Source organism: Schistocerca americana, chromosome 2, assembly GCF_021461395.2.
Source record: "Schistocerca americana isolate TAMUIC-IGC-003095 chromosome 2, iqSchAmer2.1, whole genome shotgun sequence".
Classification (NCBI taxonomy): domain Eukaryota; kingdom Metazoa; phylum Arthropoda; class Insecta; order Orthoptera; family Acrididae; genus Schistocerca; species Schistocerca americana.
In genome coordinates, this window is record NC_060120.1 from 403,122,245 (window position 1) to 403,266,423 (window position 144,179).

Sequence of the window (144,179 nt, forward strand, 5' to 3'; positions counted from 1 at the left end):
GGTCCCCTACGGCACTGAGTCGGATCCTACGGTCTTGGCGTGCATCCGTGCGTCGCTGCGGTCCGGTCCCAGGTCGACGGGCACGTGCACCTTCCGCCGACCACTGGCGACAACATCGATGTACTGTGGAGACCTCACGCCCCACGTGTTGAGCAATTCGGCGGTACGTCCACCCGGCCTCCCGCATGCCCACTATACGCCCTCGATCAAAGTCCGTCAACTGCACATACGGTTCACGTCCACGCTGTCGCGGCATGCTACCAGTGTTAAAGACTGCGATGGAGCTCCGTATGCCACGGCAAACTGGCTGACACTGACGGCGGCGGTGCACAAATGCTGCGCAGCTAGCGCCATTCGACGGCCATCACCGCGGTTCCTGGTGTGTCCGCCGTGCCGTGCGTGTGATCATTGCCTGTACAGCCCTCTCGCAGTGTCCGGAGCAAGTATGGTGGGTCTGACACACCGGTGTCAATGTGTTCTTTTTTCCATTTCCAGCAGTGTAGATGTTGGCGCGCCTTCTTCTCGACACGGTCACCTGGCGAAAAGGGCTCTTCATGTGCGCCAGTTAATGCTTCCCGTCCGCGACACTGTGTCAGAAACTATCATCCCAAGTTGAGCGCAATTACATGCTGCCAAACGCCGAAAGCGCGGCAACTCGCGGGAGCGTCACACAACACACCTGCTCAACCGCAATACTCCAGCCAGACTCTCTCTGCCCGCGCTCCCCGCGTCCGAGTTCACACTACCAAAGATCCTAAACACTTTGGTTCTCCACACGACCTATATATATATATATATATATGTAAAATAAAACAATTACAATATATAAGTGCACAGAAATGTCATATATTCAGGTAACAAAATAAGGAAAAAATTTATTGTACAATAGATGGAAATAGGAGGATAAGCATTTCCGGCGTTACATGGTGACTTGAAGAGCGAATCTTTCAGCTTCATGCACCCATTGTCTGTCACACGCAAGCAATTGATCTTCCCTATTAGAGCCACGATTTAAGTCCCAATTTTTCAGGCCTTCCAACCTTCCTGTCACCCCATCATTGAAATATTTCACTTTATCTAGTGCACTAACTTCGAATATATTTAGTCATACAAAAACATTCTTGGGCAATCATTCCCATACGCAGTGGTTGAAACTTTCATTTGTGTTCTGAGTGCCCCCATGAAGACATTTACGAAGCAAAACAGCGTCACTCGGGTCTCTAGAAATTGGTTTTACCTCATTCATAACAGGTTCAGGAAGAGAATGCTTATAATGGTATATTTGATCACTCTGTTTTGCTCTTCGGTAACTACACCAAGAATCTGCTCCTTTTGGGCAAAATTCGTGAACAGGTCGGTCATCTGCGAACAACTTATGAAAGTAGGTGGCTCATACAGCTATCCTCGTTGCTGTAACATCATTCCGAGGGGCAGTTCGTCTCTTGGCCAGTCAATAATAACTCTGAAGAAGGTCTATATCAGTTTCCGTCAATCTGCCTCGACCAGACAGAGATTTTGCATCAGTTAGCATTTCTCTTCGTAGCTTCCTCAATCTAGCACCCATCCCATTTTTCACATTTCCACAACACTCCAGGTTTGTTACCAAGGTATCACCATAAATATTGAACTCATTAATTTTATTGAAAGCTTGGAGTCGCTATCGCCTATGTACTTCGTATATCTAACGTTTAGACGGGCACCGACCTCTGAAATATTTTTAGAGTTCCATCACACTCTAATACTTCCACTGTAACCATCACAGTTCTTAGAAAACTGATGTTCAATATGTCCTTCAGTTTTACCATGGCAGGTGTGCCAGTGCTTAGGTAAGCACTCAACATCAACAAATTTTCCATCCTCTTGAGAAGTAGCACCTGCAACCCCATTCAAGGAATTATGTCCTAGACGTAGCCATGTCCCATCGAGTGCAACAGCACTGATCTTGGTTCCACTAATATTTACAGTTTCTTCTACAGTATGGTTCATAGATGCTTTAGACACAACCGTCAAGGCACCTAAATATGCATATGGTGGAACAGCGACAGTGTGGTGTACTACTGGCTGCTTCCCCGAGGTATAACCGTCATTGTTGACATTTGTTGTGAACAACTGAGACAACCTTCAGTCCAAGAACAACGACCAGTAAGACTGCGTGAGGTGCGCACTCCACGACAAGGCTCGCCAGCATTTTGCTACACTTACAACACTATACAAGAGTTGGGCTGGTAAGTCACTCTGCATCCGCTTTATTCGCCTCATACTGCGCCCTCAGATTTTCACCTTTTCGACTGTCTGTCGAATAATCTTCAAGGAGCTCCGGATGAAAATACACTGTGAACATGGCTCGACGAGTTGTTCGCCTCAATACTGATTTCTACGGTCTCGGAATTGGAAAGTTGCAGCAGCATTGGCAGATTGTTGTAAATAGCGAAGGAGAATATATTTGAGCCGTGGCTGGCTAATGCTTTGCGTTGGATTAAACTTTGGTTGCTATTCTGTGTTTAGTCTCCCTCGGTTATCGCGATTATGCTGTAGTCCTCTCTTTCCGCGGGTGGCAGCAGCGATGTGTATCGATATCCTCAAATGGCTCTGAGCACTATGGGACTTAACATCTGAGGTCATCAGTCCCCTAGAACTTAGAACTACTTAAACCTAACTAACCTAAGAACATGACACACAGCCATGCCCGAGGCAGGATTCGATATTCTCACCTTGGACTATCTTTGGCCTGGTGCTTATAGTTTCCGGCTGGACTGTGTGTGGGCAGATGGTCGGTGGGCGTGCAACAGTGAGGAAATCTCCACGGCGCTTAGTTTGGCCAGGCCCGCTGGCGGCTTCTATACAGTGTCGGAGTGTGTGGTGCTGTCCCGATTGCTACGAGATTCGTGGCTCACCGATCCTGGACATGAAAGTTGAGTTTTAACTTAATCTACCGATAAGTCACAACTGTCCACATTGTGTCGTTTGGGGTTCGTTGTCAGCTGTTGGGAATATTCCCGTGAGCAACAACTTGTGTTTTCAAGTTGGCAAATTTTAGCCACTATCCGGTGGAGTTGAACTGTACTTGGTTATTTCAAATGAAGTGTACCATCGGAATCTTCTGCATTGTGGGCGTTAACGTTCTGGTTACCTGCCCTGGCTGTTCACGTAAATTCAGGCAGTGTATTTTCCTCATCGTGTTGTTGCTGTCCGGCACGGTGTGTAGTTTGACATCTCAATATATAAATGGTTGTGGGCGCCAATACCTTCTGCGTTGTTGCATTTAATTCCCTGTTGTGTGCTGGTCGGATGAAGTGGAGGTTATCTTCACAGTGGGTCCGTTGACTGCCTGTAGGTTAAGTTGTCGTCGGATCGACAATAGTTGGGCCGACTGCCTGTCTTACTTAAGCGAGCGTTTGTGTTTGAATCCCATGCCGACCCTCGAACTTCTCACCGCCCTTGGGTGTACTACCTTATCTACACCACTGGCCACTAAAATTGCTACACCACGACGATGACTTGCTGCAGACGCGAAATTTAACCGACAGGAAGAAGATGCGGTGATACGCAAATGATTAGCTTTTCAGAGCATTCTCACAAGGTTGGCGCCGGTGGCGACACCTATAACGTGCTGACATTGGGAAAGTTTCCAACCGATTTCTCATACACAAACATCAATTGACCAGCGTTGCCTGGTGAAACGTTGTTGTGATGCTTCGTGTAAGGAGGAAAAATGCGTACCATCACGTTTCCGACTTTAATAAAGGTCGTATTGTAACCCATCGCGATTGCGGTTTATCGTATCGCGACATTACTGCTCCCGTTCATCGAAATCCAATGACTGTTAGCAGAATATGCAATCGGTGGGTTCAGGAGGGTAATGTGGAACGCCGTGATGGATCCCAACGGCCTCGTATCACCAGCAGTCGAGATGACAGGCAACTTATCCGCATGGGTGTAACGGATCGTGCAGCCCCGTCTCGATCCCTGAGCCAACAGATGGGGACGTCTAAAAGACAACAACCATCTGCACGAACAGTTCGACGACGCTTGCAGAAGCATGGACTATCAGCTCGGAGACCATGGCTGCGGTTACCCTTGACGCTGTATCACAGATAGGAGCGCCTGCAATGATGTACTCAACGACGAACCTGGGTGCACGAATGGAAAAACGTCATTTTTTCGGATGAATCCAGGTTCTGTTTACAGCATCATGATGGTAGCATCTGTGTTTGGCGACATCGGGGTGAACGCACATTGGAAGCGTGTATTCGTCATCGCCATACTGGCGTATCACTCGGCGTGATGGTATGTGGTGCCAGTGGTTACACGTCTCGGTCGCCTCTTATTCGCATTGACGGCACATTGAACAGTGCACGTAACATGTCAGATGTGTTACGACCCGTGGCTCTACCCTTCATTCGATTCCTGCGAAACCCTACATTTCAGTAGGATAATGCACGACCGCATGCTGCAGGTCCTGTACGGACCTTTCTGGATACAGAAAATGTTCGACTGATGCCCTGGCCAGAACATTCTCCAGATCTCTCACCAATTTAAAACGTATGGACAATGGTGGCCGAGCAACTGGCTCGTCACAATACGCCAGTCACTACTCTTGATGAACTGTGGTATCGTGTTGAAGCTGCATGGGCAGCTGTACCTGTACACGCCATCCAAGCTCTGGTTGACTCAATGCCCAGGCGAATCAAGGCCGTTATTACGGCCATAGGTGGTTGTTCTGGGTACTGATTTCTCAGGATCTACGCACCCAAATTGCGTGAAAATGTAATCACATGTCAGTTCTAGTATAATATATTTGTCCAATGTATACCCGTTTATCATCTGCATTTCTTCTTGGTGTAGCAATTTTAATGGCCAGTAGTGTAGTTTGTTCATGTTGTTTGTACTTGTATGTCTTCTAGCCGATTTTTAGATTAAGGATGTTTTGCCTTTAAGGCAGCAGATGGTTTGTGTCTTCAGCCTAATTTAAGAACTGTTTTACGTAAAGCCTTTGTCATTTTTTTAAAAATTAATGTTATTGAGCCTTAAGTGTTGCGCCTTCAACCGATTTTGAATTTAAGTTGTTTTCTCTTAAAGTGCCTGACTCTTTAGGTCTTACGCCTAATTAAGGGGCTGTTTTAAGATAAGGCTTTGCCTTTTTAATTTTTTGATTTTGGTTGAGCTTTACATTATTGCCTTTCAGCAGTTTTTAAAATAAAGTGGTCCTGCCCGTAGGGCAAGAGATTGTACGGCGCATTCAGCCACTAATTAAGTTCCAAAACAAAAGCAGTGTTTTTTTTCTAAATTTTCTTAGCTCTTGTAATGTTTGATTAAATAGAAGGTTCTATGATCGAGTGTAACTGGCAGTCGCTTATTTTGGCCCTTTTCCACAACTTAAACTATCTGTCCTGTCCTGCTGGTTTACCAGGGCGTCTCAATATTATTGGGTGAAGCCTCTGCTATGCTTATCTGTTGTGTTTATTAAGCTTATTAGAAAACGCTACTAACATTATTTAAAACTTCCGGGCTGAATTGCCGTGGTCAATATATAAAACTGCTTCTCCTTCCTGACGTTTCTTTGCCTACTGCGGGCAACATCTTCTGAGGTGAGTCGGCGACTGGCTGCTAGGCGCTGGAAGTCCCGCTTATATACAGCGCTTAGATGGCGCCACACTCATCACGTGCTTTCGACTTTAAAACTATATTTGGCTAGTGCCATCTCTCTCGAATATAGGTAATCGATAGTCACTTTGTTGGTACAGAGTCGACCGCCATACCTTGTCTAGTTTTAATCCTTTTTCTTTTTTACTAAAATTATTTTCGTTCTTGTAGATCTCTATAGTTTCTCTATACATGCAGGTATAATAATGTGAGGTCCTAGCTATCACGTTTGTCTCACTAAATTTTATTTCATGATCACCGTCTTTGAAAACGTGTTCCGCTACACCAGACTTGTCAATTTGTCCCGATCTACAGTTCCTTTTGTGCTCCGTTAGGCGGGTATTAACACTCCTTTTAGTTGTTCCAATATAAACCATGCCACAGCTACACGGAATTTTATACACACCAGGGGTAGCTAAGGGGTGTCGTTCGTCTTTAACCGATCTTAAACTTCCACTAATTTTCTTGGTAGGTCGAAAGATTGTCTCCACCTGTAACTTGGCCAAAACTTTCCCAGTACGGTCCGAGATGTTATGAATAAATGGAAGAAAAACTTTTCCAGCCAACGGTTGTTGTTGTCGTGTATTTTCGGACAAAAAAAAATGGTTCAAATGACTCTGAGCACTAGGGGACTCAATGGCTGTGGTCATAAGTCCCCTAGAACTTAGAACTACTTAAACCTAACTCACCTAAGGACATCACACATATCCATGCCCGAGGCAGGATTCGAACCTGCGACCGTGGCGGTCATGCGGTTCCAGACTGTAGCGCCTTTAACCGCTCGGCCACTCCGGCCAGCAATTTTTTCGGACACTATTCTTCTAGGTGGAGTGCCCGATCTGTTTCGTTGTCAGCGTACCCATTTCTCTTGAAAGCCGTTCGCATGGTATATAGGAAAGACACACACACCCCGATCGTTACCTACATAAGGATTCGAATCATCATCCTAGGCAGAAGAGAGGAGTCATAAAAATTTTAGTGGACAGGGGAAATAACATCTGTGAGCCAATTTATATGCAAGATGAATTAAGCCATTTGCGAACGGCTTTCAAGAAAAATGGGTACACTGACAACGAAATAGATCGAGTACTCCACCCTAGAAGAAAAGTGTCCGAAAATACACGACGACAGCAACCGTCGGCTGGAAAAGTTTTTCTTCCATTTATTCACAACATCACAGACCGTACTGGGAAAGTTTTGTCCAAGTTTCAGGTGGAGACAATCTTTCGACCTACCAAGAAAATTAGTGAAAGTTCAAGATCGGTTAAAGACGCACGACACCCCTTAGCTACCCCAGGTGTGTATAAAATTTCGTGTAGCTGTGGCATGGTTTATATTGGAACAACTAAAATGAGTGTTAATACCCGCCTAACGAAACACAAAAGGAACTGTAGATTGGGACAAATTGACAAATCAGGTGTAGCGGAACACGTTTTCAAAGACGGTGATCACGAAATAAAATTTAGTGAGACAAACGTGATAGCTAGGACCTTACATTATTATACCTGCATGTATAGAGAAACTATAGAGATCTACAAGCACGAAAATAATTTTAATAAAAAAGAAGAAGGATTAAAACTAGACAAGGTATGGCGGTCGACTCTGTACCAACGAAGTGACTATCGATTACCTATAATCGAGAGAGATGGCACTAGCCAGAGATAGTTTTAAAGTCGAAAGCACGTGATGAGTGTGGAGCCATCTAAACGCTGTATATAAGCGGGACTTCCAGCGCCTAGCAGCCAGTCGCCGACTCACCTCAGAAGATGTTGCCCGCAGTAGGCAACGAAACGTCAGGAAGGAGAAGCAGTTTTATATATTGACCACGGTAATTCAGCCCGGAAGGTTTAGTTAATGAAGATGCCGGCCGGGAAAGCTTACATGTTATAATTAAACGATACTAAGTTATGCAACAACCGGATAGTATATTCACTGGGGGATCTGTGCTGTCCTTCTCCCGAATGAGAACAGAAATGCCTCTATCAGTGTGCAGACTTGATCTCAGACAGAGAAGCAACGAGAGCCGGAGGTGTCCCGTAATAGACACAGGGCAGGCGCGATGCCACGGAGCGTGGACGCGCTTGCGCGCCCCCCCCCCCCCCCCCCCCCCGCCGCCCCCAAGAAGCCGGCAGGGCGACATCCTCGCAGCAGACAACAACAGTCGGAGCGCAGACTTGCGCGACTTCAAAGAAGGCTGATTTAATCTGGGTTCTCATTCTGCGTGCGCCGCACAGCCTTTGCCCCTCGGAGGCAGGTCGCCGGCGAACACTGGGCGCCTTTGAATCTGCTGGCAGCGCAGCCTGGCGCAATCGCCGTCGCCTGCCCGCCACACCCCACTGCGCCACGAATGCTGCTGCTGATTGTTAACTTGATGCTCGCGGAGCTGCCCATAGGCGCCCGGCGCGCGCACGCCAACACACACATTTTTGTCGTCTCTCCCGCCCCCTTCTTTGTTGGCACAAATAATTAGCATATTTCTGGTTCAGGAGCGAGAACTCTACGAAGGCTGTTTTTCCTTTGCTGCAGAAATCTTTTTCCTCGGTTCGCTGATCTCATCGTCTCTCAATTTGCTCTCTCTTATTTCACTTTTCTGCGGTGAAATTCACACATGGCTGCGCAGTGACGACGGAGGAGTGAAACATGGTTTCAAGAAACTAGGACCAAAACGATAGGTACATTTTAATGTTTGTATTCCGGGAGTAAGGAGGGATTTTAGTGTGCGCACTCGTGTTTCAGTCCATGCATCAATCGGTGTCGCATTAGTTGCTCGATCACAAATACCGAAATTTCCAGAGCCGTAGTTACAAATTAGCGACAGATCTAAAATAAAGTAGCATTCACGTTATTGTCTACGAAAATAATTTGAAATATGGCTACCCTCAATTAGTAGAAAGCTCCCATCCACAACTGAAATGTTAAAAAGTGAGACAGGAAGAGCTATCTCCTAGCAAACAGATTTCAGAGCACCTGAGTGATCAACAGGAACATTTTATCTCCAGTCCTAACAACGTTGAGTATCAGTGGAGGAATTTCAAGATATAACTTGTATGAGCCGGTCGAAATTCTGAGGGATGCAGAAGACACGATGTGGTTCAACAGGCATGTTAGATAACTGCTGCGAAAGCAAAGAGAGCTTCACTGCAAACTTTATCACATCCCAAGCCAAGCAGACAAACAAAAGCCAAATGAAGCCAAAATTAGCGTAAGAAGAGCCATGCGTGATGCTTTAGACAGAAAATTATGGTCTGATGTTAAATCAGCAAACCGATTGAAGCTATATATCCAGACACTCTGTGACCGCAAAGGAACTGATGTGGAAGACGGCACAAAAGAGGCCGAAATACAAAATGCCTATTTCCAAAATTGTTTCACGGCGGAAAATCGCACTATAGTGCCTCTTTTAAATCGTCGCACGAACGACAAAATGAGTTATATCGATTTACGTGACCACAGGATTAAACAGCTAAAATAGCTCTACAGATGCCTAACGGGATAGCGGTAAGACTCTGCATAGATACAAAGAAGAGCAGCACGTTTCCTTGGGGATTCATTTAGTATGCACGAAAGCGTCACATAGTCGATCAAATAACTTCAGTGGCAGACGCTACAGGAGAGGCATTTTGCATCCAAATGTGGTTTATTTTTCGACCTCCAAGAGCGTACGTTTGCTGGAAGAATCAACAAATTAGTTGTTACCTTCTACGTAATCTCGCTAAAAGAACATGAGTAAAAAAAAAAAAAAATATAGAGGTTCGAGGCCATAAGGTGGATTACCGGACCCCAGCCTGATTACAAAGATTCACGTATTAATCGAACGTTCTTTCGTAATCTACACTTCCTGAGGATTCTACTCTTACACTCCAATGAATCTCACTCTGGCATTAAGCTTATCTGCTAAGAGTTGTACGTGATCATTTCACATGGAACAGTTCTATACTCATACTCTTAGATATTTAATTGATATGACTTTCTTGCTTTTGCTACCGCCTTTATCCCGCATTGTGCGCAGGGTCGGCAGGGTTAAGTATGGATTTGGCATGGTGAAGTTAAGGGGTGGCCGGATGCCCTTCCTGCCGCCACCCCACAACCTCAGGGACGGAATTAGTGTACCCCAGCTGTCTGCGTCTGGTGTAAATCGTGGAATAATGTGAACGTGTTTCAGATGTCTGTGAGGCATGTAACTGCGGCGGGACGTGGGGACCAACCCGGTATTCACCTAGTAGGATCTGGAAAACTGCTTAAAAAAGCACATCCAGGCTGGCCAGCACACCAGCCGTTCTCGTTAATCCGCCGGGCGGATTCGATCTGGGGCCGGAGCGCCTACCCGAGTCTAGGATGCAGCACGTTAGCGCTCTCGGCTACCCTGGCACGTATTTAATGGGTATGACTATTTCCAGTTATTTTTCTGGTTCAAAAAATGGTTCAAATGGCTCTGAGAACTATGGGACTCAACTGCTGAGGTCATTAGTCCCCTAGAACGTAGAACTGCTTAAACCTAACTAACCTAAGGACAGCACAAACATCCATGCCCGAGGCAGGATTCGAACCTGCGACCGTAGCGGTCTTGCGGTTCCAGACTGCAGCGCCTTTAACCGCACGGCCACTTCGGCCGGTTATTTTTCTGGGGTCGTGTGATTATTCAATAATTGGTCTTTCTCTCTATTTGTCAGCAGTATTCTTCGTGTATGTTCAGGGTCAACCACTTGATTATCTGCAAGTATTTCTGCATTTTGCTGCAATTTTCTAGCGTTGCGACATCTCAGTGTACAACGGCATCATCAGCAAAAAATCTCACAGAACTTGCGATGTTACCCTCTAGATCATTTATGTACAGCATTTTTCAAAGTTCTTGCGCCTAGCGTCAGTAGGCATAATTAGTTAGAGACAAGACGCTTTCCGGAGAAGCTAGGTGTCCTTCAAGTTTGGTTATACGCCTGCGGTGTGAGTTCACCCAATGATCTGCTCCCTGTGAAAAGCGGCAGGCGGGACAGTTATTGAATAACCTGTTTCGCTTTCTACTCTATTGCTTTGCTGGAGTGAGTTGTATGATGCACAGCTGGTTAGAAGACGCTATTAGTTCAATGAAACCCCGTCGTCAAAGGGCCAGAGTAGCGCCGCTGGGAAGCATCAGCGAACATAATGTCGGTGAGAAAAGTTCTTCCCCTCTATATAATCTATCACTCCTAGAAGTCTGTAGCAAAAACTGTGACACATCCAATTTGTTAAGAAAAGTTAAAGACCTTTAATACTCTCGTGAGGTTCTCCCGAAGTTACTTTTGCGTCCGAGGATTTCTCTCCCTTAAAATGATTCACTGAATTCTGTTTGCTAGAAAATCATCAAACATATTTGACACATATTGTGGTGTCACCGCCAGACACCACACTTGCTAGGTGGTAGATTAAATCGGCCGCGGTCCATTTAGTACATGTCGGACCCGCGTGTCGCCACTGTGTGATCGCAGACCTAGCGCCACCACAAGGCAGGTCTCGTGATACGAACAAGCATTCGCCCCAGTTGGACGGACGACCTAGCTAGCGACTAGATGTACGAAGCCTTTCTCTCTCATTAGCCGAGAGACAGAATAGCCTTCAGCTAAGTTAATGGCTACGAACTAGCAAGGCGCCATTAGCCTTACAGTGATTGTAATGAAAGTCTGTGTGTCGTCAAGAGCGATGTACCACAATGATTGATTAAAGATAAGTATTAATCCAGCTACGTACTTTTCTTCATAGCATTAATTACGTAGCCTGTTCCAGTACTTCACGCCCGTCTGCGTTAGTCTAGCGTGCATTTTCAGCCATCTCGACCTACAAGGTGTTGGCCCAGCTGCCGACACATCCATTATCTCTTCTCGGTACTCACCGAGTTTGGCCCTTAATGCTCAACATTTTTGTTCTCAGAAGTGAATGGTTCATGCTGACAGCAAATACAATTTGAAATTTGTTTTTTTCTGTTTTTTTTTTCTTTTTCTGTTCTGTCGCACTGCTGAGCGGAAATATCGCGAAAGGCTACTAAGACAGACGGCGACTGTTTAACTCATAGCAGTGACGGATTCTTCTAATTTAAATGATTATTAAGTAGAGAGAATCCTGTTGTATACCTGTCTGCGAGTATTCGTAGTGGAAGCGAACTGGTTAACATATATATCATTTGATCTGAAATATGTTTTCGGTGAAGTTAGCTCCATTGAAATCCTACTTCAGCAGTTCGTTTCTTTATAGCACTTCATTGTTTGAATAGAAGGAGGATTACTCCTTGGAAGAAAGGACAAAAAAGCGAGTAAAAATTGGTATTGCTGTCCTCACTGCCGTAGGTACAGTCGTGCTCAAAAGTATCCGAACGACCTGCATTGCATTTCGCCTGATTCGCATGCAACCCACATAACGCAGCTGTCTAGCTGGTCCTCTAAACGCTCCTTGGTACAGTCCTTTGAATATTGAAAATGGTTCCAACAAGTCACCACTAGAAAACACTGCTCTGTATCGCAATAACTCTAGATGTAAAGTAATACCACGATACTACAAATATCAGGAAACACCTTATCACAGATAAGACTGTCCTGAGGGCTTGTAAGCTCACATTTATTACAATAAATGACATACCTGAAATATTACCACTCTTATTATTACGTCAGATAAGTAATACACGTAGTAAGTTCGTCGTATTCACGATTTTCTCTTCAAAGTAACATACCGTACTTATTATTTAATACAAAATGAGATTAAAAATTTAAGTTATTGCCGAGCAGCTAGTTGAGAATTTGTACGAACTTTAATTGACAGGAGGAAACGTCTCGTTCTGCATATGGATTCAAACCCAGGTCATGTAGACTAAGCAATGATTTCGTGACTGACGGAAACTAACAGTCATTCCTGATTAGGCACACAGAGTGTGACATACCTCGATTTTAGACAGTATAAGTTAGCCAATATCAACTTTAAATTGCATAACGAAAACATTTTTAACGGACGCGAATACCTACCCAGCATCTATTGTCCCTGTTGACGAACTACGAGAGGTCTTAAATATTGCTTCTTCACAAGTAACTTACGTGAATTGCCGTGAGGTAAAGCTTTGTGTTGGACAGGGATTCGAACCCAGAACCTAACCGGATAGATATCGACGCACAATCAACTGTGACATATCGGATTTTCTCGGCAGTAGCTAGATGTTTTAACTGAAATGACGAGACGAAACATTAATTTTTTCTTCCCAGGACTCCAACCTGGCACATATCGCTGTTGTGTTCTAGAGAAAACGAACGTTAAATATGGGTATGTTGCACCAGCAGCGACATGTGAGCATGTTTGAACTAGAAATAATATGACGAAGAGTTCAGTGCTGACTGGGAATAGAGGTCCACACGTATCGTTGTTGACTACACACAAAGAAACGTCAGCTACCGAATTTTTATCCAGCTCGAAATAACATCTTTCAGTGATCTCGCAAATAGTTCAGTCTCACTAGGAGTCAAAAACGTCACATATCGTTAGAGTTGGCAACGAATGAAAATACATTAAAAATTAAAATTATTATCTACCGGCAGATAGGTGTTCTCATGCTAGACCTTGATAATACATAACGAAATCTTTAGCGCCGGGCCAGGATTCGAACCCATTCACGCACAATATGTGGAGATGTTGAGGAATCTGCAGTTTTGAACAAACAACAAATTGTAGCCGAACTGTATTGTCATGAATGGATCAATTTGCGCGTTAAGCACGGTCTGAGTTGCATTCCCTGTTCAAAACCAATTTAATCGACATACAGAAGCTCAGATGAAAGATGGAATAAATGTCCTGTGAGCCTACATAGCGTTTGTTTCGTCACTAGAAATAAATAACTAGTATAAGAACGGTTACTGGTGATAGAGTTTCTACATGGCGCCACTCCAGACTTTATTGTGGTTCAACCTAACGTCTACTTGGTAGAGAAGGAATTATTTTTAATGTTAATTTCAGACCACAATGCCATTATATCTTCTTCACTTGGTGTAGCCAGAAGAGAATGGAATCTGTCTCTCCATATCTAAAAATCACTGACAGAAGTTGGAATCGAGCCCACACCATAGATATACAAACATATCATAAGTCCAGCAGACCACCAAACCCTCTTCCCTTCGGCTCATTTATCTATCGTAACACCGTTGCGCCACACTGGTTGAGAATTCTGACACACAGGCTCCCTGTAGTAATTTGCAGCATTTACTTGGTTCACCGAATCACCATGAAATAGTTGCCTCCGCTACCCAGTGCATACATTCGACTTTATTTTGTAATGACCAAAATAAAATCACACAACTGCCACCTACATAGAACTGCTAACAGTGTAGAATACAGAAATTTAAATAGGAAGTGTTTCTTTCCACTTGAGCTACTCTATTGTGCTATCTCGTTCTTGAAAACGTCGAGCAGTGCAAATGTGGCATTTCATAAATAAAGTTTTGTATTCCTAGAAACACAAAATTTGCTTGTCAGGGGCGGAAAGAGGAGTTACCTACTGTGCGGTATTGTTAAGTTTTTCACCATTGCACTATGAGCCGAAAGTATTTTCGTGCGTTATTCTTATCGATGTTTTTACTGACTGCTTGTAGCTCTTTCACAGAAGGGATAAAAACGTTGCAGTCAGTGAGACTGGAACTGCGAACTGTAACAGACGCTTTTTCACAGGTCAGCACGGCACCACAGGGCTGTCGAAGAAGAACGCGTCTTAGTCTCCACTTACGAGTTCAGTACTTTCTAGAAATCGTTAACCGCTATTTTAAGGACGATATTAGTTGCGTTTTCCCCGTGCAACGACTTTCCTGGGCTTAAAACAGTAAATTTACAACCTTTTGTTACACCTCAAGCGATAATAACTTAGATTATTCAATGGAAATGACAGGTAAAATGAAGTGAACTTTGAGGCTTATTTCCATGCACACCAGAAAGTAACTCGTCGATCACAGAGTTGCCATACATACGTTGCCTTGTTGCCAAATCTCAGTTACATTACCAGCAGGAAGAAGACGAACCGATGTGATCCTACAGCGGGCTGGGAAGTGACCATAGCTGGTGTCTCCAAGTCGCGGCTGCCACGGCCTGGAATACGTAATGCGTCTGATTCGCAATTTTGTAACTAGGTTTAGGGACTAAAGCGTAGTTAATAATAATACTCAGAACTGACTGCAAACTAAGCATCATAAATTCTTTATTTACCATAATTGTTTTTATGTTTGTTACGTGAGTGTACTCAAAACTAAGAAACTCATTCACAGACGTTTTCATGCCTCGCCGATAGTCGAGCACAACAAACAAATAAAAATAATAATAGAATGTGTGTGTGTGTGTGTGTGTGTCTGTGTGATAGAGAGAGAGAGAGATAAAAATCAAAAAGAATGAGAGAGAGAGAGAGTAAAAAATTGTTCTAAAGAAATTGAATCATGGTATCTAAAGAAATCTTTCATTAAAATGAGACGTTCCACATCAATACGAAATATCGTATTCATGATCTATGAAACAAAAATTGATCTAATGTAATCTAATTTAATCTGGTCATATCATATTGATGATTAGCCATGAGGGGTCATGAATTACCGAAATTTTTGCCAATTTTTGTAATAAACCGGAACTTCAATCGAGACCCTTTCGTCCCTGTTAACTAACCACGAAAGAGGTCTGATATACCTCCTTCAGAAGTAACAAAGTGTGCATGCATTAAAAGATGATGTGCATGATGTGAAGTTCTGTAATAAAGATACGAACCCAACACGTAATCGGATTGTTAACTAAGTACAATCAAATGTTAAGTATCGGTTTTTCTTATCAGCTGCTAGGTGTTTGAATCTAAAATAAGGATACAAACTTTTGTGCCTAAGCGACAATCTAACTGCACACCTACCGTGCATCCACGAATATAGCTTAAATATCAGTTGCTTACTCACCAACGGTAAGATGTGTGCGTGTTTGACCAGAAATAACGACTCATATTGCGATTGTTGGCAACACATGAACAGACATCAAAAATGCACGTTAATTTTCACAAGCAGGCCGGTGTGCACGTGATAGGGCTTGAAATGAAACTATGAATAGTTTTGTATTGGATCAGGATTCGGGCCCACATACTTACCTTTGGAGGAGACCTAGAGAAGATTGCAGTCTTGGGAAAAGGAACGAAATGATTGAACTATACTGTTCCGAGAGATTCAGATCCTCGAAAGAGGAGATATGAATTCGAATCACAGTCCACCACCAAATTTTTCAACGTCCTTAGTTCAATCAAGTACAAGTAAAATAAGAGCCCTGTTCCTTTAAATGGCTATCGGTTCATCAAATAAAATAAAATTTTCTAATATAACTAAGTTTACTGGCGACTGTATTTCTGTTTACCATGAGTTCCGATATGTCATTTCCCAACATAAACCGGCTCTGGCCAGTTGGTAATGAAGGAACGTGACGTTTAATGCGGATTCTAGATTCTAACGTCTTTCTCTTGAGGTTACCAGAGGTAAGGTAAATCTGCTTGCGCCTCTTAAAAGTAAATGCCTGAACCCACGCATTGCACCATTGATAGTTCGTTCCACCAGACCACTGTGGCCACATTTCCCAGCCGCAAGAGTGTACTGTAACGGATTATGTGCTTATCTTACAAAATTAGTCACAGTGGAAAAAACGCGAGTCAATTAAATGGTTAAGTAGAAGCAAGCTTCGGACGCGGAGATTATGCTATTCTCATGTCAGCAGGATGTAAAGACTCTTCTAGGCGCCATAGGCTCGATGTGAAGCCATTTTGAAATTTTTACTAATTCAGCATATTTCTTAGTTCGAGAAACTCCACTGGGAAGTGTGAAGTTACCGGATAATTCGATTATTACCGTTATTATTACTATCATTTTCTTCGTACCGCTGCTGGAACACTGTACTTGAAGATCAGTTGATGCCTTTTGGTCACTATAGAAGTAGTTTCCCAAAAACAGGTTCTTTCCCTGTCTACGGAATCCTTTTCATGTTAAAATCAAACATCAGCAATTACTCGTAGATTACATTCAAACTAAAGTAATTGATGAAGACGTTACTTGATGACTAAAACGCGCTGCCTTTCTTCATTTACTTCTGCCTAGTAACGGCTACCGAGTACTGCTAAACCAAAAGGCAAGAGATCTTACTGCCTGCCGATATACGTCGCTGTCAGTTCTTCCATATGATTTGGCCGATGTGAACTGTTTCAAGTTGTGTATGACAGAGAATGTTTTGAAAATCAATTGTTTTCTTTTGCAATAAACAGAAAGATTTTAATTCTGAGCTATCCTAGTACTAAATTTTCTCAATATTAGTTCAAATTTATGAACATCAACAAAAGCAAAACGAAGATAATGGAATGTAGTCAAATTAAGTTGGGTGATGCTGAGGGAATTAGATTCGGATATGAGACACATAAAGTAGTAAAGGAGTTTTGCTATTTGGGGATCAAAATAACTGATGATGGTCGAAGTAGAGAGGATATAAAATGTAGACCGGCAATGGCAAGGAAAGCATTTCTGCGGAAGAGAAATTTGTTAACATCGATTATAGATTTAAGTGTCAGGAAGTCGTTTCTGAAAGTATTTGTATGGAGTGTAGCCATGTATGGAAGTGAAACATGGACGATAAATAGTTTGGACAAGAAGAGAATAGAAGCTTTCGAAATGTGGTGCTACAGAAGAATGCTGAACATTAGATGGGTAGATCTCATAACTAATGAGAAAGTATTCAATAGGATTGGGGAGAAGAGAAGTTTGTGACACAACTTGACTAGAAGAAGGGATCGGTTGGTAGGGCATATTCTGAGGCATAAAGGGATCACCAATTTGGTACTGGAGGGCAGCGTGGAGGGTAAAATAGTAGAGGGGGAATAAGAGATGACTACACTAAACCGATTCAGAAGGATGTAGGTTGCAGTAGGTACTGGGAGATGAAGGAGCTTGCACAGGATAGAGTAGCATGGAGAGCTGCATCAAACCAGTCTCATGCGACTCACTGATGCTAAATTCTAGCTCAGAGTGACACCAGATGAAGCAACCTAATGTAGCGAAGACTGTTTGCCAGTGCTCGTTCTCACCGGAAAATACGCAGTTCGCTCATTTGGCTAAATATGTACATTGTAACAGTAATTTCTGGATGTATGCAATGCCTATGGATTGTAGAATTTAGTGGTGCTCTCTCTTCCACTTCCGTATACAATATGACTGCCCTAAACGGACCCTTTATCGTTACAGGCCCTGGGCAGTGCTACATCATACTGACGACAGTAGTGTGCTTATACTGACAACCCGACTGTTCGTTTTACCTGATTTTGTAATCATTTAAATAAAACAACATGACCTTCCAGTGGGAGACATTTCGTCCCCCTTTTCCTTCTGTGAATGTTGTCAGTAAGCTATTTGCCTCCCAGACAGAGAAATGAGGCGGAGTTCGGCAGGTAAACGATTCACAAACCACGATTTAGTGCCGTTAAGACGATTTCTTTAAACATTGTCGTTGCTGAAGGAATTCAGTTTCGTCTTAAATCGTTTTAAGAAGCAACGTTCACAGACATCTCAAATAAGAAAAAGCTCATTATACAGGTACGAAGGTTGTAAAACAAAATTTCCCCAGTTTGTGTCAGAAGCTAGAAAATCTGAAAAGAGAAATGGTAAGGCTCAGCGTAGATATTGTGGGGGGTCAGCGAAGTGAAATGGAAGGAACAGCAGAGTTTCTGGTCAGATGAGTATAGGGTAATAACATCAGCAGAAAATGGTATAAAGGGGGTAGGATTCTTTATGAATAGGAAGGTAGGACAGAGAGAGAGTTACTGTGAACAGTTTAGTGATCAGGTTGTTCTCATCCGAATCGACAGAAGACCGACACCGACTACAACAGAGATATATGTCGACGTTGCAAGCAGAGGACGAAGAGCTAGAGAAAGTATAAGAGGATATTGAACCGGTAATTCAGTACGTAAAGAAACATAATAGCCTTAGGCGATTGGAATGCTGCTGTAGGGGAAGGAACAGAAGAACGGGTTACGCGAGAATCTACGCATGGTGGTAGAAACGAGAGAGTGGAAAGGCTAATTGAGATCTGCAGTAAGTATCAGTTACTAATAGCGAATACTCTGTTCAAGGATAGCAAGAGGAGGAGCTATACTTGGAAAATGCCGGGAGAGGGCGGAAGATTTCATTCAGATTACATCATGGTCAAACAGAGATTCCAAAATCAGATACTGGATTGTAACGCATATCCAGATGGATACTCAGATCCCAATTTAATAATGTTGAAGAATAGGTTGAAGTTTGTGAGACTTCTCAGGAAGAATCAGGTCGCAATCAAATGGGATGGTTAAATACTAAGGAATAATGAGATACCCTTGAAGTACTCTGAGGCTAGAGACACTGCGATAGTGAGTAACACAGTAGGCAGTAGAGTTGAAGAGGAACTGACATCTCTAAATAGGGCATTTACAAAACTCGGAAAAAACCGTAAGTACAAGGAAGGCAACTGCGAAGAAACCATGGATAACAGATGAAATACTTCAGTTTCAAAGAAAGAAGGTAGTACAAAAATTGTTCATGGGAATTCAGGAATACAAAGGTACAAGACAATTAGGAAAAACAGGAACTGCAGGGTAGTTAAGGAAAAACGGCTGCAAGAAAAATGCGAAGAAACTGAGAAAGGAAAGTTTTCGGAAAGACGGATTCCACACACAGAAGATCTCAAGGGGAATTTCACTTCTAAATGTATAGGCGAGAGCGGATAAGTGGAAGCAATAGATTAAGGCCTCTAAGGGCGGGGGGGGGGGGGGGGGGGGAGACGTACCTGTCGACATGATAGATGAAGAAACAGTAGTTGACAGGGAAGAGATAGGAGATCCAGTATTAGCATCTGAATTTGGAAGAGCTTTGCAAGTCTGAAGGTTAAATAATGCAGAAGGGATACATAACATTGCATCGGAATTTCTGAGATCATTTGGGATAGTTGCAACAAAAAGACTATTGGCGTTGGTGTACATAATATATGAGACGGCAATATACCACCAGACTTCGGGAAAAACGCAATTCCGAAGTCAGGAAGAGCCGAAAAGTGCAACAATAATAGCACATCCAACTTAACAGCCAAGTTGTCGACATGAATAATATACAGAAGAATGGAAAATAAAGCTGAGAATTTGTTAGATCACGATTAGTTTGGCTTTAGTAAAGGTAAAGACACGAGGCAGGCAGTTCTGACGTTGATGTTGATAATGGACGCAACACTGAAGAAAAATCGACACACGTTCATAGGATTTGTCAACCTGGAGAAAGCTTTTGACAATGTAAAATGGTGTAAAATTTTCGAAATTCTGGGAAAAGTAGGGGGAGGCTATAGAGAAAGGCGAGTAATATACAATATGTACAAGAACAAAGAGGGCAAGAAAATTAGAGGACCAAAAACGATGTGCTTGGACGAAAAAAAGGTGTAAGACAAGGACGTAGTCTTGCGCCCATACTGTTCAGTTTCTACATCGAGGAAGCAATAGGGGGTATAAATGAGAGGCTCAATGGTATGATTAAAATTCAGGGTGAAAGGGTATCAGTGATAGGGTTGGCTAATGCCGTTGCTGTCCTCAGTGAAAGTGAGGAATGAACAGTCTAATAAGAACAGAGAGGAACTTAACATTACAATTGATTATCACGATTTAGACGACATTAAGGAATTCTGCTGTATATACTGAAAAATAACCCATGACAGACGGAGCAAGGAGACATAAAAAGCAGTCTGCTAATATCAAGCATACATATTAACTTGAGAAAGAAATTTTTGAGAATGTGTGTTTGTAACACAGCATTGTATGGTACTGTGACCTGGACTGTATGAAAACCAGAACAGAAGAGAATAGCAACTTTGAAGGCTGAAAATTAGGTGGACGATAACGTACGGTGAGTTTCTCCGCGCAATCGGTGAGAAATGGTTTATACAGAAAACACTGTCCATAATTTTATTCAAAATGAATTCTGTAAGTTTGAGAAGGTATCATATGCCAAGAAAAATGCTTCACGGGTACACATATTTTTTCGTAGCTGAAACACCCAGTGTTCTGTTTTGAAACGTGGATCATTTTAACACCTGCAAGGGAATGATATTTCACTAGCATAATCAACGTTGATTTTTCTATACTATTCACATGGAAATGAATTTTATCTTTTGATTTAGGGGCCTGGAATTACATCCCAACTTGTTTAATTCAGTACATCCAGCTAACTGTTAAAGTTAGAAAAAATTCACTTAAGGTATTCTTGTCTACATCTACATCCACACAAATACTCCGCAAGTCACCGTACTCCACGATTTCCTTTCCTGTTCCATTTGCAAATAGAACAAGGGAAAAACGACTATCTATATATCTCTGTAAGAGCCCTAAATTCTCGTATCTTTCCTCGGTCGTCCTTAGGAGCTGTATATGTTAATCGCTCGGCAGTCACCTTCGGATGCCGGTTCTCTAAATTTTGGCGCTAGTGTTCCTCGAAAAGAACGTCGCCTTTCCTCCAGAAATTGCCATTTGAGCATCTCCGTAATACTTACGTGTTGTTCGAACTTACCGGCAGCAAATATAACAGGCCGACTCTGAACTTTTTCGATGTCTTCCTGTATCCGACCTGGTACGGATAGCAAACACTGGAGCAATACTCAAGATTAGACCGCACCAGCGTCCTAAACATTGTCTCCTTTACACATGAACAACACTTTCTCAAAATTCTCTCAATTAATCGATGTCTATCATTTGCCTTTCCTACCACAATCCTCACATGCTTGTTCCGTTCCACATCGCCTTGCAACGTTACCACCAGATATTTAAACCAATGACCGTGTCAAGCAGGGTGCTACTAATCCTGTATCAGAGCGTTACGGGTTTGTCTCTTCTTCACATCCGCATTGACTTACATTTTTCTACATTTAGTGGTAGGAAACGTTAGGCTGACAATTAACATTAAAAACCAGAACGAGAAAATAAACGGACTGAAAAAAAGCTGGCGGTTATGAGGAAAAATAACGATCAGAAAACTCCGTACATAAAAATGCTCGCCCATTTTGGAAACAGGAAATAAACCTTAAAAAAATTTAACTCAACTTCTTTCCGCCAGCAATGCTGCTTCTTTAGGAACCTTCATGTCTGATCATGTTAATTACAATTATCATACTGTTTTCTTTTCTGGATGTTTAGTGGCAGAATTAAAGTTGAACAGGATGTCTTATCAAAGATAATTTTTCTGTTATTTGGGTAAAGTGAACCCACGGTCAACGCTCAAACCCTTCAAAACAACCCTCAAATTAACTGAGAGAACCAACTCCTAATAGCCTAAATCTGACCAACATGGCATTTGCACACGCTACAGAGCAGTCTCGCCAACAAGACTGAAGAATTCATGACTCGTATAACCGCATGCAGCGCTGTACTGCACTCCATAGAGTCTGAGGAAGTATCAGCTCCTGATCTCCTGGAGAGGAAATTTTTCACCCTTCAAATGACATATTTTGTCCTCAAATGGTAAAATATCACTGTGATTAAGTTGTGCAACGAGGGAAGGGGGATGTCCCAGTTGCAATCTGGAACGGACATCGGGCAGCATTACGCATCCACGCTTGTTTTATTCTTCGGATTGGCGGCAGAATCCGTGCGCTGCTCTGCAACTCAAAGTCGTGAAAACTCCGTTTCACCAACGTTCTGCAAAGCTTAGCATTACTTTAGATCGCGAGACAGTGTCGAAACCAAATCCGCGTAAAGTAAAATATTTTATTTCCAGAGAACAGCCCACAACCAAATAAACCAAAGTAATACAGTGCACTTGCTGAACACGTAGTATGTTGCGTCTTGCTCGACAACGCTAAGCATGCAGCTTAGTGGAATCACAGACAATAATTTCTACAAATGCCTGACAATTTTGTAATGAATAGAAGATCTGTACTTCAGGCCACCCACACTATTTCAGCGGCAGGGAAAATCCTATAAATGCTACATGTATGTATTTGGGGAAACGGAAATATGTACGCATACCAACTGAAACTAGCACAGTATGTGGATCGAACCGATAGAATTACGTACCACAACGTTTCACAGATTTTGAACCAAGTATTTGATTAAGTAGAGGGGCATAAGTGAAGTAATAAGAGCTCAGTTTTCTTTTCTTTCTTTCTTTTTTCAATTGCTAATATGTTGTTACATAGAAGCTTAAAAGTTCAACAATGTTGTGAAAGATTTTATATTTTAGTGTAGTTAATATTTCTGAAGCTTTATACAAACAACATTCTGGTGAGGGCAGCCAGTCCGGAACCGCGCGACTGCTTCGGTCACAGGTTCGAATCCTGCCTCGGGGATGGATGTTTGTGATGTCCTTAGGTTAGTTAGGTTTAAGTAGTTCTACGTTCTAGGGGACTCATGACCTCAGATGTTAAGTCCCATAGTGCTCAGAGCCATTTGAACCATTTATGAGTATATGGGGTAAGAACTTGAAAATAGTACATCACCGAAATCAGCTGATTCTGTGAATAAGTGAATACTGTCATAACAAACCAGAAATTAGAAAATGGATGTCACTCAATAAATATATGGCTTCAGCACTCGATACACTTATACATTTATTGAATGACAGTTCTTTTTCTATTTTTGCTTTGTTATTATAAAATGGAACGTCGTGTGGCGAGGACCTCCCTGCGGGTAGACCTGGTCGCTTGGTGCAAGTCTTTTGAGGTGACGCGACTTCGGCGACTTGCACGTCGATGAGAGTGAAATGATGATGATGACGACACAAACACCCAGTCCCTGAGCGGAGAAAATCCCAAACGGGTCTCCCGGCATGACAAGGCGGCGAGCTGTCCACTCGGCTGCGGTGGCGGACTTGTTATGATAACATTCGTTTATTCACACAGTCAGCTGATTTCGGTGATGTACTCGATGTAATGAAGCCTTTCAGCACTAGATTGCAGGAGGGGGCAAAACGCATTTTGCACACGTCTGCAGATATCTATGACCGTATAAAAAGCTGTTTGTTAATTGTGACTGGTCAGAATTGTACAAATCCTCTCCTGCTCTGAGAAGTTGGCTAGTGTGCCTTCCGCCATACAACCGAGTGAGATTCCGCAGTGCTTATGACACGGCACGCGCGCACGGAAGTAGGACGGTTCAAGCCCTCGTCCGACAATCCAGAATTAGGTTTTCCCTGAGTTGCCTAAATCGCTCAAGGCAAATGCCGGGATGGTTCCTTTGAAAGGGCACGGCCGATTTCCTTCTCCGGCCGTTGGCAATCCTTGCTTGGGCTCCGTATCTAATGGCCGTTGTCGATCGGACGCTAAACACCAATCTTCCTTTATCCTTATGACATACACTTCTGCTCTGCTCAGCGCTTCTGGGGATCAAAAATGGTTCAAATGGCTCTGAGCACTATGCGACTTAACTTCTGAGGTCATCAGTCGCCTAGAACGTAGAACTAATTAAACCTAAGTAACCTAAGGACATCACACACATCCATGCCCGAGGCAGGATTCGAACCTGCGACCGTAGCGGTCACGCGGTTCCAGACTAAAGCGCCTTTAATCGCACGGCCACACCGGCCAGCTTCTGGGAATCACTGAAGGAGATTCCATAGATCTGAAAATGCCTTGTATAGATTAAAACCTGTCACCATTAACCTTAGCAGTACCAACGCATTTTTCACAATGTGCCTCACTGGGTGGCGATGGGAGGGGCGTAGTACTTTACGCTAACAGCTAAAAATAATTTTAAAAAGCAAAATTCGTTTCTTGTGGTCTGCTTATATAGACACACTACTCTTTTACGTTATGCTGCTGATGTATACGTAGGTCCAGAACTCGAAAATACTTTTCACCACACTCTTACCAATATCAACGCACTTTCAGTAATGTGTACAACAACGGGCGCTGAACGAGGGTCGCTTTATACCCACCCCAACAAAGTTTAAGATATGGAATTTTCGTTAATTATTGCTGAGTTTAGCCGACAACGTACTTCTTCAAGAACTACTGATGTGTGAGTAAGATAATGAAATTGAAGTGCAGAGAGTGCGACTGTTAATAGGACTTAAATTTTTGGGTCCAGGTTCACCACAAAATTTAAAACATTTACGAAATCTGGTAGAAAAATTCATTGAAAATAATTTTTTTCACAATTTTAAAAGTAAAAGTAGCTCATTACAATATTTATTAAAGTTGATAAAAAGTACTCCTTCTCCCCTTTGCTACAGCGAAGTTTACTATAACATCCTCTATTTGACGGTCAGAGATGACTATTTTTTACAATTGATTTTAGATCACTGGTTTTCCAATTACCTTATCATAATTCATCAATGAACATTAGCTCAGAAAGCATACTCGCGAGCTGTATAATATCAGTTGTACTTAAACGTCTGAACCTGGCTTACGTAATTCCGTAGAACCAGGTAACGTCTGCTTGCAACTTCCGATGTCGACAGTATTTTAAATAAATACCTCGCTTCACGAAAAAAAAAGCTTTACTCCGCCTACACGCCAAGCATCGCGAGCCGCGTTTAAACTTGAAAGAGCAAACGTTGCCAGTTCGTTCCACGGGAACGTTATTTAAACATACGGCATTTTAAAAGCTAAGCGGACTAAAGACTGTCAGAATTTTTTAGTACGAGAGGGATTCACGCCAATGAAATACTTATTGCTTTTTTTTCTCGTAGTCACGCAGGCCGGCCCTGGAGGAACGAAAACGGAGGAATTACGGGAGTCCCGCACAATAATGAAACGCGCCCGTCCCGGCCAAAGGGAGTGAGCGCCAGCGCCCGCGCGGCGGTAAATTCTTTTATTTATTCCATTAACAAGTAATCAGAGGAGCCGCGGGCTCTGCGAAAGAGTTATTACATGTTTACTTTCCGGCTTCGGCGGCGCTGCCGCTGTAGCGGTCGGGGCTTAACGCCGTCGCCACCTAAGCGGCTTAGCTGCCGCCCGGCGATGCCGGTGGGCGCGGCGTAGCGCGGCGCGGGGCGGCGCTGCAGCACCAGCCGCCCCGTGGGCGAGCCTCGCAGCTCACGGGCTGCGCCCGCCACATCAAAGCAGCCCGTGCCACGCAAGTTGCAGCTCCGTGCCGCGCTGCCCGGCTACATAGCCGCCTGCGGACCCTATCTCTCGTGTGAACCCTTCAGCTCAATCACCATCACACGATTATGCATGGAGCAGAAACTGACCACCTACTGCGGTTGACCTACGGGGTGGCGCACGAAAAACCGAATACTAGACTGCTAATTATCGCCCACCAGGCGTCACGTATTGTTTCGAAGCTGTTGCGACTACGTTTCTTATTGTCAGAACGAAAGCCGTTGCGACGTGGTTAAAATGCGTGAAGTAAATACACTCCTGGAAATTGAAATAAGAACACCGTGAATTCATTGTCCCAGGAAGGGGAAACTTTATTCACACATTCCTGGGGTCAGGTACATCACATGATCACACTGACAGAACCACAGGCACATAGACACAGGCAACAAAGCATGCACAATGTCGGCACTAGTACAGTGTATATCCACCTTTCGCAGCAATGCAGGCTGCTATTCTCCCATGGAGACGATCGTAGAGATGCTGGATGTAGTCCTGTGGAACGGCTTGCCATGCCATTTCCACCTGGCGCCTCAGTTGGACCAGCGTTCGTGCTGGACGTGCAGACCGCGTGAGACGACGCTTCATCCAGTCCCAAACATGCTCAATGGGGGACAGATCCGGAGATCTTGCTGGCCAGGGTAGTTGACTTACACCTTCTAGAGCACGTTGGGTGGCACGGGATACATGCGGATGTGCATTGTCCTGTTGGAACAGCAAGTTCCCTTGCCGGTCTAGGAATGGTAGAACGATGGGTTCGATGACGGTTTGGATGTACCGTGCACTATTCAGTGTCCCCTCGACGATCACCAGTGGTGTACGGCCAGTGTAGGAGATCGCTCCCCACACCATGATGCCGGGTGTTGGCCCTGTGTGCCTCGGTCGTATGCAGTCCTGATTGTGGCGCTCACCTGCACGGCGCCAAACACGCATACGACCATCATTGGCACCAAGGCAGAAGCGACTCTCATCGCTGAAGACGACACGTCTCCACTCGTCCCTCCATTCACGCCTGTCGCGACACCACTGGAGGCCACGATGTTGGGGCGTGAGCGGAAGACGGCCTAACGGTGTGCGGAACCGTAGCCCAGCTTCATGGAGACGGTTGCGAATGGTCCTCGCCGATACCCCAGGAGCAAAAGTGTCCCTAATTTGCTGGGAAGTGGCGGTGCGGTCCCCTACGGCACTGCGTAGGATCCTACGGTCTTGGCGTGTATCCGTGCGTCGCTGCGGTCCGGTCCCAGGTCGACGGGCACGTGCACCTTCCGCCGACCACTGGCGACAACATCGATGTACTGTGGAGACCTCACGCCCCACGTGTTGAGCAATTCGGCGGTACGTCCACCCGACCTCCCGCATGCCCACTATACGCACTCGCTCAAAGTCCGTCAACTGCACATACGGTTCACGTCCACGCTGTCGTGGCATGCTACCAGTGTTAAAGACTGCGATGGAGCTCCGTATGCCACGGCAAACTGGCTGACACTGACGGCGGCGGTGCACAAATGCTGCGCAGCTAGCGCCATTCGACGGCCAACACCGCGGTTCCTGGTGTGTCCGCTGCGCCGTGCGTGTGATCATTGCTTGTACAGCCCTCTCGCAGTGTCCGGAGCAAGTATGGTGGGTCTGACACACCGGTGTCAATGTGTTCTTTTTTCCATTTCCAGGAGTGTATCTCGGAGAGACTTTACCTTCTTCAAGAAGAAAAAATATATGTTATGTGGACATGTGTCCGGAAACGCTTACTTTCCACGTTAGAGCTCATTTTATTACTTCTCTTCAAATCACATTAATCATGGAATGGAAACACACAGCAACAGAACGTACCAGCGTGACTTCAAACACTTTGTTACAGGAAATGTTCAAAGCGTCCTCCGTTAGCGAGGATACATGCATCCACCCTCCGTCGCATGGAATCCGTGATGCGCTGATGCAGCCCTGGAGAATGGCGTATTGTATCACAGCCGTCCACAATACGAGCACGAAGAGTCTCTACATTTGGTACCGGGGTTGCGTAGACAAGAGCTTTCATATGCCCCCGTAAATGAAAGTCAAGAGGGTTGAGGTCAGGAGAGCGTGGAGGCCATGGAATTGGTCCGCCTCTATCATTCCATCGGTCACCGAATCTGTTGTTGAGAAGCGTACGAACACTTCGACTGAAATGTGCAGGAGCTCCAACGTGCATGAACCACATGTTGTGTCGTACTTGTAAAGGCACATGTTCTAGCAGCACAGGTAGAGTATCCCGTATGAAATCATGGCAGTGAATCGAGGAAGTACAGTACATACTTTCTTTCTTAGAATTTCCTATATATTGAGCCATTTTACATTGTCGAACGTTTTCTTAAGCCTTGCTTCCATTATCAAGTGCCTCTCTGGTGCTTCCACCGTTCCAAAAGGGAAACTGATCCTCTAACAACCCTCAGTCTTCATTTCACTATTTTAGATATTAATCGTGTCAGCAACTAGGTTGGACATGTAACATGATTATGCGATAATTCTAACACTTTCTGCGTTTGATGCCTTCGGGATTGTGTGGATTATTTTTTCGAAAAGTCTCATATACAGTACACACAAACTTGAACAGTCGTTTAGTTACGACTTTTTCCTCCTGACTTATTGGACCGCGAGCCTTCCGCACCTCTGGATCTAATATTTCTCTACCCTCATTTTTTTCTTCTACCACATGAGACAAGTGCTACCCCTCTTATAGGCCTTCAGTATACTCTCTCACCCTATCTTCTCTCTCTTCTGCACTTAACGATGGAGATCCTACTTTACTTTTAAAGTTGACGTCCAAGCTTTTATTTCGTGGAAGATTGTTTGGAATTTCCAATAAGATGGATGGTCTTGCCAACGACAATTACTTTCGATTCCCTTTCATTTTCCAGCAGCCATTTCGACTTGGCTTCCATGAACTTCCTGTTTACTTCATTCGTATGTGACTTACACCTTTGCATTCTTGACTTACTTTCAACATGTTTGTATTGCCTTCTATCGTCGATCAATCGAAGTGTTTCTGATGATACCCGAGGTTTATTCACCGTTACCCTCTTTGTACCTATGTTCCAAATTCTGTGATTGCTATTTTAGAGATGCCAATTTCTCTTCAGCTAAATCGACTACTAATACATTCATTAGAACGGTAATTATAGCCTCAGAGAACTTCAGACCCAACTCACTATTCCGCAGTACTTCAGGACCCCACTACTTAGAACATGTTTATTCTTAAGGATTCTCTTGAACTTCAGCTCCTCATCACCATTAGAAAGTGGTGATAGGAGTCTACCTGCCTCTAGGTGCTCCTAACAATCCAGTATCAGATTTCGTAACCTCTGTCCGACCTTCATGTAATCCGTCTGGAATGTTTCCATGTCTTTAGATCTTTCCCAAGTATAATTCTTACATTTGTGATCACTTTTATGTTCACATTAACTAACTGTGGTACATTCCTCTTCATAATGAATCCCATTTTCTTCTCTGTTGCTGTAGATATTGCCCTACATTATTCTGAGCAGACAACTTTCTCTTCATTCAATTTCGCGTCACTGAACCCCGCCCGCTTCCTCCTCTATACCTAGACTTTGCTTTTCCATTATCGTTTCAGGTTCTTAGCTTCCCTATCACATTCAAACTTGTGTTGCGACTCGCAGGTTCATAAACTTTCGTTGATCATTCAGTGTTTTTCTAATGGGTACCTTCCTTGTGGCAGTCCCCTCACGGAGATGGTGGACTAGACCGGAAGCTTTTGCCAACGGAGAGATCAACATAACCCTTTTTCAATTATTGGTCTTATGTCCTCATTTAATGAAGTGGTTTCCACTGCCCTCAGAATTTTCATTCTATTGATCAGTGCTTTTTCTTCCGCCCTTGAAGGGCAGTTACGCTATTTGTCCATTCTTTCACCTTTTGACTAGGCCGCAGGCAGATCAAGGATGAGGACTTATACCTAAGGTCTTCCGTCACCATTATTGAGCCGGCCGCGGTGGCCTAGCGGTTCTAGGCGCTCAGTCCGGAGCCGCGCCGCTGCTACGGTCGCAGGCTCGAATCCTGCCTCGGGCATGGATGTGTGTGATGTCCTTAGGTTAGTTAGGTTTAAGTAGTTCTAAGTTCTAGGGGACTGATGACCACAGATGTTAAGTCCCATAGTGCTCAGAGCCATTTGAATCATTTGAACCACCATTTTTGAAAATTTGTCAATTTAAGCAGTGGCTGTGTGCCAGTCCGGAAGCCAGGGCTTTTTGATTGCTCAAAGACGCTCTTCATAGACCACGGGAGACCAACAATTTTCCGATCTCTCCACTATACTGGACGGAAAGCCTATGGCTAGCACCGCAGATTTTTACGGAAATACAAAGTGCTATAAACGTATGGTTTTCACAGACTGGATTTGTAGTCACGGGCTCGTATTTTTACTCAATAGAAAGACTGTAATAATGCTTAGATAGCGCAGTTTTAGTAGTTAACTTTAACATACCAAAAGTAAGGGAAGTTAGAATGCCAGTGGTGTTTGTTGTAGGACTCTAATGCGAGTCGTTTACGAATTATCGTATTTTGAGCAGTTCCCAAAGACACTTCTACAAACACATGTGGTAGCACGGACTAAAAAACAACAAAACTGCATACACTAGTTACGTGGATTCTGACCAGTAACGAGACACCTGATTACTACAGGCTGTGTTCAAAATGACCAGCGATAGCTCCAACTCCTTTTTTTTTTCTTTTGTCATCAGTCTTCTGACTGGTTTGATGCTGCCCGCCACAAATTCCTCTCTTGTGCTAACCTCTTTATCTGAGAGTAGCACCAACAACCTACGTCTTCAATTATTTGCTGGATGTATTCTAATCTTTGTCTTCCTCTACAGTTTCTGCCCTCTAAGGCTCCCTCTAGTACCATGGCAGTCATTCCCTCATGTCTTAACAGATGTCCTACCATCCAGTCCCTTCTCCGTATCACTGTTTTCCACATATTCTTTTCCTTTCCGATTCTGCGTTGAACCTCCTCATTCGTAAACCTCATTATTCGACGTAATTTTCAATATTCGTCTGTAGCACCAGATGTCAAATGCTTCGATTCTCTTTTGTTCCGGTTTTCCAAGATCCATGTTTCATTACCATACAATGCTGTACTCCAGACGTACTTTCTCAGAAATTTCTTCCTCAAATTAAGGCCGATATTTGATATTATCAGACTTCTCTTGGCCAGGAACGCCTTTTTTGTCATAGCTAGTCTGCTTTTGATGTCCTCCTTGCTCGGTGCGTCATTGGTTATTTTACTGCCTAGGTAGCAGAATTCCTTTTAACTTCATCTACTTCGTGAGCATCAATCCTGATGTTAAGTTTATCGCTGTACTCATTTCTACTACTTCTCACTACCTTCCTCTTTCTTCGATTTACTCTCAGTCAATATTGTGTACTCATTACACTGTTCATTCCGTTCAGCAGATCATGTAATTCTTCTTCACTTTCACTCAGGATAGCAATGTCATCAGCGAATCGCATCACTGATATCCATTCACCTTGAATTTTAATTCCACTCCTGAACATTTCTTTTATTTACATAATTGCTTCCTCGATGTTGAGATAGAACAGTAGGGGCCAAAGGCTACATCCTTGTCTTACATCCTTTTTAATACGAGCACTTCGTTCTTGGTCGTCCACTCCTATTATTCCCTCTTGGCTGTTGCACATATTGTATATGACCCGTCTCTCCTTATAGCTTAATCTATTTTGCTCAGAATATCGAACATCTTGGACAATTTTACATTGTCGAACACTTTTTACAGGTCGACAGATCCTATGAACGTGTCTTGATTTTTCTTTATTCTTGCTTCCTTTGTTAAATGCAACATCAGAGTTGCCTCTCTCGTGCCTTTACTATTCCTAAAGCAAAACTGATCGTCATCTAGCGCATCCTCAATTTTCTTTTCCATTCTTCTGTGTACTATTCTTGTAAGCAACTTAGATGCCTGTGCTGTTAAGCAGATTGTGCGATAATTCTCGCAATTATCAGCTCTTGCCGTCTTCGGAATTTTGTGGATGATGCTTTTCCGAAAATCAGATGGTATATCGCCAGATTCATACATTCTACACACCAACGTGAATAGTCCTTTTGTTACCACTTAAGCCAATGATTTTAGAGATTCTGATGGAATGTTATCCATCCCTTCTGCCTTACTTGATCTTAAGTCCTCCAAAACTCTTTTAAATTCTGATTCTAATAGTGGATCACCTATCCCCTCTAAAGTGACTCTTGTTTCTTCTTCTATAAATTCAGACAAATCTTCACCCTCATATAGTGATTCAATGTATTCTATCCACCTATCCGCTCTCTCCTCTGCATTTAACAATGGAATTCCCGTTGCACTCGTATTGCTACCACCCTTGCTTTTAATGTCACTAAAGGCTGTTTTGACTTTCCTGCATGCTGAGCCTGTCCTTCCAACAATCATTTCTTTTTCGATGTCTTCACATTTTTCCTGCAGCCATTTCCTCTTAGCTTCCCTGCACTTGCTTTTTATTTCATTCCTCAGAGACTTGTATTCCTGTATTTTTGAGTATCCAGGAACATTTTTGTGCTTCCTCCTTTCATCAGTCAACATAAGTATTTTTCCTGTTACCCATGATTTCTTCGCAGTTACCTTCTTTGTACCTGTGTTTTCCTTCCCAACTTCTGTGATGACCCTTTTTAGAGATGTCCATTCCTCTTCCACTGTACTGCTTCCTGAGCTACTCATTATTGCTGTATCTATAGCCTTAGAGAACTTCAAGCGTGTCTCGTCATTCCTTAGTACTTCCGTATCCAACTTCTTTGCGTATTGATTCTTACTGACTAATGTCTTGAACTTCAGCCTACGCTTTATCACTACTATATTGTGATCTGAGTCTATATCAGCTCCTGGGTACGTCTCACAATCCTGTAGCTGATTCCGGAATCTGTGTCTGACCATGATGTAATCTGACTGAAAACTCCCGGTATTACCCGGCCTTTTCCTAGTATACCTCCTCCCTTTGCGATTCTTGAACAGGGTATTCGATATTACTAGCTGAAACTCTCCCATGCGACACTCTTACACTCCGTGGGCGCTAACGTTCCACCTGAGGAAGCAAACAGGGGTTGTCAGCAGATCAACAGTGCATGTTTGGGTGGTTTACCTGGCTAAGATTGGTAAATGGGGCATCATCACTGATTAAGATACATGATACATCTGGAGTATCCTGTTTCTATGTCCATTGACAGAAGCTAAGACGATTCTCATAGTCGTTTCCATGCAGCTCTTGATGGAGAGAGAGGTGATAGCTTTGGTACCTATTTCGATGAAAAATCCGTAGGACACTTGTCTGACTCATGCCACATCCTCATGCGGTTGCGCGGGAGCTAACATGCGGATCAGCTACAACAGCAGCAAGAACATTAATTATTATCTCATTTGTCGTCAGTTGTTTTCTTCTGTTACGTCTTTTACTACCACTTTGATGTAACTGGTTGAAGAGGTTGACAAATAATTGTATGATGTTAGGAAGAACTCCGCTAAAAGCTGGTACAGTTCAAAAATGGTTCAAGTGGCTCTGAATAGTATGGGACTTAACATCTGTGGTCATCAGTCCCCTAGAACTTAGAACTACTTAAACCTAACTAACCAAAGACATCACACACATCCATGCCCGAGGCACGATTCGAACCTGCGACCGTAGCGGTCACGTGGTTCCAGATTGAAGCGCCTAGAACCGCACAGTCGCACCGGCCGGCCCGCTGGTACAGTTGTTGCTTATTAAAACACAACCGGTTTCGCGGCCTAACGCCGCATCATCAGGCGCAACCCACACGGTGGAAAGCAAAGGATATTAAACTTAACAAGGGAGCATCTAAAATATATTCACAACGTTAAAAAATCAGAGGTATATCCATCGCTCCTAGTCAAAATTTACAATTCAGTGAATAACGTCAATGCTATGACGAGCGAAAGGTAAAGAAGACGACCTACATTTTATAAATCTGCCTCCATGTAAAGAAAAAAAAGAAGTTTATAATCAGTGGAATCTAAATGTTTTTAAGAAATTGACACTACTAGCATGATTAGACGCGGCGCTATGGAAATTGCTGTATGGGAAGTATCAGATGGAAGTCAGTGACTTACCAGCGTCACCGTAAGCCGCTTTTGCTTTGTCCTGCACCGAGCTACCCTGCCGTCACACAGGTAAGGCATTGCCACCTGATACTTTGAACAAGCTTTCAACATCTTTTATTAACCTCATTAGAGCTTTATATTCCCTTTCAACTAAATTGCCTGGTGTGCTACACTTTATCAAACTAACTATAGCCGAGGAGAGCTTCAAGCAAATGTCTTCATTCTTTACTATTTTAGTATCAACTTATTTGCGTATAGATTCTTCCTGACCAGTCTTTTGAACTTCAGCCAACTCTTCATATTCCTAAATTGTGACTTTACTGTACAACTACTCCTGGTTACATCTTACAATCCAGTATCTGATTTCGTAATGTCTACCTGACGATGAAGTAATCTAACTGGAACCTTTAAATATCTCCCAGACATTTCCAAGTCCACCTCTTCCTCTTGTGATCCTTGAACAATGTATTCGCTCGTAATAGCTGAAATATATTACAAAAACCAAAAAAGTCTTTCTTCTCTCTGATTTCTATTACCAAGACCATATTTTTCAATAACTCTGTCTTCTCTTCCTTCCCCTAGAACCGCATCCCAATCTCCCATGACCATTAGATTGTCGTCTTCCTTTACGTGCTGAATTAATCCTTCATTATCCTCATACACTTTCTCTATCTCTTCATCTTTTGATTGCGACGTTTGTACGTATGCCTGAATTATTGTTGTCGGAGTTGATATGCTGTCGATTCTAATGAGAAAAAACCTGTCAGCTGAACTGTTCACAGTAATTGAACCTGTCCCTTGCTGTTGATATTGTCCTGTATTCTCCTATATTGTCTGGCCTGAAATCCTAGTCTTCTGTCCAATTCTCTTCACTGACCCCCACTATATCACGATTGATCCTTAGCATTTCGCTTTTCAGAATGTCTTGCTTTCTTGTCATCTTCAGACATTCCGCGCCCAGTTTGTACAACTTTGCACTTTCGCTTGGTACACAATCTTTTTCCATGGTCACCTCCCCCTGGCAGTCCCTTCCCAGAGGCTCGAATGGGGGACTAGTCCGGAATCTTTTGCCAACGAAGAGATCAATATGACATGTTTCCAGTTACTGGGCACATGTTCTGTGGATGCGCATTATGTGTCCTTTATATAGTGGATTCCATTGCCTACTGCGTCCTCTTGTCGTTTATGATTGTTGCGTCTTCCCCCTTGTAAGGGCAGATTCACACCCAGAGGAAGAGATTGCCCTGAGCCTCTAATCCCTTCTTCGTCCTTTTTGACAAGGGCGTTGGCAGACCGAGAGTGACTTCTTATCCTACGCCGGAAGTATTTGGCTACCTTTCCTGATGATTTTTATTAAAAATTTTGTGGCGAATTTCGATTCTGGGACCCCCGATGTTTTGATTACCAGAAAATACGCTATCCCTAGACCACTGTACCTAAGTGGGAACAGTTGCACCTCTCTGTTGCACATGGCCAACAGAGTGCATCTTGTAATTCGTGTTTAGTGTTGTTACCAGACGTAGAATGATATGAAAGGGGTGTGAACAGCACCATACGTTGAGAGATCACTGTGAAGTAGGAGGAGACACAGGTTAGTCGTAGGAGGGAAGGTTAGCAGTACCTGACAAGAGTTGTTACTAGAACATTTATTCATCTGCTGTAGATTCACAGTCAGTTTCATGACGGTAAAGCCGTATCCTCAAATGGTTCAAATGACTCTGAGCACTATGGGACTTATCATCTGAGGTTATCAGTCCCATAGAACTTTGAACTACTTAAACCTAACTAACCTAAGGAAATCACACACATCCATGCCCGAGGCAGGATTCGAACTTGCGACCGTAGCGGTCGCGTGGTTCCATACTGAAGCGCACAGAACCGCTCGGCCACAGCGACCGGCTTCGTATCCTCAATTGACATATATAGGTAAGACGTATCCTATCCTTATACTGATAGTATCGTGAGAACCATGACATGTTTCAATACGCTAACGCTTGTACACACATGACAGTGTCTCTACGTACTGTCTGCGTGACGCTGAGGTACTCCCATGACCAGCAAGATCCCCATATATATACACAGTAGACCACGTATGGTAACAGCTCGGATGTCAACCACATCCCATTTCCAACATCCAGAATATCAAGGATCAGTTACAGCACCGGGATTTGACACCCTTCCCAACAGAATAATACCATGCATCAAGACTAGAGGCGATGTAGCGTCGTACTGATATGTAGGCTCATACTGTCAAGTTCTTTAAAAAACTGATTTTATTTTTAATGACTGAAATAATATCATACTACCAATCTGTCAATCTCCAGTTACTTTCCTTCTCCTTTTCTGGGTGATTCACTTTTTCCTGAGTCGATGTATTACCAAATTAATGTTATGTCTGCATCTGATGAACAGTAACAAGTTTCATTTACCCCAATTATTCTCTTCTAAGTGATTGTCATCTGAGGTTGTACCTCTTAAGAAGCCGGCCCATTGTGGCGGAGCGGTTCTACGCGCATCAGTCCGGAACCTGGCTGCTGCTACGGTCGCAGCTTCGAATCCTGCTTCGAGCATGGATGTGTGTGATGTCCCTAGGTTAGTTAGATTTAAGTAGTTCTAAGTCTAGGGAACAACATCTACATCTACATCTATGTGATCACTCTGCTATTCACAATAAAGTGCCTGGCAGAGGATTCAAAGAACCACCTCCAAGCTGTCTCTCAGACGTTCCGCTCTCGAACGGCACGCGGGAAAAACGAGCACTTGAATTATTCTGTGCGAGCCCTGATTTATCTTATTTTATCGTGATGATCATTTCTCCCTATCAGGTGGGTGCCAACAGAACGTTTTCGAAATCGGAGGAGAAAACTGGTGATCGAAATTTCATGAGAAGAACGAAAAATGGCTTTGTTTTAGTGATTGCCATTCCATTTCACGTATCATGTCTGTGACATTATTTCCCCTGTTTCGTGATAATACAAAACGAGCTGCCCCTCTTTGTACTTTTTCGATGTCACCGTCAGTCCCACCTGATGCGGATTCCACACCGCACAGCCGTACTCCAGAATAGGGCGCACAAGCGTGGTGTAAGCAGTCTCTTTTATATACCTATTGCACCTTCTAAGAGTTCTGCCAATGAATCACAGTCTTTGGTTTGCTCTACCCACAATATAATCTATGTGATCGTTATAATTTAGGTAATTTGTAATTGTAATCCCTAAGTCCTCAGATTTGTGTGACCTATCGCGTAATCGAAATTTAGCTGATTTCTTTTAGTACTCATGTGAATAACTTCACACTTTTCCTTATTCAGGGTCAATTGCCACTTTTCGCACCATACAGATATCTTACCTAAATCATTTTGCAATTCGTTTTGATCATCTGATGACTTTACAAGACGGTAATTGACAGCATCATCTGCAAACAATCTAAGACAGCTACTCAGATATCCTCCTATGTCGTTAATATAGATCAGGAACAATAGAGGGTCTATAACACTGGACTGATGACCTCAAGATGTTATGTCCCATTGTGCTTAGAGCCATTTGAAACATTTGAGACTCTTAACAACCTTTTACGAAATTTACATTAACTACGAGGGCGTGCTGAAAAATAAGTCTCATTATTAAACAATTAATGCTTAATCAACAGACGTATTTATTCTGCATTTATACACACTTATTTCTTAACATAATCGCACTGGCGAACGAGCTGATGTGATGATACCGTCACTGTAGAATACTTGACTTGGTTGGATGAACCACAACATCACATCTGCTTTCACCACTTCATCACTGTCAAAATAAACTCCTCTAAGATATTCTTCCGGTTTGAAACAGATGAAAATCGGATGGGACCAAGTCATGACTGTATAGAGGATGACCGACGACAGTGAACCCAAGTCGCTGGATTGCTGGAAACGTCGCAGCTTCGTGTGTGTTCCGGCATGATCATGCAGAAGGAGAGAGTGCTCAGTGTGTGGACAAACTCTTTGAATTCGAAACTCCATTACAGCACGCTTTTCTTAAACACCAAAATAGTTTGGTTACACACTGCATTGGTACGCGCCACAGTTTGGAGCCCTCGGGCGGCATAGGGCGGCAAATATGTAGATATTAAGAGAAATGAAGAAGAAAGATGTAGAATGTTAAAAAGTTTCTTTTACTGAAAAAGGCTTAAGAGCTCATACATAAAGATTTCTGAATGATTACTTGTCACCAAGCCGCCGTACACGTAATTAACGTGTTTAATGATCACTGGATCGACGGAGCGTTAAATTCAAATGTTCCTTCTTTCTTACATGTCAATATGTAATATTTAGGCCACAGTAAACGTAACATACACACTGTTGAATAGTAAGTTTTATATCAATTTTTTTAAAAACCACCAGTGAAAATTATACGACGTGGATAGCGAGACATTAGTGCGGTATCAAGGCAAAAAAAAGTACTTTGCCTTTCGCAAGTAGACAGTCTAGTATCATGCAAAGTGATCTCCACTTTACGACCCTACATGAAATGTGATTTCAGAATTAATCAATCTCAAAGCAGTGTTTGACAATACACCCCTTGTCTCCAGGTTTATTGTCGTTACTAGACGCCATTGTGGTTGGGGGACATGCGGCCCATTGAAGCGTAGTCATTAATACTGTTGCCATAAGCAGTGCCGCCTAGGGGCGTTGCGCTGCTCAATATTGCTACCATCACCCTGAAGAGAGAAAAAGTTATTTCATATTATTATTCTTATGATAGCACCCTAAAATCATGTCTCATATTTATTATTGGCCACCCAACGAGATATATTTGCTTTAAATAAAATTTATTACTTAACATAAATTACAAAACCTAGTATCTTACTAATTTGACTAACTTGGGGTTATGGAAGAATTCCTCCGGCAGCCTACTTCTCTGTGTTTCGATTCGTCGTACAGTGTATGCACCACACATGTTGATATCATGTGACACGAATCGTCCGTAGACACAAACAGCTCTATGATTGTGTTCCATAGACTTCTAGTAAGTGCAATGAAATTGCCTATCCAGCTTACTTTGCGCGAAATTTTCTTTAAATCATGTTCCGACGTAATAGGCTGTGATAGGACTGGATTGAGTGGTGAGTGTTAATAATTTTAAAACTTTTATTTAACAACAACGCAGAGAACTTATATCACAACTACTCTTTTTTAAAAAAAGAAAAGAAAGGAAAACCTATAAGAGTAACGCGCTACAATCCAAGAAGATGAATAACAACAAATACTCAGTAACAGACTAGTGCCCTATCAATTAATGCAAAATGTAAGGACCGTTAAAAGTAATTACAATACAAAACTAGATAAGTGACTCCAAACGTACGAGCCATAACATGAAAAACAAGTAACATAATAAAATTGCGCTGGGTCAGCCGGCGGAATGAATATAAAAACACGTAATGGAAAAAAGGAAACTCCTTGATAACACCCTGAAGACCACGCGAAAGATCACGCCGTAGTCGGACGATTGCCATGTTATCTTCATTCATCATCAGATGAAGGGGCATGAGGGCCAGCACACCGCACTCCCGACCGATGTCGAAGTTCCGACATTGGAGCCGCTACCTCTCTGTCAGATAATTCCGCGATTGACAGCATGAGGCTACGTTCATCCCAGTTCTGCCTTCATACCTAGGAAAAATCCCTGCCAGTACCGCGAGTCGAACCATGGTATGTCTCGTTGACATCTCGGCTATCGAGGCGGACATGGAAACACTTTATTTTGGGTCATCAGTCTTCTGACTGGTTTGATACGACCCATCACGAATTCCTTTCTTGTGCCAAACTCTTCATTTCTGAGCAGCGCTTGCAAACTACGTCCTCAATTATCCGCTGGATGTATTCCAGTCTCTCTTTTCCTTTACAGTTCATACCCTACACAACTCCATCTGGTACCATGTAAGCTATTCCCTGATGTCTTAACAGATGTCCTACGATTCTGCCCCTTCTTCTTGTCAGTGTTTCTCATATATTCCTCTCTTCAGCAATTCTTCAGAAAACCTCCTCATTCCTTATCGTATCTCTCCACCTAATTTTCGGCATTCTACTGTAGCACCACACCCCAAATCCTTAGATTCTCTTCCGGTTTTCCCAAAGTCCAAGTTTCACTTACATACAATGCTGTTGTCCAAACGTATATTCTCAGAAATTTATTTCTCAAATTGAGGTCTATATTTGATAGAAATAGACTTCCCTTGACCAGGAATGCACGTTTTGACAGTGCTACTCTGTTTTTATGTCCTCCTTGCTTCGTCCGTTATGGGTTCTTTTGCTGCCTACATAGTAGAATTTCGTACCATATCTACTTAGTTATCACCAATCCTGACGTTAATATTCTCACTGTTCCCATTTCTGCTACTTCTCATTACTTTTACCTTTCTTCGATTTAGTCTCAATTGATATTAAGTACTCATAAGACTTTATTCTATTCATCAAATGCTGTACCTCCTCTTCACAATGTCGTCAGCGAATCTTAACATTCAGTTCCGCTCTTGATACCTCCTTTAATTTCCGTCAATGCTTATTCGATGTGAACATTGAACAGTAGGAGCAAAATCTACATGCCTTTCTTACACACTCTTTAATCCGAGCAATTCGTTGTTCTTCTTCCACTCTCATTTTTCCATATTGGTTCTTGTACGTGCAGTAGATTACCGGCCTCTCCCTATAGCTTACCTCTATTTTTCTGAGAATTTCGAGCATTTTGCACCATTTGACATTACTGACCGTTTTTACCAGGTGCACAGATCCTATGAAAGTGTGTTAATTCTTCTTTAGTCTTGCTTGTATTACCAACCGCAACGTCATAATTGGCTCTCTGTGCCTTTACCTTTAATGAAGCCAAACCGATCGTCTTCTAACAAATCCACAATTTTCTTTTTCATTCTTCTGCATATTATTTTTGGTAGACACTTGGAACATAAGCTGTTAATATGATTGTGCGATAATTGTCGCACTTAGCGTCTCTTGCAATCTGTGGAATTGTGTGGCTGATGTTTTTCAGAAAGTCAGATGATAAATCGCCAGAGTCATACATTCTACACGCTAATGTGAATAGTCGTTTTCTTGCCACTTCCCTCAATTATTTTAGTAATTCTGATGGAATGTTATCCATCGCTCCTGCCTTGTGCTGCTAGCTGAGATCCCAAAGGCGTACAGGCTCACATGCGTTCCCTCTTCTTCAAAATGTCTTGGCTCAAACTCATCCAGGAGTTGAACCGCAGGTGTCGCATTACACGTCCTAAAGTATACACTTGTAACCCTTTGGTTAAATTGTCTGGCTGATGGTAGGTTTGCGAAACACAAAGTACAAATAACATATAATAACAGTAATAATAATATCGGACACTAAATTAACGACCCATAATGATGTAGGCCACACAGTTGCGATTTGGTTAGAATATTGTTTATTCAGAAAGCAAAGCAATAGTGAAAGTGGTTGTATTTAGAATTACTATTACACTCGAGTACAAATCCATTTGACACAGTTCGATCATTCACAATCTCATCTCGAATTACAAGTCCAATACCCCACCTCGTTGACTACGCGGAAACTTAGGATTCACACCAGTCGCACGGCTGCTCATCGCTCAATGACCAAGACCCGCGATACCATACAATGCAAAATTTTCCAAGTCATTTCACTTGCTAGCTGCCTAAAGACCGACCGTCCGCTTTCGCGCCCATACCAGCGCTGTACCCTTTGGTGTCTCGACTAGAACTGCCCTCTCTGCCCGTCTCTTCCCTCTCTGCGTCCCCCCAGTGCCGGACATCGTCGCTCAACCCTTTCCTGAAGCCGTCCATCTGCTTGACTACAGTTTATTCTACATTATTTTACGTTTTAATATATTTAAATATTCAAAGCTTGACCACTTTCACATTCTAAAAAAGTAACAGCAATATCCATTACATAATAAACGTTAAATTCTTTTACATAAAACCAATACAATTTCCTTCTCAACTTTGAACGTCACGGCCAGTATCCTTGCACTAATATGCTATCTGATAAACAAATAAATAACAAAAATAACGAATATGCACTAAACTTTACAACAAATATTCTATTACCTAGTGATTCAATAAGGTGTCATCTGTCATCATAAATGTGCTTTACGTGGAGAAAATTATGATCTGACGCTTAACTGAAAATACTGATAATTTAAATTTACTATATCTTTTAAACAGATAAAGTTACAGGATTGATATTTACAACATTTGTCATTTTAATGATGCGCTTCTATATGGATATCGATCGTTAAGATCGACCAAAGCGTTCAGATTTTAGCATTCAGGTCTTTGTTACAGAACTTGTTAATTTCACTTCAACAGAAAATCCTACACTATTACAAACATGATCAACATTCAAGTTTTATTGGGATAACCGAGAAAATTTATGAAAGATGGTAGGTTAAAATGACTGTGGCTTCATTCCCTGAATTACTACAGAATTAAATAGTTTTCATAAATGTTTCCCTTTATGGCCGATCTTAGGTCCGCCATAGTTAACACTGCTACGTTTCCTCAGCCACAGAAGCCTTCTACTGGGTTTCCCTATGACGTAGGTTCTCGTCTGTCTCACTCACATACAACAGCGCTTTGGCCTGATCAGCCTGGCCTGATTCAGCAGAATTGACGCCCGTGGACTTGCCCCTTCTCGTGGCGAATCTGCGCCCTTTGTGGCATACAGTCCTAGACGCCAGGATGCGTTTAACAGTTCCTGAAGGCTGACTCTTTTGGCTATTTACTTAAATGAGAGCGAAATGCTCGTTAACTCACAGTGTGATCTGAAGCCTTCCTAAGCTCTTTTAAATTTAAATTCCAATACTGGGTCCCATATCTCTTGTGTATCAACTCCTGTTTCTTCTTCTCTCACATTAAACAAGTCTTCCCCATCATAGAGGCCTCCAATGTACTCTTTCGACCTATCTGCTATCTCCTCTTCAATTAGCAGTGGAATTTCCATTGCACTCTTAATGTTACCATCCTTGATTTTAATTTCATCGAGGATAGTTTTGACTTCCCTATATGCTGTGTCAGTACTTCCGGCTGTTATTCCTTTTTTCGATTTTTTCTTTTTTCTGTGCAGCTATTTCACGTTAGCCTTCCTGCACTTCCTATCTATATCATTCTTAAGTGACTCGCATTTCTGTACTCCTGAATTTCCCTGAACATTTTTGTACTTCCTTCTTTCATCGATCAGCTGTAGTATTTCTTATTACCTTCTTTGTGCCTAGGGCCCACATTTTTCTTTATAACTTTTGTGATAGCCCTTTGTAGAAATGTTCGTTGCTCTTCAACTGGACTACCTACTGAGATACTCATCATGGCAATGCCTACGACTTCAGAGATCTTCAAGAGTGTCTCTTCATTCATTACTACTCGTACTTCCGTATTACACTTCTTTGAGCATTGACTTTTTCGACTAGTTTTTTAAACATCGCCCTGCTCGTCATCATTACTAAATTGTGATCTGGGTCTAACTTCTCCTGGGTAGACCTACAATACCGTATCTGATTTCGGAATCTGTGTCTGACCATGATGTAACCTACTGAAATCTTCCCTTACCTCTCTGCCGTTTCCAACTAAATCTTGTGATTCTTGAACAGAGTATTCGTTATTATTAGCTGAAAATTATTCCAGAAGTCAATTAGTCTTCCTCCTTTCTCAATACTATTCTCCAGTGTCCCTTTCTCCTATTCCTTCCCCTTCCCGTTTCCATACAACGGCATTCCAATGCCCCATTGCTCTCAGATTTTCATCTCCCTCTACGTAGTGAATTACCAGTTCAATACCGTCGTATATTTTCAGTATCTCTTCATATTCAGCTTGTGACGTCGGAATTGATACCTGAACTATTGTTGTCGGTGTAGGTTTGCTGCCGATTCTGACGAGAACGATCTGGCCACTCACCTGTTCACTGTGACTCACTCTCAGCCGTACCTTCGTATTCACAACGAATCTTACTTCCGTTATACTGTTTTCTGCTGCTGCTGATGTTATCCCACATTTATTAAAGCACAAATCCTTGTCTTCTTTCCATTTACCTTCACTGACCCCAACTATAAGTGGACTGAGCCTTAACATTTCTCTTTTCTGATTTTCTGGCTGTGCTACCACGTGTAGTCTTCTCGCATTCCAGGCCGCGAACCCTATAAAGTTATCGTTTCGTTGGTCATTCAAACTTTTTATCGTGGTCACTTCCCCATGGCATATCCCTCCCGGAAGAGGGGGACGAGTCCGGAAGCATTAAAGCGACACTGCCCTGTTACTATACGGTCGCCATATGTGGCAATAACTGATTAGAGGGTCCCACGAAATGTAACTGTATCATTCGAAACACCACCTCATCGACGTCGACGTTGACTGAAGTAGAACTAACTAACTAACTGCTCGGACTGACAGTACTTCGATCCGTCTCCCCAAATTTAACGCATCCGGAAATTTTAAGTTAACTGGAACCAAAAGTACTCTACCTCTTGGATGGACATTACGTTCACACTAGCAAGTAATTACTCAAAAACTTTAACAGTACGAATGATTTCCCTTTACAGCAGATCAAACAGATTTTCCCTGATAAAATATTTGCCTACACAAAATAATCAATTCGTGATATGTTTCTGCCTACTAATGCAATGGCAGTTAATGAAAAGTGAGCAAAATTCATCGCCACAGCACAATAATTCGCGTGAGATCAAATGCGAAACAATAAAACACGCAAATGTTGGTAAACACTTACAGACTACATAAATAAAGAAACGTTGGCAATTAAAAGCAAATGAAAGTCAACCTAAATGTTTAATTCGTATCTCATTTGCATTGCTAACTATTTTTTCGAAAAATGGCTGTGTCGCTGATGAACAAGTCTGTATAGTTATTACGGTTATGAAAAGAAATAAAGAAATGAAATCAAGTTTTAATGGCTGCCCTGAATGTTATTGAAAATAAAGCTGGATAATATTACCAATTACAGTTCATAGTTACGTAAAATGAATGATCAAGTCATTGTTGTTCCTATTTACAGAGTTCTTACACTACTGATTACAACAATGTAGTTCGTGGTATGTCTTAGCCTATGTTCCTTCAAAATAATTTCGGTTTAGCTGATGCTACCGGTGAATCATCGACGTTCGCGTCGCTATTCCATGGTGCTTGAGAGTGTGTTCCCATAACTGGCATTATCTTGCTGTGCTCCTTGATCGGGGGCGCCTGTTACAAATCTAACAGGAAAAGTTCGATGTTTGCAGAATTAATTAAATTATCTGCATTCAACCACGAATATAAGAAACGTTTCTTTCCATTAACGCATGACGTAACCTGACGTCGAATGTTTCTTGCACAGTTTCGCCGCAGTTTTTAGATGTATGCTTTGCGATCGCGGTGCAGACATTTTCACTGTATATTCATACGCACTGCGAAATTAAATAAAGTCAGTTGTACTGTAGATCATTAGTTCACTCACGAATGAAATTTTCACTCTGCAGTGGAGTGCGCGCTGATATGAAACTTCCTGGCAGATTGAAACTGTGTGCCGGGCCGGAAATTGAACTCTGCACTTTTTGTAACCTCCCCCTCACTTATCGACCTTAATGACAGTGAAAAATTAAACCGCGTGTACCTAATGGAAATTTGAGAAAAGCAATCGTCCCCGAAGTTAATCTTTCGGTAAAGAGGTTACATCTAAATGAAAGGAAAAATGCAAATAAAAATGGTGGAAATTAATTTTGAAAAGGGGTAAAGTTAATAAAGAAAGTAAATGTGCGGCCGTTATGTTAACAATTAACTAGCGGTAATTAGATATTTGAGATTTGTGGAAAATTACGGTCGCTAGTCCCATGGACAACTACTATAATAACTGAAAATGAAAGATTAATGCACATATATTTAGCACTAAAAGCGTGGCAACTGAAGGTTGACACGTGTTGTGTGAAAACTGAATGTTTTTCAGAAGTAATAAATTTCGCTACACTCTGACTTAATTTAGCAAAAGAATTAATAACACCGGAAAATTGAAAGTTAATTTAGTGACTGAAATTAATAGTGAACTTTGTTTCCGAAGCACTACGAAATTCAATAAAATAAGGTTAGTCTTGGGCTACCTCAACAATCATTTCAAAAGCTATTTGAATCTACGCAATTTAGAAGTAAGAGATTTAACTTTGAACTTGAATTAAATGATTCTGAACAACTAACAATAGTAAAATTTAGTACGCATCAAGATGAGCTGCAGTCACAGGTAAGCTAAAATATGGTAACAAAACTCGCACTCTTAATTTGTGCTTGTGTAATCTAAAGATTATAGCCAGCTATGAATACTTTAACTGATTTTTGGAATTAAAGCAGTGAAATGGAATGATATTGCTTTAATGCTGGCGTTTGAATTTCAACGACACACGGGTTCATTCCGGGAAAGGAAGGGACCCTGCTTGGTAATGCAATTGGGACAATGAGCAACAAAGGTTGATGCTACGTTGCTGTAATTTTGTGATTTGAACAGTTTGAAAAGCTGAGGTCTGCCATACAGCTCTAAAACTTTACGTGCTTCCAGTCTTCCTTGTTGGTTGATTGAAGGTTGAAGTCGTCGATCGAGGAGGTGGCGACAGTCACTCATTGTCGGCCGTCGCTGTTGCAGAAGCTGGATGTTGGCACGCCTTCTTCTCGACACGGTCGCCAGGCGAAACGGGCTCTTGATGTGCGCCAGCTAATGCTTCCCGTCCGTGACACCGTGTCAGATACTATTATAGCAGGTCGAGCACAATTACATGCTGCCAAATCCCGAAAGCGCGGCAACTCGCGGGAGCGTCACACAACACATCTGCTCAACTGAACTACTCCAGCCAGACTCTCTGTGCTCCGCCCGCGCCCCACGCGACAGAGTTAACACTACCAAAGACCCTAAACGCTTTGGTTCTCCACACGACCTATCGATGTATTCGTTCGATAGCATAGTTTTACCTAGGCAAGACCCAGCGTAAAAATTAAAATAGTATTTACAAAACAAACCCATTATACATCGACATAAATGCATGTATATACAAATAATAAAACAATTACAATATACAAAGACACAGAAACGTCATATCTTCAGGTAACAAAATAAGGAAAAAAATTATAATACAATAGATGGAAATAGGAGGATATGCGTTTCCGGCGTTACACGTGCCCCACATTGTCTGAGGATGTTCGTGTAACCTAAACAGACTCAGAAAATGTCCCCAAAAGAAAAAAAAAAAAAACAGAGAAAATGCATATGCTCAAAACATCAAGAAATTTTAGCATTAGGCTGATTAACCATAAACCAATTTTTAGACCATAATAATTGAGTGGAGCCACTCCTAATCTTATTCCAGTCTGTAATCTTACACAATAGAAAACATGTTGACAACATATTAAAATTCATAGAAAACATAGAAAATGGTTTAGCTATCCAAAAAATCAAAACTCCTAACAGTATCAAGAAATGGAATACTATTTACAAAATTAATCAGAGTACATGGTCATAAAAACAGGTATATCAAAATAAGCAAAATAATAATTAATTACATAGAATACACGTTTTATATAACATTTTCATAATTAATACTCTCGCCATGAGAGTTCACTTAACGCTAAACAAGAAAATAATATACAGCAGATCGACAAAATCATAAATATTGACAGCAGAATTCTTTCATATCAGCTGTCCGGGAAGAAAAACAACTTCGCCTTCCGTACCCGCAAGTACAAAGAATGCCGAGAGCGGCACAAGAGCCGATAGCGGCTCCGCCTCGCCAGTATTGTTGTGACCGCCTGTGCGGCACGCTTGATCTCACTCGCCCTTGTAACGGCATTTCCAGAACGTCCGTTTTACTGAATTCTTTCGGAAAAACTCACTCCCGAGTAATCTCAAGGACTCCATTAACACCATCACAGTGGATAACTCGACACTGTCCATCATCACACGCATGTACTAGCCTGAAACTTAAAACAGCGTCTAAGTACGTCGGCAATGACTAGTAAATCACATATTTATGAATCTTACAGCTAGTTACAAAATTGTATTTACAGTCCATAGTCTACTGTGACTCAGCTGAAAACTGAAAATAGCAGCTTGGATTTTTCAATAGATTATGAATCAGTTACTCTTAAATCATTTAATCAAAATTAGTTACATATTAATTACAACTTCTTTAAAGTCCTCTTGGTCAGGCAAAAGCATGGCAATCTAGCAAATCGTTAAATATTACAATCTATATTTACATACTGTACAAATTACCCATTCTGTGGTATTAATCAATCCTTGGTTGGTACAATTTCAAGTCTGCAATGTTCCGTATACCTAATAGTTTTGCAGAGCTTGAATACTCTAAGCAATAAGCATTTGTGTGAGGTATACCAATGACTTTATATGGTCCATTATAAACAAACTTAAATTTAGAGATTTCACTGTCTATCTCGCTCGATCTCTCATGAGCTTTTACAAGTACTAAGTCTCCGATCGCAAACTTAGCAAAACGCGCTTTAGCATCATGACAACGTATGCGAGCATCGGCTTTTAGCTTCATTACTTCTCGCAAACTATCTTTTTTCACACCAACACTAATGTCAATCCGTGGAGGGAATTTGATTATCTCTTCTACTAAACTTTTACTTCTGACATCCAACAGGATATCCTCTGGAGAAAATCCCGTACATTCATGTCTCAAGGTGTTCATAATGCTCTCAAATACTGCTACATATTTGCCCCATGCCCTATGGTTGTGATGGCAATAGGTACGGCAAAGTCGGCCTAGCTCGCGCATATACCTCTCAGCGGGATTCCCAGCCGGACAATAAGCTGAAATATGGATCACTTTGACCCCATTACTTTCCATGCCTTCATTCCACAACTTAGAAGTAAATTGTGCCCCATTGTCTGATAGAATCGCCTTGGGCTTACCAATATAAACCAAATAATCGTTCACAAGCTTGCTATAGACCGCCTTGGCTGTAGCTTTCCTAATCGGGTATAGTTTGATGAATTTGGAAAAAGATTCTAGCACTACTAAAATGTAGGCAAAGTTTCCTGATGACTTGGGCTAAGGTCCGTACAAGTCCACGCACAGTAATTCAAAGATGTCGTTAGGCCTTCTACTTTGCATAGGACCACGACTCGTACAGCTGGTAACCTACACCTTCTGACATAAATCGCACGTTTTCAATTTGTCAGTAACGCGTTTTAACATGTTGTTAAAATGCACTACTTCACTCAGCTTTTCCGTACATTTCCTTGGCCCACAGTGACCAGACGCCAAATGGTAGTAGTCTATTATTTCCGTGACGTATTTGGTGGGCCAGCATACCCGCCAAATATTACTATCTTCACCCTTACGTATGTACAGAATATGATCGTATATCTTGTAATACTTCCTTAATTTGTCTCCTTCTGGACTCCTTTCGTCATATCGGGTTTTCACCATATTGAAACAACCATCCTCGTTCTGATGACGACGTAGATTCTTACAGATGTTCACTATTAATTTACGTCCCTCAACTTCTTTAAAATAGTATAATTTGACCACTCCATCTGACTCATCTTTCAATACTTCTTGATTAGACTCGGGCAACCGCGACAGCGCATCCGCTACGCAATTGTCGGTCCCTTTTACGTAACAGATGTCATAGTTAAAATACATATGGGCACATAGCTCTGTTTTTCGTCAAGTTTCTTTTCTAATTCCGAAACTCTCGTAATTACTTGGCAAGGGGTTGTCGCAAGCGTTTCCTCTTCCCTCTTTTTCTCTTCGCAGGTATTAGCCTGCTTCCTCACTTTAATATCTACTTCGGACACTAAAGCCGTTAAAGTTTCCACCTTCTGTTGATCCTCTTTTTTCACTAATTGAATTTCTTCCGTCACCTTATTCTCGATGATCGGAGAAACTCCTGCTCCTCCACTTTTCTCGATTCTGCTAATTTCGGAATAAAAACGAGTATTTATGCTCGCAATTTCCGCCTGAACGCCTATCATTTTCTGTTTAAGATTACCGATTTCGGTATTAATCACTACAATATCTTCTTTGATTTTATCAACTTTTGTGTTAACAACTCCAACATTGTTGTTAACAACATTAATAGCTTTGTTCTGATTGTCTAGCTTCCGTTCAATCTTTTCAGACTGAGCTTCTTGATTGGCAGACTGAGATTCTTGCTTGGCAGCCTGAGCTTTAATTTCTGCCGATTGACTCTTGATTTCGTTAATCAAAACATTCAATAAATCAGTTAAATTCCCGGAAACTACCGGTTTTACTTCCGTTGCGTCCCCCCGTATTCGTCATCAAGGGGTTCAGATTTGATTTTCACTTCCGATTCCGAAACATTTTCTAAGGTTTGGAATTCCGTTTCTGCTCTTTGTTGCGTTTCGGCGGTCGCGTCTTTCTTGCTAGCCGCCTGCCCCTGAACAATGGGTACCGCAGTGCGCGTTTACCGCTGTCCGACCGATTGTTCCGCATCCAAGTCTACCAAATTTTGGTAATTGTTGCCTTCACTCATTTTAATAATTTTCAATATAAATGACAAATCTCAAACCTAATTAGGATTCCTCCCAGTACTTAATCTCGCTGACGTAACGACCTGCTCGTAACCAATACTTTGTTACGAGATTTGCACCATACAAAATTCGTGTCCAGAACAACCACAAATCTGAAGATTGTCCTGTAACCAGGTCGCCAATTGTATCCCCCCCCCCCCTCACTTATCGACCTTAAATGACAGTGAAAAATTAAACCGCGTGTACCTAATGGAAATTTGAGAAAAGCAATCGTCCCCGAAGTTAATCTGTCGGTAAAGAGGTTACATCTAAATGAAAGGAAAAATGCAAATAAAAATGGTGGAAATTAATTTTGAAAAGGGGTAAAGTTAATAAAGAAAGTAAATGTGCGGCCGTTACGTTAACAACTAAATAGCGGTAATCAGATATTTGAGATTTGGGGAAAATTACGGTCGCCAGTCCCATGGACAACTACTATAATAACTGAAAATGAAAGATTAATGTACATATGTTTAGCACTAAAAGCGTGGCAACTGAAGGTTGACACATGTTGTGTGAAAACTGAATGTTTGTCAGAAGTAATAAATTTCGCTACACTCTGACTTAATTTAGCAAAAGAATTAATAACACCGGAAAATTGAAAGTTAATTTAGTGACTGAAATTAATAGTGAACTTTGTTTCCGAAGCACTACGAAATTCAATAAAATAAGGTTAGTCTAGGACTACCTCAACAATCATTTCAAAAGCTACTTGAAGCTATACAACTTAGAAATAAGAGATTCAACTTTGAACTTGAATTAAATGATTCTGAACAACTAATAATAGTAAAATTTAGTTCGTACCAAGCTGAGCTGCAGTCACAGGTAAGCCAAAATATGGTAACAAAACTCACACTCTCAATTTGTGCTTGTTTAATCTAAATATTGAAGCCAGCTATGAATACATTAACTGAATTTTGAAATTAAAGCAGTGAAATGGAATGATATTACTTTAATGCTGGCGTTTGAATTTCAACGACACTCGGGTTCATTCCACAAAAGGCAGGGACCCTGCTTGGTAATGCAATTGGGACAATGAGCAACAAAGGTTGATGCTACGTTGCTGTAATTTTGTGATTTGAACAGTTTGAAAAGCTGAGGTCTGCCATACAGTTCTAAAACTTTACGTGCTTCCGGTCTTCCTTGTTGGTTGATTGAAGGTTTGAAGTCGTCGATCGAGGAGGTGGCGACAGTCACTCATTGTCGGCCGTCGCTGTTGCAGAAGCTGGATGTTGGCGCGCTTTCTTCTCGACACGGTCGCCAGCTAATGCTTCCCGTCCGTGACAGCGTGTCAGAAACTAATATAGCAAGTCGAGCGCAATTACACGCTGCCAAACCCCGAAAGCGCGGCAACTCGCGGGAGCGTCACACAACACACCAGCTCCTCTGTACTACTCCAGCCAGACCTTCTCTGCTCTGCCCGCGCTCCACGCGGCAGAGTTAACTCTACCAAAGGTCCTAAACACTTTATTTCTCCAGACGACCTATCGATGTATTCGTTCGATACCATAGTTTTCCCTAGGCAAGGTCCAGCGTAAAAATACAAATAGTATTTACAAAACAAACCAATTGTACATCAACATAAATGAATGTATATACAAATAGTAAAACAATTACTATATACAAAGACACAGAAACGTCATATCTTCAGGTAACAAAATAAGGATAAATATTTATAGTACAATAGATGGAAATAGGAGGATATGCATTTTCGGCGTTACATTTTGCCTTTCGCAGGCGAGTTCGAGTGTCGGTCCGGCACACAGTTTCAGTCTGCCAGGGAGTTTCATTAGTTCGTTGATTAATTGACAGGGCAATCAGCACACCGTACATTCACAGTTAAACTTCTTTGTATCAGTATATGAAATGAACATGCGTTACACATTTTCTGTTTCATTCCAGTGGCCATGGTGTGTACTAATCAGTTTGTGTTGTCTAAAACTGTAAACAGTATCTTTAAGGCGTGCACATAATTTATCAGTCTGCAAACCAAAGTTTTATGTTTAACGAGTGATAACAGTCCTTTAATCGCGATACATACCCAGATTAAATATAGCAATGTCCAAACACATGATTTTCATGGGCAACTAACGCAGTGTGTAGCAGGACATACACGGCACGATAGTCACCGCCACTCTCTTCTTCTCACTCCCATCTATTTCGACTTATCGATATGATCTACATCGCTCATAGACCACGCTTCAAACAGGACTTTCAAAAATTCCGATTACATCGACTTACAATTTTACCAACATTGAAATTTGAAATTACTGTGTCAATAGAAAATGAATTAAATAACATGTTAACACATAAGACAATATATAACATCAGGTTAATTGAAATTTGCAGTCTAATTACACCAAGAATTAAATTACAAAAGTATTCTGAAACCACCTTATCAATCTACGATGAAGCTAAAGCAGGAAATAAGGAAAAGAAAAGATAGTAAAAAGGAAACAAAAATTCTATAACAGCCTGTAGTGTTATCTTCACAGTGTTATAGCTGGTCTCAGACGCCGACTCGCACCAGCCCTTGTGTTGACTAAACCGAGCGAGGTGGCGCAGTGGTTAGCACACTGGACTCGCATTCGGGAGGACGACGGTTCAATCCCGTCTCCAGCCATCCTGATTTAGGTTTTCCGTGATTTCCCTAAATCGTTTCAGGCAAATGCCGGGATGGTTCCTTTGAAAGGGCACGGCCGATTTCCTTCCCAATCCTTCCCTAACCCGAGCTTGCGCTCCGTCTCTAATGACCTCGTTGTCGACGGGACGTTAAACACTAACCACCACCTTGTGTTGACTCTCTCGCTGACAGCGCCCTCACGGAGTAGCGCTGCCGCAGCCGCCACTCAGTTCGCGCGGCTGTTCAAACGTCTTGTGTGTATCGGGATCTGACACGAAAAGGATTTATACTTCAGCAATCTCTTAAATGATAGTAACAGTTCGGATTTATTGCCTAGTAGGTTTAGCAATCTAAAAGCCTATGCTGCTGAGCGGATTTACTGCCTAGTAGCTTATGCAATGAACCGTTTGTGTTGATGAGCTTACAAGCAGTCATACAGAGGAGCACAACTAGGGATGAAGGAATCTCTAGTACAGTTTTGTCATAATGTGCACTTACCTACCAATGCATCGTGAAAGAATGCTGAATACCTACTCTTGTCTTACGCAGGGTCAGTTCGATAAAAGTTTTCAACAAAAGCGACATGTCGTTTGTTATCAACCACACCTCTCCCTTTTCCCTAGTGATAGGGGGTGGGATCCAAAAATACACGAAAGTTTTGCTATTTTGCATTTTTATTGAACTCTACATTCACAGCATTTTAATCCCTTCAAAGTATTGTCCACGTGCATTAGTGCACAGACCTACGCAACGTCATCGTGCACAAGGGCTTGCATTTGTTGTCAGTCACGAGGGACGAACACTGGAACACTAATGTAACATGATATCATCGGAATCACGATTTCAGCTGCACCATACCGATGGCAGACACCCTGTGTGGTGAAGATCTCATGAATTGATGGACCCCGCTTGCCAAGAAGGTGTGATGTAAGGCCGTGGTGTCAGTGCCTTTTTCTGGTATGGAATGGGTCCCCTAGTGGTCCTGAAAGGGACTTTCGAAGGTTCACGGTATGCTGAACTGCTCGGGTCCCTTCTACACCCATTTTTGACTTTCCAACACCATTGCGGTTCTGTGGTTCTCAGATTGGTAATGGGCAGCCACGTCGTCCGTGAAAGGTTGCAGCTAATATGCAGGGGAAGTCCAAAGACTGAGATGCCCACCCCTGAGCCCAGATGTGAACCTCATCGGCGGTGGGACGTCACTGAACGCAGGCTGCATGCAATGGATCCTGCACCCATGAATAGACCAGGATAGGCTGCCGCTTTGCAAACGATTTGGTATCAGCTGCTTCGAGAGGAGTGCCAGGGACTTGTAGACTCGATTCCACCATGATTCACTGCAGTCCGCAGGGCCAGAGGAGGCCCCACGCGACATTAGGTGCCTATCCCATGACATTTTCCAAGTCTGTGAATACTTGACAAGTGTGTATGACGGCAAACTCACAGGTAGAAAGCTCACCCAAACCTCTGGAACGATTTCAGTCAAATTGGGTACACAATTATTTAAAATATGGAGAGAAATAGTGCAGGGGTAAGAAGCACCATCCTCCTGTTGGGGTGAATGGGAGTGGACGAGGAGACGGACAGAGAGCAACGGGGGTGCAGGAGATACGCACAGAATACGAGGAGATGGACACAGATAGGGGAGAGAGAAATAGACCGAGGGAAAGCAGAAAAGTAGCTGGACAGAGAAACGAAAGGACAGAGACAGGTGGAGGAAAAGATAAGCATAGCGACGGTGCAGGAGGAGATGATAGACGGGGAGGAGAAAATGGAGAAAGGAAAGTGGAGGATATGGACAGAGAGAGTGGAGGAAACGGATGCAGAAAGCAAAAGGGAGGAGACGAAAAGGGAGAGGGGAGTAGGAGGAGGCGGGCAGAGACAAGGGAAAGAGAAGATGGAGTAATAGAAAGTTTGAATAAAAACATACTCAGGCCACACCAGGTTCTCAGCTTATTGATAATTAATATATTTAAATATTCTTAGGGATTTATGCTCAGCCACCTGCCACTCACACCTTTTCCTACACCATGTATTTATAATTATTTACTGTTCTGAAATAGTAATGGTTTTCCTTTATGTATAGCTGCGTAGGGTGTTGGACATTAGGGCAACTTCGATTTTGTAGTGTGTAGATGTAGTCAGCCTAAACAAATATGACTCAAAGCGTGTCGTGCTACGCACAGAATCAGCAGGAAATACCATTTTACTGTTTTTTTTTTAAATATGTAATAGTGAAACTTTATGTGCACCTTCTTTAGTTAGGTTCCAGCATGGCCTAGCACAACACTGGGCTTAGCAATATATATTAGTAAGGAAAGTAAAACAGCAACATTAACTGGTACTCGATCAGAGAATTAGTAACACTGCTGAATGGCGGTAGCTGACAGTCTGCGGGGTGCCAGCATGCAGTGCGGGGCAGGTACCGTATATGAACTGAAACACCAGACCATAAATGTTGAAAGTGACACTGAACATCAATGCATGAATACCGTTTTTGAATGGTTTGTTCTAGATAGGTCTCTAATGGAGTAAATATCTTCAAGGATCACCGAAACATGGGCAAACACCTGTGTTACATATTTCTTCTCCTTTTCCACCGTATTATGGCTCGCTCTCTTGGCTGTCGATATGCAGCAGAAGTATTCTTATTTTTTATTGTTCTCACCCCACCTTAAACCATATTGTTAAGCGCAGTATGGCATTACACTAATTTGGGAGACTTAGAATACATTTTTAAAAACATTTTTATTTCGGTGATATAGATTCGCTACAGCATTCGAAAATAGAATTAAAACTTCGTTAAACATAATCAAGGTTTTACCACTCTCCCCTCCCGCTCCCTACCGCTTCAATGGTGCTTGGGGAATCTATTTCACGTAAGTGTCCATAGGTAGCGAATATCATTCGTGAAAACAAGTAAACAGTCTGGATACAAAAACAGATCCTTTCTTAAGCGGCGTTAGCACCGTTCGTACAGGTTCCGGCCTTCTTGTCTTTCAGTTTCAGAGAATATCAGAACATTTATCGACAATTTTTGTGAATAAGTTCAGCGCCGACATTAACTATCGTTATGTCAGTGAAATCGTATTTTAAAGAAATTTCGAATGGCTTCTACAAAAATGGTATCGTTCCATTTTAAATAAATCAAACGTGCTTGAATAACGTGGTTAATAGGAGTTAAGAAGATTACACGCAGAAGAAAACTCTGTGTCCCTTTCAGTTCTATTGCTTGGCGAAAATCTCGTTGCTGCATCTTGAACCAGTCACTAAATAAAATGGGTGTTTCTTTTTGGCGGTTTCGTACTGCACTATTGTCACGGATCAGGAGGACTGAAAGATAATCTCTTTTCTTTTAATTTATCAACATCTAGACGAACTCACTAAGAAGGGCGTCTTCCCTGACTTCCCCTTTCATTGCTCCAGTCATCATCAACAGTGATAAATGCTATCATTCCTATAAGGTCATTGCCAGCTTAAGAGGGGCGCCAGAGGCTCCACAAATGTATGATTTCTGTACGAGATGAATCACAATTATTAATGGCCATTTGGGCACCAGACTAAGGATAGTGCCAAAGAGCAAAATTTCTATATGGCGTGTATCGTAATTAATAGCGAAAACTGATGCAAGTGAAAGTGTACGAGAAATGGAACTGATGCATATGCACGCTTTGTAGATACGCGTTGTGCCGCTAGGTGGTGTTAGTTTAGGGTCTCCCACGCCTTTGAGTAAGCTAGCATCAATGACAGTCTAGTGGTTTGTTTGTGGTGCTCTGTTATTTGCCTTCCTATTTCAACCCTTTGGCGATTAATGATATGGTCGACAAGAGGTAGCAAAGAATTTGTGCGAAATCTTGATTCCTGTTAGAGAAAACTACAGCTGGGACTGCTGGGATGCTTCGCAAAGGATTAGTGATGATACTTACAGGAAATCACAGACCTACCTGTGCCAACTCCCATGGAACCCATGTTCCTAGGAATTTTACAATGGGAGGCAAATGTGGAATGTCCTGTGTTGAACTGAGACCTGATTCGTGGCACTGTTGCCCTTCTGTCACTACTGACGATCCATGTTGGATGTCGCCAACATGGTCATCGAAGGTGACTGGACAGCCGGTAGCTCGTCTGTTATGGATTGCGACTCCCTCATTTAGTCATTCACGACACACCCTGGACACGGCTGAAAGAGTGAAGCCGAATTCCTGCATCAGAGCCGAAATCGATCCGTCGGGCTCGGACCACTATACCTCGCTCGAATGGCGTAGCTCACGAAGACGTTGCATGTTACACGAATCACTTGCACAACCACTTCTCACAAGGCCTCCTAAGCAACTGCAGGTTGCACGGGGGGAGTATGGAGCCAATACAACGCAACTGTGCCATCTGTGCTCCACTATCCCATGACATTTGCTAAGTCAGTGTAGCCCACACGTATTTAACAAATTTCACGTGTGTGACTTCACCGAGTTTTGCCCAGAAGCTTCAGTTTCACGCATCTCATTGTTTAGGACATCGTATCGCCTAAATATGTCCGAACATATATAATACAATTTTGCAGATACGTCCAGTGGTAAATCTGCCTACTTTTTGCGAAATGTGGTGTGAACAAAGTTGGTAGTAAAGAAGTAATACACTGAAAAGCATGATGTGGTAATTTTTCACGCATCTCAGTATTTGACATCATATTTCCTGAAGTATGTGTCGTACAATGATAATTTCTCTTCGTATGCACATTCAGAGCCAGATGTGGTGCGGAAAGTGATGTGAAAATTATTGTCAGAAAGAGGTTTTTGATGTTGCCGAGCAACAAACAGCCATACAATAATTTTTAAATGAACACCCCACGATTTGACTCAATCACTTGAAAATAGCATAAAAGACCGAAACCTGGGTCGTAATTAAATAAACAACAATACAGTCTAATGATGGTGTGTTCATTTAAAAATAGCGAAGCAATAAACTTAAACGACTTCATGATGTAGTTTTCACTCATCCTGGACTAAATGTCGCACAGTGATGTAATTTTCCCGGTAAATGTGAAAATTTGTTTGCAAAATGTGTCACGAAAACAGTTAGTACAACGGAAGTAACAAATTAAAACACCATGCTTCATTTGGTAGTTTTACAGCTTGAACAGCAAATATGAGTATGTGGTAATCTTTTTTCTTTTCGTCGTTTTGTGGGGCTTGCCAGCGAGAAAGCTTCGAAATTATGTGTAAGGTCGGTCTCAAGTCTCTAAGTGCTCTGATTCTCAAATGCTGGACGAGTAAAGTACGAGTGTACCTACGTCGCGAGCTGCACTGTTTTTTTTTATCCTTTCATCCCCCCACCCTTTGACAGATGAGAGTTTCATAGCCCCACAGTGATACTTTCCAGATAGTAAATAGTAAGTGTAACAAGTTTGGTACAAATCGGTTTAAATTGGTCCAGTCGTTTAAGATGAGGTGTGGAAAACATCAAGAAACTATTGCATTACCCTGGTTCCTGAATATAGACGTTGACTGCGGATATTGCATCCCAGACACAGTCCCTTTGACTGTTCAGAGATGTCACTAAACACCTCCCCCCTCCCCAGTGATGTAAACAACTATGCATGAGCAGCGCCTATTAGACGGAGGGGTTCCGATAGCCGATCAGTTCCAGTCATTTCACTAGGAAGGAATACACGGTTCATGTTGTCTACAGTTCAACCAGGCCTAGACAGTCAATACCTAGGATGGATCGCGTCTGCATTGTTACTTTGTGTTAGGAAGGGCTCTCAACAAGAGAAGTATCCAGGCGCCTCGGAGTGAACCAAAGCGAGGTTTTTCGGGCATGGAGGAGATACAGAGGGATAGGAAATGTGGATGACATGTCTCGCTCAGACCGCCTAAGGGCTATTACTGCAGTGGATGACCACTAACTACAGATTATGGCTCGGAGGAACCCTGACAGCAACGTCACCATGTTGAATAATGCTTTTCGTGCAGCCACAGGCAGCCACGTCCTTGGCGAGGTCCATCTTTGCAGCCACGTCACCATGTAGCGCGGTACAGATGGGCCCAAGAACGTGTCGAATGGACCGCTCAAAATTGGCATCCATTTCTATTCACCGATGAGTGTCTCATATGCCTTCAACCAGACAAACGTCGGAGATGTGTTGGGAGGTAGTCTGGTCAGGCTGAACGTCTTATACACACTTTTCAGAGAGTGCAGAAAGGTGCAGGTCCCCCGCTGTTTTGGGGTGGAATTATGTGGGGTCGACGTACGCCGCTGGTGGTCATGGAGGGCGTTGTAATGGTTGTAAGATACGTGAATTCCATCCTCGGACCGATAGTGCTACCGTATCGGCATCATATTGTCGAGGAATACGACAATACGCGCTCCCATTTGCATCTTATGAATGATTTCCTTCAGGATAACGATATCGCTCCACTAGAGTGGCCAGCATGATCTCCAGACATGAACCCTATCAAACATGCCTGGGATGGATTGAAAAGGGCTGTTTGTGGACGGCGTGACCCACCTACCACTCTGAAGGATCTACGCAAATCGCCGCTGCGGAGTGGGACAATCTGAACCAACAGTGTCTTGCTGAACGTGTGGATAATATGCCACGCCGAATGCAGACGTGCATCATTCAAGAGGACGTGCTACTGGGTATTAGAGGTACCGGTGTGCACAGCAATCTGGACCACTACCTCTGAAGGTCTCGCTGTATGGTGAAACAACATGCAATGTGTGGTTTTCATGAGCAATAAAAAAGGCGGAAATGATGTTTATGTTCATCTCTATTCCAATTTTCTGTACAGGTTCCGGAACTTCCGAAACCGAGGTTATGAAAAACTTTCTTGATGTGCTATATATATTTACGTGCATATATACATACATCCATTTTTATAACTTGTAAGGATTTCAACAACTTCAAGCGCTTCAGCAAGACCATCGCAGGTGAGGTATCCAGCGCTCACCATACCAAAAGCGCAATACTTAATATGTAACACAATAAAACACATGACAAAATAATCTGCTGCTTTGAATTTCTGCAGCTTCAGGATAAAGGGACCAAGCACATACAACAGTAACAAAAAAAAAAAAAAAAAAAAAAAAAAAAAAAAAAAAAAAAAAAGAGGACAAGTAAACCCATGATAACTTTAAGTCAGAATACAAATGCGAAAATGTTCGCAACAAATAGCCGACAGCCTAATTAGCAGTAAACAAGCAATTAACACAAGAGGAAAATTCAGCTATAGAATACGTCATCCGAAGTTACCTTTTACAGCGCACAGCAAATGAGAAAAAAAAGACGCCAGCAACAAGGAGATCTTAAAATTTTACGGAATGCAACAACAATAAAAGATAATTCTCCCACTTTACTACTCTAGGCCTTCCAATGGTCTCGCCATAGTTTAAAACGATGGAAAGTTAATCTGATCGACCCAGACTTACTCGTCAGCAGTACAGGACACATTAATCACAACCAGTACCACTTCCTTTAAATGCAAAAAGCAAAAAACACGCCACAGCGAACAACACTACACTTCTTGGTCATGCTGTCCTCTGCTCCAGACAGGAGCGATGCCCCATGTTGACAGCAAGCAACCGCTAGCCCCTATTGCAAATACACCAGGCTGTCTGCTGCCTTTGCACCATGTTAGCCAACTGCTACATGGAAGTTACTAGCTACGACACCTTCGAGATGGCTCTCTCGCCGAGAATCCTTCCTGATGATGACAACGGTCACTCAGCTCTTCATATTAAGTGACCACTGAATTATTCACCTGGGTGTGACGGCACTTCCGTCGGCTTATCCTTAGGATAAGCCGGCGTAATGTCGGGCCTGATAAGATATTCATAACTGACCCGGAAGCGTTGACAGTGTGATGCGTTATCCATATTCACCACAGCAGTTGTTTGTTTCAACGTCACCGGTAACGGCCAAGTGGAATAATATCGTAGTTGCGTAGAACACAGTGCCGCTGTAAAGGTTAACTACTTGGGGTCAGCGGTGGTCTAGCGGTTCTGGGCGCTCACTCCGGAACCGCGGGACTGCTACGGTCGCAGGTTCGAATCCTGCCTCGGGCATGGATGTATGTGATGTCCTTAGGTTAGATAGGTTTAAGTAATTTTAAGTTCTAGGGGACTGATGACCACAGTAGTTAAGTCCCATAGTGCTCAGAGCCATTTGAACCATTTGAACTTGGGGTCAGCCAAGCGCTAACGTAAGCACTGTCAGCCAGCGCGCCGTACGTGGTCCCTCGCCGAACATGAGTACTCGTCCGCTAGTGCCCAGAGCACTTGACGCTTGCTCCCAGTTGTTGGTTTCAGTTCACTTGCAGAAGTCAGACTGTTCCTCATGGTCACAGCAGGCCGCTCCACACCCCACCGCGTCGCTATGAGCTAGTGATTTGTTGTTGCAAGTCCATTCAGCTGCAGTAAGAGGAAACGTCAGCGCTCGAGCCAGCAGCCAAACAAGGCGGGTATGTGAATTTGTTGTGAAGCGCCAGTACATGGCACAATATCTGCTGCTTAAAATGAATGCAAGCGACAAGCCTCGGCTGTTATAGATCAGCAAAGTCTTAATCCGCTGTACGCCATTAAACTGTTTTTGCCCTTTGTATTGTGCATTGAACCGGGGACCTAGAAACGACGGAGAGGCTTCGTCGCAATCGTAGCCCTCAGTGGTTCACAACCCCACAACAGGCTACAGCACCCCACTCACCCCACCGCCGCCCCACACCGAACTCAGGATTATTGTGTGGTTCTGCCTCCAGTGGACCCCCCCCCACCCTCTGGGAACGTCTCATACCAGACGAGTGTAACCCCAAATGTTTACATGTTAGAGTAATTATGGTGTACCCGTACGTGGAGGCAGTGTTTGCTCAGCAATCGCCGACATAGCGTAACTGAGGCGGAGAAAGGGGAACGAGCCCGCATTCGCCGAGGCAGATGGAAAACCGCCTTAAAAACCAGCCACAGGCTGGCCAGCGCACCGGACCTCGACACTAATCCTCCGGGCGGATTCGTGCTGGGGACCGGCACGCCTTCCCGCTCGGAAAGCAGCGCGTTAGACCGCGCGGCTAGCCTGTCCGGCTTTTTTCCTGTGCTTTATTATCTTTTAAAATACAGTGAAAGTGATATGGTTTCTTTCTAAAGATGGCAGAAGCGTATTCGTTTTGTATAGCTTTTTTGAAGGAAACTGATACCAATGGATTTCAGCTTTAATGATATCGTCGTAATTGATTCACTGAAGTGATCGCTACTGTATCGAAAACCAAGTTTCGGATGAAGAAATTCGGCATGACCACTCAGACTCTACACGAAAACTTATAAGAGAAGTATATGGTGTAGAACTTGCTTCAGGCAGTCATGTAACACTGCTGCTGATGAAAGTCACAACAGTGAAGCAGTGTGTAAGTATCAGTCGGCATCATGTGAAGAATGCAATGAATACATTCGACATGAGGAAGAGATAGAATACCACAAAGAAGCTATCACATGTAGAAATGCCGTCACCACACCGAGAATAATGTAGCCCGATTTGTTGGTGTATCAACGCTGACTATTTAAGGACAAGGATTGGTGTACCACTCACAGTAATGTAATACAACGGAAGGGCTTTGATCATCAGAAGATTCTAAACACACAAACTACAGGCGAATGACATGCCTTGTAAAGATAATCGGTTTCATATGCGTTAGGAATTGTTGCTTTCAATCAGTGCAGGTCTGTGTCAATCAGTTTCCGTTGTTGTGAGGAGAATGCTATGTACATGTGGAATCGGAAACTACTCAGAACTCTACGAGAGGAACTGGACAGTACACTGCAAGCGTATGGTGCAGTCATCTTGCCTCTCTTCCTCGGCTCCTAAGTTTGCCTCTTTGCTCGAGTGGGCCGACGGTCCAGTGATGTGTTAGTGTGTGGAGGGTGCATTTCAGACCTAAAGTGGTGGTGTAATATTTGTGCAATACTTTCTGTACTATGGTTTGGGATCGCTCATTCAAATAACCATGAACGTGAATCATGAAGTTTATTTCATGATGATGTTTGGTTTGTGGGGCGCTCAACTCCAAGGTCATGAGCGCCCGTACAAACCAATTTTTACACAGTCCAATTTTTTACATAGTCCAATGGAGCCACTGTCACGAATGATGATGAAATGATGAGGACAACACAAGCACCAAGTCCCCAGGCAGAGAAAATACCCAACCCAACCGGGGATTAAACCCGGGATCCCGGGATCTAGAGGTAGCAACGGTAACAACTAGACCAAGAACTGCGATCAAGTTTATTTCATGGTGAATATGAGGTGATCACTCAGCCATATTTAAAGGACTGCACACCTACCATCCTGGTTCGATGGACTGTCAGGCACTACGTAACACCTCGGCTGGACCGTTCAGTTACCTCATCTTCATCCCATACAAAAGTGAGTAGGACTTTGGAATCAACGGGCGAAATGTTACATTCAACGTATCCTTAGTTTGATAGCTCTACAGGTTCTAGTCATGAACTAATCGCTTCTATCAGATATGACATACATGGAAAAACTAATTGATTCTTCTTGCTGAATTGAGGCCATTATACTAGAGGCGATGTTACGAGATTTTAGTGCGTTGTCTCCTGGGCAGGGGCAGCAATTTTTTTAATCGGGTGTGCGTATTTCTAAAGACACGATCCAGTCGCATTAATGAGATCTCCGCCTATGTTCGACGTCAGCGTGCAATAAGCAGTCACAGACCGTACGTTCTAGCACTAGCAGCGGAGGCTGTAAACAGCGTGTCGAGGGGTCGCGGAAAACAGTGCACTAGTTGCCATAATGCATGATCATAAGCTTTCAGGCCAAGGGTGGAAGCACTTTCGAAACGGTTAATTTTGTAGACTTTTCACATGGTCTCTTAGTTAAAGCGTGTTCGCCCCTGGTACCTGAGTGGTCAGCGCGACAGAATGTCATACCTAACGGCCTGGGTTAGATTCCCAGCTGGGTCGGAGATTTTCCCCGCTCAGGGACTAGGTGTGGCGTTGTCCTTATCATCATCACTTCATCCCCATCGACACGCAAGTCACCGAAGTGGCGTCAACTCGAAAGACTTGCACCAGGCGAACGGTCTACCCGACGGCAGGCCCTAGGCGCACTGCATTTCCAGTTAAAGCGTACCGCTCGTGGCAATATGGCACTATCCAAAACCGGCGCTGACGGTCGTAGGTGATACGAGTGATAAACGACAGTTGCAGAAATGTGTATGGACGAATAGGCGTGCAACTGACCACCCACATGGCCCATCCAGATGAATCAACAGTGTCTCGTCAACGACCGTCCAGCGAACGTCTTTGCGTATGGCACTCCGCAGCAAACTCTTTGTTTATGACAAAAAGTTGGTTGGTGGTGCGCTCAACTGCCGGGTCATCAGCGCCCGTACAAATTCCCAATCTTTTCACTATCCAGTCTCGCCACTTTCCCGAGTGATGATGAAGTGATGAGGTCAGTACAAGTACCCAGTCGCTGGGTGGAGAAAACTCCCAAACCGGCCGGGAACCGATCCCGGGACACCGTGATCTACAGGCAGCGTTGTTAGCCACCAGGCCACGAGCTGCTATCTCTTTGTTTATGTATCCATGCAGACTATTGTTCATCGACGACGAAGGCTGGAATATGGACAGCAATACCGCAAGTGGACGTCCACTGAGTGGTGACAGATGGCGTTTCCAGATGACAAAAAAATGTTCAAATGTGTGTGAAATCTTATGGGGCTGCTAAGGTCATCAGTATCAAATTCCCCGGATTGAAGCCCATTCGAGAATCTGTGGGACCACCTTGATCAGGCTGTTCGCACCAGGATCCTCAACCGACAAACATAGCACAGCCGGCCACGCTACTGGAGTCAGAAGGGGTCCCCATCAATGTCGGTGCCTGCCAGAATCTGAACGACTCTCATTCTGCACGTTCGTGGTGCAAAAGGTGGTTATCCAGGCTTTTGATGGGACAGTGTATGATGTTCTGTTGATGAGCAACAACCTTTCGAAGAAAATGTGCCGGCTGGAGTAACCGTGCGGTTCTGGACGTTACAGTCTGGAGCCGAGCGACCGCTACGGTCGCATGTTCGAATCCGGCCTCGGGCATGGATGTCTGTGATGTCCTTAGGTTAGTTCGGTTTAATTAGTTATAGGCGACTGATGTCCTCAGAAGTTAAGTCGCATAGTGCTCAAAGCAATTTTTGAAGATAATGTAGCCTTGGTGTTGCAGATACTGATGAAGATGATCTATCATCTTTCAAAGTAAATGCCATCTAGGTACGGATCAAATATGCCAAGTATAGGTTCATTCGACTAAAAAAAAAATGCAAGGGCAGTGAATAACGTGCAATTCCTTGCCGCCCTCACCACTTCCCGAGTGGCTTGTAAAACTCCGAGAGAGGAAAGATTAACGAGTCGTTGTGAATGTGCAGTAAAATATGAGCTGTTGTTTCACTGCGAAAATTTCCAGACCAATACAGCGAAGGGCGCTGCGTATTCAGGCGATTAAATACCGAGTATTGCTTAGTGCCCCGCCGTTTTCAACGCAACGTGCTGTAGACGGAGGTACGATCCCACGTATTAACAGCGGAAACGGTCTGTTTCCGTTGTCGAGTAGCGCAAGGAAGATTACTTTCTGGGCCGTTATAGCGAACCAACAGCTTCACTTTGAGTTCATAGCGACCTGTCGGAGGCAGACCTTTTCTTCTACATAGCTGCTCGGCCCAGAACGTCAGCGCTGCTCCGCCAACAGAGCAGCGTGCATTTTCGTCTTCTTTCATGACTAGGAGACTACTTTTTCCAAGTAATTTTCATCCAGTGACCGTGATGCTCCTCTGAGTTTAGGCTGTCACCCTTTCCTCTATTGATTTTAATGTTAATGTGTAGGAAACAGCTCAGGATCAAGGAAATGAGCAATCGGCTGTAATGAGTTATTCCTCTTCTGCAGTTCATAGATAAGGTCTCAAAAAATGTTCAAATGTGTGTGAGATCTTATGGGACTTAACTGTTAAGGTCATCAGTCCCTAAGCATACACACTACTTAACCTGAATTATCCTAAGGACAAACACACACACCCATGCTCGAGGGAGGATTTCAACCTCCACCGGGACCAGCTGCACAGTCCATGACTGCAGCGCCAGAGCCGGCCGACGTGGCCGTGCGGTTAAAGGCGCTGCAGTCTGGAACCGCAAGACCGCTACGGTCGCAGGTTCGAATCCTGCTTCGGGCATGGATGTTTGTGATGTCCTTAGGTTAGTTAGGTTTAACTAGTTCTAAGTTCTAGGGGACTAATGACCTCAGCAGTTGAGTCCCATAGTGCTCAGAGCCATTTGAACAATTTTTTTGCAGCGCCAGAGACCGCTCGGCTAATCCCGCGCTGCAGATACGGTCTATCAACCTGTTCTGGTCGTGCTATGTCCCTCCTTGCTTTGGGTTTGTACTGCAAGACCATCTGTAGAATCCTCATTTCTTCTATTTGTGCCCGTTTGCCTTCCAGTTCTGTTTCTCTGTTTTCTGATATACTGGAAAAATAGTGGGTTCGTGTATAATGTTCCCGTTAGGAATCTTGTACAACTTAGTGCAACGTTTGGCTGCTACTAAAGATTTCATATCAGCATCCTGAATATGGTTAGAATCTTTCCTGTTCATAACCCAAGATTTACTACCATATAGCAGAACAAGGACAGCAGTCACCTTGTAGCATTTTACCAATCTTTCCTGTATTTTTTAATGTGCTCCTTATACTGGCAAATACACTCTGTTATCCCCGTAATTTTATACCTACATCCTTATCATCTTGAAGAGCCATATAGGTCCCTAGGTAATTGAAGGGCTGAACTTGTTCCAAATTTGATCTTCAATTACAGTTTTGTTTGATACTGAGAATTTCCAAAGGAATACCATTGTATTAGTTTTATTTATCGCTATCTCAAAATTATAATCCTTACGGATTAAGTTTAGAAGAAGGACTAATTTTTGGACTCGTCTTCAGCGTTTTCCTATGAAAATTATTTGTAAGCATATAAGAGTACGTTAATATATTGATTCTTGTTTATATGGAATCCTTCTGGTGCGCTTTCTTTCCATTTTTGAATGGCATCGTCTATTTAAATCTTCAAAGGAGTGGGCGATAAAGTACACTCTTGTCTCATACCTTGGTTTATCACAGTCTTTGCCCTCACATAATTGAGGACTTCTAGCATTATATAAGTTTCATAATACTGCCTCTTGATGCAGTTTTTGGTAATCAGGTTTTGGCATAATTTACCACAAGCTGTCTCTGTCTTCCCTGTCAAATGCTTTTCCAAGACCTATGCAAACCAGGTAGGTTGGTAAATTAAATTGTCGTCTATTCCGCATTCTTCGTCGCACTGCAAATACACTCCTGGAAATGGAAAAAAAAAACACATTGACACCGGTGTGTCAGACCCACCATACTTGCTCCGGACACTGCGAGAGGGCTGTACAAGCAATGATCACACGCACGGCACAGCGGACACACCAGGAACCGCGGTGTTGGCCGTCGAATGGCGCTAGCTGCGCAGCATTTGTGCACCGCCGCCGTCAGTGTCAGCCAGTTTGCCGTGGCATACGGAGCTCCATCGCAGTCTTTAACACTGATAGCATGCCGCGACAGCGTGGACGTGAACCGTATGTGCAGTTGACGGACTTTGGGCGAGGGCGTATAGTGGGCATGCGGGAGGCCGGGTGGACGTACCGCCGAATTGCTCAACACGTGGGGCGTGAGGTCTCCACAGTACATCGATGTTGTCGCCAGTGGTCGGCGGAAGGTGCACGTGCCCGTCGACCTGGGACCGGACCGCAGCGACGCACGGATGCACGCCAAGACCGTAGGATCCTACGCAGTGCCGTAGGGGACCGCACCGCCACTTCCCAGCAAATTAGGGACACTGTTGCTCCTGGGGTATCGGCGAGGACCATTCGCAACCGTCTCCATGAAGCTGGGCTACGGTCCCGCACACCGTTAGGCCGTCTTCCGCTCACGCCCCAACTTCGTGCAGCCCGCCTCCAGTGGTGTCGCGACAGGCGTGAATGGAGGGACGAATGGAGACGTGTCGTCTTCAGCGATGAGAGTCGCTTCTGCCTTGGTGCCAATGATGGTTGTATGCGTGTTTGGCGCCGTGCAGGTGAGCGCCACTATCAGGACTGCATACGACCGAGGCACACAGGGCCAACACCCGGCATCATGGTGTGGTGAGCGATCTCCTACACTGGCCGTACACCACTGGTTATCGTCGAGGGGACACTGAATAGTGCACGGTACATCCAAACCGTCATCGAACCCATCGTTCTACCATTCCTAGACCGGCAAGAGAACTTGCTGTTCCAACAGGACAATCCACGTCCGCATGTATCCCGTGCCACCCAACGTGCTCTAGCAGGTGTAAGTCAACTACCCTGGCCAGCAAGATCTCCGGATCTGTCCCCCATTGAGCATGTTTGGGACTGGATGAAGCGTCGTCTCACGCGGTTTGCACTTCCAGCACGAACGCTGGTCCAACTGAGGCGCCAGGTGGAAATGACATGGAAAGCCGTTCCACAGGACTACATCCAGCATCTCTACGATCGTCTCCATGGGAGAATAGCAGCCTGCATTGCTGCGAAAGGGGGATATACACTGTACTAGTGCCGACATTGTGCATGCTCTGTTGCCTGTGTCTATGTGCCTGTGGTTCTGTCAGTGTGATCATGTGATGTATCTGACCCCAGGAATGTGTCAATAAAGTTTCCCCTTCCTGGGACAATGAATTCACGGTGTTCTTATTTCAATTTCCAGGAGTGTATATTATCGCTATATGTCTTTCCCCTTATCAAGCCGCGTTGTTCCTCAAGAGGTAGACCTCTATCATATCTTTAATATGCTATGTAATACACTAGAGAATATTTCGTAAGTAGTATTTAACATACATAAATTAAATTTTCATCTATTCTGCATTCTTTGTGGCACTGCAGAAATATTATCGGTACATGACCTTCCTCACGTCAAGCCACGTTATTCTTCAATAGGTAAACTCCTGTAATCTTTAACATGTTATTACATACACTTGAGTATTTCTGTGAGCAGTGTTTAACATACTGATACTGCTTTAATTTGAAATTTTGCTGCCATCCCCCTTTTTTAAACAATGACAATCCTTCTGCTCTTAGACAGTCTTCTGGAACCTTAGCGTTTAGGCATCAGGTTTAGATCGAATGTAAAATAATAAATTTGAACAATAATTAATCATCTTTAATTAAGTCTATACTAAAGCCATGAGATCATAAGCGCTTCTTGCATATTTTTTTTTTTAGTTTCCATCTCTTGTAACGTATCTAAATAAGTGTTAACATAATCAATTATATTTTCGTAATGATTACTAGCCTTTAGATTACACCACAGATTGTTGTGCTGATCTGTCAGTTTTGCCTGGCTTACTACATTTGTCTGTGCTACATTTGTCTCAGATCAGTGTGTTAAAAAAATTGAAAGCGATGTCTGCCGTATATTCGTATCAAGTTCTACATATGTAAAAATTTATCCCAACTATCTCGATGAGCCGTTCTGCTTTTGCTTTACTTCTCATCATTCTGTGGTTTTATCTTGTTCCACAGTTTCTAAATTGCAGAAAACAGTCGTATGCTCTTTACTTTTCTTTATTTTTTCCTTCAATTTCTTAATGTAACAATTTAAGCCCTATTTGCCATTGCTTTTGTACAGCCTCAACAGCTGCTTTACGTGGACAGTATTGGGTGCTTTCTCTCTCTAAGTTCGTATCATATTGTGTAGGTTAAGTTTATGAATTTAATAATTCAATCTTTGTTGGAGCAGAACTGAGGCTACAGGATATTCTTAAAATATTACTTTAAAAATGGTTGTTTTTTCTTTGCTTGTAGGCGATGACACCTTGAGTGCCTTCCACCTGATTAGTAGCGCTGTTTTGGTCATTACGAAAATTGGTCGCTGAAAACATCACAATCTACGAAAGTTTTAATATCTTGCACTAAGAAAGAAGACTTCTTATTCACTACAATATAATTTATAATTGATGTACTTTCTCTCTGAGCCCAAATGTATTTATGAACAATTTTCTTTCAGAAGAACGAGGTGGTTGCTTTGGAGTTATTTAAGTACAGAAATTTCTCACTTTATTACGATTTGTATTTATAGTATACATTCTATATCTTCCCACCATGTATAATGATAGCGCTATGTGTGCATTCAAGTCAGGTCTGTTTTATTTACTACTGAAACTTTTCTTCATGATTTTTTGCTTCGTGAACTCCTCCTTCTTCAGGGCAGTAAATTCGCGTCATAGTTAAGTGCTCTATGTCTATTTTGAAACTTACATCATTAATTTCTCTTTGTGAAAGGAATAGGATGTGATTCTTTCCTCCGTTTCGAATCTGTCACCATAGCTATTCCCGCCTGTACAAGAATCTGTTCATTCGAACCGCTGTGTAACAAAGCATAATCCTGCAAATGTATTGTTCCTCTCAATTTTTTCGGTGTTTCTATTGGTATTCCACTATTAATCCTTGTGTTCTTTAAATCGTTCCGCAAGTAAATTCTAGGACCTCTAACGATCCATATCGATACACTTGTATTATGCGTAACCGCCATTCCAAATCGTTTGGCCTTGTCCTTGCTGAAGCCGTATCCCTTGAAATTGGCCGATTGTATTCCTTGATGCTCATGAGTAATAATGTTCTTACACGAGGGAGCTATCAACCAAAGAACACCACACTCAACCCGGAGAACTAGGTCAATTTTTAACAATAGTCCTCTGCCCCAGTCCTTGGCTAGCTAACATCGTACGGCAAGACAGCTACTTTTCTCTTCTTCACCCCTACAGAGAGGATTGCTACTGCCTTCATTTTGGCCATGGTTGGTGTGCCTTCCACCAAAAATGCCCCGCCGACTGGCGGCAGCGCTACAAGGGGCTTTTACGAGGCGCTACCAGCCACAGCCATCTGAATCAATGTTTCTTAAACGGGTCTTACTCCTCTGCCTCCTTTCTCAACCAGGTTCGCGACCGACTATACGAGACTAAAAAAAGTGGAAAATGAATACACAAAAACTCGGATTGTGGTAAGGTTGAAAGGTGATCACCACCTTCTTTTATCTCGTGTGTGAAAAACGGTGCTGGGTAGATAGCAAAAAAGAGGCAAAATAATATTTGGTAAGGCTTGTATAAGGCAGGAACTACTCTGGGGGACGAAAAAGACAATTAATACTATATCAATGGAAGAGACAGTGTACTTAGCATAGATTTCAACCACAGATTTCACATAGAGAAAGAGTTTTTTTTTCAGAAGAGAACCGATCATACATAATGAACTAAAAGGATGGAGGAACGAAGATCAGAGTATAACGTCCCGTAGGCACCGGCACCATTGGAGTACAAGCTCTGTTTGGGGAGAATGGGAAAGGAAATCGGTCAGACCATTGCAAAGGAAACATCGGTACATTTGCCTTAAGCACCTCCATGTCGGTGCTCCGCATAGGAGTCGCGCTGCGTTGCATATACGTATAATAACTGGATATACATCCTTATCTCCTTCTCTTCCTTGTCTGTCCAATCTCCTCCACCTCCTCCACCTCCTCTCCTTTTTGTCCATCTCTTCGCCGGCCCCTTCAATTTTTCTCTGTCCTTCTTACCCCTCTCTCTGTCCATCATCTCCTCCTCCATACTTTGTCCATGTTCTCCTCCCCCTCTCTTTCCGTCTCCTGCTGCCCCCTCTCTCTGTCCATCTCCTTCTTTCCACTCACTATGTTCACACCCTTCGACCCCTCCGTCCCCCTGCTATTCTCCCCACCCCCTTCCACCCTCTCGGACCTTGAGTCTTATCTATTGTTACCGTAAATTCAAGTTCTGTGGTAGTATAATAATCATATGTAGATGAACCATAAATACAACATTCCTGTTTCCTGTGAAAACCGTCTGCGAAGAAGAAAACACCAGATTGTTGTGTATAGGTTTTATGTTTAAAAATATATATATATATAATGAGAAAGAATGTAAATGAATGTATATGGAAGGAACAACTTGTCTAATAGCTATAGCATTTAAAACTGGCGCGAAGAAGAAAATAAAACAGCACCTTTCTCCGGCAGAGCATTTTCCTTCTCGGAGTCGGTTTTAACAAAAAACTGTACCTGGTGGATTAAAACTATACAGTTTATGCCTGTCTGAATGATTTATAGAGCACCGCTTAACATTTGAGGTAAATCGGTCAAGAAAGTTTCAAGATTTTTGGTAACAGCCATCCCACTTTATATGTTATATATTTATTTATTTTATATTAAAATATGTGTGTAAGAACGCTCGAGTAATTTCATGCAGCTTGTGTAAATATTTCAAAGCAATCCATGATGAACTTCGGACGATTTGCGATTTTTTTACTAAAGAATCCTTCCATTTTTATTTATATACATTTATTGATATATTAATATTCGGTCTTGGAAACAGTTTTCTGATGAATCCGGTGGCTGTAGTCGTTTGTTCTGATGACGTCAAATCTGTATCTGTACCATGCTATTTTACGAATAAATATATAGCGTAAATATTGTGCTGGGACCCCAGACACTATCAATTGATCCCACCATTTTAACACTAAGAGCCCAACTGCACGAACTAATTTCTTCCTTTTTCCTATGGTGAAGAACAAATGCGTCGCAGGTATTTCCATAATCATGTCTTGATCATGTTTTAGGTGGAATGTTTACTAACAAAATACAAACCCTACAACCAAGGTCTCCACCAAGTCATCCATGGGTGGAAGAAATGTTTCGGCCTGAGAGGTGGATCTGCAGAGAAGGTGGTGCACCATGACTCATGGTCGCAGGCTAATTCACTTGAAGTTATGTATAAGTATTCTCATGTAGCTTTGCGTAAGAATTTCAAAGCAATCGATGATAAACTTCCGACGATTTCCGATTTTGTACTGAAGAATCTTTACAATTATTATTTACGTAGATTTATTGATGTATTTACATTCTTCGAAACAGTTTGCTGATGAATCCTGTGGTTGTACTCGCTTGGTGGATGGACTGCATACCCATCTACACTAAAACAGGCAGATGATGCCCAAAAAGGAAGAAACGGATTACGATAAGAACTTAGTGAGTGCAAGTGAAGATGTGTTTACTACAATAAGTGACTCTATAGTGTACAACTTTTAAGTTAAAAGATTGGCCTCATCGTTTATGTTTGTATGGAATCTATAGTAAAAAACTTGTAAATTTTATTAATAGGTCTTGGGTATTAATAAACCGATTCATCTGTTTTCACTCCTTTATTATTGGATCACACATCTTCAGCCATATAAGTAATGTTTCAATGTTGAAGTGAAGGTGTGGATTTTAGTGCCACGAAAACAGTAGTGATCCAAAAATAAAGAACTAAATACAGCTAAAGTGGTTTATCAATACCCAAGATGTATTCCTACAAAGAAGTTTTTTCCTATAGCTTCCATACAAACATAAATGATGAGGATCATCTTTTAAAACAAAAGTTTTACACTATAGAGTCACTTATTGTAGTAAACACATCTTCACTTGAACATTAAAACATTACTTATATGGCTGAAGATGTAGCTTTTAGTACCAAGAAAACAGCAGTGATCCAATAATAAAAGGCTAAATACAGCTGAAACGATTTATTAATATCCAGGACCATTGCTGTGGTTGCCATACCTACAAGGTTGTCCGTATAAGAAACAGTAAATGTTAAGCTCTTGGCATAGTAACGTGTGGGTCTGGCGACAGTTGCTTGTGGGTGGCAGGCGCCCGAAAGCCAGATCCCGGACTAGCGTCGAGACCCACATGTTCGCAGAACTGACGTAAAGGAGCCTGCACGAGGCAGCTGTGGTTTAATAATGGAGTAAGCCGGTAATCCCCTGTTGCTGGGAAATCTGTCCGCCGCTGCCTTCTACCTGGCGCACCCGGGTGACTACAACCAGTCAGGTAATTTAAATTCAGCGCAGCCGGAATACGGTGCGGTGGGGGCGTCATCAAGTATTTATCCCTGACGCCGTGTCAGGTAGCTGTTTTACGGCTTACTGCTCTGCAGTCTTTGGTGCGATGCTCTTGTGGCGCACCCAAGTAAGCGTTATTGTTAGCGTCTGTTCTGCAGAAGAGACACCAAAACAGTTTGTGCATTTCCTTCAATCTTATTGTTTGCCTTTGGACACGTACACAAGATAGCGTTAATCAGGGTTTTGGGGGCAACTTCTAGCGTTACGTACACCTTCGCAAAAATAGTTACACTGCATAGAACTGTTCCCCTGGCGATACTAATGTTCGAAAACGACGTAACATACGGTTTCGGAGAATTCTTCATATCCCGCTTCACTGTGTTTAATTGAGAAAATAAATAATTATGTAAGTCTGCAGGCTTTTGTGGCCGTTGTCACTAAAATGTTAGTCCGCATCGTATTTCCTGTAAAATAATCGACGTTCCAACCCCTCTGCTGGGGTCGTCTTCAGGATCTTCCCGTGTCCACTACCGCTAGGACGCTGTCAGAGACCAGTGTCGCGTTCTCTTATAAAGTGGAGTTTTTCCCGCGTTTGTGCTGGAGAAGTGGGAGTATAGATTAAAATTCTTGTGGCAACCATTGGTGGGCCTTCGTCATAGGCCAATATTCCTGCGCTGATGCAGAAGAAGGCGCGTTATTCGCTAAGCTCTTGTGGATACTATTGGTGGCCAACCGTCATTAGATAGAAAGGCATTTTTCTACACTGACGCAGGAGAAGGGTTATTGGTTGATGTTCCCCGTACTGCTATTGGTTGCCATCATCACTGGCTAGATGCGAAACGGACAGAGCAAGAGTGTGGGAATGTTTACCCAAAATATTATTGTTCGCCAAGGGGACTTGCGGCGCGTTATGTTGCTCGCACACGGCGGCCGCATAACTACTTCCTTGATGGCTGGGAGCCATGATGCCAGAAGCCTACAGCCGTCCTCTCTATTGAAATTACAACATTCTTGGAAATTTCAACCGCTTCTCTGACCTTTCTTCAACAAATGTTTGTTTGCCTAGCCAGCACACGTACATTATTAAAATCGATGTCTGACCCACAGCTCTCATGATGTTCCGCTACTGCCGATTTGCACTTTGTTTTACCCGCGTGTGTCGTTCGTCTTTCTTAGTGCGATCTTTAACAGTTCTTCCCGTTTCTCCTGTATACACATTGCCACAGCCACACGTGACTTGGTAGACGCATGTATTGTGGAGGCAATCAGGTGCATTCTTTTTTGGTCGAAAAAAAATTCTTTTATTTTGTTTTGACCAAAGAACGATGTCTGGATTCCATTTTTCTTTAGAAGGCTACCAATACGGTCATTGTCCCCAGAAACGAACAATAACCTAAGAGAGTGAGAAGGAGGTTCCTCGTAATTCTTATTAGCGTGATTAATGTTCCCTCTAAAGGCCCTGTTCTTTGGACGATACATTTGTTATATGGCCACACTGAGAAGAAGAACATTACACATCCACAATTTCATAAATGGAATTCACCCGAAAATCATATTCACATTGCAGGTTGAGAAGGATACCCCTAGTTTCGCAAACTTAGGACATTGTTGTGTTCACACCACAAATACACTACTGGCAATTAAAATTCCTACAACAAGAAGAAATGCAGATGATAAACGGGTATTCGTCGGACAAATATATTATACTAGAACTGACATGTGATTAGATTTTCACAAAATTTGGGTGCATAGATCCTGATAAATCACTACCAGAAAATCCACCTCTGGCCGTAATAACGGCCTTGATACGCCTGGGCATTGAGTCAAACAGAGCTTGGATGGCGTGTACAGGTACAGTTGCCCATGCAGCTTCAACACGATACCACAGTTTATCAAGAGTAGTGACTGGTGTATTGTGACGAGCCAGTTGCTCGGCCACCATTGACCAGACGTTTTCAAGTGGTGAGAGATCTGGAGAATGTGCTGCCCAGGGCAGCAGTCGAACATTTTCTGTATCCAGAAAGGCCCGTACAGGACATGCAACATGCGGTCGTGCATTATCCCGCTGAAATGTAGGGTTTCGCAGGGATCGAATGAAGGGTAGAGCTACGGGTCGTAACACATCTAAAATGTAACGTCCACTGTTCAACGTGCCGACAATGCGAACAAGAGGTGACCGAGACATGTAACCAGTGGCACCCCATAACATCACGCCGGGTTATACCCCAGTATGGCGATAACGAATACATGCTTTCAATGTGCGTTCACTGCGATGTCGCCAAACACGGATGCGACCACCATGATGCTGTAAACAGAACCTGGATTCATTCGAAAAAATGACGTTTTACCATTCGTGCACCATGGTTCGTTGTTGAGTACACCATCGCAGGCGCTCCCGTCTGTGATGCAGCGTCAAGGGTAACCGCAGCAATGGCCTCCGGGCTGATAGTCCATGCTGCTGCAAACGTCGTCAAACTGTTCGTACAGATGGTTGTTGTCTTGCAAATGTCCCCATCTGTTGACTCAGGGACCGAGACGTGGCTGCAGGATCCGTTTAAGCCATGCGGATAAGATGCCTGTCATCTCGATTGCTAGTGATATGAGGCCGTTGGGATCCAGCACGGCGTTCCGAATTACCCTCCTGAACCCACCGATTCCATATTCTGCTGACAGTCATTGAACGTCGACCAACGCGAGCAGCAATGTCGCGTACGATAAACCGCAATCACGATAGGCTACAATCCGACCCTTATCAAAGCCGTAAACGTGATGGTACGCATTTCTCCTCCTTACACGAGGCATCACAACAACGTTTCACCAGGCAACGCCGGTCACCTACTGTTTGTGTAAGAGAAATCGGCTGGAAACGTTCCTCATGTCAGCACGTTGTAGGTGTTGCCACCGGCGCCAACCTTGTGTGAATGCTCTGAAAAGCTAATCATTTGCATATCACAGCATCTTCTTCCTGTCGGTTAAATTTCACGTCTGTAGCACGTCATATTCGTGGTGTAGCAGTTTTAATTGTCAGTAGTGTACGTCTTATTACAAGTTTCTGGACTCTGAAAGCTTTAGGTTGGCTTAATGAGTCATACCAAAATCATAATCTCATATGGCATTATGGGATGAATGTAGGAGAAGTATGCTAGCTTCTTTACTTTATATCAACTACACTTGGCAACTTCCGTCTAGGAAGTAGAGATCTGTCAATACAATTTTCCAGAGTACGTGAATGCATGGCCTCCAGCGTTTCAGCCAATGTTGCAAATGGCCTTCCTCAGGATGTTGTAATTATTTCTGAATGAGAAAAAGCTTCAATTCTCATATACTAATAGAAGAGGCTGTCATCATGGTCTGACCGAGGACGAGCTTTAGAAGTCCTTTATCGCTATTATTTCATTTCTTGTTTGCCGCCCAGTGTGGCCGAGTGGTTCTAGGGACTTCATTCTGGAACCGCGCGGACACTACGGTCGCAGGTTCGAATCCAGCCTCGGGCATGGATGTGTGTGCTATCGTTAGGTTAGTTAAGTTTAAGTAGCTCTAAGTTGTAGGGGGCTAATGACCTCAGATGTTATATCCCATGGTGCTCAGAGCCATTTGAACCATTTCATTTCTTGCTATTGGCGGAAACAGACGAACCTGATTGGTGTTTGCTTTATTTCTTGCTAGTAGTGGCCGTGCAGTTCTAGGCGGTACAGTCTGGAACCGCGCGAACACTACGGTCGCTGGTTCGAATCCTGCCTCGGGCATGGATGTGTATGATGTCCTTAGGTTAGTTAGGTTTAATTAGTTCTAAGTTCTAGGCGACTGATGACCTCAGAAGTTAAGTCGCATAGTGCTCAGAGCCATTTGAACCATTTTTTGAGAAACGGGCGGCAATTGCGGCGGAGCGGCGTTTAACTTGCTGCCTGGTGCCGGCCGAGGCGTGGCAATGCTTTGTGTATCTACCACCGCTGTGGTCTCTTGCTCGCCTTAGTGTGTTGGTTTTCGAGAGCTGCCGTCCCGTTTGGCTGTTACCGCTGGCAGCCAAAACGCTTGAAGTCTGTAGCCGTCTTCTCTGTGCGCGTTGGCAGGTCGCTTGGCCACTTCTAACGCCCCTCTGGTCTTCCTCCATAAGGCAAATGGCTGTTTCGCCAGCACGCAGTCTTCACGAAATATTATCGGTTTGCCGCACTCGTCCTTGCTGACTTGACAATATGATCATATACACTGAAAAATTTTATGGTTACCGGACGCCATCGGCAGGAGAGCGATGTTTTATTACGAACATTCTGGTTAGAGAAGTTTTATTTAGCGTAGATCGCATGAAATACAGATGTGGACGCCTAGTTTCGGCTTACTTAAACTGCCATCCTCAATGTTTAACGTGTATCAGTTTAGTGCCACTGTATACGATGAACTGCCATCACATACAGTGACACTAAACTGCTGTGTGTCAAGGATTTGGAAATGGCAGTTAAAGTTCGCCGAAACTAGTAGTCAACAAATGGACTTCATACGATCTGGGCAAAACGAAACTTCTGCCATCAGAAGATTATACTTCTCTGAAAAAATGTATTGACAGTCAAAACGGCGCAGAAGCGTCCTCTGTTATATAGAGATTTGCTTTGGCGCTTAGGACGTTCTTTGGTATACTCCTCCCAGTTAAATTCATTATTAACCTGTAATCCGAAGAAATTGACGTTGTCAACTTCTTCCATCGGCTTGTCTTTACATTTTAGGTATAGGCCTATACTTCTGGGATGACACTTACAAGTGTTTCTTTTCTTTCTTCCTTTTTTTTTGATTTAATGGAAAATAATCGGCTAGGAACGATGGCTTAAGGTCCATGATGGTTTCATTAACCTATATTTGTAACACCACATTTGATTATCTGAATACTGAAGCGTTTGTATCACCTGGAAACATAACAAATTTGGCATCTACTATATTCAAGTATTCTGATTTACTTCAAAGGATACTGTGATTGACACAGCCGACTGCTTGTAACACATCACAGAATATACAAGTAGCCATGACCGTCTGCAAAAGTTTTTGGAAGAGGGGGGAAAAATTCTAAAATTGCTAATTTTGAGCTAACTGAATCGATTTATTTAATACTCTGTCATCCTCCAGTGACTAACTTTGACAAGAAGTACATAAAACCTACATTCCTTCAAACAACAATGATAGTGCAAAAAAGCTACGTTTATTGGAAAAACTACAAGAATTTTATACAGAAATTACAGTGTTTCAAAATAATTCGCAAAACTACTAAAAGATGACGCCCTACGCTATGCAGTCTCAGTGAGCTTAATGAAACTCTTCCTCTGCAAGTAGTCTCTGCAATACGTCACAGTCTCAGTGAGCTTAATGAAACTCTTCCTCTGCAAGTAGTCTCTGCAATACGTCATAAGCTTTCCGAAGAGTTAACCACTCGCAGTTTCGGGTGGGGCAAGTCGATCAATGAATTTCGCCATCACTTCCTGCAGCGTTTCAGCGTAAATGGATTCAGATGACACACAGCTCGCCGATTCTTACTTGTCCATCTTGGTGGCATGGATCCGGTAGACAGTGTATTTTAATGTGATAGGGGCGAATTTGTAGAGCAACCCATGCCTACTCTAGTAAATTTGCAATAATCTAAGGCAGTGACAACACTCTCGAAATATTCATAAAGAAAGTGAAACATCTGTTCGGTGCGACTTGGTCTATCCCCATCTTGGATGAACTAGTTGGTTCCTGGCCGATCCTCCAACGCTAGCTGTGGGGGCGAAAAACCATTCGAAAACGGCAACATAACGTTCATTAGAGATCGTTTCTCGCAAGAGTAAGGGGGCGGTAATTCTACTTTTGCATATCACAGCCGAAAGAATAACTTTGGAGGAATACAGTGCTTTCGCATCACGCAAACTGGTGTTTAGGGAACCCAAAAATCGTCCATTTTGTATATTCACGATCCCATGCAGATGTAAGCGTGCTTCATGTGCCAACCAGATGCAGTCCTTTATCATGGTGAGAAACTGGCTCGCAAGGTGAACTGGGTGACAGAGGGTCACATAGTTCCTAGAGATATGGTATGATAGATTTGTATTTTGAGTGGAAACATATTAAGACTGGAACGCTTCAAACCAGTGTCTGCTGCAATTCGTCTGACGGAATTCCTAGGATTTTACCAAATAATCCCGAAACATGGTGACATGTTCATGAATAAGTACATTCTGCCTTGGGCCAACATTTACCACTAGATAATAAGTTACGCTGCTTGACCTTTTCATATCGGGCACTTTTGGAAGACTAAATCGTATCTGAAAACAGTGCGTTGTTGCATGACTGTGTTTTAACCTATGGTATCCGAGTGCCAGAAAAACACGTTGTTCAAAGTGCGTCTTTACCTGCGGTTACTTGAACCTTACGTAACTGGACTAGGAACGGCTTTATTTAACAGGGATAGCTGGATGAGTCTTACGGTCAAACAGTGCACGTCCGCAGCTAAACCACCTGTCAAAAATATGCTGTACCTGTGATTCTGCAGCCAAATATTCTAGGCATTGGCTAGAAATGCTTAATACAGTGATCTAGATATTAAATAAGAGATAATTGGATAATTAATAAAAAACGATTTTGTTATAACGTGTGTAACTGATGTAGTCAATATTAGCGATATCAGGTGAATAAAGTTTATTCCAATAGGTAATCTCAAGTAAACGAATGTGGGCCAGAAATATAACCTTATGAAATGCACTAATATCACGTTGAATTCTGTGAGTTGTCCTCCACTTCCACTGACTACATATATTCTGCATCTGTACGGAATAACAGTCCCAGAATTCCGTTAGGACCAGCGCAACTAAAGATGTAGACTGATGGAATTTTCAAATGTAAATTGCATTTCACGATCTGGTAACTGCTCTTTTCTGTGTAATTGGTAAATATTCTCGGAGTTCTTCTCAGAATGACTGCCGGTTCAAGTTTCACAATAATCTAAAGAAAGGTATCAAAATATGTACCAAAATGGCGGATCGTTGTCACATCGAAATGTTGCGTCTTTCACACAAAAGGCTGATAAACGGAACTGTTGAAACATGTTAGTTATCATAAGTATGTGAACTGATATGACAAGAAATATCTGAACACATTGCGATTGAGAAGTAATTTAAGATATTATAAGTTATAGAGAGTTTACGGTAACTGACTATTCTCTCAATAAACTTTAGAATTAACTGCTTCTAAACGCTTCGTGCAAAATATGCCTCAGGTGATAGAATTGAACTGTAGCTGTCCTCCTTGGAAGATACATATCTTTGATATTTATGTATTACGGGTTATATCTTATTTATTATGCAGATGTTTTTAGAACATCATATCCTCTGCAATAACAGAGCCACTGAATGCAACATGAGTACCTCTTATTTTGTCATACTAGTCTAGTTATTTAATGAACATTTTAGTGTCTTCCAGACAACTTAATTTCTTTATGATTACAGTCAATATTAAAATCTAAGGTAATTTAAAAGTGGTCAATCGCATCTGTTAGCTGACACCACTATCGAAAATAGTGCCAAAAGATGGTTCTATCAAGTAGACATGCATAATTGTTCAAACATTGTTTAACGACATCAGGTTGTTGTTTAATGTGGCTCACATGTGCAAGGATCTGAGTTATTTATTTATGAACGAACTATTACTTATTATAAATGGTCTGACAATAAGTGTGTCAAAATCTTTGTAATATTTCTTTATTAAATATTCGTATGATGTATTAGTTTAGGGCATAGAGTGTTCAAGTTGAGTTAAATCATGTCTGTGGAACATAAGAAAGATGGGGACGGCCTTCGGCCTGTGAGAGTTAGACAGTGGTGAAACTGTAAGCGATTAAGTAGAGACAGAAACTACGGAGAGCTGTGCTTAAGGGAGCGGTTCCAGACACTTTTACGTCGGATCTGGAGGAAACCAGACCTGCCGGTGATAACGTGTTAGATTCGGTGAAATGTGTGATGATTCTAGGCGGTCAGCGGCCGTTAAAATACTTGAACTTTCGCAGAGATATTTTAGCTTGCGCAAATTCTTAGTTCTCTCCACAACCTAACTTTAACTTTTCCGCTTTCATTTCGAAACTGAGACCAGGGAGAGTATGAGGTTTCACTCGTCATCTGTCATGTGTTAATGAACAAATTGTCGTGCTGAACTCTTAAAGTATTTGGAGCCGACAAATATTTTGTTTATGGTGATCACGGAATGGGGTTAGTATTCTCCCATGTTTCGGATGATATTTTTCTTGCGGATTACCTAGCATTCCAGTACGTTATGTAATATCCCTTTCTAAAAAAATAATTTTTTGTGTGAAATTTTATAAAATGATGCCAGACCAAACGTTCCATAAGTTAACACTTTTATTACCTATGTTAGTAAACGGAGGCATGACCTTCACTTCGCTAGGAGATGCTCAGCTGCCAGCCTTTGGCCTTTACCATCCTGTTCTCTTCATGTAAACATCGTCCTCTGTAGCCCTGGACTTACGTGTAGTGTGACAAAATACGAGGTAGTCATGTTGCATTCAGTAACCGTGCTATTGTAGAGAATATGATGTTCTAAAAACATCTGCATAATGAATAAGGTATAAAACAGTAAAAAACCAATAAATAAAATGGTACAGATATGAATCTTTCATGGATGATAACTACAGTGCAATTCTATTATCTGAGATACCGTTTGTTGAAATCGTATAAAGCAAATAAAAGGTGTTAGTTGCAAAGTTAATTCTGGAAATATTCACGCACTGTAAACTATTAACTTTCGTAGTTTTAAGAGATTGAAACGTTATTTTCTCCATTGTATGCACCTCAATTCTCTGAGATCACAAATGTAATCAGATTTGTATTGTGAATGCGTGGTGTCTGTTGTTTCGGACATTTCCGAAAGGAGAGAAATCATGCGGAATTCGCGGCTGTGGTGCATTTTATTTAAACTGAAGGTTGGGGAGGGGAGAAAGGAAAGGGAGGAAACTACTGATATTAAATATGATATTACATACGTTGGAATTTTACACGGAACCAACGGCGACGCGTGGAAATGTATGCCGGACTGGGACATGAACACAGGATTTGCTACTTACTAGGGAGTTGCGTTAGCCAGTATGCCACCCAGACACAGTGCTCACCGCCACCCCCAACTATCTCGACACTCTCCTCGGCTGACCCACATTCCCACCTAGCGCCACCTATCCGCAGTCCCAGCTCGGACATGACTGTGCATCCGGGGTTCGAATCCCAGTCTGCCCCTTATTTACACTCTTCGCCGCTGATTCCGCGAATAGTCCCAATGCAGCTGCTATCATTAATTTTCTACCATTTCTTTCTTCTCCTCCGCATCCCTCCCTGTTAATGCCTCCCTCCTCCCGCCGCTCCCAACCTACAGCTAACATAGTATATACACTCATGCTCATAAGTTAAGGATAACTGCAGAGTGTAGTGCCCCACAAAGTGGAACTACACAAAACTGGTGCTAATAGCATAGGCGCATAGAGAACACACATGACAGAGATCTGTATGTCCACGAAACTTATGATAAGTTGAGAAAACCGTCCCGAAACACATGTGCTACAAAACGCCACTGTTTCCTGCGCATGTACCTCGACATCAATATGGTTCAAATGGCTTTGAGCACTATGGGACTTAACATCTGAGGTCATCAGTCCCCTAGAACTTAGAACTACTTAAACCTAACTAACCTAAAGACATCACACACAGCCATGCCCGAGGCAGGATTCGAACCTGTGACCACAGCGGTCGCGCGGTTCCGGACTGAAGCGCCTAGAACCGCTCGGCCACACCGGCCGGCATCAATATGGGATATGATCACCATGCACACGTACACAGGCCGCACAACGGGTTGGCATACGCTGTATCAGGTGGTAAAGTATATGCTGGGGTATAGCCTCCCATTCTTACACCAGTGCGAGCTCCGGAAGTGTCGTAGGGGTTTGAAGACGTGCAGCGATACGCCGACCGAGAGCGTCCCAGACGTGTTCGAAGGGGTTTAGGTCTGGAGAACAGGCAGGCCACTCCATTCGCCTGATATCTTCTGTTTCAAGGTACTCCTCCACGATTGCATGTCGGTGGAACTGTGTGTTATCATCCATCAGGAGGAATGTGTGACCCACTGCAACCCTGAAAAGGCGGACATATTGGTACAAAATGACGTCCCGATACACCTGATCCGTTACAGTTCCTCTGTCAAAGATATGCAGGGGTGTACGTGCACCAATCATAATCCCAACCCACACCATCAAATCACGATCCCCATACAGGTCCCTTTCAAGGTCATTAAGGGATTGGTATCTGGTTTCTTATTCACGCCAGATGAAAACCCCGCGAGAATCTGTGCAGACTGTACCTGGACTCGTCCGTGAACATAACGTGGCACCACTGCTCCAATGACCATGCACTGTATTCTTGACACCAGGCTTTACGGGCTCTCCTGTGAACAGGGGTCAGTGGAATACACCTTGCAGATCTCCGGGCGAATAAACCATGCGTGTTAAGTGGTCTGTAGACTTGTCTGGAGACAGCTGTTCCAGTGGCTGCGGTAAGGTCCCGAGCAAGGCTGCCTGCAGTACTACGTGGCCGTCTGCGGACACTGATGGTGAGATTATCAGTTTTCTTGTGGTGTTGCACACCATGGACGTCCCGTACTGTAGCGCCTGGACACGTTTCCTCTCTGCTGGAATCGTTTCCATAATCTTGAGATCACACTTTGTGGCACACGGAGGGCCCGCTCTACGACTTGCTGTGTTTGACCAGCCTCCAGTCGCCCTAGAATTCTACCTCTCATAACGTCTTCCGTATGTGTTCTTTGAGCCATTTTCAACACACGTCTGAAAACTTCTGCACACTTACTCGCTGCACCGTACACTGACATGCACCAATACATCTTTGCGTAAGTGGACTGCTGCCAGCGCCACCGTGCGACGACCGCAGGTCAAATGCACCGTATAGTCATACCACTAGGTGATTGAAACCAACAAACCGCCTGCCAGAGAGTTATTTTACCATGTATCAGCTTTATCCTTAACTTCATGTGTGTAGATTTACTTTACTGTATAACTGTTCAAAGAACTGTAAGTGGCGCTTGTTTCAGACTGCCTTATACTCCGCCATTTCTGGTGCATCTTCTGGCAGCGTAGCCGTGCGAGCAACTGGGGTCCACATGGTCCCTGCACTTGGTTAGCCCGTTACTGGCTACGCACTGACTCGTACCGGTGAGTTCTCTGGTCAGCCACGTCGCATCCTGGTCCCTGGGCACGCTATGTGGCGCCCAGCCTCACAATCAAAGTACCTTACGTCACACCAACCCTAGGTGGCCTAAGAACCCGCCTACACAAGCATAACATTACAAAAGATATACGTGACGTCAAGCTCTTCCTTCGATTCGGTAACTTCGTGTTTCATCGGTGAAACTTATCTTTCTGAGCTTCGGCCCACTATTCATCGGTATTACGTATTGCTGTTACACAGCCATCTGTTACCAGGTTTTGAACTATTTCTAAACTTCTGAACACTGTTCTTACAGTTTTAATCACAAACATACCGACTGTAGCACTCATATATCGACCTTAGCTTTCGATATATTTCATTCTGAATTAAGGTACTCCTTCGATGGGAACCCGCAGCACGAAAATACTGATCATGCGAAATGCAACTTTCCCGTTTCTCACATGAATCCTGAAAGCCATGGATCAAAGCACCTGGCTCAGTACCACAGCAGCAAGCGTTAACAAAATTTTTAACTGGACAAAGGATTTATTTGTAAGATGCAGCCGGCCGGAGTGGCCGTGCGGTTCTAGGCGCTACAGTCTGGAACCGAGCGACCGCTACGGTCGCAGGTTCGAGTCCTGCCTCGGGCATGGATGCGTGTGGTGTCCTTAGGTTAGTTGGGTTTAAGTAGTTCTAAGTTCTAGGCGACTGATGGCAGAAGTTAAGTCGCATAGTGCTCAGAGCCATTAGAACCATTTGTAAGATGCACGCAACATGTTTTCTCCGATGGATAGTCGTCGACAGAAGTAAAAGTAACTACGCTGGGACTCTTGTTGTTCTTATTGAATATAAATGAACTGGCCGACAGTATTAATTAAGTAGACTTTTCTTATTTCCAAATCGGATGAACCGAAAACTACGTTAAACCGTAATATCTGTTCGGCCCATCCCGAATTACATCTAAAAATCTACCGGTTGAAACGAAACTCGTAATAATTTGTACAACAAAATACAATTTTGTCCATACATTACGTGTTTCATTTTTTGTGCTACATCTAAATGGAACAGTTATGCAAATGTGTAGCGTTGTATTTTTTGTTATGCATTTTAGATAATTTTTCTCAGTAATGTACTATATTGTAATTTCACAATTATGGTCCGATCGCTCAATTGCTGCTCAGTTGTCACATGAACAGCGCAATACGCACGGCCTGGGGGAAGGGAGGGTTGATGAGGAGCCTCGTGGCGGTACAGCAGCCAGAAAGGTGTCCATAAACTTTGAGAGCGGACACAGCTGTGCCCTCACGGTTTGTTGTGAGCCGAAGCACACGCGTAGCCGCGCCAACGCGAATTTGACAGTGAAAGTGGGGACACTGGCCACGGGGGGCCGCAATGAGATGCCCACAGCGGAACCCGCTTTGAAGTTCCGCCGCTCTTCTATTGAGTATTCTAGAAGTATGAATAATCTTGGTAACTAGCAGACGTTTAGGATGCTCTGAAAACACGTAGTCGGAATATTCCGTGCGCGCTGGCCTTTCGGGACAAAGAATGGAGGAAAAGGCCGCCATGAGTGGCCAGAGGAACTAGGTAAAATGCTATGAACCCATTAAGATAATGAAACGCCAGTACCACAAATAAAAGGAGAAAATTATGACGAGCCCTAGGGCTTAGACGCGCCCTCTGTGCGATGTATAGTTTCTAAGCTGTTTTATGTTACATATTTGTGACCAATATACGCATTAACAATTTATAAATTGACGACACCTTTACCGATTTTTGTGGACGAAATGCCTATTACTAGTTCTCTTAAAGGTCTATCAAAGAATCAAAACAGGAATTTTATACATATCACTAGTGCTGAAATAATGGTTGGGATGTGTATTCCGCCTTGGAAAATAGTGAATAATAGCGACAACATTGATTAATTTGTTGAAAGTATCGGCAGTACTGTAAAATAAATTTAGTTAGGGAAGTATGAGTACGCCTACCGTTGATTGTTTATATCTATTAACAACAATATAACAACAAACAACGTTTTCCATGATTACATTTACGGTAAAACTAGTGAATTAATGAAAAAGTGAAGGCAGCAATGGAAAGCTGCAAATTCACGTATAATACATGTGTATAGCAACTAAATTTATGGTTTTTATTAATTCTGGAAGAAAGTAAGTATCTGTTTTGACTCATGGTACAATGCTAGGATATGACTACCCGGTAGCCATCATGCGCGGACAGTCTGATTTTGGCGGCGCCAAAAGGCGAATAATCTGATTCTGAGAGACAGTCTTTGTGGTGAATTTTGTCTGCACGGCAAGATAGTCGCTTCACGAAAGTTTTAAAACTTTCTCAAGTGTCTAAACGTGGACTTACAAAAATTTAGTTGTGTGTCTCTAGCAAACGAGAGTATTCGTCAAGGAACGATACATAACTTGAAATTTCACCGCGCGTCCTGAGCAAGTGGATTATTTCTTGGTCTTGTTCTTTTGACCACTTCGCAACTCAGGAACTTTAACTTCAATTTTATGAGAGTGGGTTCAGAGTTGCTGCAAGATTTTGGAGTGCACGAGATAATGCCAGTTTTTTTTAATTCTCTCATTCGTGTAATAACAGTCACTACTCGCAATTCATAAACTGGTTATTATGAGAAGAACAGAAAATAAATCTAATTTTTATATGCATTAATCCGTGAGTGTAGTTAACTGTCTTTACACAAATTCCTGTCTGCTTTGAACTGGAAATTCCTTTTTCGTACTTGACGATTTAGGGGCGAAAGCGACAAGTGATTGGTTGGCCGCTAGACTAAAATGCAGCCAAATTATATTTAAAATATCCAGCCATTCTCTGAGGTCCTTAGTAGAGTGCTACTAACTGGAACATTGACTCATTGATAATTTTCTCAGTAATGCCGGGGGCTCCGAGTCAACTTAGATATTTTTTGGAGATAAACTTTTAAGAGAAGATTTCAGTTCCTTCGTTTACTATCATTGTTTTTTACAAGTAAGTGTGCACCTGAAATGAACGTTGAAGTCGCAACTGCACGAAAGGAACAATTCAAACAGACCTCAGTTTCTATTTGTTTGTGAACAGTGAATTCGGTTTTTTTTTTCCTTTCGCTTTATCATACGCAATATGGCGCCGAAGCAAAAACGGCCAAAGCAAAGGCAGCGGTTTCTACGCATAGTCGAAAGCAGAGAGAATACTAAAACACAGGTTGCCGAATACTTTCAGATTCTGAGGCGCAAAAGGGGTGCACAATACTGCAACTAATATTGTTGATCAGTTCTACAGTAATATACTTGTAAAGTGCCTGCCAGACAGCAAAGTGGAAGTTTAAAACAAACCGAAAAAGTTTCCACTAGACAATTCCTTCAGTTCTATGCAAAAATTTCTATTATTGTAATTTATAATAGTGTTGGGTAGTAATTACTGACTCAAGACTATATGATTTAAAAAAAAAATTAAAAAAATATATAAATATTCAGGATATGGGAATATTCGCAAATTAATTTGGTGGTTTCACATCATAACGATCTATCGTGCAAAATGATACACGGAACATGAAACTAACTCTCCCATCGATAATAAGTTACAAAACAGAGGCAAGTCTGGAAGACTATTCATTTACCGACAATAGCGAGCGCAAGAGGTCATCCAAATATGAAGAAGTGGAGGATTTGCTGGTTGAATCGTTCTAACACATGATGTCCAAGCAAATACCATTGTACAGCCCCATGCTTCAGTACTGTTAGTGTCTGTGATTAAGCACATTGAGCAAACGAGGAAGTTGCCTTTGAGAGGGTACACGAATTTCAAACCAAGCTCCATCATTTGTATCACCCAAGAGACGTGTTTCATGTGGATGAAGCCCACGTTTACCTTTATATCTAAACAAACAAAACATGTCAATGGCTAAAAATATCATGGAGGAAAATGCAACAAGGAGAGACTGACGCTGGTCATTACAAGAATAAGAATAGAACTTGGGCGACCAAAGCTCCCTGGCTAGTGAAGGTTCTACAACAAATGGCTGCGACGAAGAGAAATATTTTCCTAACTTTGGACCACTGTTCGTTACATAGTTCGATTATATGACGCTTCAAATGTATATGTTGCCTTCTTACCATCAAACATAACGAACCGTATTCAGCCATTGAATCAAGGAATAATCGCCCCAATAAAGCGTACTTATAGACACATAAGTATTAAAACTATTATGAGTGTAATCGAACTACAAGAAACAGTTCCCCATTGGAATGTACTGCAAGCTATCTGCAACATATCTGCTGCTTAGGATGAAGCTGCAGCAAAGCCATAATTAATTCGTTTAAAAAGATGGGTACGGCAATCGATAGCGCTTCTGAAAATGAAGAGGGAGCCTACCATCTAACAGCTGATCTTTCTCTTAATGCGCACATAACTCTGGATTCTGATGCTCCTCTACAGGCTTACACGTGGCTGGTGCCCTCTTAGCCATAAGTATGGAAGAATGGACGCAGCAGACCACAACATCTGTGCTGCTGAAGGACCAGCCATCATTTCTGCTAATGGTGCAGAAGAGAATGCCCTTTTCTGTGGAGAAACGTAAAGATACGTCATCGCCACACCAGGCAAAAGTTGCAGCTGCAATTGTTGTTCTCGAGAGATTTTCTGTCACGTGCGATGTTTACAAGGCATTTCAAGCTTCTGCTCTTAACGGGGTATCTTCAGAGAGTGCCATAATATTACGACCAACACTTCGACAAACAGCAATTAACGATTTTTTTTTTCAAATTATTGTATAGATGTAAAATCTCTAATGGGCAAGATTTCTTGTTAACTAAAACAAGTGTTCAATAAATATTTAATGTATTAAGGAACAGTACATTAAATTGATTCTTTATCCTTTCTTGTATTACATGACGTACACATTACGTGTGTAATTGTTAAAAGTTGATGACAAGCATTTGACAATATGTGTATAGGCTTCCTCAATTAAACAAATGCCAGAAATACAGCTGTACATATACGGTGCAGTTATTGGACTGGTGCATAAGATCGTAGGTTTTTTCAATAAGTTTCATAAACATAACAGGTAAATACAGCAGGCATCAATATTACATTCTCATTCACTATTTGCAACATTGTTCCGAACTAATCGAAACGGCGGCTGTAGAAAGCATGAGGTTTTGAGGCAAACAACTCGTCCAGCTCTGTTCGGAGTGGATTTTCATCCGGAAAGGAAGTTCCACAAAAGTAGTTCGATAGAAAGCGGGAAAGGTGAAAATCCGAGGGCACAAGATTAGCTGAATAATGTGGGTGCAGAATGCCTTGCCCGTCCATCTCTCGTAGAGCGTTTCTCCCAGACCAGCAGAATGCGTGCAGACGTTATCGTGAAGTAGCACACGTCACGTTGTGTTCGTTGTCGTTGTTCTAGGACGGCGTCTGTGAGACGTCTCAGTTGTTGAGAACAAACGTCAGCAGTGATGGTTACAACTCAGGGAAGTAAATGCTAGTACATCACACCGTCTCTGTTCCACCAGCTGGATAACATCACCTTTTGTGAATGGTTGCAGGTATTTGTACGGGAAGTTGCTGCTTTTTTTTGTCTCAAACATTTCTTTCTTTTTCGTATGTTGGTATAAAGACGCCATTTCTTGTCACCAGTCATGATAAAGGATAGGAATGTTAAAAAGTGTTGTTCACGAGCCTATTGATGTTGATCAAGCAGAGATGCACATATGGCCACCCACTGATCAGGATTTTGCCATAGAACATGTGGTACCCATACTCTCGATTTTAGGACCTTCCCCACAGTATGTGTTCACCTTTGCCAGTTATTCACCTTTGCCACTACTCCAGTACACTGACATGGATCATTGTCGGTTAATGCGATCAAACGGTCTTCGTCAAACTCCGTACGTCTCCTGAACGTGGAGAGTCACTAACATCAAAACAATCCTCCTTAAAACGCGAAAACTATTTTCTTGCCATTCTCTGTCTAATCGCATGATCCCCATCCACAGCGCAAAATGTTTATGACTACCTCCGTTATTGTGGACCCCTCCCCTGTCCCCAAATACATTTTATTTTATTTTTATTTATTTGTGTTATTATATTTTACTTTATGTCTTGAGTCATTGGTTGTCGTGACTGGTGTCATGTGGCCCGCTTCGAAATCCACTCTGTGCCAGCCTTTTCATCTGAGAATAGCCCTTAAACCTAACGTCCTTAATTATTTGCTTGACGTATTCCAATGTCTGCCTCGAGTACCAAGGAGGTTATTTCTTGATGCCTTAACAGATGTCCTAGTGTCGAGTCCCTTCATCTAGTCAGTGAATTACATATATTTCTTTCTTCGCCGATTCGGCGGAGAACTTCCTCATTCCTGAACTTCTCAGTCTACGTAATTTTCGATATTCGTCTATAGGACCGATTCTCAAATTTTTTTTATTCTGTTCGGTTCAGGCTTTCACACACTTCATGTTTCACTCCCATACAATGTTGTGCTCCAAACGTACAATCTGTGAAATTTCCTTTTCTCCTCTATTCAACTCAAAGAGAAGAATATGATGGAAATTATCCGATTTCTCCACTCGGTGCTCCATTTTCTACCATGCACATCTCCATCCATTCTCTCCAAATCACAAAATGACAATATGTATTGTCAAATAATAACAATGAACTACAAATAAAATGTCGCAATCGAGAAATAAACTCGTAGCATCCGGATTACGAACACGCAAAACAAAATCGCTGCAAAGTTCTGCCCCGACCTAATATATATATATATATATATATATATATATATATATATATATATATATATATATATATATAAGTCTCGAAAATGGAGCACTCTCTATCGTTGTTACCCACAATAAAAGGAAACGTTAACCTGAAAAAATATTTCCAAAAAGTCAATAATGCAGATTTCGTTATGCCGAGTTTGGCTTTTCTGGGTCCCTTGAAAATCCATTAAACGAGAGTCTGCGTTCATAGTATCATAATTTGTGAAAATCATGCATTTATCTATAATGAAGTTATCTGTGCATCTGCACAAATACCGAGTCAGGTCTTGATCAGATATCCAAATAGTTAAAAATTGTCAACGTGCCATAAAAGTACATAAAATGTAAAACAGTGCACTTGACAACGCAAAAGAAGATACTTTTCACAACCCGCAACATGGTCGCAGATTGAAATAGTGATCCATAAAGAGTAGAATACATTTCTTTAACTGTCGTCAGTGACCACAGATCTTTTGGTCTTTAGACTACCGGTTTCGGTTAGCAATGATGATCTTCAGATCTGCAGCAATACTTGAGAAATAAAAGACAACTATCGGATGGATTATATCTTAAAACAATAAAATATGCCATAACAAAAAATTATTGCTCTCATGGATGTCGAATCATGTGATTAAAATATGACACAGCATCCCTATTTTATAACATGTCTGAATATAGTAAAGCAATAGTGGCATCGTCACAAAATATACGTAAAATCAGCTGGAAATTGTCGAACTTATTTAAAATATGGCGTAAACTCGGCCACAGTGCATGCGCAGTCGTACTGGCAATAGCGTCACTGTTGATAACGGATTGCAGTACAGTACCCACAACATATGTTTGTGCCGTAAGTTCTTTAAATGTCGCTAATGTAAGTCTACAAATATTTGCCAGCCATGAAATTGTACAGAATGCAATAAACGCCACGTGTATAAGTTACTATAATGATAAAATATAATAATTAAAACACCAATATAGCTACATTTAGAATTGTTAAAAGGAAATGGTTAATTGAAGACAGGTGATTCTGGGACGTCCCTGTGTTCATTTTAGGTAATAATGATAACATACAAAACATCGAGTTTATGGAGCTAAAAAAATTATAAAAGGTTCTAGTCTTGTGTTTTATTCTCTCTTCCGTTTATATACTACAGTTCACTAACAGGATAATCTTATTAAGTGAATACTGCCATTTTCATTATACTTTTCTTGGTCGGCGGCAAGGTACGAGAGGCCTTCAGGCACTTAAGGTTCTCCGACCTCTCGCCTCTGCAGCATTCTGGCGCCCACGCCAAAGGATGTCGCTAATTACTTACTTTAATCCTTTCCGCCTCTTTCCCAAGTTTATCTATCAACTTTATATTAATTAGCTCCATAGGTCTGTTCTTGTGTACGTTATTATCATTGTATACAATGGCCCCAAGAACGTCTCAGAATCGTTCATCATCATTTAACCATTTCGTTTCAATATATTTAAGTTTATTCCTGTTTTTGATTACTACATTTTATCACTCTAATAACTGTTGGATTTGGAAAGCCCCCTATAGACTATCTGGGTAATTTTATAACTGACGAATATATGAAGGCTTCCAGAATGAGATTTTCACTCTGCAGCGGAGCGTGCGCTGATATGAAACTTCCTGGCAGATTAAAACTGTGTGCCCGACCGAGACTCGAACTCGGGACCTTTGCCTTTCGCGGGCAAGTGCTCTACCATCTGAGCTACCGAAGCACGACTCACGCCCGGTACTCACAGCTTTACTTCTGCCAGTACCTCGTCTCCTACCTTCCAAACTGTGGCTAAGCCATGTTTCCGCAATATCCTTTCTTTCAGGAGTGCCAGTTCTGCAAGGTTCACAGGAGAGCTTCTGTAAAGTTTGGAAGATAAGAGACGAGGTACTGGCAGAAGTAAAGCTGTGAGTACCGGGCGTGAGTCGTGCTTTGGTAGCTCAGATGGTAGAGCACTTGCCCGCGAAAGGCAAAGGTCCCGAGTTCGAGTCTCGGTCGGGCACAGAGTTTTAATCTGCCAGGAAGTTTCATATGAAGGCTTGCAGTAGCGACATGTAACCAGCTTGTCGCACAAATTCATGTGTCGCAACTGTACGGCAGTTTTTTTATGAACAGTAGTGCTATTGACACCATGACTCCGCCGGCACTGTGGCCTTGTTTACACCATACTGTAAATATGTGTGACGATGATAAGCCGAGTTTGTGTATATTTCGTGACGATGCCACTACGGTTTTATTGTAGTCAGACAAATTTTATGTTTTAAGATGTAATCTATCCAGTAGTCATATTTCATTTATCATGTTCTGCTGCAGATCAGAAGATGGTCTCTGCTCACCGAAACCGATAGTCTGAGGACCAAGTTTTCTGATCATTGACGGAATCAAAAGAAAGAGACTTTTCTATGACTACATAACCAAACAGTCACAGTTTGAACAATTCAATTCTCATAGTCAACTGGGTATAACGATTTGTGGCAATATTCAAAGGAGTTGTCACGTACGCTCAATAGTATGTACGCCACGTTTCTGATTACGGTTCATTAGCAGTATACTGTGAAAAGGGAGTTTGTCTACCTAAGAAAGTGCGTCACATCTTACAGTACTGCGTAGGTGTCTAGTAGCCATATTAGCCAGCACTAACAAAGGATACCGATCATATACCCAAAACTGAACCGGTTTGCTTGACTTACGGGGAAAGCGTCCCGGAAGCGATGAGAAACCTGAATAGCCAGATGTCCGTTAGCCCGCGTGAGCCTACTTTTGCAATTTCAAGAACCATTATTAACTGAATAATCTGGATATGTTACTGATAGTCTAACTTATCGTGCCCATAAGGACTCTGAGAAGTAACATTCGACTAATTACAGCATGCAGAGAGGAATCGAGGCAGTCACTGTTCACGCGCTACATCCGAGAACGGGAAGAAACTAGGAAATGTTTTACCATGGTAAGTACAATCTCTCATGTACTTACGAAGTGTGTGTTAATTGTAGAGTAGGAATTGCAGGCCTGTTACATAAAAACACTGTTTACAATGACGAACGTCTTCATCTGAAATCTATATTTAAATTTGTCGTGAGTATCTACTGCAAAACACAGAGGAAAAATCACGATTTACAACGGTTTCCCTAGATACATACTTTTAAGGACGTCCGAAGAGTGTGTGTAATTTCGTGACAGTTCCGGCGGACGATTTTGCCCATTAGAGGGTGTCCGTCCCACATTATTAAGCAATTATTATTGAAGAATAGGATCAACATCGGGTTATTAGTCACGGAAGTCGACTGGGAATTTTTTTAGCCTTGGTGATGATAGGTGTTTCCTCTCCTCATCCATCTTTTTGGTTGGTGGTTCGTTATAATGGCACTATGTTTCTTCTACAGTCGCAATGCTGTTGAGGAATGCTCTCCTTTTGTATGGAGGTGAAATGTTCAGTTTAGAGTCCCATGCAAAAATCATTTTATCATTTTACACGATGCAATGGCGTCGTAATACACATGCGGGGCGATCTTCCTGTAACACTAGTTATCGGTTCAGAATAAGAAGTGTGGGTAAAAAGGTGTGTCGTCCCGCAATGTCATCCCTTCGATAGACGTCAGAACAGCGACACCCAGCATTGAGAGCACACGGTTTTCTTATGGGCGGACGAGGAATATATTTCAGACGTACTGCCGCTTTGAACAGAGACGAAAAGGCTTCGGAGGGAGGGGGGGGGGGGAATGGATACCTCATGATGTCGTGTCGGACTTCCTTTTGGCCAGCATCGTGCAGCTCAACATAGTCTAAGGAAGTCCCCTGCAGAAATATTGGGCCATGCTACCTCTATAGCGGTCCTTAATTAGTAAACTTATTCCGGTGCATTATTTTTCGCACGAAATGACCTCTCGATTACGTCTCATAAACGTTCGAAGAGGTTCATGTCGGTTAGATCTATTTCGGCAAGTCATTCGATCGAATTGTCTAGAATGTTCCTCAAACCAGTCTCGAACAATTGTGTTTAGGTAAAATGGCGCATTGTCACCCTAAAAATTCCATAGTTGTTTGGGAAAATGGAGATCATGAAAGATGAAAATGAAAATGGTCTAGAAGTAGTCAAACGTCACACTTTCATGTCAGTAATCAGTTCAGGTGGACTAGAGGACCCAGTTCATTCCTAAACACAGTACACAACATTACGGGGCCAGCATCAGCTTGCGTAGTGCCTTGTAGACAACTTGTGACCATGGGCTCGTGGGTTCTGCGCCACATTAAAATCCTACCATCAGCTCTTACCACCTGAAATCGGTTTTCGTCCCACCAGGCCACTGTCTAGCAGTCGTCTAGGATCCACCTGAAGTGACTTGCAAGGGAGGCGTTGCATTTAGCAAAAGTCTCGCGTCGGTCGTCTGCTGCCGCACTGCCCTAAACGATAGTTCGTCATACATTCCACATTGATTTCTGCTGTTATTTCACGCACTGTTGCTTTTCTCTTAACACTTACAACTCTACGCAAATGCTGCTGCATTGCCATTGGTGGGAGGTAACGCCTCTAACTTCGTATTCGGGGACACTCTTGACACGGTGCCTCTCGGAATGCTGAATTTCCTGACTGGTTTCAAAATGGAATGTCACTTCGGTCTAGCTCCAACTACCATTTCGCTTTCATATGACGTTAATTCTCATAATGTGGCCATAATCACGTCGGAAAATGTTTACGTGAATTATCTCGAGTACAAATGATAGCTCCGCCAATGCACTGCCCTTTTATACCTCGAGTACGCGAAACAACCACCATTTGTACAGGTGTTTATTGCTGTCCCATGACTTTGTCATCTCAGCGTTAAGAGCATCAGTGGAACCACACTTCCCTTGAGGCATTGATTGCCATACTTTTCGCTATCTAAAAGGACTCGATTAAGTCTTAGGCACCTGCAGACAGACTGCGCTACTGCTCTATCCCTGCTAGCCGGAATGTGGAACCAAAGGGGTGTCAGGGGGTTGCCTATCTGCAGATGTCCAGGACTCCATCACATGTTGCCTCTGTATGTTACATTTTTAAAGAGTTCAACCAAGTGCATGAATGACACAGTGGGCGTTGCCAAACTGGGGGATCTTAAAGGGACTTTTTGTGTTTTATTCCCGCATGAATCAAAGTAGCACTCCTCGCCGTCCCGTCCCCCAGTGATAACGCCGCAGGTGGGCTCGAAGCAAAGAAGGAGGGTAGAAAAAGCACAAGCTTACTTTGCTGCTTTGAGTCACATTCAAGTCTCATCGAGTATCTTCGAGTGGCCCCTAATGGGTCAACCTTGTACACCAGAGCAATAACTGACGGCGATCTGTTGTTCATAGGTGTGCGATCACGTGCAGTAACGTTGTTGATCCACCATGTCCTTAAACAAGGTTGGATTTGTCCGAGGGTATCGGCAGCGTCAAAGGTTGCCAAGAATATTGCCCTGTTGCTCATCGCACTCCCAACTGTCCTGCTCGATTGCGAAATGTGTTGCAATCAACTCCCAAAGGAGAAGGGTAGTTACATTGACGCCCTTTACGCCAACATCTGAAATGTTTTCCTCGCTTATCTGTAAGAAAACCATGTGAATTCGACGCTGTTCATACTTTCATCGCAAAGGCGCCTGAGGAAGGGGTGAAATGTGGGTAAGAGATTGAGATTTCCACGGTGCTGATGAACTGAATTGTGTTGAAATTTGCTGAAAACGTGTATCATCAATCCATCTTACAATTCACATGAACCTTTGAACTCTCGCTTTTGTTACACACTTGACAACACCCCCACGTTTGACGCGTCCCTGCGTCCGAGAGTGACGTCGAAGGGCTCCAAGCTTATGCGTTGTTACAGTAGAAGGTTATAATCACTTTTGAGCTCAATTTCAAACTTCTGCGTCGCAGTGGGAGACAATTACCTTTTCGCTGCTAGGGACGTGCTCTTTGTATTCTGTGGTCAGGCGACTTTTGTTATGGCTGTAATGCTCGCCAGATGCGAGCCTGCGCTGAAGGACGGCATTGCGGACGCTATGAAATACTTATCACCCGATTTTTCGAAAACTGTTTGGTGAAATTTTGTTTTAGCACATCTTGCAGTTTGATACCGTCAGTCGATGAAGAACCGAAATTCTCTTCGTTATGCGTTATACTTACTGCGCACGTCAAATTAAGTAAAACAATGCGCAAAATTTTAAAGATTTTGCAGCGGTAAAGACGCAGTGCATAAAAATTGAGGTACGGTTGATTTTAGCTCATACGTTAATGACATATAGATATGAGATTCTAATTTTAGTTATAATTAAGAACAGAAGAATACCTCAGTTATTCGAATTTATATCCAAATGATGGTTTCGTGCTGAGCTCCCATTCACGTCCTCGCACACCGCTAATCATGTGCTCATAAAATCTATCTTATAAACGATTAAAGATATCAAAAATTATGCAAATGGCTCTGAGCACTGTGGGACTTAATATCTGAGGTCAACACTCCCCAAAAACGTAGAACTACTTCAACCTAACTAATCTAAGGACATCATACACATCAATGCCTGAAGCAGGATTCGAACATGCGACCGTATCAGTCGCGCGGTTCCCGATTGAAGCGCCGAGAACCACTCGGCCACGGCGGCCGGCATTAAAGATATCTAAACGAGGTTTATCATCAATGATAGCCGGAAATGACTCAAATATGTTGTATGATAAAAATTTGAAACTTTCTTATCCATCGATATATAAATGTAACTCGTCCGCGGTAGTTAGAGCCAAACGGCTCAGGCTGCATTCAGACGTCCGTAGCACTGTAGGATAACAGAAGCGGTGCGCGTATGCTCGTCCTTAACTCCTGATGAATGGAGTTCGTCTATATTTACTCACAGCAGTGACGATTTAATTGTGTACCGCCGTGTACAAGTATATGTGCAGCCATGTAGTGATCATCCGTTACTATTATGTTGTAGAGATTCCGTAGTTCTCTCTCTTGTCGAATTTACAGGAAATATTGTTGGTTTTAGTATGAACTTGAGTCATTTATATTACAATCACTCACTATCCGTTAGTATATAACAACATATCCAACTCATAGCTCGTATAATGTGCTGTAGCCGCTATATCACGGTCTAGGATGGATGAGAGACTAGTTTCGACACGTTTTTATATTGGATTCACTTTCAAACGAATCGTACATGTGATGTTAAGTTACCAGGGGTGCTTTTGTCGTTTTACCATCCAGACTGCACTTTGCTGATGTATCTCTCTGCGTGGAAGTTTTCGTGTTACTATAGAGATATGGTTTTAATACTTATCGTGGTCTTGCCGATAATTGATAACTTCAGGCAATTACGTAAATACTCGTCAAAATACGTCAAACATACTTCTGCATCTGTGTATCGTCTTTACCTATTTATTATCTCTTGGCCACCCTCACGTCACACGTAAAATCGGTATGTATACTTTCCCATTCATCAAATACTGATGCTTCGAGTCCCATATTTTGCTGAAACTGATTGATTTTCTTTAATATAAATATTGCTGAAGTTCTTTCACCATCGCTTGAGGGCGTGACTACACAAGCAGCTGAACAGACTGGTCCAGTCTAAGCACACTTTCTCAAATAAGGCTTGCTTTCGACGATATATTTCACTGGGCGTGTCCTTTTAACACTTAAATTGTGTTCAACCACGCAGTACTTGTGTGTGACGTATCCATCGTGCGTCTCCGCTGTTACACATGGTTGTGGTAGGAAGTGCGTTTCTCTCAGGAACTACTTACATTCTGCATAGTTGAGTGCCGAGTCTGGCTACGCTGCCATGATGTGGCTTAAACAGAAATATTCTCGCCAATCTAGGCTTCGGGTTCATTTCACCTGAGTTTCCCCTAGAAACTTTCTTTTGCCGCATGGGGTAACTACAGCAACATTTTGAAAGTGAAGCTAACACAAGGTGTAGCGTGATTTGCATGCGACAAGCACCCCAAAATAAATTCTTCCCATTTGTACAGTGTTACATGTCGCCGCTGCACAAACAGTTGTAAGAATCTACAGTGCGGCAGAAAGCCACGGACAGAGGGCTAGAAATACTATAAGGAACATAGTTTCTTTATTAATATCAGTTTCTGCTTGCTCTTTTTCCAGGATACTGAATTTCTCCCTTAACTGTAAGCTTATTCTTACACAACGTAGAATAGACAGAATATCAGATCTAGAAGACACTATTAAGAGTTCAAAGTCATTTATAGCTGCATCATCCATTGGCAAACGGGCTGAGTTGCGTGATACAGGTTTGTATCAGTCGCATTTGGGTTTGCAGTTCCTACATTAACTATAGTGGAAGGACAGTACTAGGACATCGTATACGATTTGGCTAACTCGGACTTTAATTCAATGAATTATATAAATGCTCGTAATCCAAAACTTAAATCCTAATCACGCGTAGCAAAAGATTACACACCACTATATGTTATCGTTAGTACGGTATTAATCCTGATCACATATACTTGCATTGTTAATAAAAGTGCTTACATACTGGCACTTAAGTATTAATGAATCACAACACACACGACTGGAACTTGAACCTGGATTTTCCACTTGTCACGAGTGGTTGCCTCAACCAGCCTATCCGAACACTCCTTCAGGACCCAAACTCTGATATCTTCGCACATCCATATTTAAAGTGAATGAAGGTGGTACACAGATGGTATAATTTTTAATACAAACTTCGAAATGTTCTAGTGTCTACGCTCACGACAAGCGGGAAGACGGGTCCCAATCCCGGTCCAGCACAAATTTTCGTACGTTTATAGTAAATCAAATAGCTCATTAAGTTACCTTCCCTTAGGAATGAGGATGGAGTAAACGACTGTGATATTACTTTCAACATGATGGAGCACATAAATCAGTCATTCTATCCTTTCAGGTTCTATTAAAGCAAATATAGATTTCTGCTAGTGCCTAGACGCACTTTTAATAGTTTTAATACATGCCCGCCTACGTCAGCCCCCTGTTGTTCGGGCTTCTGTCATTGTTCATTCAAGACTACTATATAATAATGTATAGTAGTCTGACAATGAAGTGGTTCAGTGATAATGGCTAGGCACCAACCCAATATATATATTTGTTTTAATATCACCTGAAAGAAAAGGACGACTGATGGCTGTGCTCCGTCATGTTGAAAATCATATAGCTGTTATGCAATCATACCGTAATTTTAGTAAAGGATACTGTTTTGAAAAGGGGTAATAAGGTGAGTATCAACAAAGCTAAAAAAGTGTAATGGAATGTAGTCGAAATAAATCATGTAATGCTGAGGGGCGTAGATAATGAAGCACCAAAAGGAGTAGATGACTTTCCCTGCTTGGTCAGAAACGTAACTAACGATGGGCGAAGTAGAAAGAATATAAAATACAGAAAGGGATTCTGAAAAATAAAATTTTATTATATCAAATACAAATTTGTGTGTTAGGCTTTTCAGAAGGTATTTCTTCCTTACCTCCTTCTGTGGCTGAGATGGAAATGCATCCGGTGTTTAATGACGTACGATATTCGTTCGGAACTCTTGTGTTTTTTGTACAATGTTACAGGTAAAAAAAATTTCTTTCTGTGTAACAGAAGAGCTGTTACCAGACCAGTCGATACACTCGATGGCATGGTGGCCATTGAGGATGCCTCACATTACTTCATGTTTTCGTTGTTAACTTCGTCTCTTGCCAACATAGTGCCAAAATGTCCGTGAAAGCGTCTCGTATCATTTACATACAATTAAATTTAGAAGCTCGAATTTTTGTTTTATTACTCACTGTATGTCAGTTTTTTTTCTGCCTCTGTACCTGGCTGGTCAACGTAGAAGCCTACTTTGTGTAGTACCCGAGTTCGATTCCTGGCTTTACTAAGAATATTTCCCTGGTACAGGGTGCACTGAAATAGATGATGCCAATTCAGGAACTACTTCACCGATTAGTATCGGCTCAGTGGTCTCGACAGGCTGCAGAATGGCCGAGAGAGCGGTATGTTCGCTTCGTCCCCTTCCGCACTGCATGCTCAGGACACTGTAAGGCAGATGATAACATAGCAACCATAAACGTCCCTTGGGCCTTCAAGGCGTCGCGAGGAGCTCGTGCATTAATGTAAACAACTTCTAGGTTTATTCTAGATCGAAGTAGCAGCGGCACAAAATTGTGATACATTTCATAGGACTGAGAACTTAACCTGCGAAATGGTATCTCACCATTATTTTGCGATGGCCTCTTCTTATAGATAGTGTGGATGCTGGAACAGTATTTCAGTCGCTCTTTCTACTGCTGAGGTAAAGAGTGACCTGTAAAACAACCAAATTTAGCTTTGGTATATTGCATGCAGGTTACCGGACAACCAGAACGACATCAGTCGACTGCACACCCACATAAAAAAGCCATCTTCATTTCATAGAACAGTTTTTTTTAATAGGAGCAGCACCTGTAGCGGTTACTACGAATTACTCGAGAGCGCCCTGTATGTGATTGTGATCATTGTTGAGTGAAGCTTCAGTGTTACGGAGGAACAGAAAAATCGGAATCTGCAGCAGCTGGAATGCTATGCCTGGTTCCAGCACACCCTTCAGTTATGGGTTCGTATCTAGATGTTCTGCTTCCATTATTTGGTGGAGATATTTTTGCTATGACATCATCAATAATGCTAAACCCCGGGGGCGGCACGTGAGGTCATTGACATTGAATGTGTGACGTCATCAGTGACACTGAACCAATGACGTCATGAAAATGGCTGATGGTGGAAAATAGAAAAGTTACACATGGCAAACTGTAGCAAATTTAAAAAAATCAAAGATAACATAGTTGGAAGAATATTTTCAGTCATTGACAGTGTCAGATAGTGATAAAGAATAATAAATTTTTTAAATATTCATTAATATGAAACAGCCACTTACATCTCAATGCGAACGGTGGTATACGATTATTTATCAAAATTTTAGTGACCAACCACCCACGTACAGATATACACAAAGTACTTTACTGGGCTATCAATCCAAATAATTTTCAACATTTGTCTGTAGCACCACATCTCAAATGCTTCGATTCACTTCTGTTCCGGTTTTCCCCCAGTCCATGTTTCATTATCGTACAATGCTGAGCTCCAAAGAGTACGTTCTCAGAATTTCTTCCTCAGATTAAGGCCTATGTTTGACGCCAGTGGATTTCTCCTAGCCAGGAATGCCCTTTTTGCCAGTGCTAGTCTGCTTTTATATCCTCCTGGCTCTGTCCGTCATTGGCTATTATGCTGCTTAGGTAGAAGGATTCTTTAACTTCATTTACTTCGTGACCATCAGTCCTGACGTCAAGCTTATCACTATTCTTATTTCTGCTACTTCTCATTAGTTTCGTCTCTCTTCGATTTACTCTCAATCCGTATTCTGTAATCATTACATTTTTCATTCCATTTTTCATTCCATTCAGCATATCATGTTCCCCTTCTTTACTTTCACTCAGGATAGCAATGTCGGCAGCGAATCGTACCATTGGTATCCTTTCACCTTGAATTTCAACTTCACTCCTGAATCTGTCTTTTCTTTCTACAATTTCTTCTACGATGTACAGATTGAACGGTAGGGGAGAAAGACTACATCCACGTCTCACATCCTTTTCAATCCGAGCACTTCATTCATGGCCATACAGTCTTATTATTTCCTCTTGGCTCTTGTAAATATTGTATATTATCCGTCTCTCCCAATGGCTTACACCTATTTTTCTTCAGAATTTCGAACATCTTGTACCATTTTACGTCGTCGATCGCTATTTCCATGTCAACACATCCTATGAAGGTGTCGTGATTTTTGTTTAGCTTTGCTTCCATTACGAACCGCAACATCAGAACTGCCTCTCTGGTGCCTTTACCTTTCCTAAATCCAAACTGACCGTCATCTAACACATCTTCACTTTTATTTTCCATTCTCCTGCATATTATTCTTGTAAGTAACTTTGATGCATGAGCTGTTAAGCTGACTGTACCATAATACTCGCACTTGCAGGCTTTTGCAGTTTTCGGCACTGCGTGGATGACATTTTCCCGAAAGTGAGATGGTATGTCGCCAGACTTATACATTCTACATAGCAACGTGCACAGTCGTTTTGTTGCCACTTCCCTCAATGATTTTATAAGATCTGATGGAAAGTCATGTATCCCATCTGGCTTATTTGATCTTAAGTCCATCACCTCGGTGACATCTTCCACCTCATAGAGGCCTTCAATGTACTCTTTCCATCCATCCAATCTCTCCTATGCGTCGATGAGCAGAATTACCGTTGCAATCGTAATGTTACCACCCTTGCTTTTAATTTCACTGATGGTTGTTTTGATTTTCCTGTATGCTGAGTCAGTCCTTCCGACAATCACTTCCTTTTCGATTTCTTCACATTTTTCATGCATCCATTTCATCTTAGCTTCCCTGTACTACATATTTACTTAATTCCTCAGTTACTTGTGTTTCTGTATTCCTGATTTTTCCTGAACATTTTTGTATTTCCTTCTTTCATGTTTTCCTTTCCAACTCCTGTGAGTACCCTTTTTAGAGATGTCGATTTCTCTTCAACTGTACTGCCTACTGACCTATTCTTTATTGCTCTATCCACAGCCTTAATGAACGTCAAGCGTGTCTCGTCATTCCTTAGTACTTTTGTATCCCACTTCCTTGCGTATTTATTCTTCCTGACTAGTCTCAGCCTACTCTTCGTCACTACTACATTGTGGTCTGAGTCTATATCTGCTTCTGAGTACGCCTTACAATCCAGTATCTGATTTTGGAATGTCTATGATATAATCTATTAGAAATCTTCCTATATCAACTGGTCGTTTCCCAGTGAACCTCTTCCTCTTGTGAGTCGTGAACATAGTATTCGCTATTATTAGGTGGAATTTATTACAGAACTCAATTAGTCTTTGTCCTCTCCCATTCCTTGTCCCAAGCCCATATTTGCTTGTAACCTTTTCTTCTACTCCTTTCGCTAAACTGCATTCCAGTCCCCAACGACTACGACATTTTCATCTCCCTTTACGTAGCGTATTACTCTTTTAATATCCTCATATACTCGATCTCTTCATCGTCAGCTTGCGACGTCGGCATGTACACATGAACTATCGTTGTCGGTGTTGGTTTACTGTCGATTCTGATAACAACAATCCTGTCATTGACCTATTCACAGCAACACACTCTCTGCCCTAGGTCCCTATTCATCACGAACACTACGCCTGTTATGCAGTTTTCTGCTGCTGTTAATATTATCTAATACTTATCGTTCCAGAAATCCTTGTCTTCTTCCAATTTCACTTCACTGATCCCTACTGTATCTATATTCAGCCTTTGCATTTCACTTTCCAGATTTTCTAGCTTGGGTACCACGTTCAAGCTTTTGACATTCCACTCCCCGGCTATCTTTACGTTGATTATTCAATCTCTGTCTCATGGTTACCTCCACATTGGCAGTACCCTCCTGGAGATTCGAATGGGGGACTATTTCGGAATCTTTTCCCAATGGAGAGATCATCAGCACACTTTATCAATCACAGGCCACATGTCCTGTAAATACGTTATATGTGTCTTTAATACAGTTGTTTCCATTGCCATCTGCATCCTCATGCCGTTGATCATTACTGATTGCCTTCATAATATTTCATAAATGCACTAGATAGGACGCAATAACGCCGATCAGAGTACTGAAGATGATCTACTGGAAGTGCTGTTGCGGCACTGTCCCAAATCTATTAAGCAAATGTAACAGGCCAGAATCACTGACACTCGTAATAAATGAGACATGTTAGGTCATTACGAATGGCGACTCACAGCGAAGCCTCTCCTCACCTGGGTATAAGTACCCTGACCGGGTTGCTTAGACATGGCGACCATGTCGTTCGCACTACATTTTTGATTACTGTATTGTAACATTTTGTGTAAGATTGTTTCAGTATTATCAGGCTGTGCCAGTCAAACTCTCGCCAGGGTCCAGGAGGGAAACTGCAACTAATGAGTCGTCCATGGGTCCACTACCGCCTTTCCAGTACAGGACATAAACTGCTCTCATACTAGAGTTCTGCCGGCCGGAGTGGCCGTGCGGTTCTGGGAGCTACAGTCTGGAGCCGAGCGACTGCTACGGTCGCAGGTTCGAATCCTGCCTCGGGCATGGATGTGTGTGATGTCCTTAGGTTAGTTAGGTTTAATTAGTTCTAAGTTGTCGGCGACTGATGACCTCAGAAGTTAAGTCGCATAGTGCTCAGAGCCATTTGAACCATTTGAACTAGAGTTCTGTACCGGTCAGACGACCGACCTATGACATGGGTCAAGATCACAGTAAATCATATCTCACTTCATTGCAACCGATGCCGCTGCCCATCGTGTCAACGTGGACAGTAGACGAAGAGGGCCCGAGCACTCTCAGGACGCTGCGTGAATTACTTACATAAGCAGTGCAGTCACACCACCTTCGCACCGATCTGCCGCACGGGACGCCTAATGGATCGGCGTGCTGGCAACCCGCCAAACCACGAGTTGCCGGCCGAAGCTTCGGCTGCCGTGCCGACCCGGGGCAGCCTTGCGTCTGCCACCGATGACAGCAGATTCCAGTACAGACTACGCGACAACTGGTAGTAGTTGAGGCCACATCTCCGAGGTGTGTATTGAACAATAACACGAGTAATTATTAGTCTTCTTTTATTGTCGTCTAACAACGGATATGTGGAAAGAGCACACTGAGGACCTCAATGAGGGGGGGAGGTCTTATCTAAAGTGATAGAAGAAGAAACAGGAGTCTATAGGGAAGAGAAAGGCGATCCGTATCAGGAATAGAATTTACAAGATCTAAGGAAGACTTAAAAACAAATAAAGCATAAGGGATGGAAATATTCCATCGGAGCTTCTACAGTCATCGGCGAAAGTGGCAACATAGCGACTATTCACGTTGGTGTTCAGAATCTGTGAGACAGGCGGTATTACCATTAGCCTTTCGAAAAAAACATCATGTACACAATTTCCAAGATTTGCAATCTCGTGCATCCATGTTGCTGATAAGAGTAATATAAAAAGAATGGAAGAGAAAATTGAGGATATGTTAGATGACGATCAGTTTTGTATTAGAAAAAGTCAAGGCATCAAAGAGGCAGTTCTAACGTTGTTGTTGATATTGCCAGCAAGATTAAAGAAAAATAGAGACACGTCCATAAGATCTGTTGACCTGGGAGAAGCATCCGACATTGTAAATTGGAGCAAAATATTCAAAATTCTGAGAAGGTAGAGGCTGTTAATATACAATTTGTACAAGGACCAAGAAGGAACGATAAGCGTGCGGGCCGAAGAACGAAGTACTCGAATTAAGAAGGGATGCCGTCTTTGCCAGCCGCTGTGACCGCGCTGTTCTAGGCGCTTCAGTCCGGAACCACGCGGCCGCTACGGTCGCAGGTTAGAATCATGTCTCGGGCATGGATGTGTGTAATGTCCTTAGGATAGTTAGGTTTACGAAGTCTACGGGACGGATGATCTCAGATGTTAAGTCCCATAGTGCTTAAAGCCATTTGAACCATTTGATGCAGTCTTTCGGCCCTATTTTTCAATCTATACACCGAAGAAGCGATGACGGGAATGAAAGAAAGGTTCAACAGTGGGATTAAAGTTTAAGGTAAAAGAATATCAATGATAAGACTCGCGGATGACATTGCCGTCCTCACTGAAAGAGACATTGCTGTCCTCATTGAAAGCTAAGAAGAGTTACGGTATGTATTGAATGAAATGAACAGTTTAATAAGTACAGAAGATGGATTGAGAGTAAATCGAAAAAATACGAAAGTAATAAGAATTACAGAAATTAGAAGAGTGACAAACTTAACATTGGAATCGGTGATCACAAAATTGATGGAGTTAAGGAATTCTGCTACGGATGGACCACAGACGACATCAAATGCAGACTAGCAAAGGCAAACAGGAATTCCTTACCAAGAGAAGTGTAATAGTATCAAACGAATGTCGTAATTCACGAAGAAATTTATTTATTTATTTATTGTTCCGTGGGACCACATTAAGGAGAAGTCTCCATGGTCATGGAACGAGTCAATACATGAAATTACAACACGATTGTAGAAACAGATAAAATGAAATATAAGAAACATATTCAGTTGTAGATTATAGAAACAGATAAAATGAAATATAAGAAACATATTCAGGCGACACGTCGTTAGTTTAAATAAAGAAAATCGAGAATGTGACACTGGAATTTGCCTAATTTTTTAGCTCTTCCAGGAGCTCCTCAACAGAGTAGAAGGAGTGAGCCATGTGGAAACTCTTCAGTTTAGACTTAAAAGCGTTTGGGCTACTGCTAAGATTTTTGAGTTCTTGTGGTAGCTTATTGAAAATGGATGCAGCAGAATACTGCACTCCTTTCTGCACAAGAGTCAAGGAAGTGAATTCCACATGCAGATTTGATTTCTGCCTAGTATTAACTGAGTGAAAGCTGCTAACTCTTGGGTATAAGCTAATATTGCTAACAACAATCGACATTAAAGAAAATATATGCTGTGAGGGCAATGTCAAAATTCCCAGACTATTTAATAGGGGCCGACAAGAGGTTTTCGAACTTACACCACACATAGCTCGAACAGCCCGTTTTTGAGCCAAAAATACCCTTTTTGAATCAGAAGAATTACCCCAAAAAATAATACCATATGACATAAGCGTATGAAAATATGCCAAGTAGACTACTTTTCGTGTTGAAATGTCACTTATTTCAGATACTGTTCTAATGGTAAATAAAGCGGCATTTAGTTTCTGAACAAGATTCTGAACATGGGCTTTCCACAACAGCTTACTATCTATCCGTACGCCTAGGAACTTGAACTGCTCCGTCTCGCTTATAACATGCCCATTCTGTCTGATTAAAATATCAGTTCATGTTGAATTGTGGGTTAGAAACTGTAAAAACTGAGTCTTACTGTGATTTAGCATCAAATTATTTTCCACAAGCCACGAACTTATTTCATGAACTACATTATTTGATAATGTTTCAATATTACACACAAGATCCTTCACCACCAAGCTGGTGTCATCAGCAAACAGAAATATTTTTGAATAACCTGTAATACTAGAAGGCATATCATTTATATAAATATGAAACAGCAGTGGTCCCAGCACCGATCCTTGGGGAACGCTCCATTTAACAGTGCCCCATTGGGACTGAACATCATTACCACTCTCAATATTGCGAAGAATTACCTTCTGCTTTCTGTTCTTAAAGTAAGAGGCGAACCAATTGTAGGCTACTACCCTTACTCAAAAGCCTTACTTACAGTCAAAAGCCTTCGTTAAATCAAAGAAAACACCTAACGTACCCAACCTTTTATTTAATCCGTCCAAAACCTCACAGAGAAAAGAGACTATAGCATTTTCAGTTGTTAAGCCATTTCTAAAACCAAACTGTACATTTGACAGCAAATTATGTGAATTTAAATGCTGCAGTAACCTTGTATATACAACCCTCTCGATAACTTTAGCAAACACCGATGGCATAGAAATAGGTCTATAATTATCAACATTATCCCTGTCTCCCTTTTTATAAAGTGGCTTCACTACCGAGTACTTTAATCGGTCAGGAAACCGACCACTCCTAAAGGAAAAGTTAAAGATATGGCTAAGTACTGGACTAACATACATGGAACAATACTTCAGTATTCTGCTAGATACCCCGTCGTATCCATGAGAGTTCTTGGTCTTTAGTGATTTAATTATTAACTCAATCTCCCTCTTGTCAGTATCATGGAGGAGCATTTCAGGTAACAGTCTCGGAACACTTTTTTCTACGAGCGCTATATGATTCCCTGTTGGGACTAGGTTTCTATTTAGTTCACCTGCTATATTCAGAAAGTGATTATTAAATACTGTACATATATGCGACTTACCAGTAACACGGACATTCTCACTACGCACTGATTCTATATCCTCGACCTGTCTCTGCAGACCAGCCACTTCCTTTACGACTGGCCATATGGTTTTAATTTTATCCTGAGACTTAGCTATTCTATCTACATACCACATACTTTTTGCCTTCCTAATAACTTTTTTAAGCACCTTACAATACTGTTTGTAATGGGCTATTGCATTTAGATTGTGACTGTTTCTAACGTTTTGATATAATTGCCACTTCGTTCTACAAGATATTCTTATACCTTTTGTCAGCCACCCAGGCTGCCTGTTTGTGCTAGTACCCTGTTTTGAACGTTCTAACGGAAAGCAACTTTCAAAGAGCACGAGAAAAGTCTTGAGGAAAGCATTATATTTATCGTCTACTCTATCAGCACTATAAACATCTTGCCACTCTTGTTCCTTGATAAGGTTTACAAAAGCCTCTACAGCAACTGGATCAGCTTTCCTAAATAGTTGGTAACTATATTTAACATGTGTTGCAGCACAAAAATCTTTTAGACTTAAAATTTGTGCATCATGATCTGAAAGGCGATTCACCATTTTGCTAACAGAATGCCCTTCTAGTAATGACGAATGAACAAAAATATTGTCTATGGTTGTTCTACTGTTCCCTCGCACTCTCGTTGGAAAGAATACGGTTTGCATAAGATTATATGAATTAAGGAGGTCTACCAGCATCCTTTTCCTTGCACAATCACTTATACAATTTAAATTGAAGTCACCACATATAACTAACTTTTTGCATTTCCTATAAAGTGAACCAAGAACCTCCTCTAGCTTTAGCAAAAATGTTGTGAAATCGGAGTCTGGGGATCTATAAATAACAACCATAAGAAGTTTAGCTCCACTAAATTTAACCACAGCTGCACAACATTCAAACACCTTTTCAGTGCAGTACTTTGAAACATCAATTGACTCAAATGGGATACTGTTTTTCACATACATGGCTACTCCCCCACACCGCAAAGAGGTTCTAGAAAAGCTGCCAGCCAGCCTGTATCCTGGTAAAGGAAGTCTCTGAATTATCTCCTTATTTAAGAAGTGTTCAGATATACCAATAATTTTAGAGTCAACATCTATAAGCAGTTCACTAACTTTATCTCTAATGCCTTGTATGTTTTGATGAAATATACTAATTCCCTCATTAATCGGATACCTAAGCTTTGTCGAAAGTGGTTTCTTTGTTAGAGAGACTTCCCTTAAGCAGGAATACCTGTCAGCTGACTTCAATCTAAAAAAGGTACAGCTCTAACACCCACAACTACCGGAATTTTCCCATGAGTGATCCCACCACCCCCACCTATGCTGTCACCTATAAGCTTTGGCAACCTCCCCTTTCTATACCTGTTGAGGTGCAGGACATGTCTAGTGAAACCCGTCCTGCTGACAGACTCCACCGACACCACTGAAATGTGACTCATGCCTTCTGTCATTAGCGAACCCCCAAGTCTCATGTTATTACGCCTGACGGCTGTATTAAGATGAGGCCGATCGTGACGCTGAAACAGTTCCACGAAATGCACATTCGGGTTGCCAGTCGCTATTTCTGCGAATGTACTCCTCTGGGGCACAGCATTGTACGGCAGTGAGACATGGACTGTGAGAAAACAAAAACAGAAGAGTATCGAAGTATTTGAGTTGTGGTGCTAGAGAAGAATGTTCAAAATTAAGTTGTCTGATAAGGTAAGGAATAAGAAGAGTCTCTGCAAAATCGGTGGGGAAAGGAAAACATGGAAAACACTGACAAGGATGGACAGGTTGACAGTAGTATATCATTTATGATATCAGGGAGTATTTTTCATGGAGCTAGAGGGAGGTCTAAAGGAAAACAGAGGTTGGGATACACTCTGACTACACACGTGGACAAAACAGCTAGGAGCGTGTCCTGGAGTGGGCGACTGCTACTGTAGTTTACAGGGTGCTCGTAAGTATCTGGAATTTCGGACATCCTTTTTTTTGCATTATATGCAGCTGCAGCATTCCGAAGTATTTTACAGGATGCTCAAAAGGTATCCCAACCTCTGAATGTTTTGCGCTATATTCAAAAGTATTTGTCAAAAAATTACGGAAACCAACCCTTAGGCACTTGAAAAGATCTGTTTCTGTACCACTGAGTCTCAAATTAATTGTTTTCCACACCTAAAACCATATTTATTGACTGTGTCACGAGGAAAGTAGGCAACCGTCAGCAAGGGTGTAGTCACTGACTGAGCGTATTTCTTGTTCTGTTAAGTCTTGTTTTGCTGACTTCCAATGCATATCCCTCTCTTTTCTCGGCATAATGCTGAATGCTTACCACATTGTGAAAAACTCTTGTAAACTGCTGATGATCCGACATCTTATAGTACACTAGTAGATGAGACTAATCAATATTCCCAAGTTAAAAACTCGTCTGTTATTTTAAATAGATTTTTATGCGTATTTGGGATGTTGAACTTAGAATAGAAGAGAACAGACTTAGAGTGACTACATATTCTCAACCTGCCCGTAATGCATTAGCTTTTGATGCAGTGCACTAAGTAGTAAAGGTGCATGTGTTTTGACTGGAAACGTTTCGGATAAAATCTCTTGTAATTATGCCGTGGACATTATATGAAATCACCAGCTGCGACATAATCGCGAATATGAACAGTGATCCAGTAGTGTCAAATGTTTTTTTTTTTTTATTCCAGTCTTTGATCACAATATAAATTCCTTTGACAGTGACCGGTTTCAGTAATGACCATCTTCAGATCTACAGTATAAAAATTATATACATCTAGTGGGCAGTCTATCTTTCATCACACTACAGCATTTCATATCACAATATACTACCATACAAACTGGGAAATGTATAGATAAAACAAGGTAAAACGTACCTGTTGTACACAATGTCTTAATGTGATAGAGCCGTAACGGCATCGTCAAAACATATAGATACACTCAGCATAGCATTGTCATATAGATCTAAAATATCGTGTGAAAAAGGCCACAATGTCCACACAGTTATTTCGCAACTGGGTTATTGTACAAAACCTCTGAAGTGCAGTAGCTACCAGAAATCTGTTTGCCTACATCCTTCATAGATGTCGCTTCTGTGGGCTTAGATGTATTCTTCATTTACGTAAGAACCATACTCTGAAAAAACACATTATGTAAAAAACAGGTAGCAGACTTGAAATTTTGATTAAGAAACCAATTGTGATAAAATAAAAGACGAATATAGTTAACCGTATAAAATCATTAAGAGTAAATATGTAAAGATAATCGGTCTGACACTTTTACGCTGAATTTACAATCAAAAATAAAATGTACCTAATACATTGCGTATAGCAACCCATAAATTAACTACGAAAGATAAAGTGTTTGTATGACAAAATAAATGGAGAAAGGACAGATCAATGATCCTGGTGGCCGATGCAAAAGAGGGTGCTGATCTATGTGCCAAAGCTATGCTGAGTGTATTTATATGTTTTTACGATGCCATTAAGGCTCTATCCCATTAGGACAAGATGTAGAACAGGTACGTTTTACCTTATTTTATCTGTACATTTCCCAGTTTCTATGGTAGTATATTGTGATATGAAATACTGTATTGTGTTGAAGGATGGACTGCCCACTAGATGTATATAATTTTTATATTGTAGATCTGAAGATGGTCATTAATGACTGAAACCGGTCACTGCCTCAGGAATTCATATTGTGATCAAATGCTTGAATAAAGAAACATTATATGAAATCAAACTCAGAATTTGAGGAAAAGAAGAATTGTAGGAACACAGGTCCGACCATACGAAACTTAAAAAAATTTTGCAAGGCTTGGTCTGGATTCTATGTCAGTAAACTGTAAACGAATTGTCAGCACACGATTTTCAAGGAATGAAGTCTCTTAGTCTTGATATATCGATTATGTTCCACATACTTCGAGAGAATAGTGACCCAAAAAAGTCATTTTGAATTTTCAAAATTAACTGAGATCTCACTTGTTGAAGCACATTTTCGTAATCCGAAGGCTATCCATCATGCAAGGTAAATGGCAAAAGCTGTTTATTTTTTTAAAATGTATATGCTCTGCGATTAATTTCTGTGTAATATATACACTTGTTGTGTGCATAAAATATGATTATGATTAGATGGAGATAAGATAGATGGAGAAAGTATTTGGCCGTCATCTTTCGGAATGAACCATCCTGACATTCAACGTAACAGATTTAAGGAAACTACAAAAATGTAATTCGGAATGCCCAGCGTTTGAGCCGTAGCCCTCTACATTGTGAGTCCCATGTGATAAACACTGAGCTACACCATCCACTCACGGTATTCATATCTCAAGTAATGTTCTCAGCTGCTATTATGTAGGTGCACGGTAGGTAATTTTCATCCTACAGTCTCAGTTACATTTACTTGTACTTTGCCAGTATTTTAGCCAAGTCTACATACCTTCCTAATGATTGTTCTTTTAACATGGAAAATATTGTGCAGAAGCAGTTGGTGAGTTTCCTGGAAATCTTGTATACTTCTATTCTCTATGAATCTATATCTGTACTAACCGTTCGCAGTGGGACACTTAAAGCACTCCACTTTCAATACGTAATCAAACTGCTGTGTGTCAGTATAAAGTGCATATTACAAAGGGATGCTGTTGTTTGTCTTGTGAGAAACGCGGTACTAACCTAAGTGCATAATATTCCTAAACCTGAATCATTTTACTGCACTCGAATCTCAGTATTGCTGAGGAACTGTTATTTCTTCGAAAACTTGATATCCGATTATAAACCAATAACTTATGACCGTAAGCGCCGAGCACGGAAGGGTGACCCAGCTTACCGCCAGATCTGGGCTCATCAGTGGAGAGATGCGAGTAATCAACTTATTCGACTGCGTTCTCGTTCGTGCATAAGAATGTAATTATAAAAGTTTGAAACTCCATTTCCCATAGTCTTTAGCTTCTCGAGAGTTGAGTCTAAAATAAAAAAGAAGAAAAGAGGAAAGACAGTGGGAACAAGTTTAAATGGAGAGAAATCCGTCCAGGGAAAGATTTCAAAAGTCAACTTCTCGACTTGCGAGAGTAGTCACCGGTAGTTTCTAGAGATGCAAAATTCTGAATCCATTTAACTATTACTTAGAGAAGGAGAGCAAGTCAGTGTGAACATACGAGTGTAGATCGTAGCCACATCCTTACTAATACAGTACTTTTACATCCAGTAGGCAAACATGTACATTTGTTATATTCCTTGTATGTTTCATGTGGTTTAATCTAAGCCGCTTCCGCCATTCGCAGTGATCCATGAATCTATGATATCCAATGTTGAACATCTGCACTCACAACAAATCAGAAATTCAAACTGAAAAATTAACTCCCATTCCACTTTTATCCTCTGACGTAGTAACTGTACGATACTGAAATATTTGAGGTTTGAGTTCCATTCTCTGTCACATTTACTAAATTTGTGACTGTATTCTGAATCCCATTGTATTGGTGCAGACTTGCTCTGGAAACCAAGGCACTGAATTACGGAGAGTATGGCATTTAAAATAACGTGACAGACTATCGATTTGACATTTGGAGGAGGTCGCTAGAATTGATATATGGACAAACTGTGCAGCGTTCCAAACATTTGGAATTTATAGCCATAACTTTATCGTTTTACAGAAGCAAGCAACTGCAGAAGGCGACGTATTGGTCACATTATAATTTTGTTTGGAAGGAAACTGACATCTGATTTACAGCTACTATTGGAACTCAAACAGGGAATCTCGCTATGAGTGTGAGTGTGTGTTTCTTTTTGCTTACTTTTTTTTTACTTTTTTAAGGGTCAGCTTATTAGTGTAAAGCAGTAATCAGCCACTTGTCTGAATAAACTTAAAAGCAACCAAGGCTGCGAATTCTACAATTTATGAAATTAACGATAGCTGCTATCACCAACCTCATGCTCATGCTGATATTGCTTATGATACTCGTAAAATCACTGGAAAAACTACCCAGTTCCATATTTCAGACACACATTTGGGACACCCGGAATTTTTACAAGTTTCACTATTTTAAGAAGTTAATGACAGTGTTTCAACGAATATGACGCTGAACAGGTTTCCAAAATGCTTCAGACTGGATTACAAAAGAACGTACCATACATAGAATCAACTGTAAGTGCGGCCCATATCTTTCATTTATGGCGTACATGCCAATGTAACAAGCAGAACATGTCGAGGTAGAGTATAGGAGAAATTAAGGTACTTCAGTTTATAAAAACAGATGAAAATGAAGCATCGACGGCGGAATGGGTTGCTGCTGTGGAGGGTGGACCAGAATGTACAGTTACAGGGGAAAACTGGGTCGGCGATATGAGTGAGACAGGACTTCCACTGAACCTCCCAACTACTTATACCTATGAAACTTCCTGGCAGATTAAAACTGTGTGCCGGGCCGAGACTCGAACTCGGGGCCTTTGTCTTTCGTGGGCAAGTGCTCTAACAACTGAGCTACCGAAGCACGACTCACGCCCCGTCCTCACAGCTTCACTTCTGCCAGTACCTCGCCTCCTACCTTCCAAACTTTACAGAAGCTCTCCTGCGAAACTTATAACTAATACCTCTGAAAAACCACGCGTAGCAGTGGCAGGCCTATATTACGATGATGCCACAGACACAAGGAGGTAATATATGGTCTGATGACTTTGCTTGACTTGAAAACGTCATTCAGTGTTATTACGCACTGCGATTTACTGAAAAGCAAGTTTTTCTAATATCCGATCAGATTTGTGATGTTTTCTTCACCGGAGAAAATTGACGTGTGTAAATACACTCCTGGAAATTGAAATAAGAACACCGTGAATTCATTGTCCCAGGAAGGGGAAACTTTATTGACACATTCCTGGGGTCACATACATCACATGATCACACTGACAGAACCACAGGCACATAGACACAGGCAACAGAGCATGCACAATGTCGGCACTAGTACAGTGTATATCCACCTTTCGCAGCAATGCAGGCTGCTATTCTCCCATGGAGACGATTGTAGAGATGCTGGATGTAGTCCTGTGGAACGGCTTGCCATGCCATTTCCACCTGGCACCTCAGTTGGACCAGCGTTCGTGCTGGACGTGCAGACCGCGTGAGACGACGCTTCATCCAGTCCCAAACATGCTCAATGGGGGACAGATCTGGAGATCTTGCTGGCCAGGGTAGTTGACTTACACCTTCTAGAGCACGTTGGGTGGCACGGGATACATGCGGACGTGCATTGTCCTGTTGGAACAGCAAGTTCCCTTGCCGGTCTAGGAATGGTAGAACGATGGGTTCGATGACGGTTTGGATGTACCGTGCACTATTCAGTGTCCCCTCGACGATCACCAGTAGTGTACGGCCAGTGTAGGAGATCGCTCCCCACACCATGATGCCGGGTGTTGGCCCTGTGTGCCTCGGTCGTATGCAGTCCTGATTGTGGCGCTCACCTGCACGGCGCCAAACACGCATACGACCATCATTGGCACCAAGGCAGAAGCGACTCTCATCGCTGAAGACGACACGTCTCCATTCGTCCCTCCATTCACGCCTGTCGCGACACCACTGGAGGTGGGCTGCACGATGTTGGGGCGTGAGCGGAAGACGGCCTAACGGTGTGCGGGACCGTAGCCCAGCTTCATGGAAACGGTTGCGAATGGTCCTCGCCGATACCCCAGGAGCAACAGTGTCCCTAATTTGCTGGGAAGCGGCGGTGCGGTCCCCTACGGCACTGCGTAGGATCCTACGGTCTTGGCGTGCATCCGTGCGTCGCTGCGGTCCGGTCCCAGGTCGACGGGCACGTGCACCTTCCGCCGACCACTGGCGACAACATCGATGTACTGTGGAGACCTCACGCCCCACGTGTTGAGCAATTCGGCGGTACGTCCACCCGGCCTCCCGCATACCCACTATACGCCCTCGCTCAAAGTCCGTCAACTGCACATACGGTTCACGTCCATGCTGTCGCGGCATGCTACCAGTGCGATGGAGCTCCGTATGCCACGGCAAAGTGGCTGACACTGACGGCGGCGGTGCACGAATGCTGCGCAGCTAGCGCCATTCGACGGCCAACACCGCGGTTCCTGGTGTGTCCGCTGTGCCGTGCGTGTGATCATTGCTTGTACAGCCCTCTCGCAGTGTCCGGAGTAAGTATGGTGGGTCTGACACACCGGTGTCAATGTGTTCTTTTTTCCATTTCCAGGAGTGTATAATACCGGTAATAATGTATGGGAGTGCCATAGACCCGTCTCTGTTTACAAAGCAAAGAAAGGAAATTCAGTGGTCCGTCGCATAACGTCGGAAGCGTTTAAAGGTTTCTACAGGGCGTAAGTAAATTACGTTCACAGGCATTGAGAACTTGTAGTGAGGAAGAAGATTAACGAAATCTGTGAGTAGATCCCTGTCTTCAGTGGTAGCCATTTTAAGCCCCTCTCCTCAGCCGATTCGTTAGTTATCACTTTATCTTGCCTAGTCGTCGTATAAATGCTTTTGAATGTTTAATAGTTTTCGTATTAGTGTACTTAGCAAAAGATTGGAGCTTCTTGCTTTGATCTCTTCTGTGACTTGAATTGCCGTTACTGTCGTCGTATTATGGATATCCACCCCGTAAATGACGAAAAATTTGTGTACAGAGGTGCGTCACGCAAATACGTTGCAACAAATTGGGAATTTCTGTTGGAGAAGAAGCGTGCTCGAATAGCCGAAGCTGTTTGAGGCGACGGATTGCGTAAAACAGGAAATACGGTTTCAATTCTCGCTCCAGCACAAATTTTCACTTGTCATCGAATTACTTCAGTGCCCTCATGCGGCTTCTGTATTCCTCCTTCATTACACATATATATGGCCACGGAAACATCAATCCGTCGTGTATGTGCGAGTACACCCTGACAACATTTCATGATATCCTCCGTGTCGATGCACCCTAGGTACGGCTTCTTGAGGAATCATGTTAAATGCTGTGAGCAATGAGGGCAGTGGACAGAAGGGCGTGAGTGGCGGGGGTGGGGGGGGGGGGGGGCTAAGGAAGTATTGCACCGTGAGAAAAGTTGGAAAAGTTGGAAATCTGGGTAGGGCGGGAAGAGAGCTCGGACAGACGAAGCAGCTCAGGTTGCCACTAGCGCAAAACGGGACGTTCGGTTTCAAGTGCCGGTCCGGCACAAATTTTCATTTGTGAAATTTAAAACATTCCCGGTGTACACTTTGTTCTACAAAATATCGAGACAACTGACGGATGTCTGTAACTTGCTGGTACGTTATTTCGCCTCAGAGTCTCCTGGCTGTTTTTGGATGAATACTGATGAACAATACACTACGCTCCCGTATCTAACAAGGGAAACTCAGATTTAGGGGTAAGACGGTCGAGTAGGTAAACCGTTAAAAACTGATTGCAAATCAAACATGAAACCAGGAAGAAGGTGTACTAAACTGTGAAAAGACAGCAAAATAAAAACAGTGAACGGTCTAAGGACAGATAGTGATATATACTGCCCTAAGGAGCAAGGGCGTAGTGGATAAGGGATCGCTGTGTTAGACTGTTAAGTGGGCGAACCGTATTCTATACTACCTCGTGCCAGTTATTTTTATCTTTTTCATAACATTATGAACTGTCCGTTCGCTCACTGAAATGCATGTTCTCTTGTTCTTCGTAGTTGTCATGTTATAATTGATTGTAGAATATGAGTCCGCGCGGAGTGGCGGCGCGGTTGTCGGCCGCCATGTCACGGATTGCGTGCCCCCTCCCACCCATTGCTCGAGTCCTCCCTCGGGCATGTATGTGTGTGTGTGTGTGTGTGTGTGTGTGTGTGTGTGTGTGTGTGTGTGTGTGATGTCCTGAGCATAAGTTAGTTTAAGTAGTGTGTACGTCTAGGGACCGATGACCTCAGCAGTTTGGTCCCTTAGGAATTCACACACATTTAGAACATGAGTGATGTTGTAAGAATACATCACCGTCGCAAGTAAACGTGATGAATACTGAGAGGAGGCGAAATACCACATAGACGTCTCACAGAAGTGAAAACAGCAAATAAACGGGTGTGAACTATGTTACAAAAAAGGAATTCTAGTGCAAAAATTTCCAAAACGGAACGGAACTGCAAAAACGTTATAAACATATATTTTAACAGAGCCCAGATAAATAGTTTGATTGTGAAGCTGTTGTGTTCATTTGTCGCAGTTTATGTGACAAACTACACTCCTGGAAATGGAAAAAAGAACACATTGACACCGGTGTGTCAGACCCACCATACTTGCTCCGGACACTGCGAGAGGGCTGTACAAGCAATGATCACACGCACGGCACAGCGGACACACCAGGAACCGCGGTGTTGGCCGTCGAATGGCGCTAGCTGCGCAGCATTTGTGCACCGCCGCCGTCAGTGTCAGCCAGTTTGCCGTGGCATACGGAGCTCCATCGCAGTCTTTAACACTGGTAGCATGCCGCGACAGCGTGGACGTGAACCGTATGTGCAGTTGACGGACTTTGAGCGAGGGCGTATAGTGGGCATGCGGGAGGCCGGGTGGACGTACCGCCGAATTGCTCAACACGTGGGGCGTGAGGTCTCCACAGTACATCGATGTTGTCGCCAGTGGTCGGCGGAAGGTGCACGTGCCCGTCGACCTGGGACCGGACCGCAGCGACGCAAGGATGCACGCCAAGACCGTAGGATCCTACGCAGTGCCGTAGGGGACCGCACCGCCACTTCCCGGCAAATTAGGGACACTGTTGCTCCTGGGCTATCGGCGAGGACCATTCGCAACCGTCTCCATGAAGCTGGGCTACGGTCCCGTACACCGTTAGGCCGTCTTCCGCTCACGCCCCAACATCGTGCAGCCCGCCTCCAGTGGTGTCGCGACAGGCGTGAATGGAGGGACGAATGGAGACGTGTCGTCTTCAGCGATGAGAGTCGCTTCTGCCTTGGTGCCAGTGATGGTCGTATGCGTGTTTGGCGCCGTGCAGGTGAGCGCCACAATCAGGACTGCATACGACCGAGGCACACAGGGCCAACACCCGGCATCATGGTGTGGGGAGCGATCTCCTACACTGGCCGTACACCACTGGTGATCGTCGAGGGGACACTGAATAGTGCACGGTACATCCAAACCGTCATCGAACCCATCGTTCTACCATTCCTAGACCGGCAAGGGAACTTGCTGTTCCAACAGGACAATGCACGTCCGCATGTATCCCGTGCCACCCAACGTGCTCTAGAAGGTGTAAGTCAACTACCCTGGCCAGCAAGATCTCCGGATCTGTCCCCCATTGAGCATGTTTGGGACTGGATGAAGCGTCGTCTCACGCGGTCTGCACGTCCAGCACGAACGCTGGTCCAACTGAGGCGCCAGGTGGAAATGGCATGGCAAGCCGTTCCACAGGACTACATCCAGCATCTCTACGATCGTCTCCGTGGGAGAATAGCAGCCTGCATTGCTGCGAAAGGTGGATATACACTGTACTAGTGCCGACATTGTGCATGCTCTGTTGCCTGTGTCTATGTGCCTGTGGTTCTGTCAGTGTGATCATGTGATGTATCTGACCCCAGGAATGTGTCAATAAAGTTTCCCCTTCCTGGGACAATGAATTCACGGTGTTCTTATTTCAATTTCCAGGAGTGTATTATGTTTTCATCATTTCCTTGGGTGCGATCACATTCAGATTCATACGAATACATAATTCTGGAGGGAGGCACATTTCACTCACTTACCAGGCGTACTAATTAAGTGCGTCGGCAAGAGCTCCCTACCGTATGACATATGTACTGTAATTAATGCAGTGTATGACACACCTGAAGCCTTTTCCGGCGGAGGATTCGATTGACTTGTCTCCTTGACATCAAACGTTTGCGGTTCCCATTAGAAAGACATTTCGTTTCGGCTGCTGATAGAGTAGTTATGCAGAATCAGCTGTCATGATAGGTCCCATCCCTACACCTCGCTGATGCAAATGGACGTCACATCGCTATACAGACACAAATTTGAATAGAGTGCACAGCGAAAAAAGAAAACAAAAATTCTCTCAAGTGGGGTGTTCAACACTAGTCGCCCGGTTCGCAGTCAATCACCATGACCAGTAGACCACGACGCCGCTGGTCTGTCAGGGTGCTCTTTGTTGTATTTCTACTTCTTGGACCGTTTACTGTTTCTATTTTGAATTATTTTAACAGTCAGTACACCTTCTTCCTGGTTTTATGCTTTATCCTATTCAGTTTTTGACGGGCTGTCCATTGGTCCCTCTTACCAGTAAATCTGATGGGGCTTCGATCCCACCGGTACTTGCTTGACGACCTAATTGGCACTGCGCATGTGCTGCTTGGTGTATGCACTTCCGCTGTGGGCCTGTGTGCTGCTCTGTGCGCCCTCCGTGGTAAATACTCGCCTCTTCGATATCAAATAATTGCCTTCGCACGCTAAGATCACAGCAGAGCATGAAGTTTGTTTATCATATTCCATGCAGAATTTAACTAGAAACCACTGTCTTGATTCATAAGAGGTTCAAACAGTCGTAGTTGCACTGATTCATTGATGATTGAGCTCCAAAAGTTTGCCGTATGAGCTACAATTTTTGTTTCATTATATTTTTTCTACTGACCAATGGAAATTCAGCGATAACAGACTTATTTGCATGGAGAAGACGAGACCCCGCTGATGTTCTGTATTACGATCTTACGAAGTGTGTGTCGTTTGCCCTATGTAAGATATGCCACATTCAGATGGAAACACCTACTTTGTGCAACCCTAAGTCGTCTTGACTCAAACCCACTTTAGACAAGTGTCCACATCATATAAGAAATTCGAGTGATTTTAAGAACAGACTCCAGTCAATTAAACTTGAAAGCAACTATTTGTTGGTCAGTGTCGTTTCGCTTTTTACAAATGTGCCTTTGGTGTACTCATTGGCAATAAGTTCGTAGCTGCCTTTATAGCGTAGTTCGAGTATACTGTCTGTTCGACGTAGTTTTTATTGGACAACGAGCTTTTAACAGCCCGTGTCGCCATGGGGAGTTCTTTGTCTTCTCTGTAGGACAATCTTTTTATGGATATATTTGAGGAGCGAGAGCTCGCATAAGCTGTTTTAAAACCAACTGTATTTGACGAACTTTTAAAGTTCGTCTCATGGTTTAGACGGTCTTTGAGAGTTTCTTCCACACCTGAAGTCCACACGCGAAAAACCAAAATTTACTATGGAGGTGCAAAAAGATGGTTGCTTGCCGTTTTTAGACGTCTTTGTTCGGCGTATGAGCAATGACACAATTGGTCGTTCAGTGTTTCGAAACGCCAGTCGCATTGAATTATATTTACAGTCTGCTAGTTGCCACCATCCTGTTCAAACGATGGGCGCTTAGAAGTCCTTGATCCACCGAGCTCATAACATATCAGATACCGATAGCCTGCAAACGAAACTGGAACACCTAATATCTGTCTTAATGAACAACGAATATTCGTCTCAACAAGGACAAAGACCGCTACAGACGTAGAACGCCAGAAGAAGAAAGAGAATGAGGCCTTCGAAACGACTGGTTATCCAACATATAATATGTAGAATACTCAGAAGACATAAAGTAAAGTAATCCTTCTGTCTCTTTCGAAAATATCAGAGCATTTGGGATCTGTTATAGGCGACTTAGGGTGGCGCTGGCTGATGTTTACAAGATTCCGTGCGAATGCGGAGCACCGGTATGTAGCACAGGGCAAACGCCGCGCACTGTGCAAGGTCGCATTACAAATCAGCGGCATACTCTCCTTCTCCAAGCACATAAGTCCGCAATCGCTCAACTCTGAAACTCGATGCAGTATAATGAAACAAAAATTGTGGCCCATACGTTAAACTTTTGGAGCTCAGTCATCAATGAATCAGTGGAAATGAGACTGTCCGAATCACTTACAAATCGTACGCCCACGGTAGCTCAGTGGTGCTCAGCGTGTCCGGTCAAAGAGCTGCGTGCTCTCTGTAATAAAAGAAGAAAAAGCACTGGGTCAACGAATCAATGATCAACTTGAACGGATGCTAGTGACGTCTGCCCAGACCAAACGCAACGAACTATATCGAAAACATGAAAGGAAAAAAAAGTGGTCAGCATGACAGAACGTTAATCCTTAGGGCCTGGGTTCGATTCCCGGCTGGGTCGGAGATTTTCTCCACTCAGGGACTGGGTGTTATGTTGTCTTAATAATCACCATTTCATCCCCATGGACGCGCAAGTCGCCGAATTGACGTCAGAGTGAAATACTTGCATCTGGCAAACGTTCTACCCGGCGGGAGGCCCTAGTCACAGGAAATTTGTTTTTAGTTATAAATCGAGATGGTGGTTTCCTGTTAAATTTGGCGTGGGACATTATAGAAAAGCTCCGTGCTCTATGCAATCCGTGTCGTCGTGTGATCATACCGTGCGAAGACAATCGTTTTCATGTGGAAGAGACGAGCCTTCACCACGGTGGGAGGCAGAGCGGCGCACAGAGTTAACAGCAGAAGCGCATGCGCCCAAGCAACGCATGCCCAGCGCCCACTAGGACACCACACAGTTGCCGGCAGGATCTTAAATAGGGGAGCTTAGTCACCTGAAGATGGCAAGAAAACTCTACACCAAAATTTCGGACCTTACGGCAGCTCTCCTGGAATTTTAAAACAAATTTCACTTACCGGCATGGAATTCATTTAGTGCTCTCATATTCTGACGTCAGCATTTCTCTTTCACTATTATACACAGCTGCAGAATCATGAATGTGTGTTATCTGTTCTTTCGGTCATGTCTGAAAGAGGACACCATAGATAGAATAGTAGTTAATACGATTGTCACATGCCTTTAATATTAATCATTTACAGTTAAACAACCAGTACTGATCCGTGCGTGGCTCGTCGTCCCACCATATGGTATTTTGCACCTTGTTTTAAGGTATTTCCATCTCACCACGTTTATTTAAATTACTGGCGTTACTGTGTTGCTGTTTTGCCTGACTGTCATCGGCGCTAGTAGCGCGTATCGATGTATCCCCTCCGATAGGATCTTTGCTCCGTCCCTTACCTCCTCCTTTTTCTCGAATGGAAACGGATCCTCTACATCCCCCGTAAACTTGATCCCCCTCGCCCGCTTGTCTCTCCCATCCTCTCCCACCCCAGTCCGCTGCCACGCCTGTATTCCCACGTCCCACCTGCTCTCCATCTCTCCAATCTCCATACCCTCGCCCAAGGTATCTTCCGCCAATTCCCCCTCCCTGATGATGCCTTCATCCCCTCCATCTACCCCTCCTACCAACTTTGATCCTCCCCCTCCACACCCTGTGTTTCTTCCTTAGGACACCCTCTCTCCCTCCTCCCTTCCTCCACCCTCCTTCCCTCGGGCTTTCCCTACCCGCCCCCCCCCCCCCCAATACCTTATTTCCTCCCCCTCCCATCTTCTCTTCCACTGGCATCTACACTCTCCCCACTCCCTCCTACCCAACATTTTCCCCTTTTGGCACGTCCCCGGACTCGCACAACACGTAAAGTGAACATTCGCGCGCCGGAGATCATCGCCATCGGTTTTGTGTGTTTGCTGTCATGTTAGTATTTCATTGCTTTCACCGCATCACGCCCTATCGTTCACGTGTGTCATCTCAGTCATCAGTGTTCGTGTTCAGTGCTGACCGTTTTTTATTTTACTCTACCTGTGAACGGCTCAGTGTTCTTTACTCATGTGTTTACTGTTTTTTGTCCACCATTATGTTTTGTTTTTCTGTGTCTTCCTTGTTTCTATTTGTACTGTCTGTGGCCTAAGAGCGGCGTAATTTTGCCGCTGCCGGCCCACCTTATGTGTAAGGTGTCAAAATAACAATAAAGGAAAAAAAAAGTTCTTTGCTCGGCTGCTAATGACTTCCTGGTTGTCTTCTGTCGTGTGGTGAGTCGGAACGTGCGAGGAGGAGAGTTCACGGCGGCAGTTCGAGTCGTGCGTTGGGCCCTGCCAAGGAGTTGCAACACGTCTCGAGTACAGCTCGGGTCAGCCAGTTGTCGGCTTGAAGCAGCAGTGAGCCATTACTTCCATTAACCCAAAGTCTGATGGTTGTTGGGTAAACACCTAGTGTTTGAGAAATTTTGGTGTTAGACATTTCAGAAGTATGGTGGCCTTGAATCTTGGCACAAATATATTTACCTTTCGATCTCATTATTTAATAACAGCTTGAAAAAAGACGAAAACCACAAACAACTTCAGAGGAGTATACAGACAATGTTAAAAATCAATTTCATTAAGCAATGTGTAAATCCATTAAATCTAAGAAAATTGAACGGTTCTTTCATCTCGCTGATTAAAATTACTTTCTGTTCTTTCATTAGGTAGAAATATGAGCTTACGCAAAAAAAGTCTTGAATGACAGATTTTCACTAACTTTTTAGCAATTACATGAGTGTTAAATTTATTAAAATAAACTCCTTAGAAGAGGTATACTACCACAAAAACACTTGCCAGTAGCAGACTGAGGGAATATGTTCGCTATGGTTCACCAAGTAATACAGGCCAGCATTAAGTTCATATAGCTAGCACTAGTCGCTGGTGTAACGTTGTACTATCTCTAGAGAGTATAAAACTTGCTGGCTTTCTTTCTACAAAAGAGGGAGAAAGCTTACGTCTACCCTGTAGGCGCATAAGTAGCGTAATTGCCTCGAGCCCCATATAATGACAGATAACTAAGAGAAGTGTAAAAAATTTTTCTTCTCTCACAGAAGGTGACACTGCATTCGTATTTAGGGCTTTTTGCATCTGGAGTTTTCTCTCGTACTGCACGCGATTTGTGACTGGCAATTATTTAGACAGCAAGCTATTGTAGTGCAATCGGGGGAACTCAGAGCTGATAAGCCAATTTCAAGCAAAATCGATCGGAAACTCAACTTTGCCCGTCCGTGGCCTAACATTGTTTCGCAGTTTAAGCGACCTTTCCTGGAAGCACTTTGAAAACGTGCAATCTGGTTACCGAGGGTATAAAGGCCAGCCCTATCAGACCCTATTGCCTCTCCCGCGGAGAATAATAAAGATGACGTGGCTAGGCGGCCGGATCGAGTAACAGGCCCCGCATGGGGAATGTTCCCCAGGTACAATACGCTACATGAGCATTTATTACACGATGTGTTTTGCAGGACATGAAAATTAAATTTCATTGTTCACGTTTTACACACAGACGGGACTAAACTGTTAACAAAAGCGTTATATTATTGCATTTAAAGCTGAGGGTCTAACTCACTTGATACAGCTACTCAGAAGCGTTTTCCACGGTTTTAGTGGTAATCAGCGATTTTCAGTAAGATTTTCATCAGACCTTGATAAACACCTGACGAAAATCATAACAAATGTCAGACGGTTGTTGTTGTTGTTGTCGTAGTCTTAAATCCTGATACTGGTTCGTTGGAGCTATCCCTTCTGCTCTATCCTGTGCAAGCTCCTTCATCTCCGAGTAATTACTGCAACCTACATCCTGCTGAATCTGTTTAGTGTATTCATCTCTTGGTCTGCCTCTACGATTTTTACTCTCCGCGCTTCAATCCGATACTAAACTAATGATTCATTGATAGCTCAAAACATGTCCCGGCAACCGATACCTTCTTCTAGTCAAGTTGTGCCACAAATTCATCTTCTCCCCAATTCTATTCAGTACCTCCTCTTTAGTTACGTGATCTACCGATCTAATCTTCAGCATTCTTCTGTAGCAGCGCATTTCGAAAGCTTCTATTCTCTTCTTGTCCAAACTATTTATCTTGCATGTTTCACTTCCATACATGGCTACTCTCCATACAAATACTTTCAGAAAAGACTTCGTGACTCTTAAATCTATACTCGATGTTAACAAATTTCTCTTATATTAGAAACGCTTTCCTTGCAACTGCCAATCAACATTTTATGTCCTCTCTACTTCAACCATCATAAGTTATTTTGCTCCCCAAATAGTAATTATCATCTACTACTTTCTCAATTCCTAATCAAATTCCTTGAGCATGACGTAGTTTAATTCGACTACATTCCATTATCCTCGTTTTGCTTTTGTTGATGTTCATCTCATATCCTCGTTGCAAGACACTGTGCATTCCGTTCAGCTGCTCCTCCAGATCCTTTGCTGTCTCTGACAGAATTATAATGTCATCGGCGAACCTTAAAGTTTTTATTTGTTCTCCATGGATTTTAATTCCTACAAACGGTAGTATGCATGAAAAGTAGTGTAATGTGGACAGATCGAGTGTGAGACACATACTTCACTTTTGGGACATTTGTGTCTTATGACCTTCATGTCTAAACGTAGTTTTTCTTCTCTCATTGCATACTACAATATAACTATGACTCTGCGGCAGTTCGTCGTGTCATGTTGTGAAAGACAGTGGATATTTGCTCCATTACAAGAAACCTTTGTTTTTAACGATCTGTCTGATAGAAAAATAACTCAGAAGTAGTTCCACAGTTACGTCTAAGAAAAGAAAAAAGTAAAGAAGAATATCAGATAAATTTAAAAATCACAAAGCCTGTGGACGTTTGGAGTATTAGGTAGTTTTCCAAAATATTTCTCATTAGGAGAAACAAAGGGAGTCTGTCAAGAAACGTCAACGTATAAGGACCTTTCAGCGATGATGAAGTCTCCGTTTTGTACATTACATAAGTTTCTTTTTGGACAACATATTTCCTAATATTCCTCTGAGCACAGGTTACCGCTACAGTGTAACGGAGGTAGCAGTAATCCTGTACTCTTGTGCATTTCGGTGCAGCACATTGTCTTTAGTCTTGAAGCGAACACACAGGCTGGCATAAACCATACAATCTGTCAGCTCGCAGAGTCATTTCACACTTACGCCGTTCAGGAATTGTGCACTTTATGGCAATAAGGGTTTTCGGCACGGGAAATGGAACGCCGATGTTACACAAACATTCGACCACCGTAGTGAGAAACGGAATACTGAGAACATGCCTCGTTATGCTTCCACGTAGTCAACTAGACTACCTGAAACTGTTACTTAAAAACTTAACTACCATTTACTCCAAAGAGGATGCAACGGATCGGCACGCCTCCTTTATGGAGGAAACAGTGAAGAGTACCAAAAAATTTCGTTACTATCAATTCGGCCTCTGTGTGACTATTTCGAGCAACAGTACATCTACTACAGCACTAAGGTGTACATAAAATGTAAGCAAGAGAACAACGTATTAGAACGTGTGTCAGCGGAGTGTCATCTTCTCCATCACGAGTTTGTGATTCTAGTGACACCGGCTGATCGTCGAAGAATAAGGAGATAGTCAGACATGGCTCTAGCATGCAGTCTCACGAGTTCAGTAGCGATGAATTACTAGTGACTGTTGCCTGGTATCAGACAAATGTTGGACGTCTTCAGTGTTATCCATGGTAACTGGAGAGCTGAGCAGTAACACGACAGGTTTATTCATCCTATTATCCAGTCCTACAGTTAACAGTTTCTTCCGTCCTTCGTGACAATAATGTATTCTCATTTCATTAACACTTTCCTACATGTGATCGAGTGGAATCGTCAGTGACACAGAGTGACATTAGCCTGATTGAGAGTGCTTGGGACCAGCTGAATCTTGCAACATTGCGACACAAGTGCGTTCCTCAAACACAGGCAGTTGTCAAGGGAGGCACCTTGCGGACTGCGTGTTACAGTGCACTGGGAAGAGCATGAGGTATTCATTATTTTGCTAACTGTACGTCACACAGCAACAGATTTTTTTTCCCAGATGTGCGTTTCTTTCTAATTTTGTTTCACAGTGAATCTGCTTTTCCTGTACAAAAAGCCTTATTCCTTCATTTTCTGCTTTCCTTGAAACTGAGGGCATACAAGTTCGGAGGTATGAAGGAGGTGCCAATCTGTTTTTGAGAAATCAGTTAATGCCAATTAAGGTTACGTTGCTTTATTAAACTCATGTTGACAAGACGTTAGACCTAACTCTTCTTTTCCTTGTTCTGCAATCAATCACAGTTGCATTAACTATATGGAAGGCCGCTCAGGCTTAGTGGGGACGACAATGTTGCGTGCTCATGTCTACCACCTCGGGAGATGGGTGTGGCTCATAGAATGCTCAAGACGATTGCCGGCATACTGGCAACATAGACTGTCGATTACTTGATTCATTTATAACTCCTGTTGTGGCAGTTGTAAATTTCCATTCTTCACGCTACAAAACCTGTCAAATCAAGAGATGATGTATCTCCATGTCCCACAGAATGGGTAATCACTCTAGGGCTGGATGGGTTTTTCACATAGCTCTCCTGCCGAATGAACTTGTCTGATGACTGTCTTTTAGATGAGTTAAGGAGAGTGTGTGTAACTTGAAAAAAGGGAATTACCTGAAGAACATCCTGTAAGGTGGATGCTGTTTTGGAAACTTGATTACTAATTCAGGTAGTAGCATTAGATCCTGATTTTGTGAAAATGTGCCCTACTGTCAATAAACTCAGTACCCTGTAATCAATTTTGCAACACTGTCTGACTTACAGAGTTAAAATGTAATAAACGCAGTAGCTCAAAATTACAACAAATTGCATAGCTATTACTCGACAGGCATAGTTTATACAACTGAACGTCATTGTGAATATCACTCATAACATCCTAAAATAATTACAGAGTGGAAATGTGGTCAACTTGTAGTTGAATACGGTGCAATGAAGTGTGACCATCATTCGTTATCACAATTACAGGCAAGACTGACGGAACACACCGAGAAAGCTCACAGAAGGGCAGTTCATTTTGCATTATCACGAAATAGGGGAGGAGTGTTATGGATATAATAAGAGAGTTGGAATGGTAACCATTAAAACGGAGTTTTTTTTTCGTTGCTGCGAGATTTTCCCACGAAATTTCAATCACCAACTTTCTCCGCCGAATGAATATGGAGAAACGATTATCGTAATAAAATAGGGGAAATCGGAGCTCGGCAGTGCGAGGAGGTATCAAATGGCTTCCTAAAGTCAAGGACCACTGCATTAAGAACACAGCATTCAGGTTTGCGCCGTTGTCTACAGCGCTACGGATCTCTTGGAGGAACAGAGCGAATCCATGTCGTACCTTTACAATTATTGGGCATAATAATTCTGCAACAGACAGATGTCAACGATATATGCCTGTAATTATCACATTGTCAAACGACCACATAGGCCGACGGCTTCCTTATAGGCGGAGAGGTGAAAATGTGTATGTCGAAAGCGCCGAGTAGTACGGCTAAAATGGCGGTTGGGATTGTCTGTGGATGTCTTGCACCACTCTATAAGGTGATTCAAGTGATGTTGAAGTGGGGGGAGGGGGGTTTGGAGGGTTTGAGGGTTGATAGAAAGCTATGTAGACCGTTTAAAAAGCATACGATACGAAATAGGGGGTTGGCAATGTTTGCGGTATGCAGTCAAAAGCTACGCTTGTATCTCTGTAAAGATGCATCGACTTCTTTCAAACGTTGTGATAGATACGTCCTGATATTTTTAGTGACATTATTTTTATTGATATGTATAGAGAAAATACATACATCACTAAACGTTTTGCATCACCTCGGTTCCAAGAGTTCCGGAACCAGTACAGAAAATTGGAATAGATATCTCCATAAACATCATTTCTGTCCCTGTTATTTCTCATTAAAACCACACATTGTATGTTGTAATACCGTACAGCGAGACCTTCAGAAGTGATGGTCCAGATTGCTCTACACACCAGTACATCTAACACCCAGTAGCAAGTCCTCTTGCTTTGATGCATGCCTGTATTCGTCGTGGCATGCTATCCACAAGTTCGTCAAGGCACTGTTGGTCCAGATTGTCCCACTCCTCAACGACGATTTGGCCTAGATCCCTCAGAGTGGTTGTAGGGTCACGTCGTCTATAAACAGCCCTTCTCAATCTATCCCAGGCATGTTCGACAGGATTCATGCCTGGAGAACAAGGATTCATGTCTGCTGAACATGCTGATCACTCTAGTCGAGCGATGACGTTATCCTGAACGACGTTATTCACAAGATGAGGACGATGGGGGCAAGAATGGTCGTCCATGAAGATGTATGCCTCGCCATTATGCTGTCAATATGGTTAAACTATCGGTCGGAGGACGGCATTCACGTATCGTATAGCCGTTACGGCGCCTTCCATGACCACCAGCGGCATACGTCGTTCCCACGTAATGCCACCCCAAAACAGCAGGGAATCTTCACCTTGCAGCACTCGCTGGACAGTGTGTCTAAGGTTTTCAGCCAGACCGGGTTGACTTCAAACACGTGTCCGACGATTTCTGGTTGAAGGCATGTGCGACACTCATCGGTGAAGAGAACGTGATGCCAAGCCTGAGCGGTCCATTCGGCACGTTGTTGGGCCCATCTGTACCCCGCTGCATAGTGTCGTGGTTGCAAAGACGGACCTCGCCATGGACGCCGGAGTGAAGTTGCCTATCATGCATCATATTGCGCAGAGTTTGAGTCGTAACACGACGTCTTGTGGGTGCACGAAAAGCATTATCAACATGGTGATGTTGCTGTCAGGGTTCCTCGGAGCCATAATCCGTAGATAGTGGTCATCCACGGCAGTAGTAGCCTTTTGGCGGCCTGAGCGAGCATGTCATCGACAATTCCTGTCTCTCTGTATCTCCTGCATGTCCGAACAACATCGCCTTGTTTCACACCGAGACACATGGACACTTTCCTTGTAGAAAGCCGTTTCTAGCACAAAGTAACAATTCGGACGCGATCGAACCGCGATATTGACCGTTTGGGCATGGCTGAACTACAGACACCACTCCTGGTGTCTGGCACTGATCAACTGTCGGACCCACTCCGTCTGATGGGCGCTGCTCATGCACGGTAGTTTACATCTTTGGTTGGGTTTAGTGACATCTCTAAACAGTTTAAGGGACAGTGTCTGTGATATATCCACAGTCAATGTCTATCTTCAGGAGTACGGGGAACCGGGGTGATGCAAAACTTTTTTAAATTGTGTATAATGCTCCAAGCCTAAATTTTCAACGCTATCAGACTTGAAAAACATTTGTGAAGTAAACGCGTGGCACACACTTTCTTAAATGCAACGGAACGGAAATCAAAAGAGGGTCTGCATATGTCCGAATAGTACGTAATACGTGAATGAACAGATTGCAAAAAGCAAGAGGTTATAGGAAATGTGCTTCAGCCCTCTGCTTATAACATATATTTTGTGAAATGGGTAAAGCTCGTTGTTTAGGTGCATCTAAATGCTATATGCAGCAAACAGTTAAGTAGTTGAAAGATCATTTAATAGAGGTTTCAATTCCTGTTCGATGAATTATGGTAACAGATCAGTGACACCGCATGTTTCAAATCGGCATCTAACGCTGCAGGATGATAAGCACTCTTGCTTTATTCCATTCCTGTAAACTACCTAGCATGCACATAGATTGTGGCATTTGTGAACAATTATAACAATTAGTGGCCTTTCTATAGTTGAATCCTGATTCGTGAATGAGACTCGGTTCAGGATCCTTCTATTTCACAAAAATGCAAGGTGGTGTCTCTGCAATGTGGGACATTTTAGGAACATTTTTGCGGAGAATACTTTTCTGGTATATACGTTCGCTATATTGATTTCAGTAACTCAAATATTAACTAGTAACAGCTACCGCGGCAATTTACAGTTTCCATGTGCTAATCTGACACAAATACTTCTCGTTACACAACGAAGACAGTTTTGTTGGACATGTAATCCAAAACCATCTAGAACAAAAGTAATCTTTCTCTCCTTGAACAGTTAGTGGAGAATGTAAGATACTACAGAATCAAACTATCAGTGATGCAGTACACAAAAGCACTCCGTCTTGAGGCTACAAGTTGCCCATCGGGACCATCCGACCGCCGTGTCATCTTCAGCCTAGGATGCGGTCGTTATGATGGTTATTTTTGACCGGAGCCGCTACTATTCAGTCGAGTACCTCCTCAGTTGGCATCACGAGGCTGAGTGCAACCCGAAAAATGGCAACAGGGCATGGCGGCCCGAATGGTCACCTATCCAAGTGTCGGGCACACCCGACAGCGCTTAATTTCGGTGATCTGACGAAAACCGATGTATCCAATGCGGCAAGGGCGTTGCCCAATGCAGTAAACAACCCGCAAGTAATTATCGGTTTGCAGCCTCTTCAGAATTATTACATTGCACGTTTTAAGCACGCGAGCAAATACTAGCGCACAGAACAATACTAATAAACAAATTCACCTAACCTCAAACGTAAAACATATTTCAGCACTGAATATAAATTATATTGGTATTACCGGACAACTTGTGCGTAGTATATACTGTTCAACAAAATGGCTCTCCGTCAGACAGTTTTAAATTAATCAGAACAGCATGTGACCTATAAAATAGTTCTCCAAAGAGTCTCTACATAACACTCCAAACTACTGTATTGCAATAAAATGACTGACTTCTTTATAACAAGGAACTCTCATCGTCTGCACACCAGCAACGAACGCTTGGCTTGTGGCATTGAGGAACATCTGCCGGAGAGTAAAAGATGTTGAAGCAAGTGACATTGTTTCTAATGTGTCTTGAAGAGTGGCTACATAAAGGCATGTTCTGACTGAATGTGCAAGTACACTGCACAACTTATTGAAGGATTACTTTTCCAAAATCCTGTAATTGTCTGCCATTGTGACGTGTAAGTTTGACATTTGGCTCAAAGATGCTTACAGTTTACCTCTGTAATGTTGCATAAGCGCCTCTCCCTGCGCCGTCACCCTCTGGCTCTATGACGGTTCAAAGGAGTAAGTTGTCAGCACATTCGAAAAAAGCCCATAGCTCGGTCGTTTATGTAAGGTTGGTCAGTGATGCCTTATTGGTATCAAATTTCACCACAGTTCAAGTCAACAATACCATGGACGTGTTACACGATGAGAAGGTAGTCACAGCACCTTTTACCCACATTTCACCTCTCGTTTTGACCTGCCTGCCATGGAGGTCAGAACAGCGACACCCAGCGTTGAAATCACACGGATTTTTATGTGTAGCCGGGGAAAACATTTCGCCGGCCGGTGTGGCTGAGCGGTTCTAGGCGCTTCAGTCTGGAACCGCGCGACCGCTATCGTCGCAGGTTCGAATCCTGCCTCGGGCATGGGTGTGTGATGTCCTTAGGTTAGTTAGGTTTAAGTAGTTCTAAGTTCTAGGGAACTGATGACCACAGATGTAAAGTCCCATAGTGTTCAGAGCCATTTGAACCACCTTGAAAACATTTCGGACACACCGCTGGTCAGAATCGACGCGAAAATGCCAGACAGGGTGGCATAAAGGACGTCAACGTCACACACACACACACACACACACACACACACACACACACCGCCCCCCTACCCCCATTTTTCTCCGGCGTGGATTTCAACGCTCGTCACGGTTAAAATCTACAGTTCGCAGTGTTCTGAACAAGAAGATATTCATGACAATCGTATATACTGTTGTCAGCCTGGGACGTTCCAGGACACTGTGAGACCGCATCCCTCCGATTTGGAGTGCAGCACAACAGCCTTTTTTGGTCTCCAGTACAGGTTGGATCCATTATGGCCCGTAGAAAAACATTAAATGAAATTTGAAAGAGGTCAAAATAAACAAAGGGTACTTATGCTTATTCTGTCATTCCGTTTTCTTCCCTCTTTTTGCGTGGGAGAGTAACACGTGCGTGAGTAAAATGGAAAAAGGCCCCTGCAAGATGCCCCAGTTCATCAATAGTCTCGGTGCCACCCAAGCAACTTTGTCGAGCGAGTTATAAGTAAGCCACTTGCGGGCGCCTAAGCAGCCGCCGTCCTTTGTGGGAGAGGGGTTCTAGGTGCTTCAGTCCGGAACCGCACTGCTGCTACGGTCGCAGATTCGAATCCTGCCTCGGGCATGGATGCGGGTGATGTCCTTAGGTTAGTTAGGTTTAAGTAGTTCTAAGTATAGGGAACTGATGACTTCAGAAGTTAAGCCCCATAGTGTTTAGAGCCATTTGAACCATGTGAACTTAAACAGCCTCCAGGCCAAAATGGTGTCAAGGTTTCTGGCAACTAAGGTGCTTGGCGGCACCGAAGGTGTTACCGAACTGGAGGGGAAGGGGGGGGAGAGGGAGGGAGAGGGTCTTAGAGGCACCATTTTCCATTTTATTCACGCACATCTTAATGTAGCGCTCCCATGTAATCACGTCATAGGAGGAGTGAGAATGCATATGAACCCTTTGTTGCTTCGGATCACTTTCAAATATCCTTCAATGGTTTTTAGCGGTTCCTAATGGATCTACCGATTCCGTTTGTTTTTCTTGAAGCGAGCTAAGACTGGTAAGGTAAAGAAGTTTATGGAATGGTACCAAAGCCACGTGTATGCTGTTTGTGTGTGGCGGCCTTTAGCATACGGATATGCGCCGGAAAGTGTCGTTTTTGCCGTGTTCGGCTGGTACTCTACCTGCAGGGCGACTTCCCTACCTGAGTCGTGAGGTAGGTATTCGCAGTGCGGCGCACAGTTTGACAGTCCGTGCTGCTCGCTTGTGCGAGTGTAGCGCAGCAGGCTGCGTGTGCGCGGCGGCGGCAATGTCAGGTGTGGTGCGGCGGAGCGCGGCGCGGCCTAACCCCTCTCCCCCCACCCCCGCCCCACCCCCACGATGTCCGCACAGCCCATAAAGCGCCGCAGCCGGCGCCCGAGACTGGCTGATGCTGCGCGGCGCCCTGCCGCTCCGGCCAGCCGGTCGTAAAGTACCTGCAGCTGACGCCGGCGCTACTCTCCTCTGCCCTGCTCTCTCTCCGGCCCCTCCCCTGCCACATACCGCTGCTATCTGTCTGCTAGTACTTGCTACTGACGTAGTGTATGGAAGAAATGGAATTCTACACTCATGGCAGCGAAAATTGCTACATTATTAAGGGTGGCAATTAGCGAAATTTTGCATTAATAGCACAGTGGAAATTACACTGAATAGCCAAAGAAACTGGTGCACGTGCCTAATATCGTGCTGGGCCCCCCGCGAGCAAGCATGGACTCTACTACTGTCTGAAGTAGTGCTGGAGGGAATTGATACCACGAATCCTGCAGGGCTGTCCATAAATCCTTAAGAGTTCCAGGGGGCAGAGAGCGCCTCTGAACAGCTCGTTGCAAAGCATCCCAGATATGCTCAATAACGTTTATGTCTGGGTAGTTTCGTGGCCATCGGAAGTGTTTACACTCAGAACAATGTTCTTGGAGCAATTCTGGACGTGTGCCGCATTGTCCTGCTGGAACTGCCCAAGACGGTCGGAATGGTCAATGGACATGGGTGGATGCAGGTCATCAGACCAGATGCTTACGTCCTGTCAAAGTCGTATGTAGATGTATCAGGGGTCCCATGTCATTCCCCACAGCATTAGAGAGCCTCCACCAGTTTAAACAGTTCCCTGATGACATGCAGGGTCCATGGATTCATGAGGTTGTCTCCATACCCGTACACGTCCACAGGCTCAATGCAATTTGAAACGAGATTCGTCCGACCAGGCATCATTTTTTCACTTATCTGTGTAGTTACTAGTTTATTTTAGTAATGTCTTGCATATTTGAGTGCCTACTAAGCACAACCTTTTATTTGAATAAAAGTGTAGCGTACAGTACCGCCATTGTTATCGACCCTTGTATCAACCCTCGTCTTGTTTGTTTTGGTTGCAACAGCTCAGTGACGGTTAGACCGTCAATGAGAGAGCACCGCGAGTTCCTGCTGCTAATAAGGTCAGTACACCGTTCGCTTCTAACATATTTTTATGAGCTTCAGACAAGAGCGACTTCAGTAATGGATAGGAACTGAGATTGCTGTGTACAGATGCGAGCTGAGTTGTTGACCCTCCGCTCACAGCTCCAGGCAATGGTGAATTCTGTCACACAGCTTGAGGCTGCTGCAAAGGGGGTCGGACGCGGGGATGTGAGGGACGTCGAGCGCGTTCCACGTGTCCACCCGTTCGGTCCACTGCTGTGGCCGCCCCGGGTATTGCGTGCACTGAGGTTGACTCCTAACCCGTAGTAGAGGAGGAATCATTCCAAAGTCTGGCAGGCAGCGAAAGACTTTCCGAGGGCCGATCGTAGGGCCTCCCCGGTTCGTTTGACGAACAGGTTTCTACATCTACATGTACATATGTACTCCGCTAGCCACCAAGCGGTGTGTCGCGGATGGCTCCATTAGAGCCTAAGTCAAATCTCCCCCCCCCCCCCCCCCCCCCCACCCACCCCTCTGTTCCACTCGCCGATCGCGCGAGGGAAAAACGATTGTCTGAACGCCTCAGTTTGAGCTCTAATTTCCCTTATCTTTGAATGATGAACATTGGGCGATTCGAAAGTTTGTGGAAATAATATATGCTCTACATCCTCGGCGAACATCGGATTTCGGAATTTAGTGAGCAGCCCTTTCCGTTTAGCGCGTCGTCTATCTGCAAGTGTGTCCCACTTCAAACTTTCTATGAAATTTGTAACGCGATGGCTAAATGTACCAGTCACGAATGTTGCCGCTCTTCTTTGGACCTTCTCAATCTCTTGAATCAGACCCAGCTGGTAAGGGTCCCATACAGACAAACAGTACTCTAAGGCAGGACGCACTAACATATTTTAAGTAATTTCCTTTGTTAAAGAACTGCAGCTCTTCAGAATTCTACCAATAAACCGCAATCTAGAGTTCGCCTTGCCCGTTACTTGTGTAATCTGATCATTCCATTTGAGATCATTTCAAATAGTCAAACCCAGATACTTGACGGATTTCCCCTTCCAATGACTGGGCATTTATTTTGTACTTGTACATTAATGGGGATTTTCACCTTGTTATACGCAGTAGGTGACACTTACTAATATTGAGAGATAACTGCCAGACATTACACAACGCATTTATTTTCTGCATATCCTCATTGATTTGTTCACAACTTTCGTTTGATACTACTTTCCTGTAGACTACAGCATCATCGGCAAACAGTCCAATGCCGCGGTCAGTACCATCAGCCAGATCGTTTATGTAAATCGTAAAAAGCACCGGACCTATTACGCTGCCCTGGGGCACACCTGAGGTTTCTGTTGAAGTCACCCCATTCAGGACGACATACTGCTCTCTGTCTGTTAGAAAACATTCAATCCAACCGCATATATCGTCGGATACACCGTAAGCGATAGTGAGGAACTGAGTCGAACGCAATTCGAAAGTCGAGAAATATAGCATCGACTTGGGAGCCGGTATCTGGAGCCTGCTGTATATCTTGCACAAAGAGGGCCAGCTGTGTCTCACATGACCGCTGTTTCCTAAAACCGTGCTGGTTTCTGCAGATGAGCTTCTCAGAGTCTAGAAAGGTCAGTATGTCTGAACACAAAATATGTTCAATGATTCTACAACAAATCGATGTCAGTGAAATTGGCCAGTAATTATGTGCATCCGATTTTCTACCCTTTTTATAGATTGCTATGACCTGGGCCTTCTTCCAGTCCTGTGGAACTTCCCGCTGTTGGAGTGATGTCCGATAGATGATGGAGAAGAATGGTCCCATTTTTGTAGCTTAGTCAACATATATTCTTACGGGGGTACCGTCTGGGCCAGATGCTTTCCTGGCGTCTAAGGATCTTAACTGTTTTACAATCCCAGATGCACTAAACACTATGTAAGCCATCCTTGCGTTTGTTCGATGATTGAAAGGGGGAATGGTGCTGCAGTCCTCTACCGTAAAAAACTTTTTGAAAGCTATGTTTAGAGTTTCGGCCTTCTGTTTATCATCATCCGTTACATTACCCGTACTGTCAGCAAGAGAAGTTATTGAATTATTTGTAGCGTTCATAGATTTTACGTACGACCAAAATATTTTGGGATTATTTTTAGAATCTGCGGATAAAATATTGCTTTCAAATTCGTTAAAAAGTCTCTCATTGGCCTTTTGACATCTGCTTTCATTTCGCAAAATTCTGTTTGTCAGCGGGGCAGTGATTACGTTTAAAACGACTGTGCAAAATTCTCAGCTTTCTCAGCAACTTCCTAATACGTTTTTTGTATCAAGTTAGATCCTTTCCCTCCCCTATATTTTGGCTAGCCACATACTTCTCTAGTACGTGGTGGGCAATACCTTTAAATTCCGACCAAAGATGTCCAATATCTTCGTGTCCTGCGGTGAATGCTTGGATCTGACTGTGAAGGTATTCATTAATGAAACTTTTATTTTCTTTCCCAAACAAGAAAACTCTACTCTGTTTCTTTGGTTTTTTTTTTTTTTTTTTTTTTTTTTTTTTTTTTTTTTTTTTGCAGATTCCACTGACATACAAGCCACAACGACATTATGGTCGCTAATACCTTCTTGTAGATTAACTTCCTCAAAAAGATCATGTCTGTTTGTCGCCAAGATATCTCATACGTTCCCATCTCGAGTTGTTTTCTAACCAATTGCTCAAGGCTGTATGTTGAGAGCGCTCCTAGAATAACTTCACACGAGTCTTTGCTTCTGCCCCTTGTGATAAACGTGTAATTTTCCCAGTCAATGGATGCCAGATTAAAGTCTCCACAAATAACTAATGGATAAGTTAGACATTTATTTCCTATGTACTCAAGAATTTGTACTGAGACGTTTGTCGAAGATGCTGGTGGTCTATAAAAACATACTGATACAATGGTCAATTCTTGTCTGGTTGGCAGCTTTATCCAGGCTATTTCACAGTCCGACCCAGTATCGATCTCAACTGCGTTTAAACAGCTTTTAACTGCAATGAACACACCAGCTCCAATAGCATCAGTCCTACCCTTCCTAAACGTTGTCCAAACCGAGTTCAAAATTTCACTGCTATTTATGTCTGGTTTCAAATAGCTTTCGGTACCCAATACAATGTGGGCATTGATACTGTTTGTTTCGGAGAGCCCGCATCTCGTGGTCGTGCGGTAGCTTTCTCGCTTCACACGCCCGGGCTCCCGGGTTCGATTCCCGGCGGGGTCAGGGATTTTCTCTGCCTCGTGATGGCTGGGTGTTGTGTGCTGTCCTTAGGTTAGTTAGGTTTAAGTAGTTCTAAGTTCTAGGGGACTGATGACCGTAGCAGTTAAGTCCCATAGTGCTCAGAGCCATTTGAACCATTTTTGTTTCGGAGAGTAACTCGGGGCTATAGCTACAGACTTTTCGACCATCTACTAACATGAGATTTAGCATATTTACATCCTTTGGAATGACCTGTTTAGGCGAACTTAACAGTTTTTACACTTGGCACACCCACATCAGTGTCATGAAGTAATTTTTCAGGCCAACGGTTTGTTTCCAGTGGGGAGGAATGTAATCTAAAAAAAAACCATGTGCACTCCACAAGTCCTGTGCTACCCATGTAGCTGCTTCCTGTGTGTAGTGCATCCCTGATCTAACTAGGGGGGTCCTACAACCATCCACCCCATAGCCTAGGTCGACGAATCTACAACCATTTTCGTCACATAGTCGACGTAGACTCTGGTTTAGATTCTCCACTCGACTCCAAACCAGAGGATCCCGGTCCACCGTGGGTGTGATGCACCAGATCGTCCGCTTGGCTTCCACTCCTCGAGAGATGGAGGCCGCCTTCGCCAATTTAGCCAGCTGTCGAAAGGACCCTAGGATTTTCTCGGAATCCCGACGACAAGCATCGTAGGTGCCGACATGTGCAACAATCTGTAGCTGGCAGCATCCCGCACGCTCGAGAGCCGCCGGAAGAGCTTCTTCCTCATCTCAGACAAGGCCTCCCGGCAAGCACACCGAATGAACGTTGGACTTCTTCCCCGGCCTAGCCGCTATGTCCCTGAGAGGCTCCATGATCCGCCTAATATTGGAGCTCCCAATAACTAAGAAACCCCTACCCCCAGGTCCTTGTCCGGATCTTGCTGAAGGAGCGGCCTCTATCCTGGCAGAAAGTGCATTCTGATCCGACTCAGCCTCCCCCCCCCCTCCCCGACATCGGATAGCACACTGATTCTGTTAGAAAAGTGCATGGGATTTCGCAGGAGCCTACGGCTCGGCCGTTATCTGCGGCAGAGGAGAAATCGGATGCAGTCGTCATCCAGGTTCCACAGGAAGCTTCTCGGCCCGCAGTGTTTGGGCTTTCACAGAAGATGGGTTTTCTGCTAGTTGGGAGCACCAAAGTTAGGTGCGTAGTGCGGCCTTTAGGAACATTTCTGCCAAGGAGGGGAAGGAAGCCAGTGTGCACTCTGAGTGCTACCGAAGGGAGTCATTCCGGATATGAAAAGGGTGCTCCCGGATGCCATGAAGAGTACAAGGTGCAGCCAACTGCAGGTGGCGACCCATGTCGTTACCAATGACGGAAGAGGTTCCCTCTGGTTTCGGTCGGCTAGCGGAAATTGTAAAGACTGCCAGTCTTGCTTTCGAGATTAAGGTGGAGCTCACCATCTGCAGCAACGTCGACAGAACCGACTGTTGTCTTTTCGTGTGGAGCTGAGAGGAGGGTCTGAATCAGAGTCTCAGGCGGTTCTGTGACCGTGTACGCTGCAGAATCCTTGACCTGCGGCATCGGGTCGTGGGTTTCCGGGTTCCACTTAATAGATCAGGAATCCACTGCACACAGGAATCGGCTACCTGAGTGGAAGGGGCTGTGCGGAAGGGCCTGCTTTTTTTTTTTTTTTTTTTTTGGATAGAAGGTCTCAGGAAACCACTGAAAGGGCGTCCATCTAAAAGGGGGTAGGTAAAACACAGTAAGGTAGTTGTAGAAACGATCGGTATTGCAGTTGTAAATTGCTGTAGCTGTGTTGGGAAAGAACCAGAACTCCAAGCCCTACACAGAGCACTGAAGCTCAAATAGTTACAGGTACAGAAAGATGGCTAAAGCCGGAAATAATTTCAACCAAAATTTTTTCAAAAGATCTAACAGTGTTCAAAAAGGATAGATTAAATACAGTTGGTGGTGGAGTATTTATTGCTGTCAGAAGTAGTTTACCATGTAGTGAAACTGAAGTACATAGCTCCTGCGAAATAATATGGGTAGAGGCTATACCTGACAATCTGACTAAACTATTAATTAGATCGTTTTACCGACCACCAGACTAAGAAGATGTAGTTGCTGAACAGTTCAAAGAAAACCTGACTCTCATTTCAAATAGGTGCCCCACTTAAACAATTATTGTCGGTGGTGACTTTAATCCACCCTAGATATGGTGGAAAAATTATACGTGTAAAGACGGCGGCAGACATAAAACGTCATACGAAATTGTACTGAATGCTTTCTCAGATAATTATTTTGAATAATTAGTTCACGAACCCACTCGAATTGTAAATGGTTGCGAAAGCATACTTGACCTCATAGCAACAAATTCTCCTGGACTAATAGGGAGTATCATGACGAATACAGGTATTAGTGATCACACGGTAGTTGCTGCTAGGCTAAATACCGTAACACCCACTACTATCAAAAAGAAACTCAAGGTATAAGTGTTCAAAAAAGCTGATAAAAATGCTCTTAACGCCTTTTTAAGAGACTGTCTCCACTCCTTCCGATCTGATCACGTAAACGGAGAAAAGATGTGGAATGATTTCAGAGAGGTAGTATCGACGGCAGTTGAGATACACAAACCACATAAATTAATAAGTGATGGTACTGATACCCCATGGTTCACAAAACGGGTCAGATAGCTATTTCAGAAGCAACGAAAAAAGCATGCCAAATTTAAAAGAACGCAAAATCCCCATGATTATCTAAGTTTTGCAGAAGTTCGAAATATAGCGCGTACTTCAATGCGAGATGTTTTTAATAATTTCCACCACAAAACTCTGTCTCGGAATCTGGCAGAAAGCCCAAAGAGATTCTGGTCATACATAAAGCACACTAGTGGCACGAAAAAATTTGTTGTAAGGTCTTATGGGACCAAACTGCAGAGGTCCATAAGCCTACACACTACTCAATCTAACTTAAGGTAACTTACACTATGGACCCATGATCAAGGGAGGACTCGAATCTCCGACGAGGGAAGCCGCACGGATCGTGCCAAGACGCCCTAGACAGCGCGGCTACCCCGCGCGGCCAGTGGCAAAACAGACAATACCTTCACTGAGCGATAACAACGATAAAGCCAGTGATGACAGTGCCACTAAAGCAGAGTTATTAAACACGGTTTACGAAACTCCTTCACTGAAGAAGACGAAGTAAATATCCCTGAATTATAATCAAGAATAACTGCCTAGATGAGAAACGCAGATGTAGATAGCTTCGGTGTAGCAAAGCAGCTTAAATCACATAATAAAGGCAATGCCTCCGGTCCAGTTTGTGTACCAGTCAGGTTCCTTTCAGAGTATGGTGATGCAATGGCTCCATATTTAGGAATTTTATACTAC